Genomic DNA, 127,726 nt, shown 5'->3' with positions numbered 1-127,726 from the left:
TGCCGGGAACAGGAAACCATCCTTGCGATGAGAGCCCTCGGCACCCCAAGGCTCAAACTGTCGAGAGATGTTTTAGTAGCATTAACGAACACAGGGTTTTAGTTTTCAACATAGAAAACACATTTCAATTAAGAATGACAGTGACTACAGATGAAGTATGTGATTTTAAAAGCTGAGACATAGATGCTGGGCTTTTGGGCTGGCCGTGTACTTGGCCTCAGGGTGGCCAGAGCGAGACAAAAAGCTTTTCTTCACACACACAAAAGTCCACAGGAGCCACGCCAGGCAGGCCCTGCTGGGCCGCTGCGATCTGGGTGAAAGGGCTTGGCTCGTGTCCTCGTCCTGGCCGCGCAGGGGTTCACGCCTCTGAGCTGGGAGCAGCAAGGGCTCAGCTGAAGCAGAAATAGCAGCCGCTCTACCCACACGGCCTCGCGTCTCAGAGGTTGCTAGAATACCTCAGCATTCCTCGGAGGAGGGGAAATGGAACGAAGTGGCGGCAGTGTCTTGGCACGAAGCATTTTTGTTAACTGTGAATCTTGGAGCTGAGGAGGAAGCTTGTGAGAGAGGAGCATTTGCCAAGACTCGGGGCTTATTTTTAGGTCCTCATCCTCTGATGCTGCTCTTGTCCCAAAATGACACAGAGTCAAGTTTGGGGGCAAAGGTAAAGTGGGGATGGAAGGAATTTTCCAGGTGACCGGGGCCTACACGACCAGAAAATCTACTCTGCCTATGTTATCCGGTGAAAGGACTCAGGTGGGAATTTTTGAGGAAGAATTATCAAAATGGTAACCATGGACTTTGATTTGGAATGGTGCAAATAGGAATTTGGTCTTTAGATGACTTGGTGATTGGCTGGTTAACCTGACTTGAGGCGAAACGGAGGAGCCCAGGCCTGGAAGTTCTCTCTGGGCCCATCTCTCCGCTCTGGGGTGCTCCGTGTTCCAGCCTGGCTTGGGGGTACAGAGGCTTGGTCTGTGATGGGCCCGGCTTAGGAGAGGGGGGCTGGGCAGAAGATGCAGCGTGGGGGACTTTGCAATCTGCAGCGGCCCCCACGCACCTGCTGACCCAGCAAGTCCACACCTGCTCTGAGCCATCGGGGTCAGACCAAGCTCTGAGGGGCGAGGGGCCAGGCTTGTGTCTCTGGAGCAAGATTTGAGGGGGATTCTTGTGAGGGCAGAAGGAGCAGATGTGTTCCAGATGGGGAGACCTCGTTAAAGAACTTGAGAAGGATTTTGGCTCAATTCAGTTCAGCAGCTGCTCCTTATAATGGAGATGTTTAAGCAGAAGCTGGTCTAGCACTTATGAAGGCTGTTGTTGAAGATGGTACCTGGATGAACTTCAAGGTCCCCTTTAGCTTGGAGAGTCTACAATTCAGCATTCCCTATCTGGAGTTTCCTACTCACATTTACCCTGAGCAGATGTCCTGGTTTGAGGGGCAACCATTTGGATCCGTGGTGCCACACTCTGTACTACGGAGCTGGGAATTACAGAATTGCTTTGACTCGGATATGAATGCATAGAGCCATACGGCTCTCCATTTCTCGCTTGGAAAAGAGCTGGGTGGTTGCGCAAATAGAAATCAATGACGGGATCTTTGCCTTCTCACACGATATGGAGAGCTGCTCTCTGTGGATCTGGATGGAATTGTTGGCAAGAACATTGTCTGTCCCGGTTATTCTTCCCAACAGCGGCATCCCCAAAAGGCTTTCGGCTCAGAAGGTCTGAGCCTAGGTAGGTTCACCAAGGCAAAGGGAGGCAACGAGTCAAAAAGCATCAGAATCAAAAGGACCACTTTCTTCACTTTACACCTGGAAACTAGTGCTCTGAGAGGACTGTGTACGGCTTCAAAGTCACCCAGGAAGTCATAGCAGAGCTGCTGAAGCTGGAGTGTCCTGATTCTTGGACCACAGATATCCTCCTGCACCATTATTTGTTTTTAAGCACAGTTCTTCAGTAAATTTGAGTCTATCTGTGTGGTTGGCACAGGTCAGGGGGTAGGACGTTTTGCTCAGATGACTCATCTGACAGCCAACATTGTCCCTGTGATCCTTCTGATGGGTTTAAAATTCAAATGTGCATGCAGGTATGCACAAAACCACACACACACACACAGACACAGACACACACACACACACACACACACACCACTAAACCCATGGGCCTGTCAGGACATCTTAAAACTCCATGATTTACATTTCAGTGATTTAAGGGGAAGGCGTTTTCTAGGGATGAGATCTCTCATGCTCAGATAGTGGCTTTGGCTGCAAATGCTCTTTTAGCTAAACTTTTCCTCAGGGAGAACTCATTATTCTAAACATTATGTGATTTATGTGTTTGGAATAAAAAGGGTGCTTGCCTTTCTCCCTGGGAAGTGGGAGAAGGTGTTCGAGGTTGTACTGTGAAGTCATTAAGCTCTCAGACAGCTCCTGCCTGAGAGAGCTCAGTATTATTGACATTCCTTTTCTCCCTCAAGGCCTGGTGGACTGTGTCCTTCTGCTCTGGGTGGGGCCCAGGTAGATGGGCCATCCGTCATCCAGGCCTGTAAACCATACTTGATTTCTGCATTGATTTACATGTTTTTTTTTGTTTTAACTGTGATCTTGTTCCAAACACAGAATTGTCACCCCATGCTCATTGAATGTGCCTGATCCTTGTAAATTCTAAATTACATACTTCTTAGTGTTGTGTGTGTGTGAAACCCTATGTTCAAGAAAGAAAACATAAAAAGAGTAAGAATATTTAATGCGATGAAAAGAATGCTTTTTTGATTTCCAATAAATATTTATTTTGCCTTCTTATGGCCATCTTTTCTCCTTGCCTTGGGTGTGCCAATATGAAGACTGACTAGAAATCCTAGGTAGGACCTAGAGTGTTGCTAATAGGAGCGGGTAATGGGAAGGCCAGTTTTGGGACCTGGAACATTATAACTGGATTGGTCCTGGCTTGGGAACAGAGCCAGAAAGCTGTAACAGACACCTCATCCTTGTATAGTGTTTACATCTCAAAGTGTATTCATATTCAGTGCCCTATTTGAACCACTCAGCAACTTTGGAAGCAGTTTGAATAAAAGGAGACTCAGGGAGTTGAAGTGATATGGCCAAAGAGTCACAGCCAGATGATGTTAGCAGTTCAGGTCTTATGCAACCCCCCTGCCCTGCCCCCCCCCCCCCCCCAAGTAGTGCTCTATCCATCATGGCCAGCTGGCTCTCCACTTATTTTTTTTTTTTTTTTTTTTTTTTTGAGACAGAGTCTCGCTTGTTGCCCAGGCTAGAGTGAGTGCCGTGGCGTCAGCCTAGCTCACAGCAACCTCAAACTCCTGGGCTCAAGCAATCCTGCTGCCTCAGCCTCCCGAGGGGCTGGGACTACAGGCATGCGCCACCATGCCCGGCTAGTTTTATATATATATTAGTTGGCCAATTAATTTCTTTCTATTTATAGTAGAGACGGGGTCTCGCTCTTGCTCAGGCTGGTTTCGAACTCCTGACCTCGAGCAATCCGCCCGCCTCAGCCTCCCAGAGTGCTAGGATTACAGGCGTGAGCCACCGCGCCCGGCTTCTCCACTTATTTTGAATGGATATAAAGCCGTGGCTCCACGGCTGGAGACCAGAAGGTATAAATCCCTCCTGTCTACCTCATAAGCTTTTCATGAGGGTGCATTGAGAGAATGGATATGAAAGAGCTGATACTATTACTGTCATTACTGCCTATCAGCCCAGCTTATATTTGCATGCATTTTCTCATTCCTTTGAGTTATTTCATAAAGACAGCAGTTCTCAACTTGAATGTCAAGACACTCTTTGTCTTGATGGGTTGTGGAACTCGCAACCAATTCGTTAATAAGTGAAATGCTGCCTTTGGTGAATCATTTACTTAATTCAGATGACTCCCAGACTCCCTTCACTGTGATGTGTCTTATTGAGTGGTGAAGAGATGGGGATTGTACGTGATCCACAGCTTAAATAGGTTTTATCCCACAATCTTGGAATGGGCCGTCCATGGGGACATTCTGGGTGGAATGATATAAAAAGGATGGAGACCCTGTTGTAGGTTATATTTCTGGGAATGAGACACATAGGTCATGGGTGTGAGCATTTTTATGGCTCTTGATACCATGAAAAATTATTTCCTAAAATGATTACATCAATTTTTCCAGCCTTTGAGATTGTATGCTGCACTGTTTATAAAGCTCTTTCATTCACGTTGGTTATCTTAATAGTATAGTTTTCGTAAGTTTGGCGAGTATTATATCCCAGTTTAACAGGTGGGGAAATCGAGGCTTATAGACAGATGGAGTGACATGCAAAGGTCACAGCACCTTTTCCTGGCCGGGAGAGCCAGGCTCTCTTGGTATCAAGACATACCATCTTTTCTTACTGTACAGCTACCTCTCTGACAAAACAGCAAAGTTCGGCAGAAAGAAAGGAGATTTAGTCCACTTCTACAAAACTGTGTCTCACCTACTCTGTGTGAAGATTAAGAACCAATTCAACAAAAATTGAACATGCAATATGTGCGATGATAGAGAACACAAATGCGAACAAGACAGTTACTTTCACTGAAGGTGATGGAAGGAAGGAAGAAGGAAATGAACATTTACTGAGTGCCTACTATGTACCATACACTTTATATAGATTGTCTCATTTAGTCTTTACAATTCTTATTATTTCCCAGCTGCTCTTCTCTTTCCTTCATTAGTTCTCTATTTTCCAGTAGTTCTTTCAAAACTATCATTCTTGTTAAACCTGTGGCCCTACCACTTCCCTTTCAATGGCTGTAGTTGGTTTCATCCCCACTTCACAGTGAAAATGGAAGCCATAAGAGGGAAACACCTTCGCCTCTGACCATCAAACCTATAAACTTATCCGCATGTACATCCCTAAGCTTTGAATCCCTCCGCTGGCCCACCGTCCGCCCAGAGCAATACGACTCCTGCTCGGGGGCCTCTCTCCGTGCCCTCGAGATTGCTTTTGTCTTGAGACAGTGACAGTTGTTTCTCCATTTCATAGATACATTTTCTACAAATGAAATTTTCTGTTAAGAATATTTAGTCCACCTGTGGCTTTTGCATTTTTTCCCTAAATTATACTAGAGTCTTCATCTATAGACCTCCGTTTTTTGGTTAACTTTGTTTACTAATCAAGTCCCTGTTATTTTCCTTGGCAAAAATAGGGAAACTTTCAATCCTGTTTTTTTTATTTAATGGGATGTAAAATTTTGGGCTGTGCCATTCATTTTGCAGTTTATGTGAATGGAGTCCCCGGGAGTCATTTATTGTGCAACCTTGAAGCCCTGTGTGGCAGCCTTGGGTCAAATTCTCTGAGTGAGCTACGACCCACCCCCACCCCCCACCCCAGTCATTGATTTGACAAGTATTAGGGAACTACTATTTTGGCACTGGACTAGGGTTTTTTGTTTTTTGGTTTTTTTTGAGACAGAGTCTCACTTTGTTGCCCAGGCTAGAGTGAGTGCCGTGGCATTAGCCTAGCTCACAGCAACCTCAAACTCCTGGGCTCAAGCAATCCTGCTGCCTCAGCCTCCAGAGTAGCTGGGACTACAGGCATGTGCCACCATGCCCAGCTAATTTTTTCTATATATGTTAGTTGGCCAATTAATTTCTTTCTATTTATAGTAGAGACGGGGTCTCGCTCTTGCTCAGGCTGGTTTCGAACTCCTGGCCTCGAGTAATCCACCCCCCTCAGCCTCCCAGAGTGCTAGGATTACAGGCGTGAGCCACTGCGCCTGGCCGGACTATATTTTTAATGTGGTGTGGTGGAGGATTCCAAGAAGGTCTCTATACCTAGATTACAAGCCTCTTGAAGGCAGTATGTGGGAAGCATAGAGATATTTAAAAAGCTCTGGGAGTCCCCTACGCAGCTACTCGCCTTTGGACTCTGTCTTTGTGGTGTTTGCAAACACAGGCCTTTCAGACACTTTCCCAGAACCATGGCCTTGGTCATCTCCACAGGGCTCTCAGGCTCAGAGTGTCCCCCACAGCCCTTTCCCACTTGCTCCTTCTATTGGAGCAGTGATTAATGCGGTTCACCATTCCTGTCCCAGTGGAATCTTTCAGGGTCTTTAGCGGTAATCTCAAGATCACCCTTGTGGGGGAAGTGACAATCCACTCTTCTAAGGAAGCCTTTCCAGATGGTTTTACACTCATCAGATCAACCTATTATTTATCTGGCAAAATTTATTGAGTTCCTTCTATGTGGTAAACATATTTTGTGCTGTGGATGCCATAAGGAACAAGACAAATGCCATCCCCTGCTATCTTGGAGCTTTTGCAATTTAATAGAAGAGACAGACATGAGCTTTCCCCTGCCCCAATTTCATAATCATTATGTTTGTAGTTTTGGTAAGTGCTAGTCTGGTGATGTCAATGAGCTTGTATAACAGAGTGGCCTCAGCTAGCTTGGGTCTCATTTAAGAGTAAGTGTCATCAGCTAAAGGGAACATGAAGTGGGGCAGGGTTTCAAGAAGCGGGTAAAACCGTGGGCAAAGACCCCAAGGTAGCAGGGAGTTTGGTGCATCTGAGGACTGCAGAAACCCATGTGGCCAAATTGTTGGGATCAAGGGGCCAAGTGACATGAAATAAGGCTGGAGGGATGGGCAGAGGCTAGAGCACGGAGGACTTGTCCAGACCTGGTGAGGCTTTGAGATTTCATAACAAGAGTAAGGAGAAGCCACCAAAAGCTGTTACACAGGGAAATTGTTGAGTGTGAACATTTCCCTGTTTTTTTTTCCTATGGGGTGTAGGCTTAAAAGGATGGTTTTTTTTTTCCCCTCCTGCTATTTTTAGGACATGGTAACAGTCCAAAGAGTGTAGAATGGATGAGTTTCACCTGGGAGCCATGGGGAGCACACTCAGGAGGTGACTGGGAAAGCAGGGGGGAAAAAAGAAGGCAGGGGGTTGGTGGAATGTGAAGACTTTCGGTAGGGAAGGATGTTTGAGTACGCTCAAACTAACTTTTCAAATAACCATTTAACTATTCAACTAACCTTTATTGGACACTTATTAGATTTCAGTCCCTGAAAAAGACAACATTAATGTCCTCAAGATGGGCCAGAATGAGAACAGAGCAAAGGGGCAATTAAGTCAGGCAGAGGAGCACCAACAAGGCTTTGTAAGTGAAGTGAGAGTTGAGTTGTACATTGAAGAAAAAACAGGAATTAGCTGGAGTGAGGTCCGAGTGGGAATGGGGGACGGAGGAAGGTGGGAGAGAATTCTAGGTGAAAGAATCAGTCTGCATGAAGGCAGAGTGTCATAAAATAACACGAAGGGCACTGGAACAGAGTCAGAAGGGAGATGAGTCTAGAGAGGTTGTCGGGGGAGGGGAGGGCAGATCATGAAGGGCCTTTTGTGCTAGGAATTTGAACTTGAATAATTTATTAAGTGCATGCTCTGTGCTAGGCACTGAGCTCAGTGCTTGTATACATCAGCCCACATAGTATTCACAGCAGCCCTGTGAGAGGAGCACTATTATTATGATCATTTCCATTTTATAAATGAGAAAAATGAGTCTGTAGATATTAGAAATAGCAAAAGTAAAACTGAAAGTAACTAAAACCACACAGCAATATGTTACAGATTTTTTTTAAAAAAATCACATCTAATTAGAAACACTAAAGACTCTAAAGTTTGAGTCAGAGAAAATAAGACTTGATAGAAATAACCCCCAAACTGAAACCATAGTCACCTAAATCACACCTTGTAAAATTTACAAATAACTAAAACTAATGGAGAAATAAAGTATTCTTGCCAAAATTTACATCTGGAAAAAACTGATCCGGAAAAATCAGACTGGGAAATAAAGCACAATGGAACATTCACAGTGGGAAAAGGAAGCTTGGTAAAACTTGTTATGTACAAAAACTGATCGATAGCATTTTTGCTATAGAATTCAGAAGGAAGACAGTTTATTCCAATGAAAATAATTTGGTAAAGTACAAAAATAAATCCTGAAAAATTTAGAAAGAGTTTGTGCTCTATAGAACACGGAATATGCAGTGAAATTGGCTTAATGGGGTCTACTCCAGAAGAACGAAAATGTTTATAGAATATATTTTCTATATAACGTTAGTATTTTTTAGTAAATACATTTGAAATCATAGGTTCCTTGGGGTCCAAATTGTGGGACAAAAATGCTCTTTACTTGGCTGCTGTGGCCTAGGAGAGGCGGGCGGGAGGCAGCATGCAGCAGAGGTCCTTTGAGGACAAGAATCATGGGAGGCGAGGGGTTTGGGCGTGTAGGACAGGGGAGAATTTCTCAAAAGACTGCACTTGCAAACCAGAGACGTGGGTTTGGGTGGCATTTCCACTAGTGCCCACTGCCCTCTGTTAGTGACCTTCACCGCTTGTACTGGCAGCTTCTGGAGCCCAAAGACCTCCTGGTACCTTGGCTGGGAATAATGGTGAGCATGACGTTTCTGAATGAGAAGTGGCAGCTGTGAAGAACCTGCCTCTTGCAAATTTTCCATGTGAGGAAGGAACGTTAGCTTCTCAAGCAGCACGCGAGACGTCTGAAGGAGGCTCTCTGCTCCCTGAGGTCAGTGCAGAGTGAGTGGACAAACCAGAGAAGCAACGCTTTGTGTGGGTCACTGTTCGTGGACAAAGGACCATTCAGAGTTTCTTGATGTATTCATAATATCATCTTTACAGTTACGTTTCTCTTTTACATTTCATCTGTAGAAGAGCATTTAAAAATCTCCTCTGGATATCACAACTAGTGCTAACGTTTAGAGACTGGGTACTTGGTATGTTATCATTAATTTAAACAGCAATATTTAAAATATAGCAAGCCTGCCCCATTAATTTATCCCAGCACTTATACATTATGGGCTTACGTCAGAGATATCGCGGGTTTGGTTCCAGACCACCGCGATAAAGCAAATATTGCAATAAAGCCAGTCACACAAACATTTTGGTTTCCTTGTGCACACAAAAGTTATGTTTACACTATACTGTAGTCTACTAAATGTGCATTTTTTAGACATGTCTAAAAATGTACATACCTTAACTAAAAAATACTTTATTGCTAAAAAATGCTAACGATCATCTGAACTTTCAGTGAGTCATGGTCTTTTTTGCCGGTGGAGGGTCTTGCCTTGATGTTGGTGGCTGCTGACTGACCAGGGTGGTGGTTGCTGAAGGCTGGGATGGCTGTGGCGATTTCTTCAAACAAGACAACCATGAAGTTTGCTGCATTGATTGATTGATTGACTTTTCCTTTCATGAAAGATTTCTCTGTAGCATGGGATGCTGTTTGATAGCATTTTACTTATAGTAGAATTTCTTTCAAAATTGGAGTTAATCCTCTCAAACCCTGCTGCTGCTTTATCAACTAAGTTTATATAATATTCTGAATGCTTGGTTGTCATTTTAACAATGTTCATGACATCTTTACCAGGAGCAGATTCCACCTCAAGAAACCATTTTCTTTTCTCATCTATAAGAAGCAACTCCTCATTTGTTCAAGTTTTTAAAAATTCTTATATATTTTTTCTTTTATCTGTTCTGCCTCCATATGATCTGCAGGAAACATTCATTCAAGTTTTACCATGAGATTGCGGCAATTGAGTCTCATCTTCAGGCTGCACTTCTAATTCTCTTACTGTTTCCATCATATGACTTCTTCACTGAAGTCTTGAACTGCTCAAAGTTGTCCATGAGGGCTGAAATTAACATTTTCCAAACTCCGGTTAATGTTGATATTTTGATCTCCTCCCATGAATCATGAGTGTTCCTAATGGTATCTAGAATTGTGAAACCTTTCCAGAAGGTTTTCAATTGACTTTGCCAAGATCCATCAGAGGAATCACTATATGGCAGCTGTAGCCTTATGAAATGTATTTCTCAAATAATAAGACCTGAAAGTCAAAATTACTCCTGCAGAATGGATGTTGTGTTAGTAGGCATGAAACAACATTAATCTCATACATTAATCTCATACTAAAACTTTCTCTGTATCAGCAGTAAGACTGTTTCACTTTCTTATCATTTGTGTGTTCACTAGTGTAGCACTTTTAATTTTTTTCAAGAACTTTTCCTTTGCATCCACAACTTGGTTAACCATTTGGCACAACAGGTCTAGCTTTCAGCCTAGCTCAGCTCTTGACATGCCTTCCTCATCAGAGCTCTTGGATGACCAGACGCATTGGCAATGAACAGTGATATTTTGAAAGGAATCTTTTTTTCTCAACAGTGGGTCTCAACATTGGGTTTAAAATATTCAGTAAACCAGGCTATAAACAGATGTGTTGTCATCAGGCTTTGTTGTTTCATTTATAGAACACAGGCAGAGTAGATTTAGCATAATTCTTAAGGGCCCTAGGATTTTTGAAATGGTAAACAAACATTTGCTTCAACTTAAAGTCACCAGCTGCATTAACCTTCAACAAGAGTGTCAGCCTGTTCTTCGAAGTTTTGAAGCCAGATATTGACTTCTATGTATCCTAGATGGCATCTTCTTCCAATAGAAGGATGTTTTGTCTACATTGAAAATCTGTTGTTTGGTATAGACAACTTCATCAATGATCTTGGCTAGATCTTCAGGATAACTTTCTGTAACTTGTACATCAGCACTTGCTGCTTTACCTTTCACTTTTATGTAATGGAGATGGCTTCTTTCCTTAAACCTCATGAACAACATCTACCAGCTTTCTGCGGCTTCCTCACCTCTCTTAGTCTTCAGAGAAGTAAAGAGAAGTAGGGCCTTGCTCTGGATTAGGCTTTGGCTTAAGAGAATGTTGTGGCTGGTTTGATCTTCTATCTAGAGCACTAAAACTTTCTCTGTATCAGCAGTAAGACTGTTTCACTTTCTTATCATTTGTGTGTTCACTAGTGTAGCACTTTTAATTTTTTTCAAGAACTTTTCCTTTGCATCCACAACTTGGTTAACCATTTGGCACAACAGGTCTAGCTTTCAGCCTAGCTCAGCTCTTGACATGCCTTCCTCATTAAACTTAATCATTTCTAGCCTTTGATTTAAAGTGAGTGAAGAGCGACTCTTCCTTTCACTTAAACACTTAGAGACCATTTTAGAGTTATTAACTGGTGTACTTCAATGTTGTTGTGTCTCAGGGAATAGAGAGGCCTGAGGAGAGGGAGGGAGATGGGCAAAGTGGAGGGTGAGTGGAGCAGTCAGAACACACACATTTGTTGAATAAGTTTGCCATCTTATATGGGCATGGCTTGTGGTGTCCTAAAACACAATAGTAACATCAAAGATCACTGATCACAGATCAATGTAACAGATGTAAAAATAATGAAAAAATCTGAAATATTGCAGGAATTATCAAAATGTGACATAAAGATGTGAAATGAGCACATGCTGTCGGAAAAATGGTTCCAACAGACTTGCTAGATGAAGGGTTGCCACAAACTTTCAGTTTGTAAAAATACAATAATCTGTGAAGCGCAATAAAGAGAAGTGCAATAAAACAAGGTACGTCTGTATTTGAAAACATACATTTAATTCTGTGTTCAAGTTAACTTTTTATATATAGTATCTATTTCAAATTTTTATTTTGAATATAAAGGCTGTTTATTAAGAATGTTAAACGTGCATAATAAACTATGCAGAAGTAGGAAACACACTTCTTTGAATAAACTACATACATAAAATATGATACCTTTAAAAGACAGTCATTAGTTTAAGACATTTGCTGGATGCCTGCTGAGTAAGGCACTGTCCTAGGCGCTGTGATGAAGCTGAATAAGGCACAACCCTGCTCCTGAGGATCTTACAAACTAGTGGAGTTTTTCAAGATACTGTACGACAAGCTAGCTAGAAGTGACTTCTAACGTGACAAGGAGCGAATACTTCTGGCATTGAGTGCTAGTTTAGTTGTCTTTGCGAAAGCTTCTTTCTTTTCATAATATGCAGCCTCATTTACAAACACCGGGTACACGGTACAGTCTCCGCCCAGCAAAATAGTCTTCCCGTCAAGAGTTAAAAACACCGGATCCCCAGGGTGCAGTGGTTTCCAGTCTTGATCCTCTCAGGAAACAATTAAAATAAATAAATTACATTTCTTTTTTTTTCTCCTACTTAAAAAATTTATGTCAGACTCTACATAATCACAAATTATAGCATTCTGTTCCTTTAGAAGAGATACTTGAGTGATGCATTGAGAGGCATATGAGTGCTCTGACTAAACTGAAATTGTGCAATTAATTTTGGCAGCAGTGTTGAGTTCCCCTTTTAATTTTTATACCTGACACATATAATTAAAGTTTGCTTCAATGCCAGGTTTGCCTTGGATGTTGCCAAAGAAATTTATAATATTTAAAGGCAAAACCAAATGCGTGTCTACCTAAGTGTGTAGTCTACCTCTTGCCAACTGAAATTAAATTCTGTTCAGCAAAATATAGGAAATATCCATTAAGAGCCTTCTGTGTGCAAGTCATTCTACTGTTAGGGATATACAAATGAGCCACATTGTATTCTATTCAGAGATTCTATTCTGATGGGGATTGGTGAGAGAAGGTGAGGGTGGAATGGGAAAAAGTCTAAGATAAGGCTGTGTATTCCAAATGTGCTCCCACATGAGGATAACAACTGAGTTATCTGAAAGGTCCCACACCAGGGATTTGGACCTTTGAGCCTCCAAGTACCAATGTGCTGTCACACTGCAGGACCCTAGAACAGTTCTTCTCAAACTTTGACGTGCTCTCAAATCATCTGGGGATTTTGTTAAAATGAAGATTCCAGGTTCTATAGGCTGGGGGTGGGGGCCTGAGATTCTGCATTTCTAACATTTCCCAGCAGCATCAGAATCACCCAGGAGTTTGTTAGAGAAGTAGAATTTCATTCCCCACTGCAGATCTACTAACTCAGAGTCTTCATGTTGACAAATCTCCAGAGACTCACACGCACAGCACTGACGTTTGAGAAGCGCTGCATCGCGGCAATTTTCTCAATCCTGGCTGCACGTTATGACTGCCGGGATGTTAATATACATATACGTAGGTAGAGGGGCAGCCCCATCTCAGATAAATCAAATCAGAATCTGAAGAGTGAGGCCCAGGCATTGTTATTTTAAAAATTTATTTTATAATAAATTTATATACAGTTAAATTTTCTTGTTTTTGTGTACACTTTTATGAATTTTAACATATGCTTAGCATAGGCATATAACTTATAACCATGTAATCAAGATGCATAATTATGTCACCCACCTCCTTCTTCTCCTCAAATTCCTCATACTACCCATTTATAGTTCACTGTTTTTTGTTTTAAAGCCTCAGATGATTTTACAGGGTGGCCCAGTTGAGAACTACAGCTCTGGACCAGTGGCTTTCAGGCAGAGGTGTGCCCGAGGACAGCTGAAGGAACTTCAACACACACGGGGCTAGCCCCACCTGCAGAGGCTCCACTGTAGTACAGGGCTGCCCAGACGAGCCACGTGAAAATCACCTGGTGAACTCAAAGGATTCTGTTTCCACCATGATGAATTAAATCAGAATTTCTAGAGATGGGATCTAGGAATCAGGATTTTTAAAAGCTCCCCAGGTGATTCTCATGTGGCCTGAGTTCAAGAAGCACTGTTTCAGTTTGTGGTAGGTTCCAGGCATTGGGAGGGATCCCCTAGGTGATTCCAATTAGCATCCCTGATTAAGACCCATCACTCTTAGAACAAAATCTATACTCATAAGCACGTCCCTGCTTTGGCTCTGGGGTCTACAGTTCTCTGCTCACTCCTACTCTCCATGGACATTGGTCTTCTTGCTGTTCCTCAAAAGCCCCAAGTTTGTTCCAGCCTCAGGGCCTTTGCACTTGCTTTCCATGTGGCTGGCTTCTCATCTCCCAGGCTCTAGCTTCAGTGCCATCATCTCAGAGATGGTGCTTTCTGATCACTCCATCTAATTGGAACCCTTTGTTATCCTTTGCTTTGTTATCACTTATTACAGCTTGAAATGACCTGGTTTATATATTGTTTACTTATTCTTGGTTTGTTCTCCCCCAATTAGTATGGAAACTCCATGAGAGACCTTGCCTATCTTCAAACTCAGGGCCCAGAACAGACTTAGTTGTCATTCAAAAATATTTGTTGAAATAATTAACCAATCAATCCCTCCTGTGGAATATTTATTCCTTATTGAATGAATTCTTTATTATCTATCAAATCAAAAACACTCTTCCTAACTTTCAAGACCTACTACAAACTCTGTTACTGCTCTCGTGAATCTCACTTCTCAGCCTTCCAGGATTATTTTTGTACCCAAGAATATCCTTAAGGATATTATAAAACTAAAAAATCCTGTTTTAGTCTGTTATCATCACCTTGGCCTCTGTTTCTTGTACTGTTTCTTGGTGTTTTTGTCACTTATATTGTTTACTTCCTTTCTTCTCCCTAATCTTTATCTTTCCTTCAAAATGTTGCCTAATGCGCCTACTTCAGGTTTCCACCTGGGTCCCCTTAAGCCACGATGCAGGATTTGCCTCACTAGTCTGTATGCTCGGACAGGCCACTTAATTAAGTTGCAAGTCTGGATGACTATTAGAGTCATTAAACAGGAGATTTGAACTGAATCGCTGGTTTTCAACCCTGATTACTCAAGCCAATAAGATCAGATTATCTCCGAGTGGAGTCCCAGCATTGTTATTTTCCAAAAAGCTCTCTAGGTAATGTGTAGCCAGGGTTGAAAGCACCAGACTAGATTATCTACCAGATCTCTTCCATCTCTGAGGTCTGAGATTGTGTAGTGTACTCACAATGGGGAGTCGATATTTTAGCTTTTTGGAACCTCTACTCCTCCCTGCTTTTCCAGATTTAAACTTCCTAAGCTCTCCCAAGAGCTTTTTCTTCCTCCTTAACTATGTCATTATTGATCAAATCATGTGAGGAGTAGATTCTAGGGTTCTGAGGAAAGTCAGGGTATCATGGCAGAAAACATCCCAAAGAAAGAGATTCTAATTGTTTTGCTCTAACTTATTCAGTGGTGATCGCAGGGAGGTAGCGGCAATTTGGTCAACTGCAAAGACCATTAGTTCTGGATCTGTCATTGGTAGCTATATGGATATGGGAAGGATCTAACTTCTGAGCCTCTATTTTCATATATTAAAATGGATGTAATTATTCCTACCCACAGCGCTTGGGTAGAATTTTTGCTTTCCCGTGAGTATATCTAGACTATAAATTCCATGAAAGTACAGACTATACTCATGGGTGTATCCCCAGAGCCAGCACAAGTTATACTCAATAAATATTTATTTATTTATATATCTTCCCTACACTGTAGTGTTTTTGAGAACATCAAATAAACTAATGTATTTAAAATGCTATATGAACTGTGAAGTTCTACTTAAAGGTTCTGCTTTAAGTTCTACTTAAAGGTTCTACATTATTATTTTCAATATTTTAAAGGAACAGCAAATGTTACCTGCAGATTAGGATGGATAACAGCAGCAATCTCTCCACTTTCATTCCTGGGATAATCAACTTTCTCCATTATTTTATAGACCTCAATGGCACAGGGAGGAAATTCTTTTCCTACGATAAAAACAATATGTATAAATAGCAACTAAAAAAACCTCCTGTAAAAAGGGGAGTTGATTTCTAGAGGAAAATGTTAGAACACTCTCCTAGACATTGGCCTAGGCAAAGAGTTTATGAAGAAGTCCCCAAAGGCAATCACAGCAGCAACAAAAATAAATAAATGGGACATGATCAAACTAAAAAGCTTCTGCACAGCCAAAGAAATAGTCATGAAAGTAAACAGACAACCTACAGAATGGGAGAAAATTTTTGCAGCCTATGCATCCGATAAGGGGCTGATAACTAGAATATACTTAGAACTCATGAAAATCAGCAAGAAAAAAATCAAATAACCCTATTAAAAAGTGGGCAAAGGACTTGAACAGAAACTTTTCTAAAGAAGACAGAAGAATGGCCAACAAACATATGAAAAAATGCTCAACATCTCTAATCATCAGGGAAATGCAAATCAAAACCACAATGAGATATCACTTAACTCCAGTGAGAATGGCCTTTATCAAAAAGTCTCTAAGCAATAAATGCTGGCGTGGATGCGAAGAGAGAGGAACACTCCTACACTGCTGGTGGGACTGAAAACTAGTTCAACAATATGGAGATACCTTAAAGCAATATGGAAATACAATGGAAAGCAATATGGAGATACCTTAAAGCGATACAAGTGAATCTACCATTTGATCCAGCAATCCCATTGCTGGGCATCTACCCAAAAGATCCAATGACACTCTACAAAAAAGACACCTGCACTCGAATGTTTATAGCAGCACAATTCATAATTGCAAGGCTGTGGAAACAGCCCAAGTGCCCATCAATCCAAGAATGGATTAATAAAATGTGGTATATGTATACCATGGAGTACTATTCAGCTCTAAGAAACAACGGTGATATAGCACATCTTATATTTTCCTGGTTAGAGCTGGAACCCATACTATTAAGTGAAGTTTCCCAAGAATGGAAAAACAAGCACCACATATACTCACCAGCAAATTGGTATTAACTGAACAGCACCTAAGTGGACACATAGGTACTACAGTAATAGGGTATTGGGCAGGTGGGAGGGGGGAGGAGACGGGTATATACATATATAATGAGCGAGATGTGCACCATCTGGGGGATGGTCATGCTGGAGACTCAGACTTGTGGTGGGAGGGGGGGAATGGGCATTTATTGAAACCTTAAAATCTGTACCCCCATAATATGCCGAAATAAAAAAAAAGGGAAGTTGATAATTTAAAGAAGGAACCACCACCACCACCACCACCACAGCAACAACAAAATGAAAAGAGTTCCAGAGAAAACACACCATGTTTAGTTAAGGATGTTCATAAACAACACTAAGCCAAAAATTGTTCTTGAATTATTCCTATTAGTATTCTGTTCACAAATACACTAATGGACAGAGGAAAACAGAATTCAAAAAGTCAGTGTGGGAGAAAAACAGCCTAGGACTGGGAGTCAGGACACCTGGGCTCTAATCTCCTAGCTATGTAATCTTGAACAAGATGCTTCACATTTTGAGGCCCAATTACTTTATATGTCAAACAAAGGTTTTGGATTAGCTTATCTTGGAGGGCCTTTCCAGCTCCGACATTCTATGACTGTATATTTTCAGGAGGACTTACAGCAAATTAGGTGAACTTCAGTCTAATGCTTTCTCTTAGCTAAGTCCATTAAACACTTGAACAGCTCCTGAGGGAGATCTCGGTATGCAGGCAGTCTGCCAACAGTGGAGTCCAACTTCCAGAGACGCAGTAACATTAAACAACCCAATGCCCAGAAACTTGGAAAATGAGTAGTTTACAAATACACCAGGTAATCTCTGGACAAACAGGATGCACTTTTATCCACTACAGGGCCCATAGTGTGTTATGGTCACAACTCAAAGGGTTGTGACTCAGAGTTAGAATGAGGATACCCTGTGATCACTTATGTACCAATTAGCTTTTGCTGTGTAACACACTACCCCAAAACTTCATGGCTTGAAACAATAACCTTTTAATTTAGCTTGTTATTTTGTGGGTTGGTTGGGCAGTTCCTCTGGACAGGACTGGCTTCACTGATTTCCGATTGTCCTGCTCATGTGTTTGTGGTGGGTTGGCAGGTCATCTGGAGGCTGGATGATCTGGGATGGTCTCACTCTTATGTCTGGCATTTGACAGGCTGTCAGCTGGAGTTGCATGACTGTTGGTTAGAGTGCCTGAGTTTTCTACCTTATAGCCTTTCATTATCCAGCATGCCAGTGTGGACTGATACACAGTGTATATATCCCAAGAGCAGCAAGAGAGCAAGCCCCAATGCACAAGTCCTTTTAAAACCTCTTCTGTGGCACACACGGAAAAAGTCACATGGCCAAGCCAGATTCAAGAGGTGGGGAAACAGACTCCATCTCCTAAGAGAAGGATCTGAAGCATCACACTGCAAGGATGTGGATGTGGGAAAGGGAAGAATGAAAATCTACCACACTTTCCAAGATGAAAATGGGAACTTACTAGACATAATTTCCTTAAACCAGAAGGTCCAGTGGGAGGAAAGGAAAAACTGATAGAACATAAAGGAGTATATTTTTGTGAATCTCAGTAATTGGAAGGAGCCTTGAAAGCCTAACTTCCATCAGTGCTTGCGTATTATTCGTAATGTTCTGGCCATGTAGTCATCTTACTTCTACATGAATAGCCTCACAAAGAGTGGTCCATTTCATTGCTGTTCAGCTTTGTTAATTAGAAATTTCTGTCTGTAGATAACTTTGTTCCACTGATTCTATTTTGTGCTCTGGGTAACAGAAAACATGTCTAATTTCTTTCCAATGTAACCTTTTGAAACTCTGAAATAAAATTGCCTTAGGCCTTCTTTTTTGTCAGTATAACTATCCTTAGTTCTATCAGTCACTACTCACATGTGGTCACATATGTGAAGACGTATGTGAAGGTACTCTGTAAACTGAAAGTTCCATGTGCATCTGAGGGATTATTCTTATTATGGTTTTCAAACTCTTCAACATTCTTAACTCTCTCTTTGGTTAAACTCCTCCTTATAGACATTTCTCCAGAATTATGGACTCAGAATTTATTCACAGTTCTCAAGTGCTATTCATGGCAGAAAAAAGATCTTCCTCATTCTGGGATTTTTTTAAATGTTAAGAGCAAAACTTTGTCCCTGATGTATTTAATCTCAAACATTTGGTTAAATGATTGTTAAAGATCGTCAGGACTTCTTGTATCCACTTTCTCAACCAGGATGCTCTCCTGATATTTTCCTGCCATCTATCACCTAGATAAGCATGTCACATATATACTTACCCAAGTCACTAATAATGATTTTAAGCAGCACAAAGTCAAGGCAGTTAATGATTCTTTTGTCAGTATTTTTTTGGATACTGATGCTTAGTTAAAAACCCACCAAACTGGATAGTCTAAATTAATAGTGGTTTGAAATTTTTGAATTGTAGAACCCCCTGCTTAAATGAAATGTTATGTGGAAAATCAATAAGACAGACAGAAGAACTTCTCTGGTTGAAGCAGAGATAAGGGGTGGGGTGTCCTGGAGCTATTATTCCCCACCCCTGTGGTAGGAATCTATGGACCAGTATCTGAAAACCATGGTTTCCTCTCAGGGTTGTGGCCTTCTCCCTGGGTGTATCATTTCTGCATGTACCGTAGTCCCATACTCACTATTCAAAGGGTTTCTTGTGAATATGTTGTGACTTTCCCAACACCAGCCTGACAGCATAGAGTCTGCTCTCAGATGAAGGCAGTAAAAAGCAATTTTTCAGTTTTCATGACTTTGGAGTCAAAGGATTTTCAAGCACAAAAGAAATTCCTGTGATTGCAGTAGGGTGCACAACCTGAGGCTAAGGAATTACAGTTCCCACAGACACCAAACTATGCACCCAGCTCTGTAACCATTCCTCAACAACAATTTAACTCAGCCTGTTGGAATAATTATTTACATTGTAGAATGTCCCTTTGATTTTAAGTATTTTTTCAATTTTAAAGTAAACTTCTTTTATATAATTAATAGACTTCATTTTTTAGCGTAGTTTTAGATTCACCAAATACATGAACAGATAGTAAGTACATAGAGTTACATATCCCATCCCACTCATCAGTCCCCATTTAATTAATTTTTAATGACAAAAATAATACATGCATATATTATTCTTATTGAATATAATTAAAACAAAATTAATCTGTTTTGTTCCTCCCCTCCCTAGTAATCAATGTTATCAGTTTGGTGTGTTTTCTTCTAGAGCTTTTCCTGTGATAAATTAACATATATACATATATGTATTCTAGCAAGTGATTGGTATTATTATTTTAAAGCAAATTGGTATACCATATGTTTTAGTCTGCAACTTGCTATCTTTAATTAACAATGTGTTTTTCAGATTCTTCCATGTTATTTTATTTAACTGTTCATCAGGTGATCTGACATTCAGGTCGTTTGTTTTGCCATCACAAATGGTGCTGCAATAACAATCTCGTATACAACATGTTGGTTGTGCACGTGCTTGTGTTTCTTTGAGAAGTGGAATTGCTGAGTAATAAGATTTGTGCATTTTAAGAAGTGGATACTGTAAAACTACCCTATAAAGGGAAACACTTTACATGTTCACCAGCAGGCAATGAAAGTATCCCCTTTTCCTACACCTTTAACAATGCTTAATACTATCGATTTTAATATTTTCCCTATCTAATAGGAGAAATGGTTTCTCATTTTAATTTGCATTTCTCTAATTGATAGTGATGTTGAACATCCCTTTATATGTTCATTGGACATTTGTATTTCCTGGTCTTTGTTTTTTTAAAATGGAGATTAATAGGAAAATAAAGATTTGGGTTTTTTCTTTTGGTAGAGCCAGGGTCTCACTATGTTGTTTAGGCTGGTCTTGAACTCCTGACCTCAAGGGATCCTTCCAGCTTGGCCTCCCAAAGTGCTAGGATTACAGATGTGAGCCACTGTGCTGGGCTAGGATTGGATTTGGAGGTTTCATTTGGCAAAGCATGGTAAATTTGACCTAGGTTCCAATTGCCATTTAAATGTCTAGTGGTTAAGTTTTATATATATTATGTTCATTACCTACTTACCTTCATTGAAATCATGTATAAAATCAAGAGCATGCTTAATCATTTTTCTCATTTGATTCAAAATATCAGCTCTCAGAACCCCATGAGGCTGAGGACCAACTTCTATACCTAGGCACAGAAGGAGATATAGTCATATTTATTTAAGTATTAGAATATATTACAAAATGAGCATTTTAATATATCAAGATCTATAATCCAATCATTAAAATTATTTAAAAGGTAGGCCATGTAGCAACATGGAAAATATTTGAGACATAATGTTGGCAAAAATGAAGCAGAATGTTTGCATGTTCAAGTTATAGGGATAGTGAATATAGACTGGGAGAGAAAAAAATCGAAGAGTTATGTTAGAAATTGTAAGATCTCAGGGTCTTTTTTCTTTCAATTTCCTTCAATGTTGTCAAAATATTTTAAAATCATAACATAGTATAAGAGGTAGACAAATTTATGCTGACACAACAATACATGGACAAGGAGAAACAAGGAGAAACTCTCATAGATCTAACATTTAGGTTTGACAGGAGGAAGGACATTTATGGAGTCATAGAAATCTAGACTGGATCAATCATAGATTAAGTCAACATGACAATCTATGTGATCCTAGAGCAATATTCTTGCACTTAATATAACAACCTACCCTGATGCAATAGTGCAATGGTTTTAATTTTCTGTAGGAAAAATTTGTATTAATTTCTTTTCACCCCAATAAAACTATGACTATACTATTAGGTGTCTTTCCTATGGATGTATATCCTTACACCTACAAAATACTCTAAACTACATATGTAATCCCTTCCTTCCTGTGCAAGTCTACCACAAAGCCATCTCTCCTATTATCATCTTCTCCATTTGTCAAACCACTTACTAAATGTACCACTCTCATTCTATTCTCATTGCTTCCACCCAATTCAGATACTGCATTCTTCTATACTCATCCTATTTTCACCCACTTCTGTTATTTTCCAATCCACAAAATCTTACTATATTCTCCTTCATCTTCATATTCTATTTGTTGTCCTCAGCTTTCTTTCATATATGTAAAAACACACATTTGGGTATATGGTATCACAAGCGCGGCTGAGGTACACATCTGTGCATAGATGATTTACATAAATGTGTGAAAAAATATGTTTATGGCTATGTCTGTATGTGTACCATAGAAGACATTGTTGTTTGCCTATCTCAAATCCATTCCACCTTCCTCTTTTATAAGAGAATCTCAATTTTGGTTGGGGTTCCAATCTTCAAGGTAGTTGAATTTTTCTGCAGCTCGAGTATAAATGTTGAATAGTTTAAGGCAATCATAGTAATACCATTACCCTAGTGATTGATTTAAGAATGGAAGTGTGACCCAGTTCTGACCAAGGGGCCATAATAGAAGATCTGCAGGGGAGCTCCTATGTCCCCTCCAGATATTGCCATGTTGGCATATGATGCTTGGAAGTACAGTGGACATTTTGTGGCTATAAGGTCATCTACAGACATACTATGTATGGTAGACTAGAAAGATAAAAGTAACCTGGTCACTCATGATGTTGAGTTATTATAAAATTTATCTTAGTGCTTAAGCCGTTTTGAGTTACCTGCAGCCAAAAGCATTCTACACATTCTTGTTTATGGGGGAGATGGAAGGTATGGAGTTGGTAGTCTTATGTGGAGAAGAAGCTGTGGACTGGCATTTGACTCAAAAAAGCCAGTTATTGAAGTTTTTTGTTTTTGTTTTTTCTGATTGTAGGGTGGTCATATTTTCCAAGTCAAAAATCAACTTTGACATAGGACCCCATATCAGAGCAGAATATTTAAATTTGTAGGACATGACCCTGGCATAGTCAGGAGTGGAGCTAAAGGAATGATGGTCATAAAAATCACTCAAATGAGACCATGACTGATCTGAGAAAGTTAAGAGAAGACTGTGTCCAGTCACTCTTTGTGTGTGTGTGTGTGTGTGTGTGTGTGTGTGTGAATGATCATAAGATTGGCTGCAGCAAATTGTTTCTTTCTGGGATAAAATTTACTTAGAATGATCCTGTCACATTTCAGCTGCCTTGGCAATAGAATGCAAAGATGTCTATTAGAAGTTAAAGCAAATTTGTATGAAGCAATAGTCTTATCATATTATAAAATGTTGACTCAGAAAGAGTGTCTCGCCAATCTTAAATGTGTTTTTTATTTTCAATGAGTGCTTGATATAAAAGTATTCCCAATAAAATAGCAAAGTTGCAAGGAGAACATACAATATTTCTTATTATTTATAATGAGTAATATTCCCTCATATTGAAACACTTAAAAAATTTGGCTCTACTGTAAGGGCCAAACATATTAACATTTGCTCTAAGAGCAGAATTGCCAATAAATATTATAGACTAAGATTGATCTTTGAAAGTTTGAAATCTTATGCTTTTATTTGGTGTCTCAGAGAAACAAGACATTATTGTTGAGTCTTTGGTTTATTTCAACTAATTTCCTATATTTGGATATTTAACTTGTTTCAACAGATCCCTTTGTTATGCACACGAAGTATCAATATTTGAATAACCAGGATAATTTTTGATTTTCATTTTCCTGCTCTGTTTGTAACTTGCTTTTAAATTTAATGATTCTTGGTTAAGCCCCCTGAAATTTAACAAAAAGATTTTAAGTTATAATAGCAATTTTAATTGTAGTATAGTCAGCAGTTAATTAATTATGCTAATAGGCCACTTAGGAAAGAGAATGTAATATAGAAAAAAGAGAATGTCTATCTGAGAGGGAATATAAGAGTGTGGAGCTGCATGTTGGAAGTTACCAGAAGGTAAAGATGAAGTCACATTTAGTAACCAACAGGGCAAACAAGCACATGGATAATAAATACCATTCGTGAAAGACTACTGCAAAGCAGGTGCTAAGAGGGATGTTGGGAGAAGATTCTTCATGGGTGTTTTGTGTTTCTACATGTCTTGTGACAAAGACATTGACTACCTTTGTGCCAGGTTATCTTTTCCAAGATGTATATATAGTGAAGAGCTTTGGAAGGTAGGGATAGTGTCTTCCTTAGAGCATGTTTGCTGCCCATTATAAAAAATTCAAGTTCCCTCAGCTTAGTGCTTTTCTCCTAAAATGCAACCACTAGCATGCATAGTTGTCTTATGGCTCTCTTCATTGTCATCCTATGGGAAGTGGGGCTTGGAGAATGGTGCAAAAATGCTGATACTCTGCTATTATTAATATTAATACTATTATTAATAATTTTTTCTATGTCTCTGTCTCAGAAGTTTTGTGTTTTCTGCCAGCATTCACCGAGCAGTGGAAGGCTAACCCATTGGATTGTAAGCAGAGTAAAATCTCAGACCCAGTTCTTGAGAAGGAGAGGGCCAGAAAACAGCTTGGAGTAGATCAATGGGACCACAAGCACTTTGGAGAAACCGAGACCCACTGCCTTTCTGATCCAGTCAAACCTGACCACTCTGGAGAAGCTCATGAATGTATGTATTACCAAAGTTAGATGGCTAGTGATTTACCTATTGTACAGTCATAGTTATAGGAACTGTCTGGGAAGGAATGGATAAGTTTATACGGGTCTATGTGGGATATGTGTGAATGATGATCATTTATAAGTTTGAATTGGGTGCTCACTGGTAATTTAAACTAATATTTATTAAACATATATTATTAGCCTGCAGAAGGAGGTAGGGAACACAGAATGCTAAGACAAATGGAGGATACAGCATATCAGGATAGCATGTAATCAATCAGGGGTTTTGGGCCTTTGTGCATGATATTCCTTTTTCCTCAAAGCATTGTCTGAGGACCAGGTCTGATCCATCAACTGTTTGCTACTAGTTCTAGGAAAGATAAGTACAGAAATTAAAGTAACTGTTCAGACACTTTTATAGCAATTTGACGTTGTTGCAACATTCAAGTATGTGATCATTTTTCAAGTAATTCACTTTCTAAATTATATTTTACAATGGTATTGCTCTGTAGAAGATGAGAAATAAACAATGGCCTTTTACCACACATAACTTTAAAGCACTGGTTTAGAATACTGTTGACTGTTCCCAATTTACCCCTTTCCTTCCACACACACAGACACACACACACACAATCTCAGCATGGATACCACTTATTTGGGCCTTCTATGATACTTCACGACTGGGTTAGGTCTTTCCTCTGTGCTCTTATAGTCCTCTGTAATTGCATAGCATTTATCAATCTGTGCAGTAATTAACTGGTTGTCTGTCTTCTCCTCAGATACTAAGCTCTTTGAGAGCAGACTGTGTGTCTTGCTCGTTGTTGTGTCTCCAGCACCTAGCACGGTGTTGGTCTCTAGTGGGCAGACAAATAAAGATTTGTTGAATGTACAAATTTTTGGAGTAATTAGTTCTGTGGAGTAGAGTCAGAGAAAGTTCCATAGAAGGTGACATTTGAACTGTATCTCGAGGATGAGAAGAATTGCGCCAGACTAAGTTGAAGGACCAAGCATTACCGCAAAGGAAACAATATGTACAAAACCAGAAAGCTTCTCAATGAAATTGAGGAAATTTGGTATAGTTAGAGCCTCAAATAATCCTGGGGTTAATCTGCTTGTTACTTGATAATTATAAGCCTAATGATATGCAAGGTAGCTATAAATTTTCTTTCAAAAATAATTTTCCTGGAGTTTCAGCCAGGACACATTTTATTCAGTTATGACAATGGGAAGTGTGACTTACCAACAGGATACTTGGCTATAGAACGAGTGGTTGCATATTTGAGAGAAGGATGCTCAATGAGATAAACATAGCAGGGTAACGGAGCCAAAGAAGTCTGAAAAAAATTTGAAACATCTTTCTTATTATGTAAAGACCATATGTTTTGTTCTCTTTGCTGCAACAGAGTCAATGATGCCTTCAATATGTTTTACTTCATTACCTAAAATTAGTAAGACAGCTTTATGAAACACTTTATAACCCAATGTTATTATAGCTTTGAAAACATACAAATGAAACATACATATAAAAACATGTGTATATAAAATTAAGTTATACAGAGATTTCTGGGTAAAATGTACATTAAATAATTCTTCAGAACCAGGTTCAAAGAATATAAAATAAAATTTCCTTCTTCATGGATTTAGTTGTTTTTGTTTTCATCACTGGTTACATTTAGTCTCTTAAAAATTTCTGTTTCTATTCCTGTGGTCCTGGTCCTTACAGATGTTGGGTGATTCCCCCTCCTCCCACTTATCTGAATAAGAATTTGAGACAGGCCTCTTTGTTTTGACAACTGAGTATCAGCCAGGCTGCTTCCGTGTCTGGCAACCCAAGCATTCAGCTCTCTCTTCAATGAGCAACAAAGAATAGCTGCATTGTGATCTCCTACGGACAGGAATAACTCCTATCTTGTTTTTGTCAAAAACTTAAGGGAAACAAAAACAATAGTTGACCAGCCTGGGCAACACAGCGAGACTCCATCTCTACAAAAACTTGAAAAAAAAATTATCCAGGAGTGGTGGCATGTGCCTGTAGTCCTAGCTACTTTGAATGCTAAGTCAAGAGGATCACTTGAGCTAGGGAGTTTGAGGCAGCAGGTAGCCTGCACCTCTAACGCACCCCAGCCTGGGTGATAGAGCAAGACCCTGTCTCAAAAGAAAAAAGTTAACCTTTACTGTAGGCTAGATATTAAGTTAAACTCTTTAAATACTTTACCTCATTTAAAGCCTTTAGTACCCATATAGGGTAAGTGCTATTATGCTAATTTTACAAAATCAGGAAAGCAAGGTTTTGGGACTTGGTATCTTGTCCAAGGTTAGTGAATGAGAAAGCCAGGAATTTGAACCCAGGTTCTCCTGACTAGGTGGGTCAAACTCTTTCCACTAAATAATACTACCTCTCAGGAAGGAAATATATCTATTATACATAAATAAACGTACAATTCATTATTTGTGTTTTTGCTTGACTGTTATTTTCTAGCAAATTTTCTCTAGCTATAGGCACTGGATTGCTGAATTTTTGATCTTGTAGATTTCTGAGCCTTAAAATGATGAGTTATATGAAGTACTGACAGGTTGGATATATGTTGTAATATTTAAGTTAAATGGGGACAGGTGCAGGCCCAAAGGAAGCCAATCTTTTTATCACTGGGCTTTTAGTCAACATTAAATGACTATTTCTTAAGTTTCCTAAAGCCCTATAATTGACATACTTCAGTTACATCATGTAAAATTTTAATATTAATTTTACTCAGTTTTACTAAGTAGCCTAAAATTTGGTGGCTGTCTGGATAAAATATATAATTTTGTAGACACAAGCATCTACAAGTATTTTATTATTTTATTTTTTTCCTCTCCTTTTCTCCTGCCTGTCACCATTGCCTCTATGTTCTGGTACCACCCTTTCTCCCAAATCCCCAAGCCTGTCTGTGAGATAGATTCCATTTTTCTTGCACCCTCCCACTTGATCCTTTTCTGGTTATCTCATATCTATAATTGACTCAAAAGTAGGGGTCATAAGCTAACTTATCAATTAATAACATTAACATTACCTTAATATAATGAAACATCTGAATCAAAAAGTCATTCCTGGAATCTTCAAGAATAAGAGTGCAGCCCATGTTAGAAGTAGTGTTGTGAAGGTCAAAAATAACATCATAAGAATCTTCACTATTTTTTGGCCCAAACAAAAGATTTATTTCTTGAGCCCTTCTCACTTCATATGGCAAATCTTCTGATATATTTTTGCTATAATAGCAGAAAGAAAAAGATTAATTTCATGGCTAAGATAACATAAATATATAATAAGAACACAGTGTGAAAAGAATTGGTTGCCAAACATTTAATATGAAAAATCTGTATAGGAAGTGAAAACTTATTTGACACCTTTATAAACAAAAAATTACATTTTTTCTTCATTTGATTCCATGTAACTAATGTTGCATTGGCATGCCTGCAAAATAATAGTTCATTTATGTGGTTGGTCACGGATAGGACATATCAAACAGAATTTACCATTTGATTTCAGCCTTGAGCAAAACATATCTATTAATTTAATGAATATTTTCTTAGTAGTTATGGTACAGTGGGTTATCTATTATGGGGCCAAACCATAAAATGCACTGTTTTTACCACTCTAGCTAATTCTAGTGCACAAAAATAGTCAAACTTGGGTGTCCACATAATCTAATTAGGGATTCTTAATTGAGGTACAGGAACCTCTAGTGGTCCAGTGACAAGGTTTATAAAGTGTCTTTTAAATCCTCCAAAAATGCAGTTACATGTATACATGTATTTTGGGGGGACAAGGGCTAATGGTTTTTCTTATGTTTTCAAATGAGCCTCTATCCACTCTCTCCCCACCTCCTGCAATAAATAGGATTTTTTTTCCTATATATGATAAAAGGTTAAATTCATTTTTCCTCATTAAGCCACCCACCCACTTTTTCCTATAATTCCGTCTATTTCTATTCCCTGGCTGGTATCTCCAAGGGACCTACAGTTTGTACCTGGGTAATTCCTGCCTGGAATGCAGTCAGGAAGGTGAATAGCTGTTTTGCAACTATGAAACAAAAACCATGAGGACAAAGCTGCATGCTAAGAACAGTGCAGTGGGAAGCTGGAAGGGAATTGTGGCATTAATGATCCCATGTAGCCACTGCACCAGCTCTGAACTGCCTGCCTCTGGACTTACTATTTGTGAACAAGAAAACCTTATTTGTTTAAGCCACTATTCTCAGGTTTCTATTATATGCAAACCAAACCTAATGTATATATTAATACATGCATTTTAAAAGTTAATTCATGAAGTAATCCCATGAGGTCTTCCCTGACCAATTTGGTTCTACTTCGTTTTACCCCATTTGGGTAAATGGCACCACTGCCTACTCAGTTGCTCCGAGTTAAGGCCTGTAGTTTTTGTTTTGTTATGTTTTGTTTCTGAGACAGAGTCTTGCTCTGTTGCCCAGTCTAGAGTGCCGTGGCCTCAGCCTAGCTCACAGCATCCTCAAACTCCTGGGCTCAAGTGACCCTACTGCCTCAGCCTCTGGAGTAGCTGGGACTACAGGCATGCGCCACTATGCGTGGCTAATTTGTTATATATGTATTTTCAGTTGTCCAGCTAATTTCTTTCTATTTTTAGTAGACATGGAGTCTTGCTTTTGCTCAGGCTGGTTTCGAACTCCTGAGCTCAAACGATCCGTCCACCTCTGCCTCCCAGAGTGCTAGGATAACAGGCATGAGCCACCACACCCGGCCAAGGCTTGTAGTTTTGAAACGTAATGAACACTTGAGTTCTCATACCTGGAGTCCAGCTCCCCTTGGAAGAGTCCCAAGAGATGAGGCTGAAAGAATTGGGAGGTGCAGGACCCAGAAGGGTGCTATCATCTATACTAAGTTGCTTAGATCTATTCTGGATAGATTTTAAAAGAATTTTCAGCAGGGGAGAAAGATGATAAGACTTGCATGTTAGAGTGATCCCTGTAGCTGTCATATGGAGAATGGGTGGCAGGCAGGACAGGAGTAAGGCTGGATGCAGAGAGACCCTTTAGGAGGCCATGCTAACTTCCAACTGAAGAAATAAACTAAGGCAGTGAAAATGGAGAGGATTTTTGAAGTACTTGCAAGAATAATTGGGAGAACTTGGTGACTCACTAGATGTGGAGATGAAAAACTGGGAAGGTTCTAAGATGATTTCTGTGGGGCATTTGGTGGGTCATGGTGCCATCACTGAGATGAAGAATATAAGAAAGGGAATACATTTGGGACAGGGACGGTGCAAGAAGTTAATTAATCTACCTCATAAATTTGCATAACCACTCTGAAAGAGAACTGTCTAACCTTTGAACAATGTTAACAATAAGAAGCAGGAAGTAAATTTAATTTAAAAGACTGCTGTCACTGAAGTGCACACTATTGGGTGGTCATAGTAAGAAAACTCACCCTAGTCCATTTCAGAGTTATTTGTGAAGTTAATATGCTGACAAAAAAGAGTTATTTTTCAACAGATTCTTACTTGTTCTATAAGACTTAGTTAACAGATATTTTAGGTTAATAGATAAACATTACTTATGTTGACATAACCTCAGTCATGACAATACAACATTTCTGAAATTAAAATTTATGCTAATAAAAATATGATTTGATACAAAAAGTATGACTACTGTATAAATGCTCTGAAAATCAACTGTTCCATACAATGAGGCGTATTTCCACTAAACATAGTATCCATCTTTTGATCTGTGGTGACACTAAATCCAAGGAATTCTCTATCAAATTAGCGTTTATCAGAAAACAAGAACATAGAATAGTGCAAGTAGTTGTTCCTATGTGTCTTATATCTTAGCTAGCAGTCTACCAACTCTTTTTTTTTTTTTTTTTGAGACAGAGTCTCACTTTGTTGCCCAGGCTAGAGTGAGTGCCGTAGCGTCAGCCTGGCTCACAGCAACCTCAATCTCCGGGGCTCAGCGATCCTACTGTCTCAGCCTCCCGAGTAGCTGGGACTACAGGCATGCGCCACCATGCCCGGCTAATTTTTTGTATATATATTTTTAGTTGGTCAATTAATTTATTTCTATTTTTGGTAGAGACGGGGTCTCGCTCAGGCTGGTTTCGAACTCCTGACCTTGAGCAATCCGCCCGCCTCGGCCTCCCAAAGTGCTAGGATTACAGGGGTGAGCCACCACGTCCGGCTACCAACTCTTTAAGTGGTAGAAACCATCTTGTACAGAGCTTTGTACATGGCCCATGTACATGGAAGTACAGTACATGGCAGAGTGTCCTGAGAAAAATAGGTATTTAATAATATTTTTAGGTAAATGAAAGGAGTGGCAAAAAGCAAATACAGGCATATATACATATAGTCATAGATATTATGACATAAACAAAGGCAAAAATAATTAATAAGGACCTGACATAGAGTGTTATGATTGCATGTGTGTATTATAAATCAGCTGACATTTAGATTCAGAAAATTCAGGTGAAGTGTTTTTTACCTGTCATCTACAGCACCCCACCTGCAACAACCCACCAATGAAGTGAAGTACATCTACTCTTCAGATCACAGGGTGGTCTGATGTTTTCTGACAATGTGTATTTATTCACTCTTTCATTCAACATATATTAATTCAAACGTCACATTTTTCTTAACTAGAACTTTATGCACTACCATAAGCACAGTTTCGTGAAAACATAGTAGAGCGTTTAGAAAGTTAATACATATGTATGCAAGCATAGTGGCCTAACACTAATTTTATGCGAAGGATTATTAAATCTTGTTTCTTTAAGGATATGATTTAAAAATAAAAGTCTTTTTTATTTATTGTCTCAATCTGTATAGAATACATTTAAGAAGAAAAATCAAGTAGGAATAGTCTGGTGCTTAAAACAGTTTATAAAAGAGCATGTGAATGCCCACTTTAGATAACTGTGTAATTCACAATATTCACAGTATGTATAATTCACAATATTCTGTGTATTTCTGTGAATTATACAATTGTGTAATTCATAATATTCAACAGTATGATTCAAAGTGAAAGTGATCTTACCATAGTGACTACATGGACAAATATGAATTATCATATGCATATATTCATATACATGTTCTTTCTCACACTCCCACCATTTCTCTCTCTCTCTCTCACACACACACAAATATAAAATATAGTCTTACCCAAGATTTTCGAGGTCAAAAACACGATTCAGGTCACAGTCAATGTATCTGGTACACTTCTTCACTGCTTTTGGGTTAGTAATAAGTGGTTTTACCTCCAGGCCCATTCTCTGAATCTCAGTGCCATTTTCTAGCCAATGCTTAACCAGAAATACTCCTGTTAGTTCATTCCCATGAGTTCCTCCAAAGATAGCAACTTTTTTTATAGGTTCTTCAGCAACATGATGAGAAGTCATTTCACAAAGTAGCTTTATCTGATTTCTGCAATTTAGAAGAGAAGAGATCAAGGGAAACTCAATTTCTTAAGAAAAGTTTAGAAATTTAAATCTGAATGAGACTTTAACCAAAGTGCAAAGTACAGAGTTCCCTTGAGTGGAGTATATTTTAATTTTCTGTTACAAGTTCTGAGCCCTGTTTTTTATGTGGACACTCCCTTCTTTAGCCCTGCCCTTTGCCATATTTGGATTACAACTAGAGATACAGCTCTTTACTTTAACTTCTAACTCCCTCAGATGGTCAGTAGAACTAAATACAGTAATAAATTAGCATCTCAGACTAACACCAAAATGCTGTTTTCTCCTTAGCTAGAATGTCATACAATGGGGCTTTAGTGATTATTTTGTAATAATAAAAAGAGTTTATGTATTTTTAATCTCAAAAAATATAAAAAATAAAAAGTGGCCCATTATTTATTTATATTTCCACTGGCATTTAAAAAATATTTCATTCCTGAAATGAGTTCAGGCACTTTCCATGATCTGAGGACATTTGAATCTCACCTCTATGAACAGCCAAAGGCAGATCTTCAGAGACCTCCTCTTGAACCAGCACCCTTTTTCACACTCAGAAACACAAGGGGACCAAATCAATGATCAGTGGTATTTAAAATGCTACTTTGAAACATCCTTTAATTTTTTTCTCATGAAATTTTTGGTAATTCTGTATCAATTTCCTTAAGGGCCTTCCTCATTTTTTACCTAAACATTAAAGGAAAAGCAACTGTTAGTGATTGTCAAGTCTTTATAATGCCTGAAAATATCTTGGGACATATTATATATACTAACCACATCATGTGAACTTATCTAGATGTGGCCTAACTTACTGGCATATGGACTCTCCACTGGAGTGTGTTACTCAAAAGGGGGTTTTATTAGGGGAAATCATCCAGCATACTAAGATGATTACAACCCTTTGGTGAAATGACTCTAAGTCAAATCTGATTTGATTTCATACTCAATCACTCAGAAAATCAAATATGTTCAAGTACTGGAAATACTATGCACTAACTAGTAATGGCAGGTTGTTTGGTAGGGGTACAACAGGAATAATTCATTACATTTGTGGAGCAGTTTAATTTATTATGTAATGTTCTTCATACACCCACTTTGTAAGATGGAGGTGGGAGCAGTTAGGTTTGACATATCCACTGCAGGGGTGAAGGAAAGAGAGATTAAGTAACCTGATTAAGTTTCCACAGGAACTTAGGAGAAAACTAGGCCTGGGGCCCATATTTCTGATTCCAAGTCTAATGTTTTCCACCGAACACTAGGGTGCCTCTCTGTTATTTTTGGTCTTCATCAAAGTTCAAATTTTGCTTTGTCAGAATTCACATAAACAGTCATTACATTGTGCTCAGGAAATGAACAAGCACACAAACAAAATACATGGAAAAATAAAATATGAATGCTTCATAATATTTCATAAACCAGTCTGTATATTCTTCCTTTAAGAAATTATAATGCAGAGATAAAGAAAGCAAAATAACAAAATCTAAATTTACAATTACAATTTACAATTAGTAATTTAAAATTACTATTCTAAGAAAAAGCCCCCATAGCCCTGGATTTTCTATCCACATCAATGTACACTACACACTTCAGACAGTAAGTATAGAGATGATGAACACATTCGTAAAGGTAAACAGATGAAGGTTGTATTGTTTAGTTCCTTTGGTTTTAAGAGCAGTAACTACGGTGAATTATTAACATTCAACTGTGTTTTGTTTCTTTTCTGCTGATTTGTAGTTTGTTCTGTCCTTTGCCCTAGTCTCTCTGGAAATGCTGCTTCAGTTATTTACTTGTAGCTGGCACAAATGACTTGCATTTTGAGGCTTGTTTTATGGAATTTTAACAGATCAGCACTTTGAAGCACATTTCACATTCATAAGTAAAGTTTCTCTTACATGTCAAAATTAATAACTTTTTTGAGAGTTAATGAATTGCAGTATTTCTTTCCTATACTTACCTTGTTTATTGTGTACAGAGTTTGTCTTCTGTGGAAAGCTTTGTTAGAAAGAAAGGAGAGCATTTCCTCAGAACTAGAGCAACAGAAGCTTTTCGTACTCTTATACCAAGTTAACTTCCGAAAGATTTTTAACTCCCTGTTTCCCAAAGCACACTTGATTTTGGGGACCCACAAAAGCTGCATATTTTTATTAGTCTAGTTCTTTTTTGAGAGTTCAGAGAACTGATAGTATACAAAGTGAAACCCTTTCTAGTTGTCACTAACTATTAAGTTGAATATTTAATATCTTGAGGTACTTAAAAGAGTAAGTATAATAACTTCTAGCATTATAATATTTTGTGGGGATAGAGGTACCTGATTTATTAATAAAATAATGTAGTTTAAAAGAAAAGGAGAGCAAATTTTTACCACACAGTCTTGGCTGTCCAATAGATAAATGCCAGAAATTTTGTTGGAGACAAATTTAAGGTGAAGTTGTTTCCCAAATAGTATGATTGGCGGGATAAGGAGGGTCATCTTTTCAATATTATACATGAGGTTTCTCATACATGATGTGGTTGTTCAGTAGTCATGTAATCAAACTACTCTTATTACTTTAATTTTCTCCTTCCCTGGGGCACTATTGCTGGTTGCCAATCCTGACCAACTTTCCAGGTGGAAATAAGTAAGTCATAACTAGAATAAGACAGGGATGAATAGATTAAGTTTATAAACTATTAGCAAAGATTTCAGTTACCTCATGTCTGTATTCTTTACAGATGTAGCAAAGGATATTGCTCATAGTGGGTTTTAGGTTTTTTTTTTTTTTAATGCACGATCTATTTTGGGGGAGCATGGGTGAGTGTCATATATGTGTGCATATATGTATGTATGTATGTACCTATGCATATATCAGATCAAAATGTGCTTTCCTGAAGCTTCCACTCATCTTTTGGGTAAGTCTCCTCTCTGGAACCAAGACAAATAACAAGTCTTTTCAGACATTTCTGTTGCTTGAAATCTTTTTTTCCAAATTAAAGGATGACCCTATTTCTTCAAAGCTATTCCTTATTCTGGTATTCAAGGTCTCCTATTATCTGGTCTCAATCTAACTCTAACATTATTTCCTAACACTTTTCTTTACTGGACATAGTTTTCAAAGAAACTACTATGTCTTATTGTCTCACAGTCCTAGGTCTTTACTAACAGCCTTCCCTTTCAACTCTGAGCCCTTTCCACCTCTTCCCTACAAGTCCCCCAGTCTTCAAATGGTCAGAAGATGTGGTAACAACAAAACATGCTCTTCAAACTCAGACAGAACTAGAACGACAATACTTGGCCCTTAGTAAGTACCCAATAAATGGAAGCCACTGTTATTAAACAACGGCTAACATTTATTGAGCACTTACTGTGTGCGACCGGACTGTTCATTTTCTCTTTTAATATTTGTAGTGCTATTATGTAAATACTGTTGTCGCTATTTGACTGAGGAAGGGAATGTAGGTCTGGAGGGGGTAAGTGACTCGCCCAAGGTCACTAGTCCAGGAATCCACAGCCCTCCCTGGCAGAAAGCCTGGAGCTGCAAGCTCGGCCGTCACACCATTCTGCTTCCCTTGCAGAATGTCTTCGCGGCTTATGTCCCTCCTCAAGCTCCTGCAGCTCTAGTCCTGCCTTGCCGACTTCCCTCTGCCTTCCTCGGCTGTCCTCTAAAACCCCGGCCTCCGCTCTGCCACAGCCTCCTGGGGACTCTTGTTACCTCAGCCAGATATTCAGCCAGACAACTCAAGACACCCATGACTTGGTTTTGAGGCCTGTGGCCTTCACGTCAACACTCTGGGTGGCCACCAGCATCGCACAAACTGCAGCTCACCACCTAAGAAATTGCCACGGGTGCGGGGAAGGGAGGAGCACGCTTTTCTGACAAAGCCCGGCAGAGGACGGTCGGGCAGGAGATCTGCCACTACCTCTTCGAAGGCTCGTTCCCTCTTTAGGCAAAACCTTACAGAGGTAACGCCATCCCTGCGCCGCATACCCCACGGTGTGAGAATGGAAAGAGAGGAGCGTTAACGTTATCGTGCTCCTTCGGGGCTGAGGGAGGCGAAGCCAGCGACTACGCCATGGCGCCAAGGCTGGTGGGGGGGAGGCTCCTGCGCCTGCGCGGTCTGCGGGGCTTGCGTCGAGGTGCGCCTGCGCACAGCCGGGCTTCCCGCGCTTTTGGCGGAGGCCGGAAGGTCCGCGGTGCTGACTGGGCTGTGCGGACGACGACGGTTGGCTGAGGCGAGGGAAACCGAAGGTTAAAGTTGTATTTTGTGTTGGCCAGAGGGCCAAGAAGGGAAAGACCATGTGTTGATCCTAGTTACCAAACTGTCCTCAAGTCCCGGATGGGTCAGGCGAGGCCTTTGTACGAGAACATGAACCCTGACGGGAGGTTCTCTCCCACCCGCCACGAGGGGCCACATAGGCCCCCCTGGGCTCCGAGGCAGCGGGCTTTGGGGGTGAGGGGTGTGTGCGCTCAGGCTATCGCAGATTCAGCAAACATTTTGCACATTAATGGCATCAACTACGTTGTTAACACCTCTCATATCCATTTGGAAGCTGTGTGTGTACACCTGGGGTCAGTGGTCCAGGAGGAGGATATTGCACTTAAAATGTTTTTTGTTTGTTTATTTTGTTTTGTTTGATTCTCAGTAACGTAATAGCCCTTGTAAGCCCCTCTAGATTTGCGGTGTAAGTCTGTATTGGTAAATTGGTATTTCTGTATTGAGAAAAATGGGCATAATCTCAGATTTGGTCCCTAGAATGGCACCAAGAATACTTTCTAAAAAGCCTACTATATATCCAGCTTCAAGCCCAAGATTTGGAAACAAAGCAGAGGCAGTCCCCGAGTCCCCTCACATTTCCCAAGTTTTATTTGAGCAAATGATATTTGAAAATTAATATTTACCTCAGCCTGATTTGCATTATTACTTAGTTGTGTTGCTATCTGTCTCCTTGGGTAGTGAATTTGGAGCAGAAATTATTTAGATTTGTATCTTGCCTCTTCATGCAACGGGCAAGTGTTTGTTGAATTAAGTTGGGATTGAAATATTAGTATATCAGGAGGCTAAACATGGAAAAATTACAACAGAAATTGTGGTAAGAGAAAGAACAAAAAACTTGTTTCACTCCTTGAAGTTGTAGAAACAGAATGAAAACTTGTCATTATAATTATTCTGGATGTGAAATGAGCACTTAGCCTTTGGTATTATATAATCCAGGAGTTTCAGACTAATGGCTGAAGCAGGTAATCTGCACAATGTCTTAAAGTGGACTCAGAGCATGTTCTCACATGCCTAGTTCAATAGCACATGCTTCCTCCCTGGCCTTATAAGCATGTAAGTTTGCCTGTGTTCCCTCTTTATAGGTCTGGTTTAGAATTATTCTCATTGTGGATTCTTGATTCTAAAATAAATTACATATACTGTGTGAAAATTCGCGTATGTTTAGGAAGCAAGGTTATAGTCATAATTTATTTGGAACAGAATTGGAAAAATGGATTATGTTACTCAGAAAGCAGAGGACTCTCTAAAGTGTTTACATTATCAAGTTTGAAAGTATTTTTAAAGCATAATTTCAGTAATTACTAGACTGAGAACTTTCAGTTTGTTGTCAATACAATGTAAGTTATAAGTTTCTTTCTTTGAAGGTTTAGTTAAACAACTTCAAATTATAAATTTGGAATGCTAAAGAAAAAATTATAGACTTTGATATTAATGGAAATGAAGCGAAACCTAAATGAGAATTTGACTCGAAGTACAGCAGGTATTGAACATCTTTTATTTTTTATTATTTTCTATCTTTTGTACATACCGTGTAAAACTATATAGTTATAGATGGAACAATTTGGAAAGAACTTGTAAAAACATTGAACATTTAGTCTAACCTCTTTACTTTTTAGGTCCAAGGCAGTAAAATAACTTACTCAAGGCAAAACATTTAGAGATGGGAATAAGATCATACTTTCCTAGATTGAGTCTGGTGTTCTTCCTGTAAATTCTATGTGCTTGGGTTATTCTGTGCTGAAAACAAAGAAATAGATCTATTTTTATTTGTATTTGTGACTGACTTGTGCAAAATATTACCAGAAGCACTTCTGTATTCCTAATAGCTTCTCCTAGCATTTCTGCCTCCCCAATTTATTAGTTAGTATAAGAACAGAGGGTAGGAATGATTAGAACCAGGGGAATGATGATGCCACACAATGAAGATAATAACAACTGTTATTTGTGGTAGATGTGCTGTTTTTAAGACATTTAATTATACATATTTCAATTTAATCCTTATACCAATCCTCTGAGATAAGCTATTATTATCATCCCTGTTTTCTAGATGAGAAACCAAGGCAAAAAGAGGTGAAATTAAGTAGGCTGTGAAGTGGCAGAACCAAGATTTGAACCTAGTAATCTGGCTGCAGAGTCCATGGTTTTAATCATATGTTATCATGTCTATCTGTTCTATTGGCACAGAGTTTAAGGAAATTGCCCAAGTTTATACTCTGAAGTTGTAATTCAAACCTACTTTGAAGTCATAGTTCAAACCCAGGCAGTCTGACTCGAGAGCCCACATAATTCTACCAGTCTTTCCAGAGAGTTTTCACAGAGTCTGTATTCTCCTACAGTACAAGTGATGATGGACCAGTTAGAGAATGATATAGTGGCAAGAGATCTGAACTGAAATTTAGGAAGCTTGGATCCTAAAGGTTCTCTTCCACTGACTTGCTCTGTAGCAGTGGGCAAGTCTTTTGGACCTCTTTACACTTTGAGTTCCCTACTAAGTTTTAAAGTTTATACATTGTGATTTTTGGCCTGACTTGAGATCCTAAATTTGCCATCTGGAGGAATTGGAGTATTTATTCTCATTTGGATTGGATATTGTCATTTTTTAAGGCATTCTCAAAATGATCCACAGAAAATATTATTGCAGATATCTGAGATGCTTGTTAAAATTGCAGTTTTGGGTTCCAGGACAAATCTGTTGAAGTAAAACCTATGAGAGTGTGATCTAGAAACTTGTATTTTAAGCAGAATCCCAGATAAATCTTACTCGAATTAAACTTTGAGAGCCATAGCCTGAAAGGGTATGCTACCATAGTCCAAACAGTGGTTAGGGTTTTGGATAGCATGGTTCAAAGTTTGTTTCTTTATCACCTCTGTTGTAACCAAGTGTCCCCTCCAGTGGATATCTTAATTGGCAAGCTCTGGAGGGAAATAAGGAAAACAAAAAGGGGATTTGGAAAGGGTTGGGGGATGAGGGAGGAGATGAGAATTACTTCCAAACAAGGAATTAAAAAAATGTTAAGGTAAAATAAGAAAGGACTTTTGGAGAAACAAATGAGGGTATTCAGGACCTTAAAGAGAATGCAGAAACCAATTCATGGATATAGAAATATATCCATAATCATATTAACATACAGAAGTAGACAAATTTAAGTTGTGTATTATATAGTAATTATTTTATAACTGGATCTGGTTATTTGCCTGTTATATACTGATATATTGGTATATTCAATTTAGGCTGTTTGCCTGTACCATTGTTCAATCAGAAAAAGAGGAACAGACAGCCATTAACTTCTAATCCACTTAAAAATGATCCAAGTATCAGTACTACTTCTGACAGTTATGATTTCCCTTCTCTACCAACAGGTAAGAAAATGAGTAAGGTGAAAATTTTCAGGACATAAAAACTAGGATTACAGAAAATTACCAATTTTATTTTATTATAAGGAAAATAGAAAGTATTTTTTTTATTTTTCTACTATCCACATATAGAAATTACTTGGCTCTTTCTGAATATTCTAGTTCAAGAATTTGAGTTTCCTTGTCTACAAAAGTGGCTTAGCATTTAAATGGATTATCCTAGGTCTAGAGCCTTTGTTCTTTTTTTTTTTTTTTTTTTTTTTTTTGAGACAGAGTCTCGCTTTATTGCCCAGGCTAGAGTGAGTGCCGTGGCGTCAACCTAGCTCACAGCAACCTCAAACTCCTGGGCTCGAGTGATCCTTCTGCCTCAGCCTCCCGGGTAGCTGGGACTACAGGCATGCGCCACCATGCCCGGCTAATTTTTTTTTATATATATATCAGTTGGCCAATTAATTTCTTTCTATTTATAGTAGAGACGGGGTCTCGCTCTTGCTCAGGCTGGTTTTGAACTCCTGACCTTGAGCAATCCGCCCGCCTCGGCCTCCCAAGAGCTAGGATTACAGGCGTGAGCCACAGCGCCCGGCCGAGCCTTTGTTCTAATGACATGGTAACCTACAGCATGGAAAATTTTTTTCTTTTTCAAAACACATATAGATATTACATATTTGGTGGTAAAAAATGGGAAAAGTTGAGTCACCTCAGGAACAGGGATAAGTATGCATGGGAACACAGGGAAAATGAAAAAAAGATAGACTTTAGGAAGTTCAAAAGCTCAGGAATTTCTGGTATTTGGCCCTAGTCTTTTTTCTATTCTCATGGCATTTTTACTTTTTTCATTTGTTGCCTCTTTACTCTTTGCTATGGTCTGAATGTGTCCTTCCCAATCTCTAGCCTAACATTCATATTTTGAAATTTAATAGCCAATGTGAATAGTATTAAGAGGTGGGGTCTTTAGGGTGGTCCTTAAGTCATGAGGGAAGAGCCCTCATGAATGGAATTAGTGACTTTATAAAAGAGGTGTGAAGGAGATGTTCCATGTTTCTCTCATGTGAGGACATAGTAGGAAGCACCATCAATGAAGCAGAGAGCAAGCCTTCACCAGATACTGAATCTGTTGGTGCCTTGATTGAGATTTCTCACCTTCCAGAACCGTGAGAAATAAATTTCTCTTTTTAAGTTACCCAGTCTAAGATATTTTGTTATAATAGCCCAGATGGACTAAGACACTCTCTTATCCAGTTGACTTCCTTATAGCTTTAACTAGCATATGAATTAAGTTGCCTTTGCATAACCTTTTAGTTCTAGTTCTCAGAAGTCATTGATAGACTGCCCTCTGTATCTATTCAAATCCTAGAGACAGGGAGCCTCTGGTTTAGCTCATCTTTTAACTGAGGCCACTAAAATCCTGGCTTAGCGTTATGCTTATGCCTCTTTCCTCTGAACCAATTAGCTGTGGTAGTAGGTGCTGGAGGGTGTTAATGTTTGCTGACTTTTTATTTCCCTCTGGACAAAGGTGTGGGCAGGCAGACATTCTGAAATATGCTTGGTACATGCTGGTTATATACATTTACATTTTGGGGCACACTTAAAAAAGCATTAATAGGATCTTATATAACTAGAATTTTAAAATATCTTTATATATAGTAATACTTTCTAATTTTATACAGTGTGTTCCCAAAGACCTTAATATATTTCTAAATCTATAATTATTAAATATTTTGTTTTCTTCTATACTTGAGAAATTTTAGGTATGAAGTTCATATTATTTCCATTTTTATAGATAAAAAATTAGAAATTCACATGGATATGTAGAAGTGGGTGTTTATCTGGTCCTGTTCCATCATTTAAACAATTTTCCACCATTTAAAATATTTTTATAAGTAGCCTGAATGCTGACCTTGAAAAATAACAGTTTGAGCTACTTAATAAGGAAATGTGTCCTCCTGAAGTACTGAACTCTTCAAGCTCTGACCAGGATTACTATTTGTCATATGTATGATAAGATTCTTGTATGGAGTAAGGGATAGGACTACATCAGTGTTTTTCCAATTAGTCAGGCTGGGATACAACTGATTTTTTAAAAATGATTGAATTGACTTTTATTTGCAACTCATTAATTGTGCAGTATCCCATTTATAAAATAGAAAGGTACTAAGCTGGGACATGGATAGCTTGAGCAGAAATAAGGAAACAATGTAGTGCAAAAAGCAGATTGGTTAACATCAGGTTACTTCAGGTTACTTTTTCTTGTTTGGGTTACAGCAGAGGGGGCTTCCTTATCATGCTAAATAAAACTGGCTTATTTGGGGATTTGGCTGTCATCTCTTCTGATTTCTCAGAAAGTCAGATCTTACAACTAAACAGTTTAAGTTTCAGTTTGATGTTGTGGAACCTTGGCATGAGTGAGTCCATTTTGGGTTGGTCTGCTGAGGTCTAAATTTGATTTAACACTACATTGACATCATATCAGCCAGAGTCTAGTTTACATTAGAGTTCACTCTTGGGATGACTGTCTTTTTCTATTTTTGATATATTTAGATACACAAATACCATTGTGTTACAGTTGCTTACAGTATTAAATGCAGTAACATGTTGTACAGATGATGTTTGCACAACAAAGAAATCTAACAATGTATTTCTCAGAGTGTATCCCCATTGTTAAGCACAACAAAAAATTGCCTAACAATGAATTTCTCAGAGTGTATCCTCATTGTTAAGTGAAAGATGACTGTATCAGAGTATATCACACACAGTAAGTATAAGATTAGATGGTCAAATTTTACGTTCTCTTCCCCTTTATCTCTCTCTAACATACATGCCATGCATGTATATATTCTGGGCTCTGATATATTTCTTTCCTTGGGGTGGGATAAAACAAATTCAAGAAACATTGAATTAGATTTAATTTATGTTACAAAGCATAAGATAATATACTAGGATTGATTGTGGCAAAGATACAGGTTAAATCGTTTGCTTAAAATACAATGGGGAAGAATGACATCTATAAAATTAGTAAGGCTGGCTCTAACAAACTCTGCAACAAAGTGCTATTGAAGAATAAGTCCGTATCTTCAAGGTTTTTCTTCTTCAAGATTTTAAATCCCTCAAATTGAGTAAGTATGAAGTAATTATTTTGAAAAATACTACCTGTCTTACTTTTATTTATATTACTTATATCTTTTGAGATTGGGCCTGGGAAGCTATGAATCCAGAGTTGGCTCCTTTAACGAAAACAATGAACACAGGGTATGTGGAAAAACATAAACCAATAAATGTATGTGTGTCTGTTACTGACTGTTTTTGTTCGTGTATGTATATTTCACATTTCTCAGTTTGAAAATAAACTACTAATATTTAACAAGACATATTTCCTTGAAAGGCAAACACCACATTCAGTTTCTCGCCCTTTGAAAAGTCAAGATTCTATGTCTAACTCTATTCAATCAAGTACTGAACGAAACCAGTGTGGTTGGAGGTGAGTCTACTTAAAATTTCTTTTTTCTTCTATTCCTTCTTTTTACCCTATCATCTTCTCAATCTATCCCTTTATCTCTTCCTCCTTTGTTTGACAGAATTACATTTAGAAAATTTCTATATAACTAACTATAGCAATATTAGCTACATTTTGTAAAAGAAGTTAAGAGAACATGCATATTAAACTTTAAAAATAGGTAAATTTGGTAGTGATTATGTTTCAAAAGAATTCTTCATATTATAATGAAATTTCTGCTAATATTTGTTATGAATTTATGATTTTTCTTATGGGTCATTAATGATCTAATTGATAATAGATAAAGAGACAGAAATCATTGTATCTTAATGGTGGATATATTTAGAAATTGAGAACCAAACAGAACTCTCAGTCTTACCTCCTGAGAGAGTCAGCTGTAAGGTAACAACAAAATAAGAAACAAAAATGGAAGCTGAGATGCATATACATCTGCAGTGGTAGGGGCTCAAGAAATGAGGAGGACTGTCAGGGAGATGGTGAGGGTACTTGCAATAAGGATCTAAGTTTAATGTTTGAGTATGAAACAGTAAATAGAAAAAGGGCATGGATTATATTTTAGGTTGAATTTTAGTATCCTTTGATAAGTGACAATATTGAAGGAAGTAATTTTGGAAACACAGTACTGGAAAAACAACACCAAACAAATATCAGTCATTGTTAAGTACTTTGATATATTTTCTTTTTTTCTCTATTTTTGAGACAGAGTCTCACTCTGTTGCCCTGGCTAGAGTGGGATGGCGTCAGCCTAGCTCACAGCAACCTCAGACTCCTGGGCTCAAGTGATCCTGCCTCAGCCTCCGGAGTAGCTAGGACTACAGGCATGCACCACCATGCCTGGCTAATTTTTTCTATGTATTTTTAGTAGAGATGGGGTCTTGCTCTTGCTCAGGCTGGTTTTGAACTCCTAATCTTGAGTGATACTCCCACCTCGGCCTCCCAGAGTCCTAGGATTACAGGCGTGAGCCACTGTGCCCAGCAAGTACTTTGATATATTTTAATTCTTACAACAGCCATGTGAAGTTAATATTACCCTCATTTTTATTAAAGATCTTATATTTTGATAAAGGCCATTCTCACTAGAGATAAGTGATATCTCATTGTGGTTTTGATTTGCATTTCTCTAATGATTAGAGATGTTGAGCATTTTTTTCATGTTTCTTGGCCATTATTCTGTCTTCTTTTGAAAAGTTTCTGTTCATGTCCTTTGCCCACTTTTTAATAGGGTTGTTTGATTTTTTTCTTGCTGGTTTTCCTGAGTTCTAAATAGATTCTAGTTATTAGCCCTTCATCAGATGTGTAGAATGTAAAAATTTTCTCCCATTCTGTAGGTTGTCTGTTTGCTCTTATGATAGTTTCTTTGGTTGTGCAGAAGCTTTTTAATTTGATCAAGTCTGATTTATTTATTTGAGCCTTCTCTTTTCTTTTCTTAGTCTAGGTAAGGGTTTGCCAGTTTTATCTTTCAAAAAATCAGTTCTTAGTTTTGCTGATTTTTTTTCTACTCTCTCTTTCTGCTTCAATCTCATTTTTTCCCTTCTGCTTCAGGCTTAGTTTGTTCTTTTTTTATTTCTTTTAGATGTAAAGTTAGGATGTTTATTTGAAATCTTTCTTTTTATTTAATGTAGGGATTTATTGCTATAAAGTTCCCTTAGTACTGCTTTTATTTTCCCATAAGTTTTGATATGCTGTGTTTTGTTTTTATTTCTCTCAAGATTTTTTAAATTTCTGTTTTTATCCCTCCTTGATCCAATGGTTGTTCAAGAGTGTGGTGTTTAGTTTCCACGTATTTGTGAATTTTCCAAATTTCTAGCTGTTATTGATTTCTAGTTTTATGTCATTGTGGTCAGAAAAGATACCTGGTATGATTTCAATCTTTTTAAACTTGTTAAGTTTGATTTTGTGACTTAGCATGTGGTCTATCCTGGAGAGTGTTTCGTGTGTGCTCGAGTTGGGTACTAACTTCTGTATGTGTGCTTTGGGTCCATTTGATCTATAGTGTTCAAGTCCACTGTTTATTGATTTTCTGTCTGGATGTTTTATCCATTATTAAAAGTGGAGTTTTGAAGTTTTCTTCTATTGCATCCTGTCAATTTCTCCTTTTAAGATCTGTCAGTATTTGGTTTATATACTTAGGTGTTCTGATGGATGCATATATATTAAGAATTATTGGATATTCTTATTTAATTTACTCTTTTATCATTATATAATGACCTTTGTTGTTAGAGACCATTTTTGACTTAAAATCTATTTCATCTGACCTAAATTTAGCCACCCTATTTTTTTTGTTGCCATTTCCATGAAGTATCTTTTTACATCCTTTCACTTTCAGTTATGAGTGTCTTTTTAAAGTTAATTTGAATTTAAAGTGAGTTTATTATATACAGCATATAGTTGGATCTTGGTCTTTCATACACTCAGCTACTCTATATACAGACATACCTTGTTTTATTGTACTTTGCTTTACTGCCCTTCACAGATTTTGCCTTTTTTACAAATTAAAGGTTTGTGACAACATTGAGCACATCTATTGGTGCCACTTTTCCAACAGCATGTGCTCATTTCATGTCTGTGTGTCCCATTTTGGTAATTTCTTGAAATATTTTAGACTTTTTCATTATTATATCTGTTATGTTAGTCTGTGGGCAGTGATCTTTGATGTTATTATTGTGAGTTTTGAAGCACCACAAACCATGCCCATAAGAGATGGCAACTTTAATTGATAAATGTTATGTATGTTCTGACTATTGCACTGACCAGCCATTTTGTTGTCTTTCCCCCTCTCTTCAGGCCTCCTTATTCCCTAAGACACAACAACATTAAAATTAGGCTAATTAATAACCCTACAGTGGCCTCTAAGTGTTCAGGAAAAGGAAGAGTTGCATTTCTCTCACTTTAAATAAAAAACTAGAAATGTCAAGCTTACTGAGGAAGGCATGGTGAAAGCCAAGATAGGCCAAAAATTAGGCTCTTGTGGCAGACAGTTAGCCAAGTTGTGAATACAAAGGAAAAGTTCTTGAAGAAAATTAAAGTGCTACTCCAGTGAACACACAAATGGTAGGAAAGTGAAACAGCCTTATTTCTGATAATGGAGAAAGTTTTAGTGGTCTGAATAGAAGATCAAACCAGCTACAATATTCCCTTAAGCCAAAGCCTGATCCAGAACAAAGCCCCAACTCTCTTCAATTCTGTGAATGCTGAGAGAGGTGAGAAAACTGCAGGAGAGATGTTTGAAGCTAGTAGAGGTTTATTCATGAAGTTTAAGGAAAGAAGCCATTTTCATAAAATAAAAATTCAAAGTGAAGTAGCAAGTGCTGATGTAGTAGCTGCAGCAGGTTATCTGGAAGATCTAGCTAAGATCATTGATGAAGGTGTCTACACTAAATAATAGATTTTCAGTGTAGGCAAAACAGCCTTCTATTGGAAGAAGATGCAATCTAGGACTTTCATAGATAGAGAGAAGTCAGTGATTGGCTTGAAAGGACAGGCTGACTCTCTTGTTAGGAGCTAATGCAACTGGTGACTTTAAGTTGAAGCCAGTGCTCATTTACCATTTAAAAAATCCTAGAGACCTTAAGAGTTATACTAAATCAATCTACTCTGTCTGTGTTTTGTAAATAGAACAACAAAGCCTAGATGACAGCACTTCTGTTTAAAGCTTGGTTTACTGAATATTTTAAGCCCATTACTGCTCAGAAAACATATTCCTTTCATAATATTATTGCTCATTGCCAATGTATCTAGTCACCCAAGAGCTCTGATGGAGATATACAAGGAGATTAATGTTGTTTTCATGCCTACTAACACAACATTCATTCTGCAGCCCATACATCATGGAGTCATTTTGACCATCAAGTTTTACTATTTAAGAAATACATAAGGCTATATATGCCATAGATAGTGATTCCTTTGATGGATCTTGGCAAAGTCAATTGAAAACCTCTGGATAGAATTCACCATTCTTGACATCATTAAGGACATTTGTGATTTATGGGAGGGGGTCAAAATATCGGCATTAATAGGAGTTTGGAAGAAGTTGATTCCAGACCTAATGGATGACTTTGAGAAGTTCAAGGCTTCAGTGGAGGAAGTCTCTGTAGATGTGGTGGAAATAGTAAGGAAACTAGAATTAGAAATTTAGCTTGTAGATGTGACTAAATTGCTGCAATCTTGTGATCATACTTGAATGGATGAGAAGTTGCTTTTTATGGATGAGCAAGGAAAGGGGTTTCTTAAGATGGAATCTATTCCTGGTGAGGATGCTGTGAAGATTATTGAAATGACAACAAAGAATTTATAATATTATATAAACTTAGTTGATAATGTGGTGGCAGAGTTTGAGAGGATTGACTCCCATGTTGAAAGTTCTGCTGTGGGTAAAATGCTATCAAATGGCATCACATGGTACTCAGAAATCTTTTGTAAGAGATTGATGTGGCAAACTTCATTGTTATTTGATTTGAAGAAATTGCCACAGCCACCCCAACCTTCAGTAACCGCCACACTGATGAGTCGGCAGCCATCAACATTGAGGCAATACCCTTCACCACAAAAAGATTATGATTCATTGAAAACTCAGATTATCATTAGCATTTTTAGCAATAAAGTATTTTTAAATTAAGATATGTAGATTTTTAAAATACGTAATGCTGTTGCACTGGGAAACCAAAAAATTCATATGACTCACTTTATTGTGACATTTGCTTTATTGCAGTGGAACCGAATGTGCAGTATCTCCGAGATAGCCTGTATTTTCACTAGGGGGTTTAAACCATTTACATTTAAAGTAATTATTGATAGGAAAGGATTTACTACTGCCATTTTGTTAACTGTTTTTCTTGTAATTCCTTTGTCCCTATTTTTCTTTCTTGCTGTCTTCCTTTGTGTTTTGTTGTTTTGTTTTGTTTTTAAATTATTAATACAAAGTTTGTCTCTGTTCTCTATCTCTCTCTGCCTCTCTCTCTCTCTTAGTAACTTCTATAGGTATTTGCTTTGTGGTTACCAGGGGGCTTACACACAGTATCTTATTGTCATATCAATCTGTTTTAAGTTGATAATAACTTTAATTCACTTGAATATAAGAACTCTACACTTTCACTTTTCCTTTCTCCACCTTGTATGCTATTGCTGTCATACTTTACATCTGTTTATATTGTACACTCATTACCATAAATCTTTAATACTTTTGTGTTAGTTTTATACTTAAAAGTGATTTACCCACCCACTAATACAGTATTGTTTTTGTCTTTAATTTACCTTTGCAATGAATTTCTTACTTTCTTACACTCTTGTTTTGCCGTTTAGCATCTCTTTGTTTCAACTTGAAGAACTCCTTTTAGCATTTCTTGTAGTTATAATCTATTAATATCTTTAAGCTCCTTGGTAATTTCTGGACAGCCTTAGCTTAAATACTCTTAAACCAGAGGTTCCCATGTCCCCACAGGCATTTAATGAGGGAGAAGAGAATTTTAGTTTCTTTTTCTTATAATTACCATGTTGTCTTCTATTTTGTGTCAGTTTGCATCTCCGTTCCAATAGTTTCCCTTGTTTTAGATGTTCTGGATTTTCCAGGGAAAGCTATTTTTCTAACTTCTCTCCAAGGTCTTTACAGTCTCACTACTCCCATAATTGATTATGTCCAACAGTTTTCAGGGTTTTACAATTTTTAGATGTTACTTTTATTCTCATAAAGAATGTTATAACAATAGGTATTATAAAGGTTATAGTATAAACTTTAAAAATGTTATTTCTAAAAAAGGATACCCATACATCAATCTTTGACTCTTCATGATATTTTATGGCAACTGAAGGAGATATTACTTGTTTTCCTACTTCTTTGAACTGTAATTGAATATAATCTAATCAGACTGTTAAAGTCTGGGAGTTTTCATTAGCAGAGGAGAATTTACCATGAAATTAATGATGCTTAAGCACTCTGGCAATCGTTTGCATTGTCTCCTCAGAGTCATGTCTTCATCCATGAGCCAGAGAAGAAAGCAGCAGCTTGTACAGAGTGTAGGCCTTGTGAAGTTCTGTCTTATTCTGGGCTCACCCACTATATCCTTGGGACTACAGGCCTGGTTGATGAGTGGCCAGTTCTCACTTCACATCCATCTGGTTCCTTGCTGAACATCTGAACCTATCTTTTCCTCAAGTGGAAGGATTTGAGGAAAATACTCTCCCTGCCCTACTCCAGAGCCACTACAAGTTAGTCTTTCATGGTCTGCTTGGGGTGTTGAGAACCTAGCCAAGTGTGCTTGGCTTCTGAGGTGCATCTGTAGAGGGGACACGCCCAGTGAGATAAAAGTACTGTATTCTTCAGGGCTAGTCCTCGGGGTACTAATATCTTCTTAGTAAAAATATTTAAGGAAGTTTCAGATGTGCTGTTACCAATAAGGAGCCGTAAAGTTTAGAGAAGTTTTTCTAGATCATAAGTAATAAAAGTAATTTCTACAGCCATGAGAGAGGAAAGACAAAATTGTGTTTGTGTTCTCTTTATTGAAAATAAAATTCAATATTGTTAGGTGTGGTGGCATGTACCTCTAGTCCCAGCTATTTAGGAGGCTGAAGTGAGAAGATCCCTTGAGCCCAGGAGTTTGAGGCTAGCCTGGATAACATAGTGACACCCCATTTTAAAAAAAATAAAAATAAAAAATGAAAAAATTGTTATATGAAAAGGCAATTAGTGATGTAGGAAAAAGTTTTGTAGAGGTGAATCACACAGTTTAATAATAATTCTAATAATGCTACAACTTAAAAATTTGTAATTGTGATTTCTTTTCTCACTAGTTTCACACCTAATTTTGTACCTAATTTCCTTAACAGGTCTCCTCAAATTATATAATCGGTAGGCCCCATAAAATGTAGATTTGTTCCTAGTCACTAGTGAACCTAGATCTCTTTTTGGATTGTTTCCCGAAACAGGGGATGGATTGTATTGCTTGTCCTCTAGTGATATGTGTGATTTTCCAGGAAAGTTGAGAATTGAGAATTTGTGACTTGGACTAATTTTTTGCTATGAAACTCTAGCTAGCCTGTTCAGAAATTATGTTTTTGATTTTGGCCTCATTAACATCATGTTCTGGTCAGCTGATATCACATACTTAGATTAATGCTGCTAGTAACAGATTCATTAGTAGGGCTTCTAAAGCTACATAATAAAAGCACAAAATTTCTAATCAAATAGCTATCTACCTTGCCTATAATTATTCTCCTTGTTATTTAAAATTACTGACAAACTACAATTAAACTTTTAAAAATTTTACTTTGTAGAAAATTTAAAAATAAATGTAAAAGGAGTAAGCAAACATCCTCAAAATCTTACCACTTGGATATAGCCACTGTCACATGAAGGCTGATGCTGTTTAAAAATATACTTTGCAGGCCGGGCGCGGTGGCTCACGCCTGTAATCCTAGCTCTCTGGGAGGCCGAGGCGGGCGGATTGCTCGAGGTCGGGAGTTCAAAACCAGCCTGAGCAAGAGCGAGACCCCGTCTCTACTATAAATAGAAAGAAACTAATTGGCCAACTAATATATATAGAAAAAAATTAGCCGGGCATGGTGGCGCATGCCTGTAGTCCCAGCTACTCGGGAGGCTGAGACAGAAGGATCGCTTGAGCCCAGGAGTCTGAGGTTGCTGTGAGCTAGGCTGACGCCACGGCACTCACTCTAGCCTAGGCAACAAAGTGAGACTCTGTCTCAAAAAAAAAAAAAAAAAAAAAAATATATATATATACTTTGCAGCCCTGGACTCTAAGTTGGGAGACTAGCATTTTCTGAGTTCTAGACTTGTCAGTAATTTGCTCTATGACTTTGGGTAAGTTACTTCCTCACTAAGGCTCAGTCTCCTTACCTGTAAAGAGAGGTAATATACTGTAGGGTTTTTGTGATGTATTTGGAATTTCTTTTTTTATATATACATATGGGACAATACACATGGAAATATTTGGAATTTCTAACTAGTTAGTAGTTACAAAGTAGTGTCTATACCATAAATTACTCCCATATAAATGAAAATTTCCATTATTAATTATTCTTTTTAATTAAGAAAAAGTATATAGAAACAAACACTATTTTTTATGCTATTGCAGCTACAAAGATGGCAACAAAAATACCAGCTCGAAAACTTGGGGTAAAAATGACTTCAGGCCTCAATGTCAAAGAACAAACCTAGTTGCAAGTGGTGGAAGAAATTCTTGTTCAATGAGTTTGGGAGTTCAGCAACAGAAACAATTAAGAATATCTGAACCTCCTAACCTGTCTCATCACAGAGAAACTGAAGTCCTTAGACAAGCACATTCATCAAAAATATCTGGCTCCACAATAAGAGATCTAAACAAAAACAGTGCTATACAGGCATTTAAGCCCAATTTTCAACAAAATCAATTTAAGAAAAAAATGTTGGATGATATTCCAGAAGAAAACACTCTGAAGGTAAATGTTTTAATATATGTTAACATGTGCTGGCTATTTTTTATGTCTCCTCGAGTGCTGGTTATCTTTTATGTCCCCTCCCGTATCCCCTAGGCCAATAGATTCTTCACTTGTCCTTCCCTGTGTTGTAGAAGGCTGAATCATCTTACATAGTGCATCATCCTTGAATTCCTACTTGCTGACTTCTGCTAGAGATCAGTCAATGGGAGTCACTGGTTGGACATCAAAGGGTGGGAGGAGAGGTTGGGTTTTCTCTATTCTCTCCCTCCTTAAATATTTTGTCACTAGCAGAGGCTATGTCACTGCATGCCATAGCCCCTCCATGAGTACAGCTTTTACAAGCTTGATACTTTTATTTCCTTTCCTTGACCTTTCAGCCTAGGAATGGTAACAGCGTCTTACAGTTGTTAGTTTTGGCATGCTTAAGTACCCTGTGTTTGTTTCGCCCATATGTCTGAAAGAGTCATCAAGATAAATTCTGGGTTTTTTTTCCTTTTGGAAATATGACAAATGCATCACATTTCATAGTGGTGCTCAACCTTATGTTTCCTTGTACACAAGAATGATATGATGTAGTCATCTTAATAACAGTGGTTCACTATAGCCATAATTCTCAACAGGAGGCATATTAGAATCTTGGTTAGGATGAGGAGGAGGGAGGAATGTAATTGTATTTTGAACAAAATATCCCATTAGGTGTTCTTCACGACCCTCACTGTCACAAAGGAAAGTGTCCCCCTTTCCTTGAAAATTAATATCTTAACACACTGTATTCTTAGTTGACCTTCAAAAATGACAAGCACATTTCAGTCTCAGGGCCTTTATACTTGCTGTTCCCTCTGTCCTCACTCAACAACTCATTTAAAATAATAACCCGAATCTCTCTTTCTCCTTTTACTTTGTGTTTTTTTTAATGCATGAATTTATCAATTACTGATATTCTAATATATATATATATATATAATTTTGTGAATCCTCCATTAGACTGTAAAATCTGTGAGGACAGAGATCTTGCCTATTTTGTTCACTGTTGTTTCCTTAATAGCTGTTTGGCACATAGTAGGTGCCTGAAATGAACGAACAAATGAATGAATGAATGAGTCTAGCTCCTCCCCTAGAGTGTGAGTTTATTAAGGAAAGGAATTGCCTTATCTGTGTTTCTCACAGGATATGGCACATGGTGCTTTAAAAATATTCAGTGAATGAACAAACAAATAAGTGAATGAATGCCCATATAAATAATTCTCTTCTTGGTTGTCTTCAAGTGGTTTCTGGTTTCTTCTGGTTTCTCCTCCTATGATGTACTTAATGATGGCTTTAATTTAGGGAAGTAACTGTACCAAAATGTTTAATAGTTCTTTTTACACATTTGTCTGTTATAAGGACCTAGAATCTTTACATAGAAGATAAAAAAGTAGGTGAAAAAAATGAAAGATTTTTCTAATGCTATATTTTTATTTCTTCAAAAGGAAGCCTCATTTTATCAATTACAGTTTAAGGAAAAAGATAATTCTTTAAGAATTATTTCTGCAGTTATTGAAAGTATGAAGTATTGGCATGAACATGCACAGAAAACTGTACTTCTTTTTGAATTATTAGGTATGTATAATGCTTCAAAAATACTTCAGAAATACTATTTGGACAATAGGTTTGATGTCAATAGGAATACCTAGGAAAAAACAAAGAAAAAATAAAAATTTTATAAAAGCAGATTATGACTTAGTAGAATTTCCTTCAGTTCTTTGGTTTGTCATTAATTGGCATGAAGTAAGTATTTGGTTATTTATGGTAGTATTCTTCTGATTCATAATGTTAAAATTGAAAAGACAAGAGTCTTTTCTAACCCAACTAATCTAACCCAACTCCTGAGGTAAGAGAGAAAATGGGACAAATAATAAAAATAGACTTGACTGAAATCACAAAGCTAGTTAGCAGCAGAAGTAGATCTAGAATCCAATTCTCCTTATTTTCAATCTAATGTTCTACTATATTACACTAAATCCAGTTGCAATTTTGATATAACTTAAATCATATTTTATTTTTTAAATCATATTTTAAATACTCTGAAAGAACATTTGTTAAGAATTTTAACTAATATTAGTAAATACCTTATAGTTAATCTGTTTTCTAAATTAACATTTGAAAGGGAGGGGAGGTGAAGAGTTTTGTAGAATGTTTCCAGAATTTGATTTTATCTAGAATGAAGAGGAGTGGAGAAGCTCTCACTTTTATAAGAAGTAGAGATTCAATGCTTATTTCTTTCCATTGTTTAAAATAAATAATGTTTAATAATATAATCTAAATTATCAAATAATCCAAACACATAGAAGAAAATATAATAAATATCCACATACTCACATCATAGATATATTTGAAGTCCCCATCTACTTTAGAGATAACTTCTCTGGAGATAACCATTCTATTAATAGTATCTTTCCTCTCCATGCTTTTATAATTTTGTAATATACATCTGATTCCATAAATTTATATATATAAATTATATCTGATTGTTTTATGTGCTTTAAAAATAGACAGCTTGCATTTTCACCTAGTGAAAATTATGTTTCTGAGATTTAGCAATGGTGATTGATGCAGATCTACTTAATTTTCATGGCTGTATATTATTTTTATTTATTTATTTACTTATTTCAAGAAAATATGAGAGTACAAACATTTTGGTTGCATTTTATATCTTTGCCTCTCCCTAGCAAGGGTTGAAGGTATGCCCTTCTTCTGTACAATGCGTGTCGGGGGGGTAGACCAACATCTGTGGGAAGTGGTGAGCATTATATATTATTTATTTTGGGAACATATCACAATTTGTATATTCATATTCCTATTAGTAACATTTAAGTTGTTTTAGGTTCTTTTATTTATTTATTCAGGATATTATGGGGGTACAAACATTTTGGTTACATGTAATGCGTTTGCACTGCCCATGCCAGGGCTATAAGCATGTTCCTTTCCCATACAGTGTGTTCCGCTTCCATTAGTTGTGGGTTTACCCTGCCTGCCACCAGCACCCAATGAGTATTACTACTATGTGAACACCTTAATGTTGGTCAGTTAGTACCAGTTTGATGGAGAGTACATGTGTGCATGTTTTTCCCTCCTTGTGATACCTCACTTCAGAGGATGGGCTCAGTCTCTATCCAAGATAATATTAGAGGTGCTAGATCACCATTTTTTTTTGTAGTTGAGTAGTATTCCATAGTATACATATACCACATTTTATTAATCCACTCATGTATTGATGGGCACTTGGATTGCCTCTACATCCTTGCAATTGTGAATTGTGCTGTTATAAACATTTGAGTGCAGATGTCTTTGTTGTAGAATGCTTTTTTCCTTTTGGATAGATGCCTAGTAGTGGGATTGCTGGATCAAATGGTATTTCTATTTTTAGCTCTTTGAGGTATCTCCAGATTACGTTCCACAGGGGTTGTACTAATTTGCAGACCCACCAGCAGTGTAAGAGTATTCCAATCTCTCCACATCCATACCAGCATTTGTTATTTTGGGACTTTTTGATAAGGGCCATTCTCACTGGAGTTAGGTGATATCTCATTGTAGTTTTGATTTGCATTTCCCTGATTAGAGATGTTGGGCACTTTTTTATATGTTTGCTAGCAATTAGGTTCATTTTTTAACAAGCAATATTGCAATAAGTATCTTAGTTCATGGCTTCTTTTATATACACATAAGTGTTTCACTAGGGTACATACCTAGAAATGGAATTGCTGGTAAGTAGGGGGTGTATATTTCCCATTTTATTAGATATTGACAGATTGATTTCTAGAGTGGTTTATAGTTATTTATCCTCACATTTTCACCAACAGATAGGAGACTGTAATTTTTGCTAATCTAATGTGTATGAAATGGTAATTCAATTTTTATTATTTTAGCCTATATTTAAGTGAGCATGACACATATTTTAAACTAAAAGAATACTTATATAATCTAGTCCTTTGTCCATGGGAATAACTTAGAGTTATTATATATATAAAAATTATATATATATAATTTATGTATAAATTAATTATATATCCATAAGTATCAGGGTTGGAAAGGACCTTTAAAGGTTATACAATTAAGCTGCACATTTGATGCTTGAATCTCTTTTACCATATCCTTATGAAATGTTTATCAAACATATGGATTAATACCACAAAAAAGTGTGTCATTGAAGTTTCAGATCAAGCAAACTTTTCTACCTTACATGAGACCTCAGAGAAATCTAATCTTTCCTTAACATCACAACCCTTCAGATATTCTGACCTCTATGAGACTTTCTCCTTTCTAGATTAAGCATTTCTGGTTATTTCTTATGAAATAAGAATTACTTATTCTTATTCCTTATGAAATAAGTTATTCCTTATGAAACCCAAATACATCCACTTAGTCCATATTTGAGGCCATCTTTTCCTCTAATATCCATATAAAATAATATAAAACTTATCTCACACTATCTGAAGAAAATTCATTCCCTGTCCTAATATTTCTGAAAATTCCATGTAAGTTTCTATTTCTTCAAGTTTGTCGTTTTTTCATTATTCCCTGCTCCCATCTTCTCCTTAATCACCTCTTATCACCATGTCTCCATGCAATTTTAGATCAGACTTAATTCTATTCCTAACGCAGATTTATTTCTTACTACTTCCCCAAGACAGTGCTAATGCAACACCAGTGCTAATTTGTTTGTGGTTAAAACAGTTATAAAGTTTTCGTATATCGGGGATGAGAGTATAGGAGGATTATAGAATAGATGTCATACTTGAATTGGATTTTAGGCATCACTTGATAACATTCGTTTACTATTTCTTGCTGATTGTCTTTTTATTTAACTTGTTCCCTCACTAGCTTTACATTTACATTTATAACTATGCTACATTGTTAGGGTCTGCTCTTTTGGAATATAACCTCATTGCTCATCTTCTTTATGTTTCTCCAGTTTAGAGTCAGTGGAAATAAAAAGAAATCTGAAAACACACACACTACACATACACACACAAACACACATACACATACTCCACACCTATCCAAAGAAGAATACCTTGAATTTAATTTTTTCAATGATCTATCACTTCATTGCCTTAATTTCTATCCCTGATTAGTCTTTTTCCTCTCAAATAAAAAGTCTTATTTTTCTGCTCCCTGAAGAATATTCAACAAAATGCAGTTTTAATAATAGTCCCTGTGGTCTACAGAATAATGGCATCAAACCATGTCTACGTCCTACACCAAAACCTGCGAATGTTGCCTTATGTGGCAAAAGGGAGTTTGCAGATCTGATGAAATTAAAGATTTTGAAATGGAAAGATTATTTTGGATTGTTTGGGTGGGCTCAATGTAATCAGAAAGGTCCTTATAAAAGGGAAGCAGAAGGTCAGAGTCAGAGAGAGAGACTGAAAGATTCTACCTTGCTGCTTTGAAGATGGAAGAAGGGGCCATGAGCCAAAGAATGCAGGCATCTTCTAGACGCTGGAAAAGTCAAGGAAGTAGATTCTACTCTAGAGGCACCAAAAAGAACACAGCCCTGCTGATTCATTATAGACTTCTGACCTCCAGAACTAAAAGATAATACTTTTGTGTTGTTTTAAGTCAGCCACTAAGTTTGTAGTAATTTGTTACAGCAGCAATAGGAAACTGATGTAGCCGTCTCCTCCTTTTTCTTTTGTCCCATTATTTATGTATTTACCTAAAAATAGAAATACATATAAACATAAATGTGTGTATGTAGATATATAGATTTGTATTAGTGTACTCATTTTATGCATTTAACTTTCATCTAAAAATTATTCCAGTTTATCTCTTCACCATTATGGATAAATCATTGTTATATGAAGTGATACTGGATTCAGTAGAGATGCAGGCTTTGACTAAAGCACATTGTATTAATTTTCTATTTCCGAATAACAAATTTTTGGAAACTTAGTGGCTGAGAACACCCATTTCTTAATTCCAACTTTTGGAGGTCAGAAGTCTGGGCTTGACTAGGTTCTCTACTCAGGGTATCACAAGGCCAAAATCAAGGCGTTGGCTGGGCTGTGTTCTTAACTGGAGACTCTGGGAAAGAATCCATTTCCAAACTCATTCAGGGTGTTGGCAGAATCCAGTTCCTTGCAGCTGTATAGCTGAAGTCCTTGTTTCCTTTCTGGCTTTTGGCTGGGGTCCTCTCTTGTCTTCTTAAAGTCACCCACATTCCTTCTCACATGGCCTCTTTATTTTTAATGACAAAGGATTCTGCTTTATAATCTTTTCTAATTATGTGGGCCTTAAATTATCGCTTCTGGCCCTTGACCTGCATTATATTTTCATGCAACAATTTTCCGTAGATTTTTTGTTTCTTTCCTGGGCCTTGTTTGTGATAGCTCCTTCTGTGTCCTGGAAAGAATATTATTATTATTATTTTTTTTAAATCTGGTTTTGTTAAGTTTTCATTTTTGGCTTTTTGAGGTTTCTATGACTGTGGACTCTGGAAATCTCATCTACTTACTTTCCAAGTATTCTTCTGCTCATTTTGCCTGAAGCATATTTCTTAACTGATTGGTATGTCCATTTCTACTCTGTGTTGAAGCTTGACGTAACTGTAATTTTATTCATTTCTTCCCAGTAGGCTTATAATTGCAATAGCAGATAATATTCTATTTCTTGTCAATTTTCTGTCAGAGCTGTAGTGACAGAATAATGGTCCCCACGATGTTTATGTCTATGTCAGAAGGGAGAGATTGGAACCCAAATAGCTGGGATTTCCTCTCAACACATTAGTTGAATCTATCCCTAGTTAAAGACATCAATATTAGCATACATTGATTTTGTAACCTGAGACTTTACTGAATTTATCAATTCCAGTAGTCTCTTGGCAGCATCTTTGGGGTTTTCTAGATATAAGATTATATCATCAGCAAAGAGTGACAGGTTGACCTCTTCTGCGTCCATTTGGATGCCCTTTATTTCCTTCTCTTGTCTGATTGCTCTGGCTAGGAATTCCAGCATAATGTTGAATAGAAATGGTAATAGAGGGCAACCTTGTCTGATTCCAGTTCTAAGTGGGAATGCTTTCAGTTTTTCCTCATTCTGTATGATGTTGGCTGTGGGTTTGTTGTATATGGCCTTATCATTTTGAGGTAAATCCCATCTATGCCTATTTTGTTAAGCGTTCTTATCATAAAAGGGTGCTGGATTTTGTTGAATGCTTTTTCTGTATCTATCGAGAGGATTATATGGTCTTTGTTTTTAATTCTCTTTATGTGGTGAATCACATTTATTGATTTGCATATGTTGAACCATCCTTACATCCCTGAGGTTGAAACCCACTTGATCGTGGTGAATTATCTTTTTGATGTGCAATTACAATTGGTGTGCTAGCATTTTGTTGAGGATTTTTGTACCTGTGTTCTTAATGGATATTGGTCTGTAGTTTTCTTTTTTTGTTGTGTCCTTTCCTGGCTTTGGTATCAGGGTGATACTGGCTTTGTGGGATGAGTTAGAGAGGATTCCCTCCTTCTTGATGTTATGGAACAGTTTCAGTAGGGTAGGTACCAGTTCTTCTTTGTAGGTCTGGTGGTATTTGGCTGTGAATCTATCTGGTGCTGGACATTTTTTTGGCCAGGATTTTTTTTATTACTGATTCAATCTCACTACTTATTATTGGTCTGTCCAGGATTTCTGTTTCTTTCTGCTTCAAGGTTAGGAGGTTGTGTGTTTTCTTCTAGATTTATCCATTTCCTCTAGATTTTCTAGTTTGTGTGTGTAAAGGTGTTCATAGTAGTCTGGGATGATCTTTTATATTTCTGTAGTGTCAGTTGTGTCTCCTTTTTCATTTCTGATTGAACTTACTTGAATCCTCTCTCTTCTCTTCTTGGTTAATCTAGCTAGTGGCCTGTCAATTTTGTTTATCTTTTTGAAGAACCAACTTTTTGTTTCATTGATCCTTTTTTATTTTTATTTTTTGCTTTTAATTTCATTTAGTTCTGCTCTGATCTTTGTTATTTCTTGTATTCTGCTAGCTTTGGGTTTTTTTCTAGTTCCCTGAGGTGCGACATTAGGTTGTTCATTTGTGATATTTCTGTCTTTTGATGTAGGCATTTAGTGCTATGAACGTCCCTCTTAGCACTGTTTTTACTGTATCCCAGAGAATTTTGGAGTTTGTGTCACCATTGTCATGTAATTCAAAAAGTTTTTTTCATTTACATCTTGCTTTCCTCATTGATCCAAAGATTATTCACCAGCAGGTTAATTTCCATCTATTAGTATAGGTTTGAGAGTTCCTCTTGGAATTGATTTCTTGTTTTATTTCTCTATGGTCTGAGAAGACACATGGCATGATTTTAATTTTTAAAAATTTGGCAAGAATTGTTTTGTAGTCTAAAATATGGTCTGTCTTGGAACATGTTCCATGTGTTAATGAGAATAATGTATATTCTGTAGCTTTTGGGTAGAATGTTCCTTTTTTTAAATCTTTTTTTTTCTTTTTTTCCCCAGCATATTGTGGGGTTATAAATGTTAAGGTTACGTATATTGCCCTTGTCCCCTACCCCTCAAGTCAGAGCTTCAAGTGTGTCCATCCCCCAATTGGTGTGCATCTCATTCATTATGTAACTACCCATCCCCTCCCCCCCCACTGGCCCGGCACCTGATAAATGTTATTCCTATATGTCCACTTAGGTGTTGATCAGTTAATACTAATGTGCTGGTGAGTACATGTGGTGCTTGTTTTTCCATTCTTGAGATACTTCACTTAGTAGCATGGGTTCTAGCTCTATCCAGGAAAATACAAGAGGTGCTATATCACCGTTGTTTCTTGTAGCTGAATAGTACTCCATGGTATACATATGCCACATTTTATTAATCTGCTCATGTATTGATGAGCACTTCAGTTGTTTTCACATCTTTGCAATTGTGAATTGTGCTCCTATAAACATTCAAGTGCAGGTATCTTTTTCATAAAGTGACTTTTGTTCTTTGGGGTAGATGCCCAGTAATGGGATTTGTGGATCAAATGGTAGATCCACTTGTATTGCTTTAAGGTATCTCCATATTGCTTTCCACAAAGGCTGAACTAGTTTGCAGTTCCACCAGCAGTGTAGGAGTGTTCCTCTCTCCACTACCACGCCAACATTTATTGTTTGGGGACTTGTTAATAAGGGCCATTCTCACTGGAGATAAGTGATATCTCATTGAGATTTTGATTTGCATCTCTGATGATTAGAGATGTTGAGCATTTGTTCGTATGTTTGTTGGCCATTATTCTGCCTTCTTTTGAGAAGTTTCTGTTCATGTCCTTTGCCTGCTTTTTGATAGGGTTGTTTGTTTTTTCCTTGCCGATTTTCCTGAGTTCTAAATAGATTCTAGTTATCAGCCCTTTATGGGATGTGTAGCTTGTGAAAATTTTCTCCCATTCTGTGGGTTGTCTGTTTGCTCTTTTGGCAGTTTCTTTGGCTGTGCAGAAGCTTTTTAATATGATCAGGTCCCATTTATTTATTTTTGTTGCTGCTGTGATTGCCTTTGGAGTCGTCTTCATAAATTCTTTGCTTAGGCCAATGTCTAGAAGAGTATTTACAATGGTTTCCTCTAGAATTCTAATAGTTTAATACCTTATGTTTAAGTCTGTTATCCACGTGAGTTGATTTTTCTGAGAAGTGAAAGGTGTGGATCCTGTTTCAGTCTTCTACATGTGGCTATCCAGTTTTCCCAGCACTATTTATTGAATAAGGATTCTTTTTCCCAGTGTATGTTTTTGTCTGCTTTGTCAAAGATTAGATGGCTATATGAGGATGGTTTTATATCTGGGTTCTCTGTTGTGTTCCACTGGTCAATGTCCCTGTTCTTGTGCCAATAACAAGATATTTTAATTACTATATCTTTGTGGTATAGTTTGAAGTCTGGTAAATTGATACCTCCCATTTTGTTTTTATTGCCTAGGATTTCTTCTGCTATACAGGGTCTTCTCTGGTTCCACATGAAGCATAAAATTATTTTTTCTATATCTGTCAAAAACGATGATGGTATTTTAATAGGGATTGCATTGACTCTGTAGATCACTTTGGGTAGTATAGGCATTTTAACAATGTTGATTCTGCTGACCCATGAGCATGGTATGCTCTTCCACTTGTTTATATTCTCTGCTATTTCCTTCTTCAGTGTTTCATAGTTCTCCCTGTAGAGGTCTTTTACCTCCTTAGTTAAATGTATTTCTAGGTACTTTATTTTCTTTGTTGCTGTTTTGAAGGGAATTGAGTCATTGATTTGGTTCTCACTTTGACTGTTGTTGGCGTATATGAATGCCTCTGATTTGTGTGTATTGGTTTTGTATCCTGAGACTTTACCAAATTCATTTATCAATTCAAGGAGTCTCTTGGTTGAATCTTTGGGGTTTTCTAGGTATAATATCATATCATCAGCAAAGAGTGAGAGTTTGATCTCTTCTGCTCCCATCTGGACACCCTTAATTCTGCTCTTTTGTCTGATTGCTATAGCAAGGACTTCCAGCACTATGTTGAATAGAAGTGGATATAGTGGGCAACCTTGCCTTGTTCCAGTTCTAAGTGGGAATGCTTTCAATTTTTCCCCATTCAATATGATGTGGGCTGTGGTTTTGTCATATATGGCTTGTATCATTTTTAGGTAAGCCCATCTATGCCTATTTTGTTGAGTGTTCTTAACATAAAAGGGTGTTGAATTTTGCCAAATTCTTTTTCTGTGTTTATTGAGAGGATAATGTGGTCTTTGTTTCTGCTTCTGTTTATATGGTGAATTACATTTATAGATCTGCGTATGTTGAACCATCCCTGCATCCCTGGGATGAAGCCCACTTAGTTGTGGGCTTGATTATTTTCTTGATTAGCACCTGGATTTGATTGTCTAGGATTTCGTTGAGAATTTTTGCATCAATATTCATAAGGGATAATGTCTGTAGTTTTCTTTTTTTGTTGCATCCTTTCCTGGTTTTGGTATTGGGGTTATGTTCGCTTCATAAAATGTGTTGTGGAGGTTTCCATCCTTCTCGATGTTGTGGAATAATTTCTGCAGGATAGGCACCAGTTCTTCTTTGTAGGTGTGGTAAAATTTGGGTGTGAAACCATCTGGTCCAAGACCTTTCTTTTTGGAAGGTTTTTTTATTGCTGTTTCAATTTCAGTCCCTGATACTGATCTGTTCAGGAATTCTATTTCTTCCTGGTTGAGCCTGCAGAGGCTGTGTGTTTCTAAGACTTTGTCCATTTCCTCCACATGTTCCAGTTTGTGTGCATAGAGGTTTTTGTAGTATTCATAAATTATTTCCTGTATCTCTGTGGCATCCATTGTAATTTCTCCTTTATTTTCCTGATGGAGCTTATTAGAGTTTTTACTTTTCTGCTTTTTGTTAGTCTAGCCAAAGGTGTGTCAATTTTATTTTTTCAAAGAACCAACTTTTTGTTTTTATTAATCTTCCATAAGTTTCCCTATTGTCAATTTCATTTAGTTCCGATTTGATCTTGATTTCACTTCTTCTTCTTGGGTTTGTGGTTGGTCTGTTCTTGTTTTTCCAGCTCTTTGAGATGATTCATTAGGTTGTCTATTTGTGATCTTTTTGACTTTTGGATATAGGCATTTATAGAAATAAACTTTCCTCTTGCATTGCTTTAGGCTGTGTCCCACAGGTTTTGATAACTTGTGTCTCCTTTGTCATTTAGTTCAAAGAATCTTTTGATTTCCATCTTGTTTTTGTTGTTTATGAAGTGATCATTCAGCAGAAGTTTGTTTAGTCTCCACGACTTTGTGTAGAAATGAGAGTTCCTGTTAGGGTTGATTTCTACATTTATTCCATTGTTATCTGAAAAGGTACATGGTATATTTTCTGTTTTTTTTTAAATTGTTTGAGACATGCTTGGTGTCCTAGGATATGGTCAGTCTTAGAGAATGTCCCATGAGCTGATGAGAAGAATATAGACAGTAGTTTTTGGGTAGAGTGTCCTGTAAATGTCAGTCAGGCCCATTTGGTCTAGAGTTCTGGTTAAGTCCATTATTTCTTTGTTAATTTTGTGTTTGGAGGATCTGTCCTGTGCTGTTAGAATGTTCTATAAATGTCTGTTAGGTCCATTTATTCTAGAGTCCTGTTTAAGTCCAATGTTTCTTTGTTGATTTTCTGCCTTCAGTGATCTGTATAGTTCTGTCAGTGGAGTATTGAAGTCCCCCACTATTATTATTTTGCTTTTTATTTCATTTCTTAGGTCTAATAGTGTTTGTTTTATGTATCTGGGAACCCTGGTGTTAGGTGCATATATACTTAGGATTGTTTTATGTTTTGGAATTGATCCCTTTATTATTATATAATGACCATCTTTGTCTTTTTTTACTGTTGTTGATTTAAAGTCTGTTTTATTTTATATAAGAATAGCCAGTCTTGGTTGTTCTTGGTTTCCATTGGCATGGAATATTTTTTCCCACCCCTTTACCTTGAGTCTGTGCTACTTTTTATGAGTTAAATGGATTTCTTAGAGACAGCAGATATTTGGGTTGTGTTTTTTAATTCATTCTGTCAATCTATATATATTTTTTTAGTGGGGCATTTAGACCATTCACATTCAATGTTAATATTGATAAGTGAGGTACTATTCTAGTCATCATGTTGATTATTACCTATTTGCTTTCTGTTCTCCCTTGCGTTACTGTTTTTATAGGAGTTGAGAGTTTTTACTTTTGAGCGTTTTTACACTGGTGTATAGTGACTGTTCTTTTGGGTGTTTAGAGCTCTTTTTAGCATTTCTTGTAGGGCAGGTCTAGTGGTGACAAATTTCCTTAGTGTTTGCTTGTATGGGAAAGATATTATTTTTTCTTCTTCATCTATGGAACTTAGTTTTGTAGGATACAAAATTCTTGACTGATGGTTATTCTGTTTAAGAAGATTAAGGTGGGACCCTGGTCCCTTCTTGGTTGTAAGCACTATGCTGAGAGGTCTACTGTTAGTCTGACTGGTTTTCCTTTGTAAGGTACTTGATGCTTTCATTGTGCAGCTGGTAGGATTTTCTCTTTCACTTTGGATTTGGCCAAACTGTCGACTCTGTACCGTGATGATCTCCTATTTGCAATAATTCTCTCAGGTGTTCATTGATCTTCTTGTATCTGGATGTCTAAATCTCTAGCAAGACCAGGGAGTTTTACATTATTCCTTCAATTTTTCCATGCTTTTTTCTCTTTCTTCTTCTCCCTCAGGGTTACCTGTGATTATTATAAGTTTGGGCATTTTACATAATCCCATAGTTCTTGGAGATCTTTTTAATTTCTTTATTTTTGACTGTGTGGGTTAATTTGAAAGCCTTTACCTTTGGGCTCTGAAATTCTTTCTCCTGCTTGGTCTAGTCTGTTGTTAAAACTTTCCACTGTATTTTAAAATTCCCTAAATGACTCTTTCTTTTCCAGGAGGGTTTTTTTTTAAATCTATCTCTTTAGTGAATTTTTAATTCATGTGCTGAATTATTTTTTTTGGTTTCTTTTTATTGGTTTTGGATTTTTCTCATCAATCCCCTTGGGCTTATTTGCAATCTATATCTTGAATTCCAAGTCTACATTTCGAAAATTTCTGAAGGGACAGATTTGAAAGAGATTAAACAATTTGCTCAAGGGATAGGAATGGGAATCTGTATGTCAAAGAGTATAAACTTGTAGTTATGTAGAGAGTAGATTATAGGTATTCTTAACACATACACAAAAGAGATAATTATGAAAGGTGATGGATATGTTAATTTCCTCACCTGTAGTGATTATTTCATATCAAAACATCATGTTGTGTACCTTAAATATGTACAATAAAATAAATTAAAAACTCAGTTTGCTTATAGTCACAAAATATTAGTAAGTTAAATAACCTGGGACTAGAATGCATGACTTCTGATTCTAATTCAATGTTTTTGTTCATTAAACTATGGTGCTTATTTGTTATATGTGTGTATTTTGTTATTATAGTGTTTTAAACTGGTCTGGGGATTTAACCACTCTACAAAATGCATTCTAAGGAAAAAGCTTCAGATGGCCAACCGTTGCCAGTTGTATGAACTTAACATGTAACCTGTGTAATCTCTACTTGGAGAGGGCTAGAAATTTTGTTTTCTTTAGTGCAAAACTGTTTCAGAAATATCTTGCCTTTTTAAAATGTCTTCTTTATTACTGTATAAATATAACTGTGAGAGGTCAGTGTGGGAAGTTATTTAAATATCAACTTCTCTTTGTTAAATTTTAGTTGCATTTTACCAACATTGATTTTTTCCCCCCTGTTTCAATGTTGTGTAGCTGTTCTCGATTCAGCTGTTACATCTGGCCCGTATCATTCAAAGACTTTTCTTATGAGAGATGGGAAAAATACTCTGCCTTGTGTATTTTATGAAATTGTGAGTATTTTTATGGTATTATTTGCAAAGCCCATGCCAACTAAACATAAAAATTCCATTGCATTAGAAATTCTGTTAACAATTTAGTAATTTAGTACTTTCAACATTTTTGGTTTTAGTTCTGTTACTAAAGTTATTTATCTGTTTAACTAATAGGGAGAGCCTACTACATGCCAGACACTGTGCTGCATGCAAGGATATGGTAAATGGCCGTTTTCCCCAAAGGGTTTATAAGCTCACGCAGAAAGATAGATACATAAATGTTACACTGTGGTTTGATAAATGGGATAGTAGAGGTAGGTATGTGCAGGGTGCTACAGAAGTAGATAGGGCTGAACGTGGTGGCTCATACCTGTAATCCCAGTACTTTGGGAGGCTGAAGTGGAAGGATTGATCTCTTGTGGCCAGGAGTTCAATACCAGACTCGGCAACATAGTAAGACCTCCATCTCTACAAAAATTATATTAAAAAAAATTAGCTGGGCATGGTGGCACACACCTGTAGTTCTAGCTACTTGGGAGACTGAGGTGGGAGGATCACTTGAGCCCAGGAATTCAAGGTTACAATGAGCTGTGATCATGCCATTGCACTCCAGCCTGGGTGAGAGAGTGATACCCTATCTCTGGAGAAAAAGTAGATAGGAAGGATGGGGCAAATCAGGGAAAGATTTTTGAAGAAGATAGTAGCAGGTCCTAGATCTAGCATTATCCTAGCACTATCCTAGATGTTTAAGGACTAATAAGAGTCTACTAAGCTAAAGTGTGTTAGGGAGGGAAAGAAGAATGAATTCTAAGGTGAGGGAGCAGCATGTACAAAGACATGAAGCTAAGAGAGAGCTTGCCTTGTCCAAGTAACTGCAAGTAGTTTATAATTACCACAGTGTAGAGCTAGTAAGTGATGCAGGTAAGGGTAGTGGTTCTGAAATTGAGGGAAGGTAGAGTGTGGGTTAGGAAATAAGGAAGAGGAGGTTTGGTGACAAAGAAGGCTGAGATCTCAAAGGAGGCTATAGACTTTATAAGATCTACATACTTTGTGAAAGAGTTTGGCCTTAATTTTCAAATGGATGTCAATTTTGAAATCAGACATGGAGTCTAATGTTTACTTCACCATTTATTAATTTTATTAACTAAGTAAGCTGTTTAAACTACCTGAACTTCAGGTTTTTAAATCTATAAATTGAGGAGACAAATTCCTGCTTTGAAGGGTTGGTGTGGAAATTAAATGATAAAACATGAATGTGTAGTACATGACATGTAGTAGGTGATCCAGAAATAGTAATTGTCATATTAACTTCTACAATATCTTGAATGCTTATTATTTTTCCTCTAGTCTAAGTTATTTTATTTTATTATTTTTATTTATTTATTTTAGCGTATTATGGGGGTACAAGTGTTAAGGTTACGTATATTGCCCATTCCCTTCCCCCCCCCCCATCGAGTCAGAGCTTCAAGCGTGACCATCCCACAAACGTTGCATATCTCACTCATTGTGTTTGTATATACCCAATCCCCTCCTCCCCACTCCCACCTGCCCGGCATTCGATAAATGTTATTCCTATATGTCCACTGAGGAGTTGATCAATTAATACCAATTTGCTGGTGAGTACATGTGGTGCTTGTTTTTCCATTCTTGAGATACTTCACTTAGTAAAATGGGTTCTAGCTCTATCCAGGAAAATACAAGAGGTGCTATATCACCATTCTTTCTTAAAGCTGAGTAGTACTCCATGGTATACATATACCACATTTTATTAATCCACTCATGAATTGATGGGTACTTTGGTTGTTTCCACATCTTTGCAATTGTGAATTGTGCTTCTATAAACATTCGAGTGCAGGTGTCTTTTTCATAAAGTGATTTTTGTTCTTTTGGGTAGATGCCCAGTAGTGGAATTGCTGGATCAAATGGTAGATATACTTGTATCATTTTAAGATATCTCCATACTGCTTTCCACAGAGGTTGAACTAGTTTGTAGTCCCACCAGCAGTGTAGGAGTGTTCCTCTCTCCACTACCATGCCAACATTTATTGTTTGGGGACTTTTTGATAAAGGCCATTCTCACTGGAGATAAATGATATTTCATTGGGGTTTTGATTTGCATTTCCCTGATGATTAGAGATGTTGAGCATTTTTTCATATGTTTGTTGGCCATTATTCTGTCTTCTTCTGAGAAGTTTCTATTCATGTCCTTTGCCCATTTTTTGATAGGGTTGTTTGATTTTTTCTTGCCGATTTTCCTGAGTTCTAAATAGATTCTAGTTATCAGCCCTTTATGGGATGTGTAGCTTGTGAAAATTTTCTCCCATTCTGTGGGTTGTCTGTTTGCTCTTTTGGCAGTTTCTTTGGCTGTGCAGAAGCTTTTTAATTTGATCAGGTCCCATTTATTTATTTTTGTTGCTGCTGTGATTGCCTTTGGAGTCATCTTCATAAATTCTTTGCCTAGGCCAATGTCCAGAAGAGTATTACAACGTTTTCCTCTAGAATTCTAATAGTTTCACACCTAATGTTCAAGTCTGTTACCCAGTGTGAGTTGATTTTTGTGAGAGGTGAAAGATGTGGGTCTTGTTTCAGTCTTCTGCATGTGGCTATCCAGTCTAAGTTATTTTTTAAAAAACTTTGTTATTGAACTATAACATGTACAGAAAAGTGCAAAAATCATAGTTGTACCAGCTCTATGAAGTGTCACAAAGTGAATGTTACCCAGGCTAAGAAATAGAACATTGCCTTCATCTCTGAAACCTTGTTGTGCCTCCTCCGATTCACTATCTCCTGTCTTTAACCTAAAAGTAACCACTATCCTGACTTTTAATGTTATCAATTAATTCTGCCTGTTTTTGAACTTTACATCAATAGTATAATACGGTGTGTCTTTTTAAAATATCTGGTTCCTTTCACTTGACAAAATGTAAGATTCATTTATGTTGTTGCATGTGGCTATGGTTCACTCATTTATATTGGTGTTTATAATTTTGTGTTTTATGAATATACCACAATTTAGTTTTCCATATTACTGCTGGTGGGCATTTAGATTGTTTCTAGGCTTTTTCCTATTATGCATAATGCTCTATGAACATTTGTATATGTCTCTTATGTATATATATGCATTTATGTTTGAGATATACCTAGAAGTAAAATTGCTGGATCATAGAGAATGCATATATTCTAATACCGTACTTATTGCCAAAAATTTTCCAAAAGGTTCTATCAATTTACGTACAGCAGTATAGGAGAGTTTGGTTTCTCTGAATTATTATCAACACTTAGTATTGTCAGTCTTTTTTTTTTTTTTTTTTTTTTTTTGAGACAGAGTCTCGCTTTGTTGCCCAGGCTAGAGTGAGTGCCGTGGCGTCAGCCTAGCTCACAGCAACCTCAAACTCCTGGCTCAAGCAATCCTCCTGCCTCAGCCTCCCAAGTAGCTGGGACTACAGGCATTCGCCACCATGCCCGGCTAATTTTTTGTATATATTAGTTGGCCAATTAATTTCTTTCTATTTATAGTAGAGACAGGGTCTCGCTCTTGCTCAGGCTGGTTTCGAACTCCTGACCTTGAGCAATCCGCCCGCCTCGGCCTCCCAGAGAGCTAGGATTACAGGCGTGAGCCACCACGCCCGGCCTGTCAGTCTTTTTTATTACAGTTATTCTGGTGGATAAATTTAGTGTTATTTCTCTATAATTTGCTGGTGAATAATGAGATTGAGTACCTTTTCATATATATTGGCCATTTAGATGTTTTCTTTTGTAAAATCTGTTCAGACCTCTTGCTTTTTTTTCTATTGAGTTGTCTTTTTCTTATTGATTTGTAGGAGTTTTTTTTTAACTATTCTAGATACAAGTTCTTTATCATTATGTGTATTGCAAATATTTGCTCATACTCTGTGGTTTGCTTTCTCACTGTTAATGGAGGATTTTGATAAACAAAAGTATTTTTAATACTTTAAATACTCTAATAATTTAATACAAAATGTATTTTTAATACATTTTAATATAGTCCTTTTATCAGTCATGTCTTTCTCCTTATAATGAGTGCTTTTTATGACCTTTTAATGAAAGCAATTTCAGACTTTTTAAATTTCATTCATGATTGAGAGGATTTAGAGATTATCGGTCTTTTTCTGGTTTGTGAGTCCTCTTAAAGGCATAGCCCTTTTGGGTCCCAACCCTAATAAGCCTCAGGTTGGGGTGAGGGTGGTTACTAGAATCTCTTTTCCTTGGGGGCCTCAGTCTCCGTATTTTGTTTCTCACTTCTGTGAGTTTGTCAAAAGCTTTGCTCAGTTTCTTACACTCTCAACTGCTTTTCTGTAATTGACAGATATCTCAGGGGGAAAGCACCACTCAAATCAGGCCCCATCCTGCACTCCTGTATTCTCCCTGATGGAGTTTCTGTAGTTCCTCACTGTCTTGGTATCTCTCTGATGCCTACCAGGATATTTTTAACAAAATATTTCAGCCAGCTATTATAGTTCTTAGCTGGAGAGTTGGTTTGGATCACCTAGTCTGCCGTCTACTTAAAGTAGAGCTCTGGCAATCTGATAAAAATACTTGTGCCATTACATTGGGAATGTCTTATGTCTCAACTTTCTAGCTTATAAGAAGCCCGGGGGTCTTTCCTCTGTGATAGGGTGCCCATATATGCCTAGCTGCCATAGTCTTGTCAGCAATGGGGCCCTGACTCAGGTGAGGGAATTATGAAATTTTGGAGTGATATGTACTTAGTTGATCATATTATTAGTTTTGAAAAATTGAAATTCAGATGACATAATAATCTTTTGATATTTATTTTTTTTGAAAAACAGGATCGTGAACTTCCAAGACTGATTAGAGGCCGAGTGCATAGGTGTGTTGGCAGCTATGACCAGAAAAAGAACATTTTCAAATGTGTTTCTGTCAGACCAGCATCTGTTTCTGAACAAAAAACTTTTCAAGCATTTGTTAAAATTGCAGATGTTGAGATGCGTTATTATACTAATGTAATGAATGAAACTTAAGTAGTGATAAAGGAGGTGTAAATAATATAAATTACAGCATTTTCTGTTGTTGCTTAATTTACTATCTCCATAGTTTTATAGATACTGTTTTTCTTTATTTCACTTATTGAATAAAATTATTTAAATCCTTTTAAATATGGAAAGAATTTTTGAGAAATAATTTTACTATTTGTATTAAAATGATGCCTTTGCTAAAACTCCACAACCACTTCAGATAAAACACTCAATAAAATAGAAATAGATAGATGTTTCTTTAATATGGGCTAATAATATATGAGTTAGCCCCCAAACTGGCATCAGGCTTAAGGGGGAAATATTAGATGTGTTCCAACTACAAGGAACAAGACAAGGGTGTTCGCTGTCAGTCCTGATATAAAGCATTGTTCTGAAACTGCTAGCCTGTGCAGTTCATTTAATTACTTCAATTATTTAAGGAGAATCTACTCTGTGCCAAGTAGCGTTGCAAGTGCTTGGGTCAAGCAGTTCATAAAGTAACAAAGATTAGGAGTACCAGAAAGGTTGGTGTACTCTCCTACAGAATATGTCATATGTTTTGAACCAGGAACCCATATATATAGTGCTGTTTCTCCCATAGCAATGATTTATGAGTCTGGGAATCCAGTGGTGGTAGCAGTGCTGACTTCTGTCTTTATTAGACCAAATAACATACTCATAGAATTTTTGCTTCCCACCCCCACAGTTTTGGGCCCCCCTGATTTACTTTCTCCCATAGCCCAGGTTACCCACAATGCAGAGACTGAAACAAAGTCTTATTTGCAAATATTGTATTGAGAATTTTACCTCATGGGGAGAATTAAGGGATAGAAGGGTGTTGAATAGGGAAGAAGGGAGACCCAATACTAGGGTGGCTTCTTGAGTATCCACCAGCTCCCAGCACCTGTATTTAAGGGTTGACCTATAGAGCATTAACTCCTTTGTACTTCAGGTTGTGTATGTATAAGTGTTGAGCTGGTTTTCCATGATATTACACTCCATGGAATCAGAGAAACTCTATGGCAGGCACAAGAAGCAAGTGGAAAAGACCAAAGGTAATACTGTCAGACTGAATTTGTATGAAGCTGGTTGCAATCTGTGTGAACGCGTTACGGCAGCTATAGCTGGAATAAGAGATAATGAATGACTGAAAATTTGAAGTGGTGCACAGGAAGTGTCTGATATAATTCTATAATTCTCAAGGAAGGAATGCTTCTATCGGGAATGCATCAATAGTTACATTCTATTACTGTGTTTCCCTGAAAATAAGACAGTGTCTTATATTTAGTTTTCCTCAAGAAGACACCGTAGGACTTATTTTCAGGGGATGTGTTATTTTTTTTAAGTATGGTACAACAATCTACATTTATTCAAATATAGTTAAGTCATCTTCTTCTGGAACAGCATCATAATAAAATGGCAGCCATAGCTTTCCTTCTTCCCCTTGGGGACACACAATACCTAAAGTGGAACGTCCCGCTCCTCACTTCACTGAGGAGACTTTCCCCTCAAAGCCTCAGCTTGCAGCACGCACAGGATGGTCGGGACCTGACGGGGAGCCCACCTTGTTGGTGGGGCTGCCCGCACCTTTCTGGTCACCTTTGGGATAGTAGCTGTCACAGTGGGGCAGATGAGAAGGGCTGCTAGTCTTCTTTACCAGTCCGCGACAAAATACATGGGTTGTGCAGATAGGTTGTGTAGCCACGCCCATCACTAGATCTTATTTTCGGGGTAGGGCTTATATTGCGCAAATGCTTAGAAATACTGCTTGGGATTATTTTATGGGTAGGTCTTGTTTTTGGAGAAACATGGTAAAAGTTGAGATTGCCATTTGGGAATTTGGGGTTCTTTATGTCACTGAACCAGTAGACAAAAATGAGAGTTACTATGCTGCCTAAGGTAATTCAATCACAGGTACAATGTAAAATTGTGTTTTCTACACAGTGAGGAAAGATCATGGTTGATATGCAAGAGATTCTTTTGGGTGTCACTTAGTAAAAGTTAATGGAAAACTATTATAGCAACCCAATAAAGGCAATAATACTGAGAATTCAGACTCACAGAGAATGAAAGTTGAATCTAGCTGAAGTGATGAAAAAGGGAACATGGAATAGGTGTGGAAGAAGGAGTTATAAATGTCAATTATGATCTTGTGGTCAATTGCAGGGGAAGGAAATGCTGACATTAGGCGTAATCTGACATATATGGAGGGTGGTGGGATAATGATGGTGTCTGGGTGTTATTAAGGTTTTCCTAGAGAGGTAAGGAGATGGAAGTAACTCAGAGATGCAAATCTGGATTTCCTTTTTTACCTTGGCCTGAGAAAGAATTGAATATGATCTGGGAGAGTTCATCTTTTCTCTCACTCCTGTCCTTTCTGTGTATCTGCTATTGTTCAGTAATAGAAGTCTGATCCTTGTTGATTGCAGTTTTTCTCTCTCCTAGGACCTGTTTATAGGGATTTGGGACATAATGAGAGATTCTGTCACCCAGAAGTCTTTCTAAAGCATGTGTCTTTCCTTAGTGGTACTCTGTTCAAAGACCACTGATGGCTTCTTCTTGTCCACAGGATAAAACCTAAACTATTATACACAAGATACTTTACAACATTTAAAGTCTGGTCCTTGCTTACTTTTATGGCTTCTCCAGCCATTCTTCTTAATCTCTCAAAATGTAGCCTCCAGGCACACAGGACTACTGTCCATTCCCTAAGCGGGCAGTGATTGTCTGTCCATGAGCTTCTCTCCATCCTCATGATCCCCCAAAGTATAGTCAGATGTGATCAGTGATTGTAATCAGTGATTGTAATCGCTGCTATGGGACTCTCAGAAAATTTGTTCTAAAGAGGTCCTGGTTAATTACTTTTTGTTTAATGAGTTCCTCCAGGATCTAAATTCCTTTGGGACGCAGAGCCCCCTTAGGCCCAGAGATGAGTAGAAGGGGAGGTGTGAGAAGGGCAGGTTTAGATCCAGGTGACGACTACAAAGGCTGTTACTTCACATGCCTATAATGAATAAAGGGGAGCAGGATCTCATATCTAGGCCTTCAGACACACTTGGTAAGTTGGGCAGAAGGGTAAATGAGCTGGTGCATTAGTATCCCTACAACATGAGGGTCTGGATTTCCCCAGTTGTATGATGCTTTGTAGGATAGTTTTTCAGGTATAACTTACCTTTTCTCCACATCTCTACCTCTCCAGACTTTGCTACATTCCAGAAATACTTTGATTATTTTGATTAACATCCATCACTTAAACTCTTTTTTTTTTTTTTTTGAGACAGAGTCTCACTTTGTTGTCCAGGCTAGAGTGAGTGCCGTGGCGTCAGCCTAGCTCACAGCAACCTCAAACTCCTGGGCTCAAGCGATCCTCCTGTCTCAGCCTCCCGAGTAGCTGGGACTACAGGCATGCGCCACCATGCCCGGCTAATTTTTTTATATATATATCAGTTGGCCAATTAATTTCTTTCTATTTATAGTAAAGACGGGGTCTCGCTCTTGCTCAGGCTGGTTTTGAACTCCTGACCTTGAGCAATCCGCCTGCCTCGGCCTCCCAAGAGCTAGGATTACAGGCGTGAGCCACAGCGCCCGGCCACTTAAACTCTTTACTAGTGATAGTGTTCATTATTACTATGCCATGTACTCTCACAAGATTGTATCATTTCAACATAATGGCATCTCTGTGAGGTAGGCATTTGATGCAGAGGTTCCTAATCCTTGGATATATATTTGAATTACTTAAGGAGCTTACTTAAGGCACCCTTTCAGAGATTCCGATTACATTTACTAGGGGAAGGTGCAGTAATCTGTATTTAAAAATTATACTGTATGTCCTTACTACTCAAAGTGTGGTCCATAAAACAGCAGAATTGGCATCACCAAATATAAAATTTGAACTTTCAAAATGTAGACTATTAGGCCCTACACTGGACCTACTGAATCAAAATCAACATTTAATAGGGCCACCAGGTGGTTTGTATGTAAATTAAATTTTTAGAAACAGTGACCTTTGTGAGTCTTGTGGGCAGTCTGGGTTCAGAAATATGGATTTACCATGTTTACCAGGTAAAGAAGATAAGAGTCATCATGAAGAGAGCCACTGAAACTTATATGCCTCATCAGTGGCAGCATCTTCAAGTGATGTCTCTGGTTTGTGATTCCTAATAAGATTCTTGACACCAGAAATGAGTCCCACGCATTTCCTAGGGAAACAAACTTCTGAGAAATCAGGCATATGAAACTTCACTTGATGCATTTGCCTGCTGCAACACTAGCACACTATGTCCAAATGCAAAAACGTTAATGTAGCTTGATTAAACAGCATCATCAGGGTGAAAATTCCAGCAGTTGGTTTTAATTCTGTCTTTTAAGGAAGAAACTTCCCAAATGCCTTAACACCTCTCTTCAGCTTTCTTAGCTCTGAGGCGCTCTGGAGTATGGATATCTGGAGAAGGACAAGAGTGAGGTCTCAAGGGTAGAAATTACTCCTTCATTTTCTCTCAAATTACTAAACCTATCAGATGTATTTTTTCACATCATCGCTAAATCATGTGGATTTCAACATAAGTAACAAGGTGACTGTATGGGCATGCATATTGGATTGTCTGTTTAGGATAAAGAGTAGTGTGGTTGGATGGTCTAATATTTTCCATGGGTCTGAAGATACATCTAGGAATTTTGCAATAAAATGTTAAAAGCTAATGCAAAATGGTTAAAGCAAGTGAGTTCTTGTTCCAGGAGAATTTAGTCGGAGTAGTTATTGTAACTTCAGTGGGAGTTGCTACATTTAAAGTTTGAGGAATTTATGTCTCAGTTTGAAGGACAGTCAACAAATATTAATGAAACTTTGGCCACAACCAGATACCATGCCAGGTGCTGGCTTTGCTGCAGTCACAAAAGCATGTCCTGTATGGAGTTTACAATCTGATAGGAAAGTCAGCTTCATTAGCAGTCAAGGCTATTGAGTGCTATTGGATGAGGACAGGATGCTGTGGAAACTGTCTGAAGCATGGTCTGCAGAAACAGGGAAGGTTTAGCAGAGCGAGTGACATCTAATATACCTAAAGGATAATTGGAGGTAAGCAAGGTGAAAAAGGGGAAGAGGGAAGAAGGTGTTAGGTAGGAGGATCAGCAAATATGAAAGGCTGGAGGCAATAAATTATGACTTCTAAGTCCAGCAATGCTGGAAAGAGGGATACAAGAGTCTTGTGGGCCAGATGAGTCTGTGGAAATAGGCATAGGTCAGGTAATGAGACATCATTTCTGTCCTTGAAAGGAATTTTGCCTTTATCTTAAGAGCAATGAGAATCCATGAGGATTTAAGCAGGAAATGATCAGCATTTTATCTTAGAATACTGTAGTGTGAAGGGATTGAAGGAGAGTGAGATTGGAAGCAGGGAGATGAAAATAGTTTGGACAAGATAGGATGTCAGTCTGGTCCAGACAGCAGCAGTTAAGATGAACAGTGGATGAATTAGAGAATGAAGTGGCAGAATCTGAGAATTATTAGATTAGATGTTGATGGTGAGAGAAATGAATAAATGAGAGAAAATTCTTAGGTTTCTGACTGAGCCTGGATTCCTTTTACTGAGATATGAGAGACTGGAGGAGTGGGTTGGGAGAGAGGTAGGGAGAGTTCACAAATTTCATTTGGGATCTGTTGAGCTGAAGACAGTTGTGATATATAGATGGGGAGATAATCAGGAAGCAGTTGATGATACAGTACTGAAAGTGATATAGAGGTTTACCCACAAGGTTTAGACTGTAATCAAGGCCATAGGCATAGATAAACTCTTTTAGGGCTGTAGCTATAGAATTATAATGTAAGAGAATAGAGTTTAGGAAAAATCCCCAGGAAACATAAGATACTGTTAGGGAAGAAACTTGATTATAGTTACTGAGAATGAATGACTAAGGAATTATTAGGAGAACCAGTGTGATTGCACAGAAGCTAATAGGTAAGAGTGCTTTAGTAGGGAGGGGAGAATCAATATTGTTACATGTAATAAGAAGTGAAGAAAGTAAGTCTGAAAGTGGCTTACAGTGAGTGATGTGGCATATTTATTTTATTTTTTATTTTTTTTAGGATACATGGATCATTTTTGTAATGCTTGAGTCCTGGCTATAGGTATACCTATAGATGTACCCATCACCCAAATAATGTTCTTGGTACTCATTAAGTTGGTTTATTCCCCTTCTCTCCTCCCCCTCCTCTCTGGCTGCTCTCCACTGAATTTTACTTCTGTTTGTGCACTTGTGTGCTCATTGGTTAGTTCCAATTTAATAGTATGTGTGGAATTTTTCCATTCCTGAGATACTCACTTAGGAGAATGGTCTCCGGTTACATCTATATTGTTGCAAGAGGTATTAATCCATTTTTTTTGTGGGTGAGTAGTACACCATGGTGTACACATACCACATTTTATTAATCAGGGAAATGCAAATTATAACCACAATGAGATATCACCTTGCCCCAGTTAGAATGGCTTTTATTAAAAAGTCCAAGAACAATAGATGCTGGTGTGGATGCAGAGAGAAAGGGATGCTTATACAGTATTGGAGAGACTGCAAATTAGCGCAGCCTCTATGGAAAACAATATGGAGATTCCTCAAATAACTAAAAGTAGACCTGCCATTCAATCCAGTAATGCCACTACTGGGTATCTACGCAAATGAAAGTAAGTCATTTTATCCAAAAGATACCTGCACTGGAATGTTTACTGCAGCATAATTCACAATTGTAAAGATGTAGAATCAACTCAGATGCTCATCAATTCATAAGTAGATTAATAAAATGTGATATTTGCATATTTATGATTATAGAGATTGTTGTCATGGATAACGATGGTGAAATAATTTGGTTCAGATAATCTGACCATGTATCATAGAAATGCATTTACTTTTCTTTAGATTTAATGGACCCATTTATTTTATTTTAAAGACACTGAACACAGAGAATGACAGGAAGGAACCAAACTGTCATCTCAGAGTTCCTCCTCCTGGGTTTGCCTGTGAAGCCAGAGCACCAAAACCTGTTCTATGCCCTGTTCCTGGCCATGTATCTTACTACTGTTCTGGGAAACCTCCTCATCATAATCCTCATTCGACTGGACTACCACCTTCACACACCTATGTATTTGTTTCTCAGCAACTTGTCCTTTTCTGACCTTTGCTTTTCCTCTGTCACAATGCCCAAATTGCTGCAGATCATGCAGAGCCAAGACCCATCCATTCCTTACATGGGCTGCTTAGCCCAAATGTACTTTTTTTTGTTTTTTGCAGACCTGGAGAGCTTCCTCCTTGTGGCCATGGCCTATGACCGCTATGTGGCCATCTGTTTCCCCCTGCACTACACCACCATCATGAGCCCCAAGCTCTGTCTCTCCCTGGTGGTGCTGTCCTGGGTGCTGACCACATTCCACGCCATGTTGCACACCCTGCTCATGGCCAGACTGTGTTTCTGTGCGGACAACGTGATCCCTCACTTTTTCTGTGATATGTCTGCTCTGCTGAAGCTGGCCTGCTCTGACACTCGAGTTAATGAATTGGTGATATTCATCATGGGAGGCCTCATTCTCGTCATCCCGTTCGTACTCATCATCGTGTCCTATGCACGAATTGTCTCCTCCATCCTCAAGGTCCCTTCTGCTAAGGGTATCCATAAGGCCTTCTCCACCTGTGGCTCCCATCTCTCTGTGGTGTCACTGTTCTATGGGACAGTTATTGGTCTTTACTTATGCCCGTCGGCAAATAATTCTACTGTGAAGGAGACCGTCATGGCTATGATGTACACTGTGGTGACCCCCATGCTGAACCCCTTCATCTACAGCCTGAGGAACAGAGACATGAAGGGAGCCCTGGGAAGAGTCATCTGTAAGAGGAAAATTCTTTTATCTCTATGATGGTAACACTTGGGATTATTATGCAATTTTATCCAGTAGATATATTGACATTGATATTTGAGTATTATTCCAGACCTTTTTCCCTCACATGGAGATTTGTGCTTAAATGAAATATTACATAGTTGCCCAATAAATAAAACAGATGAAGTAAAGGTGTATAGTTGAACTAGGAAGGGGTTCTCAGTAAGTTAGTAGGAAAGTTTTCTTCTTTGTTAATAACAGGTGACCCTGAGGAGGTATAATTTTAAATATTTTAATTCAGATTTATGTCCAGCTATTAAACCACTTTAATTTTTCATATGTTCTTTTTAAAAACTAAAACATTTGTTTTAAATGATACTCATTCCTTCCATGTCCATACTAAGACCAAAACATCTCAGTCCCTTGCTCCTCCTGCTAAACTTTTTATTGTTGAATAAAAATTCTTATGTCTTCCTACGCAAGTGTTCACATCATTCTGTTTTTAATCCTTTTTTTCTTCTCCTTAATTTTTATGTCTGCATTGTCCTTTTTTTTAACCTGACCTAAACCTAAATGAACTTTATTTTCTTTGCTGCAGTTTAGTTTGTCTTTATCTAGGAGCTCAGTCATACCTGAGGCCCTAAAAGTTACTTCTTCAAGCATGGGAAAGGGAGCCAAAGTCTGCTTAAGAACCTCATTCATTCATTTAATTATGTTAGTTATTTTAATATTTTTTAAAAATTAAAACAACTGTGCATATTTATTGGGTACAGTGTGACATTTCAATGCATGTATAGTGTGTGATGATCTAATTGGGAAATTAGCATATCTACCACCTCAAACCTTTATCATTTCTGGCTGGGAGCGGTGCCTCACGCCTGTAATCCTAGCACTTTGGGAGGCTGAGGCGGGCAGATTGCTTGAGATCAGGAGTTCGAAACAGCCTGAGCAAGAGCAAGACCCTGTCTCTACTATAAATAGAAAGAAATTAATTGGCCAACAGATATATATAGAAAAAATTAGCCGGGCATGGTGGCGCATGCCTGTAGTTCCAGCTACTTGGGAGGCTGAATTTGAGGTTGCTGTGAGCTAGGCTGACACCACAGCACTCAGTCTAGCCTGGGGAACAGAGTGAGACTCTGTCTCAGAAAACAAACAAACAAACAAACAAACAAAAAACAAACCTTTATCATTTCTTAGTGTTCAACAATTCAAAATTTCCTCTTCTAGTTATTTGAAAAAATATAATACATTATTGTTTAGTATAGTCACCCTACAGTGCTATGGAACACTAGAACTTATTCCTCCTGTCTTCCTGTAAGTAGCCCTCCCAGACAGGCTGGAGAGAAATCGGGAATGAATAGGCTGAAGGCTGGATAAACATCAAGAGGAAGAAATACTCTGGGTTGGAGCTGAACTGATGTACTTACTAATAAACATAAAGTCAGAAAGAGGCATCAGTCTCAGGGACTACATGTATGAATATTTTCTTAGCTAGGAGCTTTGGGAGAGAAAAGTAAGACTTTGGAGAAGGGTATGTTGGACATTCCACAATAAAAATTCTTAAGACCTGCTTGGAATATAAATGCTTACTCCTTCAAAGGTCTTATCATATGTGTGGGGGAGGTGAAATCAAGTAAGCGAGAAAGATATGGCAGGGGATGGAAATGGAACATTCCTTTGTTGATCTTAAGATATACCATGTGTGCATTAATGTAGTTTTATTTAGTGAACTCTTTCTCTAGACCCTACCTGACCCTGAAACATCCTCTGGGATTCTTATGTGGTAGAGAAGAGAAGGAGCTTATTTTATGTGAACAGTAAAATGAAATGATTCTTGGCACTGGACCCATGGTTTAAAACACCTTTCCACACTGATCTGGAGGGAATGTCACATCCCTAACAGAAGGAAACTTTGCAGTGATATTCTTGGTTACTTAGACTGTGATTAACCAAGTGGCCCTGCCCTGTAGGACATTGCTGCTCAGGAATGCAGGACTGCCGAGGTTTCAACTCTGCCCAGAAAGTGGACACAGCCAAAAACAAGGTAGCAACTTGTCGAGGAGGCTTGCTTGGCAGAACCTAACTTTATATCTCCCGATATTATTTATTTTTTTCTATAGAACTTATCACCATGTGGTATGCTATATAGAATGCTTATTTATTTATTTTGTTTACCTTTATGGCATGTGATTTTCTTGACTGGAGAGACTTCTGTCTGATTTGCTCACCAATGCCCTAGAAGACTGTCTAGATCATAAAAGTAATTTTACTATTCGCTGAATGAATAAATAAATGAATCATATAGTATTTTCTTGTAGGACAAACACATAACACCACTCCTCAGGAATCAGGAGATAGAAAAAAAAGGTTATAGAACAGTTTTCCTGGTTGCTCTGGCAAATTTCCTCAGTCCACAAAAGGCAGGAAAGGAGGGACCCTATCTTCTTTCAGGTCAGTGACCGCCTCCGCATGAGTACCTGGCACAGAGCACCCTGAACATCAGTATTTCTGAGGCTATAGATAAGTGGGTTCAGCATGGGGTTGATAACAGTCATGAAAACCCCAACACCTTTATCCTTATCTGAAGACTCCACTGAACCCAGCCTCATGTAGCTGAAGACACCCGTCCCATAGAAGATGCCCACCACGGTGAGGTGGGAGCCACATGTGGAGAAGGCTTTCTTCCTGCCTTCTGCGGAGCGGATTTGTAGCACAGCAACGACTACATGGGCATAGGACACAGTGATGAGGACCAAGGGGGACACAGCCATAAAGGCTGCTGCTACAAAGAGCAGCAGCTCATTGAGTTGGGTGCTGGAGCAGGAAAGCTGGAAGAGCTGTGGGAGGTCACAGTAGAAGTGATTGATCACATTGGGGCCACAGAAATTGAGAGTAGTTAAGGCAATAGTGTGGGTCAGTGCATTGGTGATGGCACAGATCCAGGACACAACCACCAACATCCTCTGGACCGTGTGGCTCATGCGGGTGCTATAGGTAAGGGGCCGGCAGATGGCCAGGAACCGGTCATAGGCCATAGTGGTCAACAAGAAGCAGTCCATCCCAGCCAGAAGGTGGAAGAAGAATAGTTGTATAAGGCAGGCATCATAGGAAATTATAAACCTATGGGACAGAAGATGACTCAACATTACAGGAACAGTGACAGTGATACATCCAACATCCAGCACCGATAGGTTCCCCAGGAAGAAGTACATGGGGGTGTGGAGTTTGGGCTCCACCAGGATGGCGGCCAGGATGCTGAGGTTGCCCCCTACTGTGACCAGGTAGGCGAAGAGGAAGAGCACAAAGACCACAGACTGTATCTCTTCTGTTTCCACGAGGCCCAGTAGAGTAAACTCAGTAACAGCAGTTTTGTTGGTCCCAGCTTCTGGTTCCATGAGTTCCTGTAAGGAAATGTCCCAGTAGGGGAGAAGTATCAGTCCATTCACTCACTTACTCAACATAAACATTTTAAACCACTTATGTTCAAAGCCCCATGGTGAGTTCCCAGTGTCTAGGTGAATATTTTCCCAGGACCCTGGCCATACCTCACGCACTGACCTCCACCTCCTCAGTGCCTCAGCCATGCTCTCGGTTGAGATGCCCAATGCCACCACCACCTTGTCCCTCCCATCCTCTGTTAGCTGAGTGGGTCACAATACATGGGAAAATAAATTAAGGTAAAAGATCTAATGCACAATGTGAGGACCAGAGTGAATAAAGTGTATTGTATTCAGGGTTTTTGCTAAATGAATAGATTATAGCTGGTCTTACTGTGGGGAGCAGAGTGGGTAACCATGTGAGATGATGTATATGTTCATTTGTTTCACTACTATAACCATTTTGCTATATATATGTATCTCATAGTATCATGCCATATACCTTAAATATATATAATAAAATTTATTAAAATAATAAAAGACTTCCCTTTTGAATATAGTGAGATTAAGATAGAATTTCCCCATATTTCTCTGAGGGATCAACTTAAGCCAAAAAGTAGATTACTTTCTTAAAATTTATTTTTAATTGACAAATAATAATTATACATATTATTGGGTATGGCGTGATGTTTTGATCTATGTGTGCTTTGTAGAAGATTGAATCAAGCAAATTACCATATCCATCACCTCACCAACTTATTTTTTTGTATTGAAAACATTAAAAATATATTCCTTTATTCAAACTGAAGGACATTATGCTAAGTGAGATAAACCAGATACAGAAAGACAAATATTGTGTGATCTTCCTTTTATGTGAAATTTTAAAAAGTCAATCTCAGAGAATCAGACACCAATAAGCAGACTTCAAAACAGAAAATGTTTCCAAGGAAACTAGAAATCACTTGAAACTATTGCCCAGGTTTCAAGACTTCTAGAATTAGTAAAGATCAAGTGAAGTTTTTACAAGAATCAGAAAGAAGATATCCATGATTGTGGATTTCAGAAAGATCATCCAAGTACATTTCTCCAAGACGAGGAACCATACTCTGAGGTATAATTTCAAAAGCCCTTATTCAATAAATTGCTAGTGTTATTATTGTTACTTAAGCCCTTTCACAGGACTTCAAATAATAGCTTAATTTAAAATTATTTATTCTGTTTATATTGTCAGCTACTCCTCTCCAGAATCAAAGTTGTAAGTATGGCCTGTGGGCCAGTTGCTGTTAGGATTCTGCATTGCACAGTCACTGACTGGTCTGCCACTTGTCCTTGACTTGGGTTTGGTAGATGGACCAATGGCTCTAGGGGTATGTCCTCAAATGAAGACCTGTACTTGGAAAGCAGATTGAATTAAGTATTTCAGATTTTATGTCAACCTCTGGATCAAAAAATGCGAATGTTTCTATTGCCCATGGAATAAGCAGGTGTGGAGAGTCATAGATAGGAAGTCATAGATGGGAATCGGAGGCTGGGAACCATTTGTCATCTGGTAACTCTAACAGAAGGGGAAGAAGGGTGATGGTTGCCTGAGCCAAGGGCAGTGAAATTTAGGGACAGGAATGGTTAAGGAGATCCCAGAAATCAGAGATGCTGTAGGAGTAGGACTGATATGACTGTTTGGGGATATGGTCACCAAAATATTTTTTAAAATCCCTTGTTCATAAAAATGGGGAATTGAGTGTACATGTTGGTGGCATAGTCTTCTTTGGTCTCAATTTGAATCTGAGAAGCAGATGAGGCAGTGCTGAATGAGAAGCCCCACCCAGGCAAGCTGATTGTGTAGCATTTAGGTAAGACTGTAAGAACAAGAAGCTTGCATTGTCAGCATTGACTATAGAGAAGTCAAGGCAAAAATTACTCAAAAACAACCACAAATCAAGACATGTACCTTTCCCCAACAAAAACCTCTCTCACATACAAAGAAAACTGGTTCAGAAACCTTTCAATTCATTGGGCATCAAAAAGGGACCAGCACAAGATCTAGTCAAAGACACTAAAGAAAAAAAGCGGAAAGAGAAGGAGAGAAATCAGAAAAAACAAATGCTTGACTCCAAATACAAGAAAAATCCTGCCAGGGAACAGCTAAATTATGTGAGAAACAATAAACAGGCATGAGCTTAAAACATATAATAAAGCATTCACTTCTATATAATAAGAACACGAGGCACAGATACAAGACCTCAAGGAAAGGTTTCAAGATATCAGAGGGAGATGAAATGAGAGACAGAATTCAGGCAAAAAGGGGAAGGGAAACAAACAAGACAAAAGAAAACTTTCCATATATAACTGAAAACTGGTTTCTACAGGTCAAAAAGACATAACATATGAGACATAGACTTAAATTTAAGGCATGAAACCTTAAGAATTCTAGAAGATGTTGGGGAGGCCTTTCAGACATTGGCCTAGGCAAAGAATTTTTGAAGAAGACACCCAAAGCAATCACAGCAGCAACAAAAATAAATAAATGGAATCTGATCAAATTAAAACACTTTTGCACAGCCAAGGAAACAATCATTAGAGCAAATAGACAGACTTCAGAATGGGAGAAAATATTTGCTCTCTACACATCCAATAAAGGGCTGACAATAAGAATCTATCTAGAACTTAAAAAAATCAACAAGAAAAAAATCAAACAACCCCATCAGTAAATGGACAAAGGAAATGAACAGAAACTTTCCAAAAGAAGACTGAATAATGTCCAGCAAACATATTAAAAAATGCTCAACATCTCTAATCTTTAGCGAAATGCAAGTCAAAACTACAATTAGATATCACCTAACCCCAGTGAGATTAGCCTCTAAGAAAAAATCCCAAAACAACAAATATTGGCGAGGATGTGGAGAGACAGGAACACTCTTACACTGCTGGTGGGACTGCAAATTAGTGCAACCTCTGTGGAAAAGAATTTGGAGATACCTCAAAGAGCTAAAAATAGAAATACCATTTGATCCAGCAATAGCACTATTAGACATCTACCCAAAAGAGCAAAAGACATTCTATAATAAAGACATCTGCACCCGAATGTTTATGGCAGCACAATTCACTATTGCAAGTATGTGGAAACAACCCAAGTGTCCGTCAATTCATGAGTGGATTATTAAAATTTGGTATATGCATACAATGGAATAATAACTCAATTATAAGAAACAACAGTGATCTAGCACCTCTTATATTTTCTTGGATAGAGCTTGAGCCCATTATCCGAAGTGAGGTATCACAAGATCAGAAGAATCTGGCTGGAAAGGGTAGGGGGAGGGGACAATGAAGAGAATAAGTTAGTTAATGGGTACAAAAATACAGTTAAATAAAAGGAGTAGGTTCTAGTATTTGATAGTATAGTAGGAGACTATAGTTAACAGTAATTTATTGTATATTTCAAAATAGCTAGAAGAGAAGAATTGGAATATTCCCAACACAAACAAAACATAAATGTTTGAGGTGATGGATATCCCAATTACCCTGATTTGATAATTACACATTGTAAACATATATCAAAATATCAAAAGTACCCCAAAATATGTACAATTATTTATATCAATAAAAAATTTGAAATTGTATTTTTCTGAACTCTAAGTATGAAATAGATTTCTATGAAGATATAATTTATTAAAATTATCCTAGAACAGTTAGAAATCTAAACTGACTACCATAGAAAAAATGGAGAAAGAGCTATCCTCCAATTGCCACCAATAAAAAGCACCATGGCTAGAAAATGTCACAGGGATGTTTGTGATGGTAATCAAACTATTCAAGAATATAAAAGAAGAAAGCTTTCTACACATCCAATAAAGGGCTGATAACAAGAATCTGTACAGAACTTAAGAAAATCAACAAGAAAAAAATCAAACAACCCCATCAATAAATGGGCAAAGGACATGAACAGAAACTTCTCAAAAGAAGACAGAATAATGGCCAGCAAACATTAAAAAAGTGCTCAACATCTCTAATCATTAGGGAAATGCAAATCAAAACTACAATGAGATATCACCTAACTCCAGTGAAAATGGCCTCTATCAAAAAGTCCCAGAATAACAAATGCTGGCATGGATACGGAGAGATTGGAACACTTCTTACACTGCTGGTGGGACTGCAAATTAGTACACCCCCTGTGGAAAGTAATTTGGAGATACCTCAGAGAACTAAAAATAGAAATACCATTTGATCCAGCAATCCCACTACTAGGCATCTATTCAAAGGACAAAAAGACATTTTATAATAAAGACATCTGCACTCGAATGTTTATAGCAGCATAATTTACAATTGCAAAGATGTGGAAACAACCCAAATGCTCATCAATACGTGAGTGGATTGATGAAATGTAGTATATGTATACCATGGAATACTGCTGAACTACAAAAAGCAATGGTGATCTAGCACCTCTTATATTATCCTGGATAGAGATTGAGCCCATCCTTCAACGTGAGGTATCACAAGGAGGGAAAAACATGCACCACATGCACTCGCCATCAAACTGGTACTAATTGATCAACACTCAGGTGCTCACATGGTGGAAATACTCGCTGGGTGCTGGTCAGGTAGGGGTGTTGGGGGCTGGAGGTAGGGTGGGTGGAGTGAGTAAATCTGCAGCTAATGAAGACAGGGTGCACTGTATGGGAGAAGGACACATTTCTGGCTTGAGGGAGGCAAATGCATTTCATATAACCAAAATGTTTGTACCCCCATAATATCCTAAATTTAAAAAAAAAAAAAAGAAAGTCTAGAAATGCTTTTTACGAAGTGTACAGGACAATCTCAAAAGAAAAGAAAAGTACAGCTTGTCACTTCAAATTATGATATAAAATCATAAATAAAATATTAACAAATTTATTTCAGCAATATATTACCAAAATAATTCATCATAAATGTTTGAGATTTGGTCCAGGAATGTAAGTTTAATTCAAAATTAGGATATTTATTAATGTGCTTTATGATGTTAATAGATGTAAAGACAGGTTATGCGATGCTTTCCATGGATGCTAACAAGTTATTTGATTATATTAAATATTCGTTTTGATTTTTGAAAACTTATATTAATAATAAGAGTAGTGAATATTTAGATACCTAACATGTTCGAATAAAACTAACTCAACCCCAAAGCCAGCATCATGTTTAATGAGAAAACATTAAAAGCAATCTCATTAAAGTCAAGAATGAGACAAGTATATGCATTATCAATTATTTAACGTTATTCAGGAAACTCTAGTCAATGCAAGAAACTGAATTACAAGATCATATATTTTATGACATATGAAATAGAAGTGCAAAACATTATGTTAAGTGAAATAAGCCAGTCACAGAAAGACACATATTGCATGCTTTCATACATATGTGGGAGCTAAAAAAAAAAAAATTGATCTCATGGAGACGGAGTGGAGTTTCCATGGTTTCCAGAGGCTGGGAAGAGTGGAGTTGGGGGAGGATAAAGTGGGGATGGCCAATGGGTACAAAAGTGCAGTTGGAATGAATAAGATCTAGTATTCAGTAGCACAAGAGGGCAATTATAGTTAAAAATAATTTATTGTATATTTTAAAATAACCCAAAGAGTGGAATTGGAAAGTTCCTAACACAAAGAAATAACAAATGCTTGTGGTGGTAGTTACCCTTGTTTGATGATTACATATTGCATGCCTGTATCAAAATATCACATGCACCCCAGAAATATGTACAACTATTATGAATCCATAATAGTTAAAAATAAAAAACATCCAAAAAATTTATAGGTTAGAAAGCAGTAAAAAACATGTATTTGGAAATAATAAAATAATTTACATAGCAAATAACCTGGAAAACTCTTATGAAAGTATAGGAAAATCTCAAGATGAAAAGTAGATATAAAAATAATGAATATGTAATAATATACAGTTTTCTTATACATTATTGTAATAAACTAGAAAAATAATTTTTAAAAGTCCACATTAAAAACAACTTTAAAAAGCAAATTCTTCTTATAAGATATTAAATGAGTAAAACGAAAGGCAAAACTGTATGTAAAATTTGATCTCAATATAATAACATATAAACACAATAAGTAGAAATACCAAGATAATATAGTGGTTTTCAAAGGGTAGTAGTAATATAGTAGGTTTTAGCTTTTTTCTTTGGAGGGTTTTTAATTTTACATATTATCTATATTATTTCTCTAATGAATATTAATATATATTTTTATGGATGACTGAACGATTCCCACTCACGCCATGGCTGCAGTAGCTCCTGTCCACAGAAGAGCCTTGGGTGGGTCCTCGGTGCAGTGAGCAGCTGCCCTACTCGGTATCACTTCCCATCAACTGATCCCCGTTTCCCATGGCCAGCTCTCTGCTGTCTTGCCAGCAAGTGCCTTTCCCCTGACACCCTGAGATGATTTTTAGGTCTTTTCCCCAGTCACCAAGGATGTGCCCCAGTGGTCTCTGATCCCGTTGCTGTCCCAAATGTTAAAGAACAACCATATGAGTTTTATGATTCTTAAAATCCTAAAGTCATTTCTCAGACTTCACACTACCTTCTTGCCTTATGTTTTCCATTTTTCCACAAACACTATAGGAAATCAGCCTGCCATTCATGCTTCTCTGATGCTCCATCAAAATGTGTTGCAGTGAGTCTCAAACTTGGCTGCACGTTAGATTATGTGGAAGCTTTAAAAAATACTGATGCTCGGACTCCACCAGGAGGACAATTAAGTCAGAATCTCTGAAGACAAGGCTCAGGCATGAGGATTTTTTAAAGCACCCACCTGATGGGTGCTGCCTCAGAATTTCACTGACCAGCTACTTCCAACCAAGCTCTTTCTTGCCATTCCCTCAAACTTAAGACATAATCCTTTTGCATTTTCCCTTTTACTGGTAATCCTGAAGGGAGAAGAGACAGTTTAAAAGACGACACATAAAAGTTACAGAAATTTAAGATATCTTGCAAAGGTGTGGTGGTCGGTATTTCCAGCCACAATTCCTGACCCTCTGTTAGACGACATGCTCAGCTCCCTTCATTATTGCAATCACCTGGGAAGCTTTAAGAAGAAAATACTGATTCTTAGGTCTTGCACAGAAAATTCTGATTTAATTGGTTTAATTGGTGACATGTGGGGATGGGTAATCATTCAACCTTTCCAGGTGGTTCAAATGTCCAACCAGGACAGAGAAACTCTTGACAGATTTGCAACCTGGGGGTGCAATAATGGCTTCTTACTCTCCTCTCCCCTGCTCTCCTTACAGGATGTGAAAGGCTACCAGCCCTTCCAGGTTTTGTAGCCCCTTCCACAAGGACTCCTCCACCTAGGCTTGCAGCCAAGGCAGTGACCACAGACTGACCCACAGTTTCAGTTGGACAACACGCATCTCACTGGGCCCTGTATTACAGCAAGAGGACGTCTCCACTGTGAGGCCGTCTCAATGACCAGCCTCCCAAATGAGGTCTCTGTAGTGTGGGTTCAGCCCACGGGGAAACAGCAGAGGGGATACCACATGGATGAGGACTTGGATGCATGATTAAAAATTCTTAAAAATTCTGAGATCACATGATTTGGGGAGGGCAGAAATCATCCTCAGGCCTGATTATCATTGATAAGGTTGGTAATTGTTAAATGCTTTGCAAATCAACAGGTCAATGGGTGGATAACAGCTCTTTACATGTTATATTAAAGAATAGTTAACTACTTCCTGTTTTTCCTGTTGGGTCCATTTTAACACACCCATTAGATTTTGACTCTGATATTCCACCCCCTTGCTCATGCGATTTTTGCTGCCTGCAGTGGTTTTCCTCCAACTCCACATGCCCAAGTACTTCAACACTTGACTCAAATGTTGGTTGCTGGATTAATTCTTCCTTAAAACTTCCCAATCTCGCTCTTTCTCTCACTCTGTCTTTCTTAAACTACCACTGCGAACTATTTTTTAGAACCTATGACTATTTACTTTCCAGCTCAGTCATTTTTCTATACAGCTTGTCTCTCCTACTTCTTTGTAAGTGACTTGAAGACAGAATCTGTGTTTGATTCATTTTTTCAATAGCAATGCTCATCTTAATACTATACACATAGTAGTTACCTGATATTTCTTAAATAAATAAATGGATGGTTCTAATATTTACATGATTTCAGAGAAAGAGGATAAGTATGAGCTAGAGTTGTCATGGAAGACTTTATAGACACACTGGAATTTGGGCTACATTTTATGGATTAGTGTGATTTAGGGGAGCTATAGGGTTAAGTGGATGGTGCAGGGTTGTGGCAGGAAGCCCTTTGTGTTAAGAGACAAGTGGGTCATGGACCAATCCATATGCTGACGTGTTTTTTGCTTAAACCTCCCCAAGCAGTAAGGCCCTTACAGACAAGCACATCATGGCCAAGGACAGAGAGAGCTGCTGCCAGCTCTCAGAAGGCTCAAGGTGCAGCTCACTTAAACTCTGGGATTCTGGGATGACCTCAAGTCACCTGAGACCTCTCATCCAGAGTGTCTGGCAGGATCACCATGGGGCCCTTCTGCGTGACCACTCTCCAGGCTGTCCTTGCTGAGCTGTGACAGCTCCCTCTGCTAGAACCCCAACCCATCCCTCCAGGTTCCCAGCGATGCAACTGCTCAACAAGGGCTTTGCTGGAGAGAAGGTCCTGGGCTGCCTGATGCAGTGGGTGTGACAGTGAGCTGGACTCCACAAGTCCCCTCACACTCAGTGACAAAGAGCAAGCTTCGCCCGAGAGGGGCATGGGCAGTGGGGACCACGAGAGGAGACAGGACCTCTTGATTATAGTCCCAGCTCTTCCCCTAAATAGTTTTTCCCTTTCAGGGACATCCGAGGCGCTGTGTATAAAGTCAGGTTTATTAAGCTGTTGGGAACAGAAGCCCCTGCTCTGTTTTGTGAGAGCAGAGGAAGGACTCACGGGAATACTCACCCTGGAAGGGGCATAGAAGCCAGAGGGGTTTCTTCAGGAAAAAAGGTGAGGAGCCCTGCAGACCCAGTTATCCGCCCAGCAAGCAAGCAAGTAGCTATATGTTAGAAATGACAGGAGAACAAGCTGACATCCTCTCTGTCACGGGGCTATTCTTCCTGCAGTGTTATCCTTTGGGGGGCTCAGAAATTAGCTCTACCAGGGGAGCGGAGTAGTGTGGGGAGAGAGATACGAAGGCGAAGCCTCTCAAGCCCCTCCCGCAGGTGGCGACCCCGTCTCAGGCTTTCTGGTATTTAGACCTGGCAGAAGGCTTCGTCCCTGGCGCTGGCTTTCTGGGCAGCAGGTTAGGGCAGGTGAGGCAGCCCCACTTCCTGGCGGGTGACGGAGGTCTCGAGGACTTGCGCTTATCCTCAGAGTCCCCAGGAAGGGAGAGGTGCAGGTGGGGACTAGATACGGGTTTCCTAAAGCAGGGATTTTCTTTCCCGGATGTCAACCCTGGTGTCTGAGTAGAGACAAGCCAATTTCTGAACTTGCCTTGGACCTGGGGACGAGGACGAGGCCTCAGAAAAAGAGGGAGGAGCCTTTTTAAAAGCCAGGGTCCTGATGAGTCCTCAGAAGTAGGAGGTGCTTCTCTCTGGGGGCTTGTTAGTGGGGCACTGGGACTGTGTCTTCGGGGTCCTATAATGATTCTGGGGGCGGTGGTGGAAGAGCTGTGTCATGCTGGAAGGACTCCTGGGAAGCTGCCTACCAACACGGTTTCCTAAGTCAGGCCCTTAGAAAGTGAGAGCCCTGGTGGAGGCCACAGATTAATGAGCAGAGGGTGTGGGAAGGTTGAGGGCTGTGTTCCTCCAACTCCTATTCCCACTAGTAATTGCTCCTCAACATCCCCTCCCCCAAGGCAGGGTGGGTCGCCCCCTCCCCTAAGGCAGAGTGGGTCACCCCCTCCCCCAAGGCAGAGTGGGTCACCCCCTCCCCTAAGGCAGAGTGGGTCACCCCCTCCCCCAAGGCAGAGTGGGTCACCCCCTCCCCCAAGGCAGATTGGGTCACCCCCTCCCCCAAGGCAGAGTGGGTCACCCCCTCCCCCAAGGCAGAGTGGGTCACCCCCTCCCCCAAGGCAGAGTGGGTCACCCCCGACCTCAAGGCAGAGTACTCTTTCTCCTCTCACCAGAGAAGTCAGTGCAGTAGGAAAAGCATCACAGACAGACCTGCTCTTCTGGTTATTAGTGGTTTGACTTTGTAAAGCTGCTGAAACCTTTTGGGCCTCAGTTTCCTCATCTATGACATGAACATATCCTTCACCACAGAGCATTGCTGTGAACATTAAATAAAGTAAGATCCATTAAGCTGCTAGCAGAGGTGCAACAGTTCATCTACATATGAGAATTGCTGACATTTATGAGTGTGTGTTATGTACATGGTAATGCAGTAAGAACTTTACAAGCCTGAGGGCCCTATATATCCTCACAATAATTCTAGGAAGTAGACTGTAGCAGACACATCAGACATTCTGACTCACATCTGCTTAGCCTGTCTTCGGATTTCAGCCATGGCTGGGTGGACAGTTAGTTCCCTGCAGCCTTCTGCTCACTGCAAGTTGGCAGTGGGATGGGGGTGAACACTGGGGGAGCTCACTCTGTCTGAGCACACGTGGAGCTCAGAAGTGCAGAGGGCAGCTCGACAATGGGGAATGGAGACAGTGGATAGATGCCCCACCCGCATCTTCACACAGTTCTGGGGGGGCATTCTATATGCTCTTGCACAGTCAAGTCTCTGCTGTCCATAGCAGGGACTTTGGTAATGCACCCCTCAGTAGGGGACAATTCTTCCTTCCCTGTCTCACTCTATTCATAAATCAGTCCTGCTCCCTGGGATCACCTCCCAAATAAATAACCTCACTCTTGCTCCCTGACATGAATTCCCGATTAAACCACACACGCGTATCTTGTCTGAGACTCTATTTGGAATGAGTTGGTTCTGGGGGTAGTTCAGAAAGCATATCTTCCAGAAAGAATGCTGGGACTGGACCATTTACCACTCTTGGGGTAAGTGGGGTTGGTGATAACCTCTAGCATGTGATAGCATCATAATTACTAAGATTTGCTTGTGTTAGATTGGGATGAGGTACAGGTGGAAAGCAAAACACTGGGTTATGCTAGCTCTAGCACATTAATGTTATGAGAGCCATGGTATTTATAAGAATTGTGGAGTTTTAAGAATACAGATGGCTTTTGTTAACTTCCGTGGAAGCCTGGAAGAAACAGAATGATAGGCCCAGGTCAGCCAACTGTCAACTATCACTGTTGTGATAGCAAGAAAACTTCCATGGCAACATTTAATGAATTCCAGGCCCTGATAGGGAATGAGTGAGACCCTGAGTCCTGGAATGGGGATGTTTGAGTGGATGAGCATGAGAACTTCGAATCCTCAGGCTCCTCTGAATCTACTTGCCAGGGTAGAAGCATCCCTGACTCTTGCTAGCAGAACCTCCATTTGTCTGAAGACCATGAAAACGCCTTATATGCGGCAGAATTCTCGGAAGATTATTCTTATCGTCCTCAAGAACTTCTTCCACTTCCTTTATTGCCTCCAAAGTAATTAGAATCAGGTGTCAGCATAGCCTGAGAAAGGAAATCCCAACTATAAACCAAGAGGAAATAATTTACTCACTGCAAAGAATACCCCTACCTGGCTGTGGTAGGCAGAATAATGGCCCCCAAAGATATCCATCCTAATCTTTGAAATCCAATTTATTTGGTAAATGGGACTTTAAAGTTAGAAATCTTGGGATAGGGATATTATTGTGGATTAGCCAAAAGGGGCCTAAATATAGCCAGAAGAGTCCTTATCAGAGAGAGGCAGAGGGATATTTGACAAGAGAAGAGAAGGCAATGTGATGATGGAAGTGGAGATGGGAGTGTGGTAGCCACCGCCACAGGATGACAGAAGCCACTTGGGAGCTGGAGGAGACAAGGAATGGATTCTCCTATGGAGTCTCCAGAAAGAACCAGCCCTGATACACATTGAAGTTACCTCAATGAGACTCATTGCAGACTTTTGGTCCCTAGAGCCATGAAAGAATGAATTTCTGTTGTTTTACACCATTAGGATTGGGGTCATTTGTTACAACAGCAGTAGGGAACTAATTCATTGGCTAACACATTTTGGAAGAAACTAGAAGTCCCTCTAGTTCATGGAGGAGCAAATGTGGGAGTGGATCCTGAGCATCAAGGGAGTGGGGTAGGATGTAAGGATGGATAAGAGAGTTAACTGACATGGGAGCATTTTCTTTTTGACTCAGGATTTAACATCCTGGCAGGGACTCCTGGAGGTGGTCCTAGTAAACCACTGACATGTCTCCTTGAAGCTTGGGCAAGATGATGGTGGAGGTACTAGCATTGATATCTAAGAATATTGAGGAGGGAGTCAGGGGCTCAGGGGAGTAGAAAACTTACATGGGATCAGAGGAACCATTGCTAGATTACATTCCCTAGAAAGGTCCAGATATCACTCCCTTTAATTAGGAAATAAGAAATGCACAGGTGAGGAGAAAAGATAATCTTTGAGAAGCCCAGTGTTAGCTGCCTTATGGCTTTAATTTGCATCTCTCTGATGGCTAGCAAGGTTGAGCAACTTTCATGTACTTACTGGCCATTTTTTATTGTAAAGTGTCTGTTAAAATCTTCTGCCCATTTTCATTGAATTTTTTTTGTCTTCCACTTAAAGCTGCAAGAGAATTAAAGTTTCTATCTGGTATCCCAGTACAATTTTCTTAGAAGACTACTCTTTTCCCATTCAGTTGTCTTCACATCCTTGCTACAAATCAATAGACCATAAATATGACAGCTTATTTCTGGTCTCTTAATTCTATTTTATTGGTCTATATATCTGTCCTGATATCAGCACCACACTGTTTTGATTACTGTAGCTTTATAGTAAGTTTGTAAATAAGGAAATGTGAGTCTTCCAACTTTGTTCATTTTTTCAAGATTGTCTCTTGGGTTTCCATATAAATTTTAGTATCAGTTTGTCAATTTCTGCAAAAACATCTGGGATTTTGATATGTGATTGCACTGAATCTGTAAATCAATTTGGGGTACATTGCCATCTTAACAATATTAAGTATTCCAAGCCATATACAGGTACAAAAAATGAAATTTGTTACATTCATTTATGTCTGCTTTATTTTCTTTCAACAATGTTTTGTAGTTTTCAGAGTATAGGTTATTTTTTGAAGTAGATATTTTTTCTATCTCATTTTGAAGGTAGATATTTTTCCCTATTCCATTTTTCCTATTTTACCTCTGATTCTCAGAGAAGTAAACAAACAGAACTGTGCTCTTAAATGGTAAAACTTGGATTTAGATTCAACTTACATGGTTCCATGTTCAGTATCCTTTCTACAGAATTTGTTTTATTTACATGTTCTGTAATCCTAATGAAATTATGTAAAACTTTAAATATGACTCTTCATTTGCCACCAGTTAGCTACAACCTTCTAAGTCCAACATGCACAAAAAGCCAATTAAACCGAATTGTCTACTAGTCAACTACATGAATCCCAACCTTCTGCCAAGGAGTGGAGTGGGGGGAGTCACTTACTGTTTCAGAAATGACCTTTAGATTTGAGAGGCTCCACTGTTTGTTCTCTGATGTACCTTATGGCCTCCACAAATCGTCTAAGGAGTAGACCAAATGACTCTTCGTGAAGCTTTTGATGAGCACTCCCCACAAGAGGTAGTTACTCCCTCCTTCATGCTCTTACAGCACTTTGTTTAGAGCACCACACTGTCATCTATTACTTACTGCCTCATTGTACTGTGGTCATTGCCAGGAGTTCCCTCCAAGATAGGCCCCATTACTACACATTTGCCCCTTCATGGGCATAGAGTGGAGACTGAGTCACATATGCCTTTGTTACATCAGCTTGTTAGACTCTAGCCTACACATAGACAGTTTGTACAATGCCATGTTGCCCTAGACCGAGCATGTCCACACTGTTTCCTCTCTCGTGTATTATCAAGCTTTCCCAACTCGAACCCCACTTCCACAAATTACTTATGGCCTACTCTTGTTAAAATGTACTTCACAGCTTATTCCTCCTACATAGGCACACGTTTCTTATACCTTATGAGAGGGATATGTGAAGGGGAAGGTGGATACTGGGCGAGCAAATGATGGGGTCCATGTCTTAAGGCGATAGGCCAGACTTTAGAATTGAGTTATAGTCTAGGTGTAGTTTAGGCTCTAAAGGCAGCAGATTAGGTTAAAAACTTCATATATTCAAATTACCTTGAAAATCCTTGGCAAGGTGGTTCATTATATAATGACACTTCGTCTAGCCTTAAGTCAAACATAGCTAGTTTTTCTTTCGTACTTGAAACGGCTAGTATTTCTCTAGTAGAACATAAGCACCAATGAAATATGTGCCTGTATTTAGAGGCCAGTGGAACAAGAAAGAAAAGGTACCTCAAAGCACTAAACTCTTGCACAGCATGTGAGATACTCGTGGTTCATCTTCTCTCTCTCTCAGTATTCTCTGAGCATCTATGATTACATTCATACAAGCTAAATTCACAGTGAACGCATATACCAGTTCGCCCTTCTACTTCCATTATTAAGCTCCTTTAAGTTTCAAAAGCTATTCCAGTTTGGACTATAAAAAAGTAACACAACAGTATCCCAAGAATGGAAAAACAAGCACCAGATATATTCTCCAGAAAACTGGTATTAACTGAGTAGCACCTAAGTGGACACATAGGTACTACAGTAATAGGGTATTGGGCAGGTGGGAGGGGGGAGGAGGGAGGGGGGTGGGTATATACATACATAATGAGTGAGATGTGCACCATCTGGGGGATGGTCATGATGGAGACTCAGACTTTTGGGGGGAGGGGGGGAAATGGGCATTTATTGAAACCTTAAAATCTGTACCCCCATAATATGCCAAAATAAAAAAAAAATTAAAAAAAAAAAAGTAACACAACAGATTTCCTTTGTGGTGATGGGAAAGTTCTGTGTCTTGATTGTGGTGTCAGTTATACAAAACCATACATATAATCAAATGTCATCAACTACACACAAAGGCATACAAAACAGAATAAGTACATGCCAAAACTGGTGCAATCCATGTAAGGTCTGTAGTCCAGTTAATTGTATTGTGCCAATGTCAATTTTCTGGTTTTAATAATGTCTTCTAGTTATAAAATGGTATCATTGGAGGAAGCTGGGTGAGGTACAAATGACCTGTCAGAAATACCTTTTAAACTTCTGTGAGTCTATAACTTCTTTAAATAAAAAATTTAAATATATATATCAAGTTTGAACAATTGATTATATGACCTTAGTCCCCCTTTCTGGATTCTGTAGTTATTTCATGCACCTTCCCTGCATTAGTGTGGCCAAACCATCTAAGTGTATATCTAAACCTCATACTTATATTCTATAGTGTACATTTGGGTGTAGTAGTCTGGGAAGAAATAATTTCTCACCCTCTCCACACCTGTACCAAAGTTTATCTACTTGGCTGAGTTCTAGAAAATGAAATTTAGGTCAAAGTGATATATGTCACATATAGGTCAGGTCCATAAAACTCTTCCATGTGACCATCTACCCATTATCTTCTTCAAGCTGGATGTCAACCTGAGGCGACTTTGAAAACCCTATGTTGAAAATGTCAGACCCTCCATCATCCTGGTGGCATGAAACATATCTTCCTCCAAGCCCAGTGCCAACTAGATTTCACACGAGCAAGAGAAAATGTTTATTGTATCACACCACCAAATGCATCAGAATATGAGAGTATAGAACAGCATACAGAGGCCAGAAATAGATCCACTTTTGTATCTTCCATTGATTTGGACCTTCCAAAGATACAAAGGAATATAGTCTTTCAAGAAATAGCTCTTAAAAAAATCGGATTTCCATATGCAGGAAAAAAAACCCCATGAACTTCAATCTATACCTAATACTCTTTACAACAATTAACTCAAAATGAATTATATACCGTAATATTTATATGAGTGCTAATGATTCCCCACATCCCAGAGCAGAAAGCAAGGAGCATCTGCAGCAGTGCTGAGGTGAGGTACTTCGAAGTGCATCTCCTAAAGCTAGTCAAAGCCAGTGCAAAACGGGTTCCTGCAGGTGTGGCTGAAATAAGAGGTGAGGCCCAGAAAACTTAAAATGGGATCCAAGCAGTGTCTCATATAGTTCTCAAGGGAAGAGTGCTTCTGCCTGGGGATGTAACAATGGTTTCATTGAGTTGAAAGTTGAGACTACCACCTGGCCAATTGCATGAAACAATATGCTAGCAATATGCAGTCATTCTGTCTGGGGTGCTTGATACTGATTACCAAGGGAAAACGTGGTTAAACTACACAACTGGAGCAGGGAGGACTATGTATGAAATCCTAGGGAATTCTTTGGGTGCCATCTGGTATTAATATTTAATATTTCTGCATCCAATAATAAATGTTAATGAAGTGTATAACAGCTCAGTCAAGCAAGACTAATGAGGATGCAGACTCCCTGGGAATGACAGTTTACATCACACCACTATGTGAAGAACCTCATCCAGCTGCTGATGGCCAGGGGCAAGGGGAGGGAATGGAATGGGTGGTGGAAGAAGGAATTATGAATGTCAACTATGACCTTGTGATCCACTTCCTGCAGGGACAGGAAGAACATGGCATTAGGAGGTAATCTGACATGTATGCAGAGTGGTTGGGATGATGGTGGTGGTGGGTGCTATTAAGTTTTCCTAAAGATGGAGGGAGCTAAAAGTAACTGAACAGGGTGGGCATATGGTTTTCTTTCTTTCTTTCCTTCCTTCCTTCCTTCCTTCCTTCCTTCCTTCCTTCCTTCCTTCCTTCCTTCCTTCCTTCCTTCCTTCCTTCCTTCCTTCCTTCCTTTCTTTCTTTCTTTCTTTCTTTCTTTCTTTCTTTCTTTCTTTCTTTCTTTCTTTCTTTCTTTCTTTCTTTCTTTCTTTCTTTCTTTCCCTGTGGAAGAACTAAACATGATCTGGGAGAGTTTGTCTTTTCTCTGATCCTGTCCTTTCCATGTATCTGCATATAGTTGAGTCATAGAACTCTGATCCTTGTTAGGGCATGTTTATCTCTTCTGGGGTATTTTTACAAGGAGTTGAATTTTAGGAAGAGACTGCCACTTGGAAATCTTTACAAAACATATATCTTTCATGGTGATAGTCTGCTTCAGGACCTCAGATGGTTTCTTATGCAAAGTTTTATGCTCCTGAGATATTTTAGGACATTCACAGTCTGGTCCCAGCTTACTTTTATGGCTTCTCCAATGATTCTTCGTTACCTCCCAAAACGTAGGCTCCAGTTACACAGGCCTACACTATAGTCCCTCAATGGCAGTGATTAAGCATCCTTCCATGAGATTTTCTCTATCCCCACCTTCCCCCAAAGAATAGTCAGGTGTGATCAGCCACTGCTGCAGGAGTCTGAGAGAATTTATCCTACAGAAGTCCTGGGTAATTAGTTTTTCTTTAATGAGTTACTCTGATATCTGAATTCCTCTGGGATGCAGGGTCCCTTAGGCCCAGGGATGGGTAGAACAGGAGACATGAGAAGGGGTGGTCCAGTCCCAGGTGACGACTACAGAGGCTGTTACTTCACATGCTTATAACGAATAAAAGGGAGAAGGACCTCACGTCAGGGCCCTGGAGTTACCCTCAGACACACTCGGTAAGTTGAGCAGGAGGTGGGATGAGCTGATTCTTCATGTCCTTCCAACCTGAAGGCTATGTTTTCTCAGATTGTGTGAAAATAGTTTTTAAAATAGTTTTTCAGGGATGATAACTGTCTTCTTCTCCCTCTCTCTACCTCCTAAGACTTGCCAACATTCTAGAAGTATTTTGACTACTATTTTCCCTTACAACTGTTGTCAATGAAAGCATCCATAAATATTACTTACTGCTTTATATAGCCTCACAAAATCCTATCATTGTGGTGTAATGACAGCTCTGTGAGGTAGACTTTAATGCAGTAGACCTCAAGCCTTGTTTTGTTTTAAAATTATCTGTTAAGCTTTCGAAAAACTTTGCATAGGCCTCCTCTCAGAAATTATGATACATTTTATCTGCACTGTGATTACAATAATCTGTAATTTAAAAACAATATATGTCCTTGCCACTCACATGCAGTCCACGAATCATAAAATGGGCTAGGGGTATTAATTAAAAATGTAGAATCTGGGCCAGCGCGGTGGCTCACGCCTGTACCTAGCACTCTGGGAGGCCGAGGCTGGCGGATTGCTCGAGGTCAGGAGTTCAAAACCAGCCTGAGCAAGAGTGAGACCCCGTCTCAACTATAAATAGAAAGAAATTAATTGGCCAATTAATATATAGAGAAAAAATTAGCTGGGCATGGTGGCGCATGCCTGTAGTCCCAGCTACTTGGGAGGCTGAAGCAGAAGGATCACTTGAGCCCAGAAGTTTGAGGTTGCTGTGAGCTAGGCTGACGCCATGGCACTCACTGTAGCCTGGGCAACAAAGTGAGACTCTGTCTCAGAAAAAAAATAAATAAAAAAAGTAGAATCTGAACTGTAGACCCTCCAGGGGATTTGCATGGACATCAAAGTTCAGAAGCACTGCCCTGGGTGACTCTCATCCAGTCCAGAGTGAGAACTAGCAATTTAATGAGTTAGGAAGATGTGAAGATCATTTCATCATTCGTGGCAGCATCTGCAAGTGTGATATCCCTGGTGTGTGATTCCTATGTATGCTCTTGACACCGGAGATGGGCTTCAGTCATTTACTAGGGAAGCAAAATTCTGAGAATCTAGGTGCGTGATGTCCACTAGTTGTTTCTTCTCACTGTAACGCCAGCACATAATGTCTGAGTGTAAAAACGGTTACGGAGGCTGTATTAAACGGCACCAGCAGGGTGAAAATCCCAGAAGTTGGCCTTAGTTATGTATTTTTTTGTGAAGGAGCTTCCCACATCTCTTAGTTCTCCTTCTCTGCTTTCTTGGTCAGGTTTGAGGCATAAAAAGTTAGCTCAGGAGATTGTGAGGAAAGGCAAACCTAAAGTCTGCAAGCCAGAGAAAGTCTGAGAGCTAGAGGTTGATGTTGCAGTCTTGAGTCTGCAGGCAGCCTGGAGGCATAATTCTTTCTTCTTCTTCAGGGGACTGTAATGAGGCTCACATTACAGAACATAATCTACACAAAGTGTATTGGCATAAATGTTAATCACAGTACAAAATACCTTCACAGCTGCATCTAGAACTGGTGTTTGACCAAAACTTGGTACCAGAGCCTCACCAAGTTGACACATAAATTTTTTTTTTTTGAGACAGAGTCTCGCTTTGTTGCCCAGGCTACAGTGAGTGCCGTGGCGTCAGCCTGGCTCACAGCAACCTCAAACTCCTGGGCTCAAGCGATCCTTCTGCCTCAGCCTCCCAAGTAGCTGGGACTACAGACATATGCCACCATGCCCAGCTAATTTTTTCTCAAAAATTAGTTAGCCAATTAATTTCTTTCTATTTATAGTAGAGATGGGGTCTCACTTTTGCTCAGGCTGGTTTTGAACTCCTGACCTTGAGCAATCCACCTGCCTCGGCCTCCCAGAGTGCTAGGATGACAGGCGTGAGCTACCGTGCCTGGCAGACACATAAAATTAACTGTCACGTGGAGTATGGATATATGAGGAAGAACTCAAGTAAGGGCTTGAGGGCAGAAATTATCCTTCTTTCTGTTTGTTCCAAAGTTTATAAAATTATCATCCTATTTATTTTTTCCCATACCAATATCAATGACTTCATGTGGATTTGAGCAGAAGGATGTTTAGTTTGAGTCATCTGCATAAGTGAAAAGAGTAGTATATCTGCAATACCATGATTTTTTCTTTCATTTTTTTTCTTTTATTGTATTATGGGGCTACAAGTGTTAAGGTTATATATATTGCCCATGCCCCCCCTCTTGAGTACCATGATATTTTTTATGGGTACAAAATTATATCTGTGAAGTCAGTCATAGTCAAAATTTAGTGCTAAATGGTTAAAACCAATGAGTTTTAGTTCTAAGGGGATTTAGTAGTAGTTACTCTTAGTGGGAGTTTACTGTCTTTAAAGTTAGAGGAATGCATGTCTCAGCCTGAAAGACAGCGAACAAGTACTTATGAAACATCAGCAACACCCAGGCACCATGCCAGGTGCTGGCACGGCTGTGGGCATGAAGGCAGTCATGGCCTTTCCTGTGTGGAGTTTATAATCTGATAAGGAAGCCAGCAATGAACAACTGATCGAGGGCAATGAGTGCTCTTGGATGAGGACAGGATGCTGTGGAAATATAGCAGCAGGTTTTGACTGGTCTGCAGAAACAGGGAGTGTTTAGCTGGGCCAGTGACACATAACATACCTGAAGGATAATTGGAGGTAAGCCAGGTGAAGAGGGGGAAGAGGGAAGAAGGTGTTAGGAAGGAGGAATAGCAAGTATGAAAGGCTGGAGGCAAGAAATTTTGACTTACAAGTCCAGCATTGTTGGAGAGAGGGACGTAAGAGTCAGAGTCATTGCGGGACTAGATGAGGCTGTGGAGGTAGGCACAGGTCAGGTAATGAAACATCATTTGTGTTCTAGAAAGGAATTGGGTCCATCTTAAGAGAAATGATAATCCACGAAGACTTTGAGCAGGACATGATGATCAAATTTTGATCATGGAATGCCACAGTGTGAATGAAGCTTGTTGAAGGAGAAGGGGACTGAAGAATGGAGGCAGGGAGATGAATTGAGAAGTTGTCTCAATAGTTCAGATAAGACAAGATGTTGGCCTGGTCTAGGGTAGTGGCTGTTGGGATGAGCAGTGGATGAATTAGAAAGAGTATGAAGTGTAGAAGCTATAGGACTTCCTAGACTGGATATTGATGGTGACAGAAATGAATTAATGAAATGAAGCTCTTAGGTTTCTGACTTGAGCTTGGATTCCTGTTGCTAAACATGAGAGAGTGGAGGAGGATGGGGTGGGAAGAGGAGCAGGGTGAGGTCTGAGTTTCATTTGGCATCTGTGGAGCTGAAGATGCCTGTGATATATCCAAGGGAAGACAGTTATTGAGACTTGGGATATAGAGTTCTGTAGGTCAGAGAACAGAGTTTTACATGGTAATTGAAGCCATTGGTGTAGATAAGTTTTTCTTGGGGATACATGTAGAATTATAAGAGAAAACAGTGTAGAAAAAGCCCTAAGGATTATAAACATGTAAGATACCAACAGAGCAGCAGCCAGTTACAGTTACTAAGTTACCTGGCCAGGCAGGTAAGAGGAAAACCAACATATTTTGTGTTTCAGAAGTAAGTAGATAAAAGTATTTTATAAAGTATGAAATATTGTTACATGTTAAAGAGAAATGAAGAAAATAAGTCATTTCTGATTATAGAGATTCTAATTACAGACATTTGTGATATAGCAATAATTATTGTGATGGCTGTGAAATAAACAATTTTTGCAGAACACCAGGTATCATATAAAATATGTTCATTTTTAAATTCAGGTTTTAAAGGACACTATTATTTTCCCTTGAAGATACTGGCGACAGAATATGACAGGAAGGAATCAAACTATCTTCTCAGAGTTCCTCCTCCTGGGCCTGCCCATCAAACCAGAGCAGCAAAACCTGTTCTATGCCCTCTTCCTGGCCATGTATCTTACCACTGTCTTGGGGAACCTCCTCATCATCGTCCTCATTCGACTAGACACCCATCTCCACACACCCATGTATTTGTTTCTCAGCAACTTGTCCTTCTCTGATCTCTGCTTCTCTTCTGTGACCATTCCCAAGTTGTTGCAGAACATGCAGAGCCAAGAGCCATCCATTCCTTACGCAGGCTGCCTGACTCAAATGTACTTCTTCCTGTTTTTTGGAGACCTGGAGAGCTTCCTCCTGGTGGCCATGGCCTACGACCGCTATGTGGCCATCTGTTTCCCCCTGCACTACACCACCATCATGAGCCCCAAGCTCTGTCTCTCCCTGGTGGTGCTGTCCTGGGTGCTGACCACATTCCACGCCATGTTGCACACCCTGCTCATGGCCAGACTGTGTTTCTGTGCGGACAACGTGATCCCTCACTTTTTCTGTGATATGTCTGCTCTGCTGAAGCTGGCCTGCTCTGACACTCGAGTTAATGAATTGGTGATATTCATCATGGGAGGCCTCATTCTCGTCATCCCGTTCGTACTCATCATTGTGTCCTATGCACGAATTGTCTCCTCCATCCTCAAGATCCCTTCTGCTAAGGGTATCCGTAAGGCCTTCTCCACCTGTGGCTCCCATCTCTCTGTGGTGTCACTGTTCTATGGGACAGTTATTGGTCTCTACTTATGCCCGTCGGCAAATAATTCTACTGTGAAGGAGACTGTCATGGCCATGATGTACACTGTGGTGACCCCCATGCTGAACCCCTTCATCTACAGCCTGAGGAACAGAGACATGAAGGGAGCCCTGGGAAGAGTCATTTGTCAAAAGAAAATTCTCTTTTCTCTGTGATGGCAGCATTTGTAATTATTGCATAGTGTATCTAGCAAAGATATTGATATTTATATTGGAATATTATTCTAGATTTTTTCCTCACCATGGGAACTCCTGTTGAGATGGCATACTACGTGATTACTCAATATGTAAAGGAAATGAAGTGTAGCTGAGTAGTTGAACTAGGGAAGAGGGTCTTGGTGACCTGGCTAGAATTTCCTTTGTCTTCCCCAGTTGATCCCAGAAAAACATAGTTTAAGAACTAACGTTTTAAATGGTCTGCATGCCTTACATTCTTAAATTAATTAATTTAATTCTTAAATTGAACTATCACAGGATTTTATTCTTTTTTTTTATTTCAGCATATTATGGGGGTACAGATTTTAAGGTTTCAATAAATGCCCATTTCCCCCCCTCCTCCCAAAAGTCTGAGTCTCCATCATGACCATCCCCCAGATGGTGCACATCTCACTCATTATGTATGTATATACCCGCCCCCCTCCCCCCCCCCACCTGCCCAATACCCTATTACTGTAGTACCTATGTGTCCACTTAGGTGCTACTCAGTTAATACCAGTTTGCTGGACAATATATCTGGTGCTTGTTTTTCCATTCTTGGGATACTTCACTTAGTAGTATGGGTTCCAGCTCTAACCAGGAAAATATAAGATGTGCTATATGACCATTGTTTCTTAGAGCTGAATAGTACTCCATGGTATACATATACCACATTTTATTAATCCATTTTTGGTAGGATTTGATTCTTTTACCCAGAACTCTGCTTTGATTGTGGTATCATTTTTCAATAGTGCTCTATAATCTTAGGCTAATACTAAATGAGGTCCAAACATCTCAACCTTTCAGCCTTCCTGTGAGTGTCTCCTACCTATTCTCCCTGCATGAATTGTCACAGCATTCTACCTCTTAATTCTCCTCCACCCCTAATTTATTTTCACATGTACATAGTCTTTTTTTGATCTGACCTGACCCTGAATTGCTTTCTCTATCCTTTTACTACAGTAGTGCATTTATTGAAGTAGTGCACCTTAGGACACAGAGACCCTACAATTTATTTCCCCAGGAATGGAGAAAGAAGCTAGATGCTGGTAAAAAGTTCAGTTTTTAAGAATGCCTCTCTCCCCTTTGGTGTTTTGAACTTTACAAAAGAACTTTATATCTATGTTTGTATTCGACCTTTAAGACAATTCCAAGTAGAGAAGATACTATGACAGTTTTACAGACTGAAAGGTATGAAGTTCAATGACTTCTTACATCACACAGTGTGTCAGTTGTTGATCCCAGACTATCTGACTCTGCAGGTTCTCGTTTTCTCACATTTTAGAAAGAAGGGGAGCAGCTATTCTTTTTTAAACTCTTTTTTAAAATTTCAAAATATTACAGGAGTACAAATGTTTTTGGTTACATGTATTAATTTTGTTATGCTTGAGTCAGGGTTATAAATGTGCCCATTACCCAGATAGTGTTCATTGTCTTTTTTAAACTCTTAGCTCCACTTTTGGTTTCCAATCTTGTCAATTTGCCTTCTTAGTGTCCTAAGTGATGACATCCAAACCCATCACTGTCATCCTCTTATATATTCTTCTGACATCCACATCTTTATCTAAAGCCCAGGCCTTTCTCCAGAGCTTCCAACTGTCATTGTCATCTGCCCAGTGCAAATCTCTATTTGAGGCGCTATGGCTCTGCTCAATCTCAACTTGCACAATATTGAACTTTTTATAGTCCATTTAAGTCTTCTCAGTGTCTTTTGTTCCATATCTTGATTTATGATGTCACTTTCCACACAACTGCCTGATCAACCACTTCTGTATATGTATATATTACAATATTGTATTTTGCCTTTTTCATTTAACATCGTATTTCCTGAAATATTTTGTTATTTTCCATGTGGTTATTAAGGTAACACCAGTTTCACAATGTATAGACTCTAAAATCTCAGTGGCATAATACAACAGAGGTATCAGCTGAGGAGAGAAGGTAGGTATATATGGAAGTGATCATTGGCTAATATAAGACAGTGGTGATGAAGTGCTATCATATTTGCTTCTGACAACTGTTTTAGTTGGCCATATACTGCAGAAGATAGAGAAAAGAGTTATTAGTGTGGGCCAGAGAAAGCATTTTTGAGACTGTCATGCTTGGAGTGAACCCAGAATTCTGTCTCTGGACATGATTTATTCAGATATGTGGCTCAGGAGAGTGCAGGGGTAAGTGGGTGGAGCAAGTACTGGGTTTGTTATTAATGAGTTTCTTTGGGACCCAGGATCCCAAGGGCCAGAGCACTGTAGCAGGGAGGAGTCAGAGAACAATGGCAGGGACTCTAGCTGGAAATATTCAGCGTGGAAGCAGGAAACAAGAAGCAGGCTCTAGAGCCACGCTCAGTCAAGCTGGGTAAACTGGCAGGGAGTTCAGAAGAGTTAGCCATCCAAATATCCCCTTTAACAGATATTAGTATTCTTAGTGAAATTCTTACAGGACAATGTAGAAGTTATCATCCTCATTTTTTTGGTCACAGGCCAGTAGATGACAGAGTATGACTCCTCTGGACTTCTGAACATTTTGTTTAGGGTCTGGGTACATGGAGTGTAGGAGATCATCTTGGGAGCTCCTTTCCATGAAGCTAGTTTTCCTCACCCTCAGTTGAGCTGTCCTAATATTAGTGTCTTTATTTTTTTTTTTAACCTAGAATGCACCATTTTATTATTTTTAATTCATTATTTATTTATTTTTATTTCAGAGTATTATGGGGGTACAAACGTTTAGGTTATATATATTGTCTTTGCACTGCCCAAGTCAGAGCTACAGGTGTGCCCATCCCCTAGGCAGTGTGCACCACACCTATTAGGTGTGAATATACCCATCCCTTCTGCCCCCCTCCCACTTGCCTAACACCCAAAACATGAAAGTCACTTCCATTTGTGCATGTAAGTGTTGATCAATTAGTCCCAATATGAGGATGGGTATATGTGGTGCTTGTTTTTCCATTCTTGTGATATATCACCAGATGGTTTCACACCCGAATTCTACCAGACCTACAAAGAGGAACTGGTGCCTGTTCTGTAGAAATTATTTCACAACATCAAGAAGGAAAGAATCCTCTCCGACATGTTTTATGAACCCAACATCACCCTGATAACAAAACCAGGAAAGGATTCAACAAAAAAAGAAAACTACAAGCCAATATCCCTTATGAATACATATGCAAAAATTCTCAATACAATTTTAGCAAATTGAATTCAGCTGCTCATTAAAAAAATAATCCATGAAGACCAAGTGGTCTTCATCCCAGAGACGCAGGGATGGTTCAACATATGCAAATGTATAAATGTAATTCACCACATAAACAAGTAAAAACAAAGACCATATGATCCTCTCAATAGATGCAGAAATAGCATTTGACAAAATTCAAAACCCTTTTATGATAAGAACGCTTAACAAAATAGGCATAGATGGGACTTACCTCAAAATGATAAGGCCATATATGACAAACCCACAGCCAACATCATATTGAATGGGGAAAAATTGAAAGCATTCCCACTTAGAACTGGAACCAGATAAGGTTGCCCTCTATTACCACTTTTATTCAACATAATGCTAGAAGTCCTAGCCAGAGCAATCAGACAAGAGAAGGAAATCAAGGGCATCCAAATGGGGGAAGAAGAGGTCAAACTGTTGCTGTTTGCTGATGATATAATCTTCTATCTACAAAACCCCAAAGATGCTGCCAAGAGACTACTGGAATTGATAAATTCATCAAAGTCTCAGGTTACAAAATCAATGTTGGTGTCTTTAACTAGGGATAGATTCAATTCATGTGTTGAGAGGAAATCCCTGCTATTTGGGTTCCAATCTGTCCCTTCTGGGTCAGTAACTTTTTCCACCCCATGGTGATTCTCCACACCTTCTCTATTAGCTTTGGGTTGGGGGTGGATCAGGGTAAAGGTACTTGGAAAAATATTACATCCACATCACAGAACTTAATGACCACAGTTGTAAGTCTTACAAATGCCACAACAAACTTAGTCTCACCATATGGCAAGTTTTGTTTTTTTTTTTACATGGATTGTTTTATTTTTTCCTTCCTATGGCATGATGAGTTAGGTTTGCTCCCATTAGACTGATGAGAGAGAATTCAACTAAAAGAGGTTAAGTTCATTGGCCAAGGTCACGAAGCTGGTAGGGGTGGAGAGAGGTCAACTCAGGCTGACTGGCTCCAGGGACCTTGCACTAACATGCTGTTCATGCCATACTAAGTCCTCCCAATCCCAGCTGCATTCCTGATATCCCCAGGAAGTGTTTTTCATTTCTATTCCCTTCTAATTCTTACTTGCCTGACTAATATCCTCTGGGGTCATGAAGTCTTAATAGGCAAAGGGGACAAGATTTTCATGTGGTTGGGATAGTATTATCTAGGTAACAAGGCAATCAAAATAAAGGAGCTATTTTTCCAGTGCCAAGAAGCTTTGGTAGTGACATGGCAAAGTGACTCCCAATGCTGGGAGCCACTTAAAGTCCAAGTGGGTCCTTGGATTCACAAAAGAAAGAATTCAGGAGTGAGCAGACAGTGTAAAGTGAAAGCGAGCTTTATTTAGAAAGTGTAGAAAATCTACCTCCACAGAGCAGAAGCTAGTTCTCCCTGTAGAGGAGAACCAGCCCCATGGTTCTTTTGTCCCCTCTATTTAAGCAACATCTTAATTATAGGCTAAACAAGGGAAGGAATATTCATGTTATATCTTGGAAAGGGGTGATGCCTTCCCGGAATTAGTGTGATGTCCTCCTTTTGACTAAATATGGTCAAAAAGGAAGTGTCATGGCATCAGGTGCAAGATGGGAGTGGGAGGTTTCTTTAGAAACTTTTATGGTAGTGAAATGTATAAGCTGTAAGATCAAGAGTTGGTCAAGTTCTCCACCATCTTGGTTCTAACCAGTTGGAACTTGTCCTGCCTCCATCTTGTTTTGATCAGGGTAATTCAAAACTTTGTTTTGAGACTTCCTCATTTTGTTAAACAATGCCTGCACAATTAAGGAAACGCCTAAAGCAATGCCTGAAGCAATACCCAAAGCAATGCCCAAAGCAGTGCCTGCCAGTTCTCTGTCTCACGAGGGTTTAGTGCCTGTAGATGGTGAGAGAATTTCTACTGCCTTTGAATCTTAAGCAACTCAGACCTTCATGCAGTTCTGCAGTTTGAGCAGCCCCTGTGCGTCTAGATGGCTCCCAGGCTGAGGCAGGCATGGAATATGGATCAGTTTTGGCTGGTCATCTCCTTCACCACGTCCTCTGGGGCAGGTAGCGGAAGGAGTGTGTCCAATTGTGTGGATAGATAAATATCTGGGTTTTTCTTTGGGGTGGGAGTGTTAGGAGCAGACCAATGAGAAGGTGTTTGATGGGTGATTGATTTGCACGCTACCTGCTCCAGGTAGAGCTGGTGGAGAGGCAGCTCAGGAGACCTGCTAAATGCTCAGTGTTCTGGTGGCCCTTTGATTTGCTCACTCCTCCCCACTCCCTCGCCCACCTTCTCTTCAGCCTCCAATGTTGGACTTTCAGGGGCTGTAGCTCCTGTGAAAGTGGAAGGAATGTTATGGGGAAAGTCATACAAGGGGACTTCATAGCTGTGTTGGCCATGGTGACCCGGCCTTTGCCAGAGTTTTATTTCCTCTATATATGGCCCCATTGTTTTTTTATCAGGTGCCTGTCTTAGCAAAATCTCCAGTTTGCCTAATGGGCCAAACAAACCTGGGATGATGTCTAGGTTCAGGCTGTGATCAAGCACTTTGTATCTTCATAGCTGGGACTCTGCTGCAGTCCTCAGAGTCAGGGTTTGCCTCCCCTCTACCCTCCAATGGCCATAGGACTCAATTTTTGTTTTCTAGGTTTGAGAGTTTTCTAGGGCTTCTGGGGAAAATGGGCCACTTATTTTCTAGGTTGGACTATCCTTTGCTTGTGTTTACCCTGATTAACTTTTCCTCAATCTGATTCCCATGGGCTTCATATGACCCAGAAATCCTCCATACTTTTGGCATGCCAATGGCATCAGTTTTTGGTGCAGCTACTTACTTAAAAAATGCTTACATTTCATTTTAATGAGATACAGAATATGCCATGGAGAATAAACCATACAGAATAAACCATGCCTTAGATTTGTACTGTCAACATGCTAGCCACTAGCCACATAGGGCTATTGAGCACTTGAAAGAGGCCAGTTCAAACTGTGATATTAAGTATAAAACACATACTGGATTTTGAAGATAGTATGAAAAATAGATGTATAATATATCATCAATAAATTTTAATATTAGTTATGTGTTGAAATGGTATTTTTGACATACTGGGCTTAAATAAAATATTAGTAAAATTAATTTCACCGCTTTATTTTTTGCCTTTTGATTTTTATTAGTTTTTTATATTTTTAGAGAAGACGTCTCACTATGCTGCCCAGACTGGACTCAACATCCTGAGCTCAAGAGTGATCCTCCTGCCTCAGCCTCCTGAGTAGTTGGGACTATAGGTGTGTGCCACCACACCTGGCTCTTTTTTGCCTTTTAAAATGTGCTTATCCAAAATTTAAAATTACATACGTGGCTCACATTTGTGACTTGCATTTTATTGCTAGGGGATAGTACTGTCTTAGATTAATTAGCATCCTCCATTCTCATAGCTTTCAAAATTATTTTTTCTGATGCATTTATTTTTATTCTAATTAACAGATAAAATTGTATATGTTTATTATGTACAATTTGATGCTTTAATATCAAGATGTATACAAGAAAGATTGACCAAATATAGGTAATTAACATACGCATTACCTCACATAGTTATCATTTTTTGTGGTGAGAAATGCTTTACATCCACTATCTTAGCATTTTTCAAGAATATAATATATTGTTAACTACAGTCACCATGCTGTACAATAAATCTCTTAAACTTATTCTTCCTACCTAACTGAAAATTTCCATCCTTTTTCCATTCAACTCCTCAATTCTGCCCCCATCAAAATAATTTCACCACTATGTGTGATGTTGACTCTTGATAGGATGGATCTTTTTATTATGTATTTTTGGAAATTCTCAGAAAAATGCCCTACGTGGGGCCTGAAACACCCAATTTAAGGATTGTGGTTCTTCTTAAATTAGTTGGAACTGGTCAACCATTGTGCTTGGGCAAAGACACCAGTGTCTCTAAGCTTCTTCCAAGAAATAGGCTTCCTATTTACGAGGAGAATGTATTGTAATTGCAAACCCCCTGTTCAAAGTCCCTTTGGTTGAAAAACAATGCTTGCTTGCTAATTTGTCCCGTCAATGTCCTAAACAAGGTGAAAGGAGAGGGTGGTTAGATGTCCTATGAACTGCCTTGAGTGAAGCTGGTAAGGGTATGAGGACAGTCTGTTCCATTGCCAGGAGTCACCCAGTGCTGCTAGCACAGACTTTGATGGTGGGTCTCGTCAAGCAGCCCATGGCTGAGTTCATGGGCCCCGATGCTGTTTGAACAGTTGAAAATCCTTGCTGGGAGCAGTGGGGGTAATACCCAGTATTATAGTTAATAGGGAATAAAGGGAAAGCAAAATCCTTTGGTAGGGTGAAGTGTCTAGGGGGTCCTGTGAGTTCCATTTTGTTGCAATGTTGAGGAATTAAAGAATGCTGTCTGTCAGAGAGGGGATGTGGACCAACCTTGGCAGACTCCAATGCATTATGATAAAGAAGTATTCTTGTATTTTATTCTGAGCTTTGATTAGGAATCGGTATTGATTTTTTCCATTCTATATTTTATTATTTTTTTCTTTTTTTAAAATTTATTTTTATCGGCATATTATGGGAGTACGAATGTTAAGGTTACATATATTGCCCTTGCCTCCCCACCCCCCTCGAGTCAGAGCTTCAAGGGTGTCCATCCACAATGTGATGGTGCACATCGCATTCATTATTTATGTATATACCCATCCCCTCCCTCCCCACCTGCCGGACACCCAATAAATGTTATTCCTATATGTCCACTTAGGTGTCGATCAGTTAATACCAATTTGCTGGTGAGTACATGTGGTGCTTATTTTTCCATTCTTGGGATACTTCACTTAATAGAATGGGTTCCAGCTCTAGCCAGGAAAATACAAGAGGTGCTATCTCACCGTTGTTTCTTATAGCTGAATAGTACTCCATGGTGTACATATACCACATTTTATTAATCCACTCATGAATTGATGGGTGCTTCGGTTGTTTCCACATCTTAGCAATTGTGAATTGTGCTGCTATAAACATTCAAGTGCAGGTGTCTTTTTCATAGAGTGACTTTTGTTCTTTTGGGTAGATGCCCAGTAATGAGATTGAGGAATCGGTATTGATTTTTTTTTTCTGCTCTTTTTTTTTTATTTCAGCATATTATGGGGGTACAGATTTTAAGGTTTCAATAAATGCCCATTCCCCTCCCTCCCCCCACAAGTCTGAGTCTCCAGCATGACCATCCCCCAGATGGTGCACATCTTACTCATTATGTATGTATATACCCGCCAGTATTGATTTTTTAAAGTCATTTTTAAAGATGGCTTTTGTGTCTGGTGAAGTAATCCTAAATTTTTAATAGAGCATATTAATGTGATTTCATATATTAAAAGTGGTATTATTAGTGTTTTAGACTTGATTTTTTTTCATATTCATTGTCATAGGTGGAATTGGTCTATAATTTTATTCCTATTTATTTGTCATCTTCAGTAAATTCTGTAGCTTTCTATTTAATTTTAGATTCTGGAATGCATTGTATAGAGAGCCTGGGGAGTATTAGTTCCTTGAAAGTTTGAAAAACCTAGAAAACTTTCTCACCCAAAGATTTTTAAAAATTGTAATATATTAATAATTTACATACAGTGCACACACCTTAAGTATACAGCTTGCTGAATTTGATACCCATGTAACCACTGCACGAATCAAGATATAGAGCATTTATCTCACTTCCAAAATTCTTCTCATGTTCCCTCCTTGCCAGGACATACCCACATCCACAGGGGAACTATTATTCTGGTTTCTATCACCAGAGATTAGATTTGCCAGTTCAAATAAATGGAACCTCAAATAAATAGAATCATTCATGCTTTTTTGAGTTTGGATTCTTTTACTCAACATAGTATTTTTAAGATTTATCCATGTTGTTGTGAGAATCACCATAGTTCATTCCTTTTCACTGCTGTCTAGTATGATATTGAAATGACCATGCCACCGTGTGTTGATCCATTCTTCCACTGATGGGCGTGTGGGTTTCTGAGTTTTAGCTACTAGGACTAAAGCTTCTGTGAAAATTCTAATACACACCTTCTGGTGGACGTTTGTTCCCATTTATTTTGGGTAGTTCAGGAGCAAAATTTCTGGGTTATAGATTGGGTAAATATTAAAACTTTTAAAAACTGCAAACGATTTGCAAAGTGGTTTCACTATTTTACACTCTTACTAGCAGTGTATGAGCATGCATGATTGCTCCACATCCTTGCTAACATTTGATATTGTCAATCTTTCTCTTTTTTAAGCCATTCTGGTTAATATGTAGTAGTATCTTATTATGATTTTAATTTGCATTTCCTTAATGAGTAATAATGTTGAGCGTGTTTTCATGTTTTTGTTGGCTTTAAGACTTTTGTTAGAGTTTTTGTTTTTTCACTTTATTTCACATTTGTTGGTCTTCATTTTTTCCCTACTTCTTACATATTTATTTTAATGGTCTACCTAGAGATCATGTATATTATTGAGCCTGGTTTCGCATTTTGTCTTTGCTTAGAAAATGTCCCACCCAGATTTTCAAATGTATGTGAGAAGTTTTAGAAAGATTTTAAAATCTGCCTTTGTGATTATATTTTTTCTTATTCCTAATGTTCTGTAATTATATCTATTTTTTTAAAAAAAATAGACTCACCAATTTTGTCTATTTTGCTTATCTTTTGAAAAAAGCCCTCAAATTATTTCATCAATCTTGCTACTTTTCTGTTTTCTAGCTTATTGATATATGCTTTTAGCTTTAATAATCACATAATCCATTTTTTTAGGTTTTGCCACTCTTTTTCTATCCATTTTTTTTTTTTAAGACAGAGTCTCACTCTGTTGCCTGAGCCAGAGTGCCATGGCATCAGCCTAGCTCACAGCAACCTGAAACTCCTGGGCTCAAGTGATCCTCCTGCCTCAGCCTCCCGAGTAGCTGGGACTACAGGCATGCGCCACCATGCCAGGCTAATTTTTTCTATATATTTTTAGTTGTCCAATTAACTTCTTTCTACTTTTAGTAGAGATGGGGTCTCACTCTTGCTCAGGCTGGTTTCGAACTCCTGACCTTGAGTGATCCGCCAGCCTTGGCCTCCCAGAGTGCTAGGATTACAGGCGTGAGCCACCGTGCCTGGCCTTTCTATCATTTTTGACTTAATATTTTATTGATTTATTTTCCTTTACAGTTTATTAATAAAAATTAGGCATTGATTTTTTCTATTCTATGATGAATACTACATGTAATATTTTCCTTTTATTTATTTATTTATTTTTTAATTTCAAAATATGAAGGGGGTACAAATGTTTTTGATACATAGATACTTTGTATAATGCTTAAGTCAGGGCTTTTGGTGTGCCCATCACTAGAACAGTGTTCATTATACCCCAAAGTAAGTTTTTATCCCTCACCCACTCTCCTCTTTCTGGTTTCCAATGTCTTTTATATCACCTTTTGCCTGTGTATGCCCATTATTTAGCTTGCACTTATTAGTGAAAACATACGGTGTTTGCTTTTCCATTCCTGAGATACTTCACTTAGGATAATGATCTCCAGTTCCATTCACATTGCTGCAAATGACAGTATTTTCATTCCTTTTTATGGCTGAGTAGTACTCCATGGTATTTATATATACTATATTGAAATGAATTTATGCCTTAAAAACCCTACCTTTTCAAAGAAACTTTCTTAGTAATACTAATGTTGACCTTATTTCTTCTTCAAAAAATTTTTATTGCTTACTAAAGTAATAGATACGGACTGGAAAACATCTAAACAACAACAACAACAAAATAAAGTAGAATGTATGAGTCTCCCTTTTAATTGAAGGCAATTAAAAGTTGGAGAATATTATTTCAGATATTTTCTAGGCACAGACTAAAATTGATGGTTTCTAATAAGGATTTTTAGTTAAATGTCTTGGATATTGGAGATATATAATCAAAGCTAACATGAATATTGATGAGTATGCAAACTCCTTTCAAATATTTAGTTGGATTATTTCTTTCTCTTTTCTAATCCTATTGAATATCACTTCAAGAATAATGTAAACTAATAGGGTTTCTAATGAGTTCAGATGTTAGTGTAGGCTCAGCTCTTTTGTCTTCCAGCTCCTGGGTTAGAGGGTGATGGCATCCTCCAAATAGTTTTGGGTACTGGAAGGCACAGTGAGCGCACCCCACGTGTTGGGTGGTGCTGTGGGAGGAGGTGGCTTCTCAGAAGAGCCACCACCGCATGGGGCAGCCACATCACGCCAGCATTCGTCTACGAAAGAGTGTCTAAAATACCACCCAACCCTCCACACGCATGAACGTGAATCTTCTTAACCACCTCTCAGAAGTTCTGGAAAGTTCTCACACACACTGGTGGCCGGGTTTGGAGACCCAGTGAGTCTCCAGAAGCTGTCATAAGGAGTGAGGGGACCCTGCGGCAGAGGCCAAGGCCAGAGCCCAGAACAGATGGAAGGCAGGGCTGAGTCCAAGAGGATCAGCAGGTCCAGCGAGACCGAAAAGAAGCCCGTCGGCTCCCTCACCAAGAAATAAAACGCGGTGGGATCAAAATGGATAGTGCTTTGAAGGCTAAAATGGAAAAAAAAAAAAAAAAGATTTTTTCGGTAACAGTTTTTATTGAAATGCCAGTGAATCCAGACCTGCCCTCACGCCTCTTGGGGTGCGGCTCTCCCCCTGAGCCTCCTTTTTAGGGCGCCTTTGACCTCTTCGTTGCGAAGGCTGTAGATGTAAGGGTTCAGGGTCGGCGTGATCACCGCGTAGACCACGCTGGCCAGGCGGTCGTAGCGCGGGGAGTAGGCAGACGACGAGCGGAAATAGACGGAGAGGACAGAGCCAAAGAAAAGCGACACCACCACCAGGTGGGCCCCGCAGGTGGAGAAAGCGCGGCGCCGCCCGCCGGGGGACCGCACTCGCAGCACCGCGACCATGATGCGCGCGTAGGAGAGGGACACGAGGAGCAGCGGGGTCAGCACCACGGCCAGCCCCTCCGAGAAGATGGCAGCCTCCGCGGCGGACGTGTCCGAGGTCGCCAAGCTCAGCAGCACCGTCATGTCACAGAAGAAGTGGCGCACGCGGGCGGCGCGCGGGTAGGAGAGAGCGGAGATGAGCAGCGTGTGCAGCAGCGAGTGCAGGTGCGCCACCGCCCAGGACGCGCGCAGCAGCGCCGCGCAGCGGCCCGGCGTCACCCGCGCGCAGTAGTGCAGGGGCAGGCACACGGCCACCGCGCGGTCGTAGGCCATGGCGGCCAGCAGGTAGCTCTCGGTGATGCCCAGGGCCACGAAGAAGTACATCTGCGCGAAGCACGCCTGGAAGGACACGGGCTGGCCCGGGTGGAGCAGGCCGGCCAGCAGCCTGGGCACCGTGACAGTGGTGAAGCAGACGTCCACCAGGCTCAGGTGACCCAAGAAGTAATACATCGGCGAGCGCAGGGCCCCGTCGGACCTCACCACCGCCACCATGCTCAGGTTGCCCAGGGCATTGAGCAGGTAGACTCCGAGGAAGAGCAGGAACAGCAGTGGGTGCGCGTCTGTTCCGTCCACGAGGCCGAGGAGGAGGAACTCCGGGGCGGCCGTGAGGTTGGCCAGGGCCATGGAGCGCCGGGACAGGTGGGAGTGCTGAGGGGAGAAGGGAGACAGCAGGTCTAAGTTCTGGGAACTCCAGGGAGACTTCCTGCATGGCGAGGTTCCATAGATTTTAATATATATGTATATAATTTTGATAAATATATTTCTGCTTGCTAAAATGGATTGAAAACCACATTGCTCATATAATAATCCTAACTTTATGAAGAAATTGAATCTTAGAAGGGTGTTCTATGGTAGTGGGTAAGTCTCAAGCTTTGGAATAAGTCAGACCTGATTTTGAGTCCTGGCTCTATCACTAAGGTGGCGGGACCTCTCCGAGCCTCAGTTTCTGCTTCTTTAATGAGAAAAGTACTAGTAGCTACCCCAGGAGTTGGCTGTGAAGATAAAGTGAATTAATAAGTTTAAAATACTTAGCATAGTGCCTGACACATAATAAGCACTCAAAATATCTATCAATCTATCGTCATCATTATCATTCTTTTCTTAGTCAAACAATTAGTTAAGGGTAGAGTTAGGACCAAAGCCACTTGCATCCCACTCTAAATTTCTTTACAAAGCATCTTACTGCATTTGCAGTTCATTTATTGACCACACGTTATGTGCTAGGTTAGGAATTGACAACCTTTTTTTGTAAAGAATCACATTGTAAATATTTTAGGCTTGTGGGCCATACTGTCTCTGTGACAACTACTGAGCTCTGCCATTCTAGAGCAAAAGCAGTCATTCACATTAAGTAAATGAATGACCAGGGCTCTGTTCCAGTCAAACTTTATTTACAAAGCAGGTGGGGCTGTGGGTCGGGGACCGTGGAGTGAAGAGGTAAAGCATCCACCTATGACACTGGGACCAGGCTTGTCCTTGTTTCTGACCTTTGCATAAAACCAGCTGGACAGAAAACCTCTAAATTTCTCAGTTGACCAAGTGACTTCACTTATCTGAGAAGCAATGCACTCATTTGTCCCCCGTTTACTCTCTTCCTTAAAGTAGCACGTTCTTTTCTCCCATTGCTCCAAGGTTTCTAGAAATGTTCTACTACTGACGAGGCCCACCTACCTTTTGCCGGGAAAGAGTCAGGCTCTGGTGAGATCCCAGAGCATGGCCTAAGTCAGCTCTCAGCAGGGAGAATCCTCGCAGGAAAGAGCCGCATCTCGTTGTCTTGTCCAGCGATCTGTACACAAAATTTACCCAGAAATATTTGTTGAATGGATCTTTTGGAAGAGCAATGAGTGAAAAGAGAGATGAAGGGAGGGTGAAGAAGGAGAGGGGATGATGGGCAAACGCCAGTGACCACACCTGTCAACTTCCCCAGACAAGCCCCAAATATGTCCTGTGTTTTCCTTTTTCGGCTTTTCTGTCATTGTCACCCATTAGCTCTCCCAGGGAAATCATTTGCTAAGCTCCTGCCAACCCCACCCCTTGCCCCAAGACTGAGGAGTAGCAGAAGATCCAGAACCTTGGCATCTCTTCCATCCTTTTTCTGCGGTACAGGATTCTCCTCTGCAGAACTCCTTGACCTTTCCTCCCCAGCCTCCTCTTGGGAAGATGTATGAAGCAGTGGAATGAGCACTGGCTTTGGAGTTAGAGACACCTGGGTTTTAATCCTAATTGGCTGTGTAAACATGGACCCACCTTCATTTCCTCTTCACTCTGCTCATCTATAAGGAGATAATGATTCCTCTCTTACATGGTTGATGTCAAGATTAAATGAGGTGGTATTCATACGCATGTAGCAGAGAATAGAGGCTAACAGACATTAGTTCCCTTTTCCCCAACTTGTGATGGCTTCTCTCTGCTCCCTGATGGCTTCTTGAGATAGTCCAGTCCAGTACTGGGGGGCTGCAGTTATTTACTTATGTTTTGCTTAATCTCAGCAGATACCTACTTTCCTGTAACTTCTACACACAATTCCAATTTGGGCCTCTGGGAGCAACCCACACCACATCTGCTTTCTCTGTAGCTTTCCACACAGTGATCAAAGGAACGATTCAAGGTCTATAGGGTCTTCTTGATTCATCCCAAACACTTCTGTGCCTTTCACGTTTTCTTATAGAACCTTATTTCCAAGTCCTTTTCCATTCTGGTCACCCTTGCTCAATATTTTTTTTTAACAAGTTGGACATAGTGCTCTAGCTGGGGTTGGGCTGTTATCAGCAGTCCCCAACCTTTTTGGCACCAGGGACCAGTTTCATGGAAGACAATTTTTCCACATAAGGGGGTGAAGGGTTGTAGGGAGTGCAGGGGGTGGAGGGGTAGCAGGTAGGGAAGGCAGGGTAGGGAGGTCGAGTTTAGGTGGTGATATGCAGCCCTGTTTTCCTATCAGGCCATGGACCGGTACCTGGCTGCGGCCTGGGGGTTGGGGACCACAGGGCTGTATAACAGGTTGGTCATACAATTCACACTTGCTCCGGGTCAGGCATTGTGTTAGGCTCCGGGACTATAAAAGCAGATCAGCCATTGCTCTTGGCCTCCAGCCAGGCACAGTGTAATAAGCACTAACTGCATGAACAAAACAGGGGTGATTTTCTCTGCATAGCAGATTTGGGGAAGATTCCAAAGAAGAGCCGAAGTCTGAGCTGGCTTTGGAAGAATGAGTAGGAGATCGCCAGAAATACAGGTGCACAAGAGTGGGAAGGGCGTTTCAGGCAGGGGAAAGAGAACGTGAAGGCGTGGGAAGATGTTTTGTAGGTGGGTTAGAGCTAAAACGTGGCCTCATCCTCCCTAATCCTGCAAGGCAGAGTGGGTGGAGGTGGGGTGGGGAGGAAGACAGGACACAAGGGATAAAAGACAGCAGAGAAATGTTGGGGCCTCTCACCTGAAGGGCAGCCAAAACTCAACACTTGTCTGCAGAGTCTGTGGGCTGCTCTCCAGTCTTGAAGGCAAATACATTGTCATCCATCTCAGCCCAGACACCACTTCAGTGGGTTTCTTGTGGGCTGGGCAGAAGCCCTAAAGAAAGAAAGAGAAAGCCAGGGCTGTAAGGGCCCTGGGAATTCCTGAGCTGCGTTCTTCCCACTCAGCGTTACTTTCCTGCCAATCTCCTGCACGCATACGAACATCCCATTGCCCACTGGATGCAGTGCACGTGGCTCAGCCCTGCATGCGACGCTTCCCAGCATGGCTCCCAGCCCTCCTCTCCGGTCTGAGCCCCTCCTCCCCAACCCCAGCCAGGTTGGCCTTGTCACTGTCTGGTTTGCACCTTTCTCACAGGCCTTCCCCACACCCCCTCCCCAAACCCAGCCCCGGCTCCACTTCCTGCAAGATACCCCACCTTGTTTCTCGACTTCTCCAGCCCACATCAGTACCTCTCTCCTCTGTCTCTTGCAACTCTTGCTGGGAATTTAGCCCTCATTTTCTGGTAGTAAAGTGACTTTTTCTGCTGAAAAATCTTCCCCACTAGATGATGAGCCTTCCAAGGGCAAAGACTAGTTGTCCTTTCCCATCTGACCGTAGGCCTGGCCCAGAGCTTTGTCCTAACACCCCTGGCAAAGTCGAGAAGGCTCCGCAGAAGAGGCTGCATCTGAGCAGGGCCAGCTTGGAGAACAAGGCATTCCCTGGGCAGGCAAGAGTGGGGGGGGAATTCTAGAAAGAGGGAATGGCATGTACAAGGGAAATCACAAGGAGGACTTTAGGGAAGTTGTGTGACCTCTTTGAGCTTCATTTTTTTTTCTCTATCTAAAAGTAGGGTAATAATACCATCCTCATAGTCTGCTTATGAGGACTTAGCAAATAACAGGTACTTAATTAATGTCAGTTTCCTACCCCACCTCAGCTCCCAACTACATTAGGGGACGGGGGGGGGGGAGATTCTGACCGAATCAGAATTTATGCTGGCTCCCCCTGAAACGCCTGGCACAGGACTGGGTTACCCGGATGCTGAACCGCTGTTGTTGGCACAAAGCTATTTTCGGAGGTCCAGGTTTGGCAGGTGTCTTCTTTGAAATGGGGAGGAAGGATTTATTTGAGGTCACCAAATGAGGCAGGGAGGCTTGAGTGTCTGGGACCAGAAACCCTATCTCCCAGGAAGCTCGCTGCCCTGAACCCTATGCGGAAAGGGTCACCTTTGTAGCAAACATTCAGATATCCCAGGACGCAGAAGTACACAGGGGTACACGCCTGCACGCAGAAACTGACACATTCTGATAGAGCCAGACACGGGGATGTGCCAGAGACACACTCACACCCACTGGGACAGGAACACACACAGGTGGGCACACATGGACACTCACAGTCACCTGTGCACAGACATAGACACACGTGCACAGATTCACACGCTAGAGAAAACGTAGCCATACATGCCACATACACATGCAACCCCCAACACAGACCCACCCCCTCCTCCCCGCATGCAGACAAATGCCAGAGACAGAGATCTTGATGGACTCTCCCGGTCACACTGAGGCCCAGGCGTGAGTCTGCACACAGACGCCCACACACCTACCCCTCGTTCCTCTCAGCTGCTCTGGCCTCAGGTCTGTCTGCCTCCACGGAGGGGGTGCAGACGGTGGTAAGCAGGGGACCCCATCGCTGGCCCCCAGCACTCTCTGTCTTTGGGGTTTCCATTCAATTCCTTTAGTCCACTCCCTTCCCGGCCAGCCCAGATTTGCCTCTCCATGGCATCCCTAATAACTTCCTCTTCAAACACAGTCTTAACCCAAGAGGGGCCCGTTCTATCCCACCAGCCTCCTCCCCTCCTCTGCTTTCTCCGCCAACTCCTCACTCATTTCCCGTCAATAATTTATTCAGCAGTCTTCTCTGTCGTGTCTACTCCTGCCAGGCAGGTACTTGAGCACCAGGCGGGGATGGATTCAGAGATGAGTAAGACGTAGTCAAAGAGCTCACTCTCTTATCTCTGTATCTGGCAACTTGGCAAGGATTCCTAGACATCACCTCTCCCAACACCCATGTCACAGTCCGGGAGAGCAGTGCCCAGAGAACTGTGCCTGAAGTCACTCGGAGATCTGGGGACAAGCCCAGGTTCGAATGCCGCACTCTGAATCCCACCTGTGGTTCAGTCCACGTCACGTGCTGTCTGCGGGACACTGGTAGGTACTTCCCATGCATCTGTCTCCCTCAGACACTTGGTGTGCCCCCTTGCCTTTCTGCCATGGTTATTGTGCTCCCTGCCGGCACGTCTCCTGCCTGCCAACTCACCTGCGAGCATGGCCGGGTTCTGCCTCCCACAGCACATACCGGGGCCGAGCTGCTCCCAGCAGAGGGACAGCGACAGCAGGCATTCCCTGCAGAGGGAGATTTGCTTTAACAGACCAAGGAGGGAGGAGCGGCATGCAGGCTGGGAGCAGAGGGGTCACCCACTAATTAATTAACCAGGGAACTCCACGGAGAGCTAAGGTGACCTCTGCAACTGCTGGTCCCGCGAGGACCGCTCAGCCAGCCTGGCTTCCCCCCTCCAGCCGGCTAGAAAGTCCGAGTGGAAGAAGGGGAGTGGAGGCATCTGGGAACCCAGAATGGAGGTCGATGCCTCTCAGCGTGGTGACCAGCTGTGCTGGCCCACCCTGCTCAGAGGGTGACACAAAGACTTCTCTGCCTTCTAAGGAGGATGGCTGGAGAGTGCAGGGCTTGTCAAAGATCCCACTGCAGGGTGACCCTGGCCTCTTTTCCGTGGCTGTCCCCACACTGGAGCTGTGACCTCATTCCCCTTCTCAGGGAAGAGCTCATCCTCCTGGTGCCACAGTAAGGAGAGCAGTGACATGGAGGGGGACCTAGAAACCCAGTCTTCCTGCGTGGGCCCCAGAGGTCCCATGGAACCTGGAAGTGGAGGGGGCGCAGGAGGGGCTGGAGTGGTGGCAGATTCCCCCCCAGGACAGCAGGGTTGGGGTCACAGCTGAGCTTCACACCCCGTGCAGAGCTGCTCTTGGTGGACTTCAGGGTTGCTGCCTCCTGTCATGCCATGGCCCAGGCCGGAGATGCTCCAATCTCAGCCCTGCCCAGCTGGTGCCAGAGCAAGACAACTTCTGCTCCTTGTTCCAAATCCTTCTGACTGTCCTGTCCTCCTCATTGACTCAGCAAAGCAGCCCTCCTGCGTCTAGAGGGGCCGACCTCATTTCTGAGACTCGGCCAGTTTCTCCTGAGCACAGTCTCTCTCTCCTTTGCCCTTCCTCCATCTGGGTGTGCCTTTTCACCCCTGTGGAACTGACGGTCACGTCCCACGGGATGAACTTCCCCAGCTTGGCTATTCATTCACTTGAAAACATTCGCACGGCGTCCATGGGGTGCCCAGCCCTGTTGATCTCCGAGGAGCGTCAGGAAAAATCTTGGAACAAGTGAAGGTGTTCCTAGCTTTTGACCCTAAGCAAGTCACTTTTGCCCTCTGGGTCTCAGTTTCCCTGTTGGTAAATGGAGAGAGGTGAACTGATGGTGCCTGGTGATCCCTTCATGTCTGAGGATGTACAGTGCCGGGGATGCCCCTTTCACGGTTAGCATTCAGGCTGGGGACGGAAGACTTGGGCACAGACAGTCACAATGCTGGGCAGTGAGAGCCCGAGGGGCTCAGGCTAGAAGCTGTGCCTGTGGCTTGGGTGTTCAGGGAGCACTTCTGGGAGGAAACGGGCTTGAAACCAAGCAGAAGGATGGGGGGGGATTTGGGCATATGCAAAATATCTGGGAACCACAGTGTATGCAGAGGGGTCATAGGAAAATACAAGGGAAGGGAACAGTTTTGTGTAGGGGAGATGTCCTGGCATCATTCTGCCCTGATTAGCTGGGAGACTTTGAAGAAGTTACTCATATTTCCATACCTCGGTGTTTCACCTGGAAAATGGGAAAATAGTAGAACCTGCTTCATAGGGGTGGCGTGAGGACCAGTTGAATTGAGGAACATACAGCCCTCTGAGCAGTGCACGGCTCACAGCAGACACTACAGCGTGGCTGTTCTGTTGTTGTCCCTCTGCTGGTCCTACTGTGTGCTAGGTGTGTTAGGATTCGCTCTATCTTTCACTCTCTTGATCTGCATTTTATTTTTTCTTTTGAGAAGAAGCCACTGTGAATCTCTCCATTCCCCTGACAAGCATGAAACGAGTGTCGGTCAACAGTAAAAAGGCACTATCTTCATGTTGCTAGTAACTCTTTCAAATAGATGAACGCCCTAAGAATGTCACTGTCATCCCAGCATGTGGGAACGTAGGGTTCCATGAGCCGTGTCCCTACTGTTTCACAAGACTAAGTACTAGCACACAATGGAAGCATGATTACCATGGACTAATGGCTAGAACGAAAAGAGGTGGATGCTTCAGAGGCTCCAGGGCTGTGCATTCCTTGGGCGTGCTTTTCTGTTTTCTTTTTTTCCCCAAAAGTTTTTTTCTTGTGGTAAAATACACATGGCATAAAATTCACCAGAGTCACCATTTTTTAAGTGTATACTTCAGTGGTTTTAAGTACTGTTGTTCTTTTTAGAGTTATTTTTTCTTAAAAAAGAAAAAAAATGTCCTTGCTTTTTTTCCCCTTTCTATCTGTGAAGTTTCTTTATTTTATTTCTTCTTTTCTCAGGGAAAACATGTACCTGTTATAACACATGCGATGCACAGGGGTGTATAAAGACATAAAAGAATGTCCCCGTGACCTCCCTCACCTCTGTGAATAATCAGTGTTGGCAGGGGCTTCCATACCTTTCCCCTAGCTCACACTAACTGCATCTGTCTGTCTGTCTGTCCACTATCTATCTATTTTTCTAACCTATCATCATCTACTCATATACACACATGCATATGTACATACATACATATGAAGTTCTCCAAAGTATACTTTCTCAGGATAAAAAGATAATCCAGCAAATGTATGGAAATATTGGCAAAGAATTTTATATTCTAGCAAAGCAAGTGTTTTCATTTGTATTTCTTCTCTTCCAGTATCTACATAATGCACAGCATTTCCTATTTTTTTTTTTCATTTTCAACCACAAACTTTAAGTTTAAAAAATTTAACTTAACATGACATTCGTGCTCATGACTGCAGTGTCCCATGAAGTGGACATGCCACAGGTTATTTTATGATTATAGTAGTTTTGAACAAATTGTTAAGGAAGGTATGTCAATTTAGGCTTTTTTTTTCTTTTTTTTTTTTGGTCCTTGAAGCTTTCCTAAGACCCCCAGAGACAGAATCCAATGTCAAAGAGGTGAACCTTTCTGTAACCCCTGACAACTGTGGAGAAGGAATTCACCCAGCAAACTTTTTATTAATTATACTACCATTAGCAATGGTTGAATGTGCCTCCTCCTCACTGTGAAATATTATTGTTTTAGTATTAATTTTTCTTTTTGTGATATTTTGCTCTGTGGAAAATAGAACCTTGTCTTAATTTCCTTGCTTGTTAAGTACATTTCTCTCCAATCACATGAGATTTAGCTGTGCTTGCCTGGCTTTGCCTGCCTAGTTCCAAGACAGTGTAGTCAAATAGAAAGCAGGGTTTTGGCCATGCTCCTGAAGAAGTGATAAGCTATTAGATAAGACTCTTAATGTTTGCATTTTTATTTAGTGTAAACCATTTAAAATAAGTTCTATTTTTATATTAGCATATGTATAATTCTCAGACAAAGAAGTAAATATGAGATGAATGGTATGAAGTTTCACATGAGTTTGAACTGACTTGTAATTTCGAAAGATATATATCACACCACGTGAACACAAAAAGAAGAGTATGTACGTATATATAATAATCAAATTGCAATGTAGTAAATCTAAACCTTTGAATAATTTTGATGTTCTTATTTTTTCCTAAAGTACCAATGTGAGAAATTACACTCTGTGGACAATTATTAGCATTGTTATTATTTTTTAAAGAGGATATCACATTAGTTTGTGTTAATTCTTATTTAGGTAACTATAAAGATGCTGAAATTATAAATTATATTTACAACTGACCAAGGGTCAGAGGCCTAAATGGACTAGTTTGTATCCAGAAAGAGTGTAAATCTAGAGTCTAGAGGAAGAACCTCAGGTTGCTGGTCAAGGCTTTCTACATAACTAGCCATTTAGCTCCAACTGGAAAAGTATATGAGAGTCACCACCTGCAGGAGTCATGAACTAAGGCTGTTGAATTTTAACCACGGATACTTTTAAAGGCCCTTTCATATTTTAAGTTTATATGTAACTGGAAATGTGATTGCTTGGTTTTAGAGCAGGAATTTGAATTGAATAATTTTCTCCGTTAGAATATGCTTTAGTAAAAATAGAATTAGGAGTGGGTTTGACATTGTAACATATTGCTAAATTAAGAATGCATTGAGTTTGTTATGAAAAAAACCTAATACACTTTGTTAAAATAATATAGTATGCATTAGGCATTATGGTTCTGGGCTGTGAGAAAGCTATAATTTGCAAAACTTCTGCATGAATCTTGCACTCTTTTCTTAAGGTAATTTTTATGTCTTCTGGCCTAGAAGATGCTAAACAAGTTAAGATCAACACTTTAAAGTATATAGATATGATTCCTAAATGACCATTTTAAGTAAAAGTTGTATAAGAGTCACCTATGACCATATAGCAAGGAATAGGTATCAGTTTCTCTGAAACTAAGGGTCCAAAACATACTATTAAGTATAGAAAACACTGGAATATAGAAATCAGGACTTCTTGATGGTTAGTACATACAGAAGTAATATCAATTCATCAAACATTGTGAGGGTGTTTGTTCTTAATGGAAATAAATTGTTGGCTTTTGTTGTTAATCAAAATATTTGAGTATATAATCTCACAGGAAAAAAGTAGAGACATACTAAGAAAGATAATACAACAAGTAGGATAAACTTGGTTTTAAGAACTCAGATGACTAAAAACATTAAAATTTAAAGGTGTGCACTGTCTGGGGGATGGACATGCTTGTAGCTCTGACATGGGTGGGGCAAAGGCAATATATGTAACCTAAACATTTGTACCCCCGTAATATTCTGAAATAAAAAAATATATAAAAAGAAATAAAATGTGCAGCATATAAATTAGAATAAAATGAACTCATATATCTGAACAATGTCAGGTCCTCATAAACATGCTTAGGATGGGGGAATCTTCTGCATGTCGTTTTATTTGAAACTTACAGAGAAATGCACTTTGAAACAACAAACGCTGAAGGTGTAGAATGTAGAGAGATATTTTGCCATTTGGGGAAGAAAGAACGTATCTAAAAGAAGGTGAAATGCAACCCAAAGAAGTTGATAAGCTGCAGCAGATGTGAAGAACCAGATTCCAAAATCTAGTATGTATGTAGATAAGTACAATGAAAAAATTTACCGCATGATTAAAGATACCCTAAGACAGAGAAGTCAGGTTGAATTTTGTCCCTGGCAATTGTTCAGTAAACCAATCTAAATATCATGGGATAGATCAGCACCTGCCTTGTGCTAGAAACTGTCATAGGGTGAGGACACAGCAGGGAAAAAGAGACCAAAATCCCTGCCCCAGAGAGCTTATGTTATTATCACCATGAAATTTTATTTTATTTTTTTGTGGAGAAGCCAAAGTAGAGGGATATTGTCAACATAATAGATGTAGGCTGAGCCATCCTCTCTATGAACTTTGAAGTAAGATTGCTCTCTGAGAGTTACAACAGTACCGTGCACACACAAATTACATAATCAGCCGATTTTGTAAGTACCTAAAAACATTGGCTGGAAAACTATCTTTGAAGAATTTTGGAAAACCTCCAACCTAAATCAAGGTGACCCAGGGGTAATCTCAGGGACACAGGACTATAAATGGCTTTCACTTAGTAAACGAAAGCTAATGAGTTGTAATAAACCTTGTTTGGAGAACAAATGGTGAGAACAGTTTGATCAACCCTGAAAATCCAGGGAAAGAGTCCTCCAAGGTAGCCACTGGCAGTGCCATCAGAAGTAC

General features: G+C 39.4%; 6 protein-coding genes across 7 annotated transcripts; 3 read left to right on the top strand and 3 right to left on the bottom strand.

Annotated features, from left to right (window-relative positions):
* Positions 1-11,487: 11,487 nt before the first annotated feature.
* Positions 11,488-32,162, bottom strand: ASPA (aspartoacylase). Of its 2 annotated transcripts, XM_075994216.1 has the most exons (7): positions 31,981-32,162; positions 31,202-31,462; positions 27,084-27,279; positions 25,274-25,367; positions 20,583-20,690; positions 15,386-15,495; positions 11,488-11,997 (listed from the first exon to the last, which is right to left on the bottom strand). In XM_075994216.1, the coding sequence occupies exons 2-7, from the start codon at positions 31,435-31,437 to the stop codon at positions 11,800-11,802; spliced, it is 942 nt and encodes a 313-aa protein (XP_075850331.1). In that variant the 5' UTR covers positions 31,438-31,462; positions 31,981-32,162; the 3' UTR covers positions 11,488-11,799. The 2 variants fall into 2 exon arrangements, with proteins under 2 accessions (XP_075850331.1, XP_020136832.2); XM_020281243.2 differs by lacking the exon at positions 31,981-32,162 and having other exon boundaries at positions 31,202-31,607.
* A 2,116-nt stretch (positions 32,163-34,278) lies between these two features.
* SPATA22 (spermatogenesis associated 22) lies at positions 34,279-70,462 on the top strand. The gene is made up of 10 exons (XM_075993899.1): positions 34,279-34,282; positions 34,877-34,938; positions 35,416-35,605; positions 38,977-39,105; positions 42,285-42,345; positions 42,479-42,574; positions 50,695-51,037; positions 52,507-52,636; positions 65,303-65,400; positions 70,194-70,462. Exons 1-10 carry the CDS (start codon positions 34,279-34,281, stop codon positions 70,383-70,385), a joined length of 1,305 nt encoding a protein of 434 aa, XP_075850014.1. The 3' UTR covers positions 70,386-70,462.
* A 6,870-nt stretch (positions 70,463-77,332) lies between these two features.
* Positions 77,333-78,277, top strand: LOC105879235 (olfactory receptor 1E2-like). The gene has a single exon (XM_012779328.2). The coding sequence runs from the start codon at positions 77,333-77,335 to the stop codon at positions 78,275-78,277; it is 945 nt and encodes a 314-aa protein (XP_012634782.2).
* Positions 78,278-80,688: 2,411 nt separating this feature from the next.
* OR3A3 (olfactory receptor family 3 subfamily A member 3) lies at positions 80,689-81,648 on the bottom strand. Its single transcript, XM_075993936.1, has one exon. It carries the CDS (start codon positions 81,634-81,636, stop codon positions 80,689-80,691), a length of 948 nt encoding a protein of 315 aa, XP_075850051.1. The 5' UTR covers positions 81,637-81,648.
* Positions 81,649-103,109: 21,461 nt separating this feature from the next.
* LOC105879215 (olfactory receptor-like protein DTMT) lies at positions 103,110-104,054 on the top strand. The gene has a single exon (XM_012779298.2). The coding sequence runs from the start codon at positions 103,110-103,112 to the stop codon at positions 104,052-104,054; it is 945 nt and encodes a 314-aa protein (XP_012634752.2).
* An 11,888-nt stretch (positions 104,055-115,942) lies between these two features.
* Positions 115,943-116,887, bottom strand: OR1R1 (olfactory receptor family 1 subfamily R member 1). Its single transcript, XM_075993934.1, has one exon. The coding sequence runs from the start codon at positions 116,885-116,887 to the stop codon at positions 115,943-115,945; it is 945 nt and encodes a 314-aa protein (XP_075850049.1).
* Positions 116,888-127,726: the final 10,839 nt, after the last annotated feature.

This window comes from Microcebus murinus, chromosome 18 (genome assembly GCF_040939455.1).
Source record: "Microcebus murinus isolate Inina chromosome 18, M.murinus_Inina_mat1.0, whole genome shotgun sequence".
In the NCBI taxonomy this organism is placed as follows: Eukaryota; Metazoa; Chordata; class Mammalia; order Primates; family Cheirogaleidae; genus Microcebus; species Microcebus murinus.
Note: the sequence above shows the minus strand (reverse complement) of the source record. Positions and strands in the feature narration are given on the sequence as shown.

What these genes read in the sequence shown, in the direction of transcription:
- LOC105879215 (XM_012779298.2), top strand. Translation starts at nt 103,110, where the DNA reads ATGACAGGAAGGAATCAAACTATCTTCTCAGAGTTCCTCCTCCTGGGC.
- LOC105879235 (XM_012779328.2), top strand. Translation starts at nt 77,333, where the DNA reads ATGACAGGAAGGAACCAAACTGTCATCTCAGAGTTCCTCCTCCTGGGT.
- OR3A3 (XM_075993936.1), bottom strand. Translation starts at nt 81,636, where the DNA reads ATGGAACCAGAAGCTGGGACCAACAAAACTGCTGTTACTGAGTTTACT.
- OR1R1 (XM_075993934.1), bottom strand. Translation starts at nt 116,887, where the DNA reads ATGGCCCTGGCCAACCTCACGGCCGCCCCGGAGTTCCTCCTCCTCGGC.
- ASPA (XM_075994216.1), bottom strand. Translation starts at nt 31,437, where the DNA reads ATGACTTCTCATCATGTTGCTGAAGAACCTATAAAAAAAGTTGCTATC. An exon ending in TATAGCCAAGTATCCTGTTG is followed by an intron (nt 20,691 to 25,273) that starts GTAAGTCACACT and finishes TTCTGTGCCTAG; the next exon opens with GTATAGAAGTTGGTCCTCAG. An exon ending in TATACATGATTTCAATGAAG is followed by an intron (nt 15,496 to 20,582) that starts GTAAGTAGGTAA and finishes TTTTTATCGTAG; the next exon opens with GAAAAGAATTTCCTCCCTGT.
- SPATA22 (XM_075993899.1), top strand. An exon ending in TTTCCCTTCTCTACCAACAG is followed by an intron (nt 39,106 to 42,284) that starts GTAAGAAAATGA and finishes ATATCTTTTGAG; the next exon opens with ATTGGGCCTGGGAAGCTATG. An exon ending in CTTGTGTATTTTATGAAATT is followed by an intron (nt 65,401 to 70,193) that starts GTGAGTATTTTT and finishes TTTGAAAAACAG; the next exon opens with GATCGTGAACTTCCAAGACT.